Below are 144,179 nucleotides of genomic sequence, written 5' to 3'. Positions count from 1 at the left end.
CAGCTCTCCGCCGTTCTGCTATCTTTGCGCATGAAAGTCTCCAAGAGGGGATCCCGGAAGCGGCGAGTTGAACTGGGGGCCATCGGCCAGGAGGGGGCCCATAATCAGGGCTTCAGGCTTCCTCTAAGGAGGCCCCGGTGACTGCCGCTCTCTGGCTCGGCGGGGAGCCTCGGGTAGCCGGCTGCCAGGAACCAGGAGGTTAGAGCGCAGTTTGTTGGCGGGCTGGTTTTGCTTGGTGGCCCTAGCGCCCGCGCTAGCGGCTCCAGTCGTCGGGGCACAAGCTTCTAGCTGGTCCCACTTTTGGACTCTTGGGGATCTACCGTTGCTTCTCATAGAGGCTTGACCCCTGGGTGATCTCCATAGATTAATGACAGCAGGTTTCCTGGCGTGTCTGCATCAGTTCCAAACAACCTGTTGCGCTGGCATTGCTTTGGAGAGGCACTGGCACTTTACTTAAGGGAGGCAGGCTGTGGGGCGGCCCCAGGCTTCCAGTACAGGCTTTTGGGTTCTCTCCTAATGAGAGGCACCCCTCTTCCTTCTCCCGTGATACCGGAATGCTTCACTCCTACCTATGTCCCAGCAACCCACGGTGTCCTGGGCACTCCTGTACCTTGCTTCCTCTAAGATTTCCCCATGTAATTCTCTATACTTTGGGTAGCAGGATTAGACAAAGATCCGGATTAGAGAGACACCAGCTAATCCATAGCCCTCACACTCCCAGCTCGCTTCCCTCAACCCTCCGCAGCCAGATAGAAATCTTTGGTGTGTAGAAAGAAAGCTAGTGTTTTATTTGCGCTCCTGTCTTAAAGTACTGATCCGTGGGGGAATTCGCTCTCCTAAAGATTTTTAAAAATTGTTTCTATTTTTCAGTTTCTCTCCAGCGACTGCATAGGCGCCCCTTTGGCTTCTTTCATGATTGAGTACCAGGTTGTCTCCCCAAGAGTTAGTCACCTGCAGCTGGAATCTGAGAAAGACATGGAAACGTACTGGGGTGAGAACTCTACCTAGGAGATTCCCTAGAAGTTTTATTATGAGATCCAGCTGAACAAGCTTTGACATTAAAACAAAACAAAACTAAACTTGCACTTGCTCTGGATTAATTCAGAAGAAATTCATATCCAGGAGGATCTGAAATAAGAATAGAAAATTTTAAAATGAGCCATTTCCAAACGAAGGACGCTTGGCTGCAACCCCACAAAGAGCGCGAGCGCATACAATTAAATATTAGGGCTCAACAATTAGCATTTGTGGCAATAGCAAATGTGTGACTCCTCACAGCAATTATTTGGAAGTTTTTCCATACTTTTGAAAACATACTTGACGCCTCATTTCTTTGATGACTGCTCAATAGACACCCTGAAGCAGGAGCGGAGCTGCCCCCTCCCCAGCGCTCCTCTAGCTTGCACGGCTTTCATCCAGGGCTTGAATTGTGTTGTCAAAGTTTAGTAGACAGAGGAGGGGGCATGAGAACCGGAGGGTGTCTTGAAAAGTCTTGGAAATCGGTATATTTTGCAGGTGTAGAATGTGCCTAATAGCCATGGCTAGTGCTTGCACCCCAATGGTGAGGGTATGACAAGGACAGCTGGCTAGTTTTCAGTGTGAAAACACCCCCTCGGTGGACCAAACACAACGACACTGACCTTTCTGCGGGGGGAACCAGGGATGTGCCTTTGACTGAATTAGCCACAAAGACGTCTTGCTATGACTTTTGTTCACCACGAAAGCAAAGAAATATTGCGCTTAATATGAAAAGTACTGTTCCCAGCTTTTCTGTGCCCCTTAAAAAGTATTACAGCTCTGATTTACTAGCCACTTCCCCAGAGCTGGCTGGCCACAAGACGGGCTGGGGTGTGAGGGTGGGGATGGGGCAGTGGGGACCCTGCAGGAGGAGGCGGAGCTGGTGAGTTAAATTGCTGGTTGCTGTTTCCAAGTTCTCTCTGTGCGGCAGCAGATTTATCAATCTTTTCATCTGACAATACTTTGAAATATATCATTGTCATCCCAAGTTGTTTGATAGATTATCTGCATGCACACAGCCTTTTCCAAGGTCAAGTTGAAGATTCTTGTTTGCTGTTTAACTGGGTTGTTTAAAAACTCAGAACAATGCCTGCCTGTTAAATTTTCACTTGTTCTCATGGGACATTGGAAAGCAAGCTTTCCTGTTGGCTGGGTGTCTGGATACTTCATCTTTTTGAGTTAAATTCAGCAAACAGGGTTTTGGCAATGAGATCGACAGTAGGGAAAAATGAGATTTAACCTTACCACTTGCAGATACAGAGATTAAGCTGTCTCTCATCTCTCACCACAGTGTGCACCAATTTTTATGTGTGTTAGGGGCTAGTTACAGTCACACACATCATGTTCAGCTTTATAATTTCATTCCAGTGGGAAGCTACAAGTGTACTCTCCTAAAGCAGAAAGGCACAGAAATTGTGGTCACTCCTGTGGGGTTTGTTGTTGTTTGTTGGACAGAGCATAACCTGTTGCTTTAAAGCTGCTGGAAAAATTAAAGTCAACTCAAAACCATCATGTTTCTGGACATACTTATTTCTGTTTTTCATCTCACAATTCGCTTCGCAGTTTGCTCTATATTTGCAATGATTGATTTTTTTTATTCAACTAACTTTTATTTACCTTGCAATAATGATCTGGACCAATGTGATAAATTACAGATATGCAAATTTCTTTGAATGGTGTTGTAAGTGTGTCTAGCTGGAGCTGAATGACTCCTTGCAAGTCAGTCTGTGCGCGCTCAGGACCCCAGGGAGCTGATCAAAGCACCCATTCTCTTTCATCCCCAGTATTCTCCTCCAAACTATTTCGATACAATATGTTTCCATGATGCACTTAATGTGCCAGGGACATAGAACTCATTACAACCTAGCTAGTTCTGCCGACCTCTTTGTTCCTCCGCAGAAAGTCAAAGAAAAAAGGAAAAGGCCTGCCAGTTGCCAGCTTTCTGAAATGCTAAAGCATGCGTCATTTTTCACCAGGTCTGGTCTTGATATCCTCAAAAGACAAACTATGAAACCGGCCTCAGCCCTTTCTGGCATTAATTACACTGCTGTCCAGCCGATCTGTTTTTCCTATTATATGCATTTCTCAGCAGGGATTTTTTTTTTTTTGCAAGACTAATGCAGCTGCGGGTTAAACTATGAATGCATTTTTTATCACTATGGAAAAAATGAGTGAAAGGCTGCAAAGCGTACAGCACAAACTTTTCAAAGCTTTCTGGTGGGTAGCAGATTTAGGGCTGGCCTTGGGAGGGGCTGCAAGGTCTCTAAATCCAAAGTTAGGCAGAGTCTCTGAAGTTTCCAGTTCACTCTGTGTCTGTGGTGACACTTATTGTGCCAATTGAAATTCCGCTTTGGTACCCAGAGAACTCTTAAAGGTTAAGAATGACCAGTAAAATTCTGAAATGGAAGGTCTTCCTACATCCAACCAGAAGTCACTTCCACGGAATTTTGGTCCAGGATAATGACACAGAGAGTCTAAATTTTATGTGATATCCTTCGTTTCTTGTAGGGTTGATTGGTTGGTGGGAATGGCTGGCAGCCAGTTCTGGGAAAGATTCCAGACCTGACTCCGATTAACCCTCTCTGGTGAAACTCTGCTGGAAACCAACTCACCAGCAATTGCCATTAATCTACTTACTAATTAAGCCAATTCATTTCTAAAGGAGAAAAATTCCTTTCTTTAGCCAAACTGATGGGAGGAAATTTGAAAGAAGCGCCAAACTGTGTAACTGTAATTCAGCCAAGGACTGCTAAAACAAGGTGTTGATATATAGCAGCAGATTTAAAACAAGTTTCTAGGGCAACACTCCTTTGGAGGCGGTGGCATATAGTGCATAGTAGATGAAGCTCAAATAATGCTCCACGGCGCCATGCCATCCCATGTACTAGCGTTCAAAATAACAGGTCTCTCTCCAATTAAATCTTGTTCCTTTTACGCACAAATAAATCGCCTCTCCAGCTTTCTTTCTGACTAGTTTATGTTAGCTTTACGTGACAGCTACTCCAAATATATCGCTTGCAACTTAGTAAGTAACCTTACTAATTTGTTGCCCAGAATCTAGAATCAGGTACAAGGCAGACAGCCTTTAAGTTCAGGGAATAGAAAAGACAAAGTTGAACATTACGCATGGAAGAGAAGCACCCTGTCTCTGCAGTAAGTGGTACCTGGCTTGCAGAAAGAGCAATTATACATTCATTAATCTTGGTCTTCCTTCTTACCAAGAAGCAAAACTCCAAAGAGTTTCCTCACTTACCAAAGAATCATTTACTGCCTTAGGACGCCTCTGAAGAGTCCTGTGAGGAAATGAGGACAAAGTGCACATCCCAACAGGAAATGCAAAACCTTCTTGCCTCTGGTTCATGCTCACCTGCTTTAGACCGTGGGTCCAGGAGGTAGCAAGTTGATTTGGCTTTGCATAAGAGACTCGATGCATTGGGGCTGGGGGTGGGGAACGGGCGAGTCAAACAAGCTTAGGACCTCGATTTTTATTTTTATTGAAATTCATTCTTTCTCACTCTTAGGCACTGGGGCAGGCCTCTGAACTCCAGAAAGGATGCCCCACAGTTTTACCCTGACCGGCTTCCGCAGGGCTTGAGAAAGTGCGTAAAGGCGCAGAAGCACCGGGCTCGCTTCCTGTACGTGAAGAGCAGAGGTTGAAATTATCAGTACAGAGCCACCTTGGAGACAGTATCACTTGCCAGGGGTGGGTAAGTCTTATGCCAGCCAGGATGAGGAACATCTTCATCTGAGGCTGGGTCTGCGGAGCCCAGACTGCTGTGCCATTATTTATGTGGCTCTGTACGTCTTCCAGGAATGTGCTTGTGCCTGAATGACTTCTCCAAACTCTTTCCCTGAGCCGTAAACGACCCCACTAGAAATGAGGAAAGATGAACAGATAAGAACCTTTCTTTTACCGGTCGCTTTCCACCCTCTCCGAACCCAACTCTCCCTGCACTTCACATTTTTAAATGGCCCTTGCCCAGTTGGGGGCTTTTTAAGTCACCAGGAAGGTTAAGTGGTGGGTAAGTAGGTAGGCCAGGGGGGTCAGATCATCTTCAGGTTTCAAAACAAGCTGTGCCAGCCAAATTTGCCTCTGTGACAGCTTTCCTGATGGTCTTAGGTGGCAGTGAGCAAGGCCACTTCTGCTTAGAATTATGAGTCATTATGAGAGAATAGAAAAAGGCGGGGTGGGGGAGGGGAGGCAGTTTTCTGAATCTGGAGATTCAGCACTGAGATTTATCTATAGTAACTTGACATTCCCCTCTGTAAGATGGAAAGTGAGGAATGGGGAGAAAAGAAAACCGAAGAAGCAGAAGCGCCCCAGAGGCTGTTGAACTGGAAGATGCCACTCCTTCTCCTAGGCTAGATTCTGCCTTGTAGGGAGGGATGTTTACCTGGTGTGTAAATTGTGAGCCCAGCGCTGGGGGTCTGAAAAAGGAAAGCCACAGAGATGTGATGTTTTAGCTTTGAAGATAAACCAAGGTCTGGAACTGAGCTCACTGAAAGCCAGGAGCGAGTGTAGAGAAGGCAAGACTTTCAGCCTCTGGTCACCAGTAGGTGTCAATGTGGACACTTACTGACTAGGCAGTAGGAGAGGGGGACAGAGAGCCAGGTTGTCACTCCCAAGGCTCAACAAGAACAAAGATAAAAATGTGACAAGCTCTATTTTCAACAGTGGCAAGGTTCAAAGTGGAGTGCTTCAGAGTCTGTGTGGGTCAAGGCTATTCTGAAGGAGGCTTTTTTCCCTAGTCAACTACCAAGGAGGGGAGCCCTAAGGGCCTTTCCTGAGGTAACTTTCCTGTCTCAAAGATTTCTTCAAAGGAATTGCGTGCTCTAAGGTGTAAAGATGGAGTTCTCCAGACCTGGGGAGGGAGGACAATATAAAAGCACCAGGTCTGCACCAGGAACCCCCAGGGGCTGCAATGGAGTTTAGGAACTTGAGCAGCCTACCTAACTTTTTGTTAGCATTTTCTTTCACACACACTACCTTTTGTCAAACTATAGAAGAGGGTGAGTCAACATGTCCACTGTCCACATGAATGGATACCACCTCACAAAGACTTAAAATGTTGACAGAGAAATGGATACTGGGTAGAGCCAAGCAGCCAGAGACTTCAGTCTTCCTCTTAGAAACCAGTAGTCAAGGCATTTCGCCACAAGTGAATCTCTCCTACTTTCTGTAGAAGCTAATTGGGGATTTTCTAATGCATCTCGTTAGCAAAGATTATGTCCCAGGATTAGGAACTGGGCATAATAAGAAGAGCCAGTCACCCTACGGACTCCAGCAGAGCCGTGTTCCTCCCAGAAATTCAACTAGCAAGACAAAAATGTAAGTTAAGAAAACCCATAATATTCTGAAATTCTGATTTTCTTTAATCAACACAGGTCTCTCAAATAATAACAAAGGGATGTAAGTATCCTTAAAAGACTAATGACATTTCACAGGTAATGCAATTTAGAAAGAAACACTTCCATGTTTTCTTTTCCAACAATGTGCATTTCTGTAAACTGCTATAAATCGCAATTCAAAAGCAGTGATCTCACCATCCCCAATCATTTTTTATACTGATCAAATGAATGCGGATACTCCCATTTGGGAGGGGCAACATGACATTTCCCTTGGCAGTTCTAAACAGGTCACAGACCTTTCGCAGACCCTGAGGCAGTGGGAGGGAGCTCTTTGCTAAACCGTGTAACCAAATCAAACCAATGGTTACCCCTTTTCAAAATCACTGGAATGGTTTGCACAATGCTATTCACATAGCAGCACAGAAACTGAAAGAATGGTCATCCAATGGAGATTTCTTTCCTTTTGTTTAAACTTGCAGAGCTCAAAAAGTAATACTTGAAGGCAGACAATTACATTTACCATCATAAAAAATACATATCCAGTCCACATGCATTTTTGTTGGCACTGCACAGCATAGCTGTAACTGCCCATATGTGTGTGTATATATATGCACACGTATGTATATGTATGTCTATTTATTGGAGATGCTGCTTTGTTTGAAACCATAGGCACAAAGACACAACATGGCTGCCCTGGAGATGACCTATTGCTTTCAAGTTGCTTGAACACATCAGAATTTCCATTGTTAAGGTTGATTAATTGAAACTGATAAGTTACCATGGATAAAGATTGTTTTTCTGTTTAATGTGGTGGGCCTGATTTGGTAAATGCCTCATTCATGTAGCTTTGGAGTGGAGCATATGGGCAAGAGTCACTCAGCATCACAAGCATATACAATCTATTATGCTTGTATGGACACAACTAAAAGGCTTTCCTGCTTTAATGACAAAGTTTCAATAAGAAATTCCATTTAAAGAGTCACTAGTAACATGAAACATGATTTTATAATTTATTCTTAGAGTTTCTGTGGATGATTTAAAAGATAATATTTAAATATACCACACAGACATACACACGCACAAATTATACTTAGCATTAGTTATTGGGGCTAAAACATCACTTATCTTAAATATGTGAATAGACACATAAGGAGATAAAAAGTTGTCATATCATAGTACCTTGCCTACATAATGTTGTTAGGGTTGCCAAGGATATGCCCCCAGTGAGAGTTCATGCTGCCCAGTTCCCAGTAGGAAGGGAATGGTGTGGTGGCTAAGAAGTCCGTTTCAGGATGCTTGTTTTTCTTATTGAAGAAACAGAAGGCATTTAAAAAGTCATCCAGAGAGCGGCATATCAAGCAGTGAGGGTATCCATATTTTTATAAGTCAATTCCTTCTTGTACTTGGAAATTATTTTTAAAAGAGTCAACTATATAAAAACATGAATATTTACTACTAACTATACGACTGCTATTATTTTTGAATTATTGTTCATAAACTCTTTTGGTTTTGCTTTTTTGTTTAGGTTGACATGCAGTTATCCAGAAAAGAGTAATAACCAAAATTATGAAAGCCATGTTAATGAACTAAAGAACTAATTATGCCGAAACATCAAAGAGACAGCTACCATATTTAGCCTTAATGTCTCTTCAAATAAATTCTCTGGTCATTCACGTCCAAGAAGCAGTTCAAGTTCACCCGGCATTCCTCATTTAAATTAGATGGGCAGTCGCAGTTCAGTTTGGGGAGTAATAAAACACATTTGTCACAGCTGAGCTCTGCTACTGTGCATCTTTATGAAGGGCTGGGTGTCCATTGCAGAGCTAATCCACATACCATCACTTGTAGAATTCCCTCCTGCATTTTGAAGTGATAATCTGTATCTAATTTTTAAAGAAAAATTTCCTTTCCTTTGACTTTTTGAAGACCCATTTCTTTGCAGGCCCTGAATAGAGATCATGGGTGACTGTGCTGAACAGCTCTGATGTGCGTGGAACAAAAACCCACCTCTTTGTAGAACATAACAAATTACGCAGTGTTCACAGATGCGCTTCACATTGCCCTTTTGTGAGAAAATGAAGCCCCACTCTGTCCCCCCCCTCCTCCAAGAGAGCCCAGGCTCTTAATGTGATCTGTCCCCAGGGCAGGAAACAAGACATCTCCTTAATAAGGAAACTTTCCTGGAATTCTTTTGGAAAGCTTTTCATTTGGACTTTTGGGCTATGTAGTTTTTGCAAGCACGAATTCCAAGTCACAAGCAGCTATTTCTATAAACAAGAGAACAGTCTGGGGGTTCTAGTATTACATTGTTGCCATTCCCATAGGGGGGCGGGCTCAGGATTATGCTGCCATTCCCACCTGGTGCCTACCTTTGATTTTTAGATATTTGGTGGAGATCCTGTCATTATATAATTGATATAATACTTGAACTACATATGAGCAAACAAATGTGATGGTTTTTCCCTAATTAAAATGTCAAAAAATATTCTTAAAAACTGTCCTTTTTTCTTCTGTATTCCAGTTCTGGGTGGTTCTCATGGAGAAGACGCCATTGATAGGTAATCCTAGATAACCAGGGATGCTGATAAGCAAACCTGAGTCACCAGAAAGCAGCATCTGTGGAAATGATGTCGAATGTAGAGACTGCTACCCTACCTCCTGGGACCTTTGTAAATCTGACATCTACTGAATGTGCTGGTCTCAGTTATTGTCTCAGAATTCCAAGCCCTGGAAAATTCTCTGTGTCCTTAGTCCCTAGCCCCTACTTAAATTATAGTAGATGTTCCTAAAGTCCGTGGGATGAATGAATGAATGAATGAATGAATGAACAAGGAGAGATGGAAGCTAGAAGATGATGTGGCCCCTTAGAGTCCACAGCATTTGTGATTTTCTCCCACACTGACCTTAGTCCTGGTCACATAGTCTTATTTGACTGATACAGCAAGAGAGCAAAAGGTGAAGCCAGTAGAAATTTGAACAAACCTTGCATATGGAGTTTGCTATCACCTGTTCTTGAGAACCACAAGTTCATCTTGAACTGATGGAGGAGGGTCATCTGTCTATGTGTTACTTTCATTAGTTAATAAAGAAACTGCCTTGGCTCTTTAATAAGACAGAAAATTAGGTAGGTGGAGTAGACAGAACAGAATTGTAGGAGAAAGAAAACAGAGTCAGACAGATGCCATAGCTCTCCTCTCTGAGATGGAAACAGGATAGAATCTTCCCAGTAAGCCACCACCTCGTGGTGCTACACAGATTAATAAAAATGGGTTAATCAAGATGTGAGAGCTAGCCAGTAAGAGGCTAGAGCTAATGGGCCAAGCAGTGTTTAAAAGAATACAGTTTCTGTGTAATTGTTTTGGGAAAAGCTTCTATGAGCCGGGCGGGAACGTGGCCCTCTGCTCCTACATTGAACAAGCCTGAATCAGCTTGCTTGATGATGAGAGAATCTGATTGACCATTAGTCTATGCCTGTGTGAGGCCCTCATGGTCTGCCAAATCCTAATGAATCCAGCAGCCATGCAGATGACCAGTCATTTTGGTAAAGACATCTACAGTAGCCCAAATAGCAGAAAACTGCATGTTATTTGCTAGCACCAGTTGGGAAGCTCATGCAGGAGAGAGGTGGGACTCTGAATAGCTCTACTTGCTTAACTGGAACTTGACTTTCAGCCTGAAAGCCCTGGAGATCTACTAAAGGACCAAAGAAGAAATAACAAAGTATGAGGGTGGGGGAGGCAAAGAGAGAAATCCTTGGTGACCCTGACAGCCGATGCTCAAAGCAAGGGCAGTTCAGAGTGGCCAATGGAGGCAATCGAGAGTCTATAAGCAAGTAAGTGCTGGAGAGAGGGGAGATAGGGGCTTAGCCTTTTCCCAGGTTGATTTGCATAGAATGGAAAGGGGAGCAGGAAGAGTGGCTTGATGGGAGGGAGGGAGAGAAGGGTGCTGGGAATGTTTTCAGGAAGAACCCATGATGCTCTCTTTAGTGAGAAGACAGGGATATTGAGAGAGCATAACCTTGCTGTATCAAATAGAATCTCAAGGTAATGAACTTGAGACTCAATTTTGTGTACGTGTATGCCCTTGTGTGGGGGTACACAGGCAAACAAATATATGCATGTGTTGTTCTTAGTAAAGCCACCTACTTCCTTTGAGATGGGTCTGTTATCATGGAGCTCACCAAGCAGGCTAGGCTGCTTGGCCAGTGAGTCCAGAGAGCCTCCTGTCTCCATTTTCCTGCCTCTGGGATGACAAGGGAAAGCCACAATGCCTAATATCTTCTCATGGGTTCTGGGATTAAATTCAGGTGCCCGTGCTTGCCAGGCAAGCACTACTAACTGAGTCAACTCCCTGGCCACTGCAGTTCAGTCCTGTCAAACATTTGTTAGTTTACTAAGTGCCAGGGATGCAGCAAACACATTCACATAGGAACCTTATTCTGTTTGAAGTCTTATTGCCAAAGAAAGTCTTGAAGTGGGGGTGCAGAAGAGTTCTTACTAAGCAAGAAGCACAGAAGGGTTCTAAGTAAGCAAGAAGCCATGGCTTCATCATGGCAAGTAGCAAATGATGGAACTCCTTAATATCCCTTGTGAGGAAAATGGAAATATTAGATCCCTCAACTTGCTTGGCAGAATATAATCTAACTATCTGATTGTCTTACGTTGTTATAGTGTTATTCTGGGTTTGTTTAATGTGTTTGTTCCTTTTCTGTTGTGATATATTTGTTTAGCATTCCAGAGGGATAGAGTTCATCTTGGTGGGGAAGGCATGGCATTTTCATTCATTCATACCCAAGAAGGAGAGAAAGAGAAAGAGACAGACAGAGAAAGAGAGAGAGAGAGAGAGAGAGAGAGAGAGAGAGAGAGAGAGAGAGAGAGAGAGAGAGAGAGAGGAGACAGAGGGTCCCAAGTGAGGAGAGGTTGTAAGCCTTAAAACCCACACACAAGTTATTTAATTCTTTTTTAAAAATGTTTATTTATTCATTATGTATACAATATTCTGTCTGTGTGTATGCCTGTAGGCCAGAAGAGGGCACCAGACCTCATTACAGATGGTTGTGAGCCACCATGTGGTTGCTCGGAATTGAACTCAGGACCTTTGTAAGAGCAGGCAATGCTCTTAACCTCTGAGCCATCTCTCCAGCCCAAGTTATTTAATTCTTTCAGCAAGGCTCTACACAAAGCTTCTGTAGTCTCTCCAATAAATACCACCATTGCAGGACCAAGCCAGTGGGGGAATGCTTTTCATTCAAATCACCATATTCCACCCCAGGTTCCCATAGGCTCATGCTCATTGTCATATCATACTGCAAAAATACATCTAGTCCATCTTCAAAAGTTCCCATAATTTTTAAAAGTCTCAATACTGCTCAAAAATTTAAAATCTAAGACTGGAAGTAATTTCTTAACTATGACTCCAAGTTAAATAGACGATTTACATACTCCCAGCATCTAGTGACTCATTAGCTACATTACCATTCCAAAAGAGAGGAATGGGAACATAGTGAGGAAGGGTATGTTGTGTGGTCATTTTCATTGAATTTTAGGAAGTCTTTCATTTCCCCCTTTATTTCTTCCTTCACCCATTGATGATTCAAATGAACATTGTTTAATTTCCATGTGTTTGTAGGTTTCCTGGAATTAGTGTTGCTGTTGACTTCTAGCTTTAAACCATGGTGATCTAATAAGATACATGGGGTTATTCCATTTTTTTGTATTTGTTGAGGTTTGTTTTGTTACCGAGTACGTGGTCAATTTTTGAGAAGGTTCCATGAGGTGCTGAGAAGAAGGTATATTCTTTTCTGTTTGGATGGAATATTCTATAGATGTCTGTTGAGTCCATTTGAGTCATAACATCTGTTAGTTCTCTTATTTCTCTGTTCATTTTTTGTCTGATTGACCTGTTCAGTGGTGAGAGGGGAGTGTTGAAGTCTCCCATTATTAGTGTCTGGGGTTTAATATATGATTTAAGCTTTAGAAGTGTTTCTTTGACATATGAGGGTGCCCTTGTATTTGGGGCATAGATGCTCAGTATTGAAATTTTCTATTGATGGATTTTTCCTGTGACTAATATGAAATGTCCTTCTTTGTCTCTTTTGACTGATTTTAGCTTGAAGTCTATTATTTTAGATATTAGGATAGCTACACCCACTTGTTTCTTAGGTCCATTTGATTGGTATATTTTTCCCAACCTTTTACTCTGAGATGATGCCTGTCTTTGAGGTTGAGATGTGTTTCTTGTATGAAGAAGAGGATGTATTCTGTTTTTGTATTCAGTCTATTAGCCTGTGCCTTTTTATAGGTGAGTTGAGTACATTTACATTAAGGGATATTAATGATCAGTGGTTGCTATCTTCTGTTAATTTAGTTTTCATCATTGGTGATGTTAATTTATGCATTTTTTCTTCTTCGGGATTTTCTGTAATGAGATCATCAATTGTCTGTGTTTTTGTTGGTGTAGCCATCTTCCTTGGGTTGGAGTTTTCCTTCTAGTGTTTTGTGTAGGGCTAGGTTTGTGGCTAGGTATTGGTGAAATCTAGATTTGCCATGGAATATTTGTCCTTCTATGGTGATCGACAGTTTTGCTGGGTATAGTAGTCTGGGCTGGCATCATGGTCTCTTAATGTCTGCATAATGCTTGGCCATGACCTTCTGGCTTTCATTGTCTCCACTGAGAAGTCATGTGTAATTCTGATAGGTCTACCTTTATATGTTACTTGGCCTTTTTCCTTTGCAGCTCTTAATATTCTTTCTTTATTCTGTATGTTTAGTGTTTTGATTATTATGTAGCCAGAGAACCTTTTTTTTGGATCCAGACTCTTTGTTTTTCCCTAAGCTTCTTGTATCTTCATAGGCATATTTTTCTTTAGGTAGGGAAAGTTTTCTTCTATGATTTTGTTAAATAATTTTTTTGTGCCTTTGAGTTGAACTTCTTCTCCTTCTTCTATACCTATTATTCTAAAATTTGGCCTTTTTATGGTGTCCCATATTTTATGGATATTTTGGGTTGAGCTTTTGTTAATTTAATTGTTTTTTAACTGATGAGTCGACTTCCTCTATTATATCTTCAGCGCTTGAGATTTTCTCTTCTATTTCTTTTATTTTGTTGTTCATGCTTGTATTTGTGGTTCCTGATCTTTTCTTCATGATTTCTGTTTCTATAATTCCTTTGGCTTGTGTTTTCTTTATTGTTTATATCTCCGTTTTCATGTCCTGAATAGTTACTTTTATATGTTTGGTTTCTTTTTCTTGGTTTTCATTAAGTGATTTGCTGATGTCTTCCAAATTTTTGTTTGTTTTTTCCCTCCATTTCTTTCAGGGAATTTCTCATTTCATCTCTCAGAATTTCAAACATTCTCTTGAGGTTATTTTTTAGATCATTTTCTTCTGGTTCATCCATATTTGATTCTTCAGGCCTTACTTTTGTAGGGTCTTTAAACTTTACTGGTATTGTGATATTCTTTTTTTTTTTCTTTCTCATGGTTTATTTTTTTTTTATATTTAAAAATTTCCATCTCCTTCCCTCCTCCTCCCCCTCCCTCTGCTCCTCCTCCCCCTTCCCGCCCCTCCTTCTCCCCCTTCCCTCCCCTCCCCTCCACACATACCTCCCTTCCCTCCCTCTCAAGGCCAAGGAGCCATCAGGGTTCCCCACTCTATGCTAAGTCCAAGGTCCTCCCAACTCCCCCCAGGTCCAGGAAGGTGATCGACCAAGCTGAGAAGGCTCCCACAGAGCCCGTCCATGCAGAAGAATCAGAGCCCAGCGCCAATGTCCTTTGCTTCTCAGTCAGCCCCCGCTGTTGGCCACATTCAGAGAGACGGGTTTGGTCGCATGATCCATCAGTCCCATTCCAACTGGAGTTGGTGATCTCCCATTAGTTCTGTCCCGCCGTCTCCATGAGTGAACGCACCCCTCACGTTCCTGACTTTCTCCCTCATGTTCTCGCTCCTTCTGCTCCTCATCAGGACCTTGGGAGCTCAGTCCAGTGCTCCAATGTGGGGCTCAGTCACCTTCCCCATCTGTCGCCAGCTGGAGGTTCCCTCACGGTCCTGACTTTCTTTCTCATGTTCTCCCTCCTTCTGCTCCTCATCAGGACCTTGGGAGCTCAGTCCGGTGCTCCAATGTGGGGCTCTGTCATTTTCTTCATCTATCGTCAGGTGGAGGTTCTATGGTGATATGCAAGAAATTCATCAGTATGGTTATAGGAACTGGCCTTTTCAGGCTCCCTCTCCTCAGCTGCCCAAGGAACTAACTGGGGGCGTCTCCCTGGAAACCTGGGAACCCCTCTAGGGTCAAGTCTCTTGACAACCCTCAGGTAGCTCCTTAAATTAAGATATATGCTTCCCTGCTCCCATATCCACCCTTCCTATATCCCGAGCACCCCATTCCTCCGAGCTCCCCCCATTCTCCCCTTCACATTTTTCTCTCCCCATCTTCCCTTGGCCCAGTCTCGCCCAACCCTCAAGTTCCCAATTTTGCCTGGCGATCGTGTCTACTTCCAATATCCAGGAGGATTATTATATCTTTTTTGGGGAGTTCACCTTCTTATTATCTTCTCAAGGATCCCAAATTATAGGCTCAATGTCCTTTAATTATGGCTAGAAATCGATTATGAGTGAGTACATCCCATGTTCATCTTTTTGGGTCTGGGTTACCTCACTCAGAATAGTGTTTTCTATTTCCATCCATTTGCCTGCAAAATTCAAGATGTCATTGTTTCTTACCACTGAGTAGTATTCTAGCATGTATATATTCCACAGTTTCTTCATCCATTCTTCCACTGAAGGGCATCTAGGTTGTTTCCAGGATCTGGCTATTACAAATAATGCTGCTATGAACATAGATGAGCATATGCTTTTGTTGTATGATTTGGCATCTCTTGGGTAGATTCCCAATAGTGGAATTGCTGGGTCCTGGGGTAGGTTGATCCCGAATTTCCTGAGAAACCGCCACACTGCTTTCCAAAGTGGTTGCACAAGTATGCATTCCCACCAGCAATGGATGAGTGTACCCCTGACCCCGCAACCTCTCCAGCAAAGGTTATTATTGGTGTTTTGGATTTTAGCCAATCTGACAGGTGTAAGATGATATCTCAAAGTTGTTTTGATTTGCATTTCCCTGATAGCTAGGGAGGTTGAGCATGACCTTAAGTGTCTTTTGGCCATTCGAACTTCTTCTGTTGAGAATTCTCTGTTCAGTTCAGCGCCCCATTTTTTAATTGGGTTAATTGGCATTTTACCGTCTAGTCTCTTGAGTTCCTTATATATTTTAGAGATCAACCTTTGTCAGTTGCAGGGTTGGTGAAGATCTTTTTCCAGTCAGTAGGCTGCCTTTGTGTCTTTGTGACAATGTCCTTTGCTTTACAGAAGCTGCTCAACTTCAGGAGGTCCCATTTATTCAATGTTGCCCTTAATGTCTGTGCAGCTGGGGTTATGCGCAGGAAACGGTTCCCTGTGCCCATTTGTTGTAGAGTACTTCCCACTCTCTCCTCTATCAAGCTCAATGTGTTCAGATTAATATTGAGGTCTTTAATCCATTTGGACTTGAGTTTTGTGCATGGTGATAGACACAGATCTACTTTCATTCTTCTGCAGGTTGACATCCAGTTATGCCAGCACCATTTGTTGAAGATGCTTTCTTTCTTCCATTGTGTGCTTTTAGCTCCTTTATCAAAAATCAGGTGTTCGTAGGTTTGTGGTTTAAGATCCGGGTCTTCTATACGATTCCATTGGTCAACTTCTCTGTTTTTATACCAATACCAAGCTGTTTTCAATACTGTAGCTCTGTAATAGAGTTTGAAGTCAGGGATGTTAATGCCTCCAGAAGTTCCTTTATTGTATAAGATTTTTTTGGCTATCCTGAGTTTCTTGTTTTTCCATATAAAGTTGATTATTGTCCTCTCAATATCTGTGAAGAATTTTAATGGGACCTTGATTGGGATTGCATTGAATCTATAGATTGCTTTTGGTAGAATTGCCATTTTTACTATGTTGATCCTCCCAATCCACGAGCAGGGGAGATCCTTCCATTTTCTGGTATCCTCTTCAATTTCTTTCTTCAAAGACTTAAAGTTCTTGTCAAATAAATCCTTCACTTCCTTGGTTAGAGATACTCCCAGATATCTTATGCTATTTGTGGCTATTGTGAAAGGTGATACTTCTCTGATTTCCCTCTCTGCTTCCTTGTCCTTTGTGTATAGGAGGGCGACTGATTTTTTGGAGTTGATCTTGTAACCTGCCACATTACTGAAGGAGTTTATCAGCTGTAGGAGTTCTTTGGTGGAGTTTTTGGGGTCGCTTATGTATAGTATCATATCATCTGCAAATAATGAAAGTTTAACTTCTTCCTTTCCAAATTGAATCCCCTTGATTCCCTTATGTTGTCTTATTGCTATTGCTAGAACTTCAAGCAGGATATATTGAAGAGATAAGGAGAGAGTGGACAGCCTTGTCGTGTTCCTGAATTTAGTGGGATAGCCTTGAGTTTCTCTCCGTTTAATTTGATGTTAGCTGTCGGCTTGCTGTAAATAGCTTTTATTATATTTAGGAATGACCCTTGTATCCCCAATCTCTCCAAAACTTTTATCATAAAAGGGTGCTGAATTTTGTCAAATGCTTTTTCAGCATCTAATGAGATGACCATATGTTTTTTTTCCTTCAGTTTATTTATATGATGGATTACATTGATAGATTTTCGTATGTTGAACCAGCCCTGCATCTCTGGGATGAAGCCTACTTGATCGTAATGGATAATTTTTCTAATGTGTACTTGGATTCGGTTTGCCAGTATTTTATTGAGAATTTTTGCGTCAATGTTCATGAGTGAGATTGGCCTGTAATTCTCTTTCTTGGTTGAGTCTTTGTGTGGTTTAGGTATCAGGGTAACTGTAGCTTCATAGAACGAATTTGGCAGTGACTCTTGTGTTTCTATATTATGAAATACCTTAAGGAGTATAGGTATTAGGTCTTCTTGGAAGTTCTGGTAGAATTCCGCACTGAAACCATCTGGTCCTGGGCTCTTTTTGGTAGGGAGGTTTCTAATAACAGTTTCTAATTCTTCGCGACTGACATGACGATTTAGAGCATTTACCTGGTCCTGGTTTAACTTTGGTATATGGTATTTATCTAAACAACTGTCCATTTCTTTTACATTTTCCAATTTTGTGGCATACAGGCTTTTGTAGTAAGATCTAATGATTCTCTGAATTTCCTCTGTGTCTGTTATGTCCCCCTTTTCATTTCTGATCTTAATAATTTGCATGTTCTCCCTCTGCCGTTTGATTAGTTTGGCTAAGGGTTTGTCAATCTTGTTGATTTTCTCCAAGAACCAGCTTCTTGTTTCATTGATTCTTTGGATTGTTTTCTGTGTTTCTATTTTGTTGATTTCTGCCCTCAGTTTGATTATTTCCAGTCTTCTACTTCTCCTAGGTGAGTCTGCTTCTTTTTTTTCCAGAGCTTTCAGGTGTGCTGTTAAGTCACCAATGAGTGCTTTCTCCGTTTTCTTTAAGTGGGCACTTAGTGCTATGAACTTTCCTCTTAGCACTGCTTTCATTGTGTCCCATAGGTTTGAGTATGTTGTGTCTTTGTTTTCATTAAATTCAAGAAAGACTTTAATTTCTTTCTTTATTTCTTCCTTGACTCAGGTGTGGGTCAGTAGTTGACTGTTCAGTTTCCATGAGTTTGTGGGCTTTCTGGGGGTAGCATTGTTGTTGAATTCTAATTTTAATCCATGGTGATCCGATAAGACACAGGTGGTTACTAATATTTTTTTGTAACTGTGGAAGTTTGCTTTGTTACCAAGTATATGGTCAATTTTCGAAAAGGTTCCATGAGCCGCAGAGAAGAAGGTATATTCTTTCCTATTTGGGTGGAATGTTCTATAGATGTCTGTTAAGTCCATTTGGTTCATTACCTCCATTAAGTCTTTCAATTCTCTGTTAGGTTTCTGTCTGATTGACCTGTCCATTGGTGAGAGAGGAGTGTTGAAGTCTCCAACTATTAGTGTGTGTGGTTTGATGGCTGCCTTGAATTCTAGAAGTGTTTATTTTACATAAGTGGGAGCTTTTATATTAGGGGCATAGATATTCAGGATTGAGACTTCATTCTGATGGATTTTTCCTGTTATGAGTATAAAGTGTCCCTTTCCATCTCTTCTGATTGATTTTAGTTTGAAGTCAACTTTGTTGGAAATTAGTATGGCCACACCCGCTTGTTTCTTAGGGCCATTTGCTTGATAAACCTTTTCCCAACCCTTTACTCTGAGTAGGTGTCTGTCTTTGTGGTTGAGGTGTGTTTCTTGTAAACAGCAAATGTTGGATTCTGTTTTCGTATCCAGTCTCTTAGCCTGTGCCATTTTTATAGGTGAATTGAGTCCATTGATATTAAGTGATATTAATGACCAGTGGTTGTTAACTTCAGTCATTTTTAGTAGTAGAGTTTGTGTGTTTCCCTTCTTCTAGTTGTGCTGGTGAAGGGTCGCTAGATGCCTGAGTTATTGTGGGTGTTGTTGGACTCCTTGGTTTGTGATTTTCCTTCTATTACTTTCTGCAAGGCTGGATTTGTGGCTGCGTATTGTTTAAATCTGTTTTTGTCCTGGAATATCTTGTTTTCTCCATCAATGGTGAATGCAAGCTTTGCTGGGTATAGTAGTCTAGGCTTGCATCCATGTTCCCTTAGTGTCTGTAGCACATCTATCCAAGCTCTTCTGGCTTTCATGGTTTCCATTGAGAAATCAGGTGTAATTCTGATAGGTTTCCCTTTATATGTTATTTGACCTTTTTCCTTTGCAGCTCTTAATATCTGTTCTTTATTCTGTATGTTTTGTGTTTTGATTATTATATGGCGTGGGGATGCTTTCTTTTGATCCAGTCTAATTGGTGTTCTGTAGGCTTCTTGTACCTTCATAGGAACATCCTTCTTTAGGTTGGGGAAGTTTTCTTCTATAATTTTGTTGAATATGTTTTCTGGGCCTTTGAGTTGTAATTCTTCTCCTTCTTCTACCCCAATTATTCTTAGGTTTGGTCTTTTCATGGTGTCCCAGATTTCCTGAATGTTTTGTGTTAAGAATTTGTTAGATTTGTTTAGTCCTTTAATCTGTGAGTTTATTTCCTCTATAGTATCTTCAGAGTCCGAGATTCTTTCTTCCATCTCTTGTATTCGGTTGGAAATACTTGTCTCTGAAGTTTCTGTTCGTTTACTCAGAGTTTCCATTTCCAGTCGTCCCTCAGATTGTGTTTTCTTCAATACCTCCATTTCATTTATCAGGTCTTGTACTGTTTCCCTTACCTGTTTGATTGCTTTTTCTTGTTTTTCTTGTTTTTCTTGGGTATCTTTGAGAGATTTACTTATTTCGTCTACCTTTTTGTTTGTCAACTCCATTTCTTTATGGCAGTTTTTTTACCTCCTGTTTAAGGTCCTCTATTATTTTCATAAAGTACTGTTTAAGGTCGGATTCTTCTATATCTTCTGGGGTAGGGTGTTCAATTCTTGTTGTTTCGGGATGTCTGGATTGTGGTGATGTCATGTTGCCTTTCATGTTGTTGGAGGAGCTCCTGCATTGGCGCCTGCCCATCTCTTCCTTCAAAAGGAGCCCGGAGGCGTTTGGTGTCCTAGACCAATCTTTGCTGTGACTGAAACTGGTTGGATCTCCCCTGTGTCAGAGGAGGACCTATTCCTTGTGTCACAATCTGAAGAAGCCCGCACTCCCTTGCAGGAATCCCCAGACCTGCCTGGAGGCCAGAGTCTGATTCCTCTGGGTGGATGGCCTTAGAACAGGAGCAGGACACCAGTTCAGGTGGAACTGAACTGGTGGAATACCACACAGCGAACCTGGCAGCACAATCTGAAGGAGCCCGCACCCCTCCGCAGGAATCCTCAGACCTGCCTGGAGGCCAGAGTCTGACCCCTTTGGGTGGATGGCCTTAGAACTGGAGCAGGACACCTGAGAACACTAGGGAAAGCTTGGGAGACACAGGGATGGGAGAAACAGACACAAGCCTGCAGAGGGACGTGGGGGTAGGGGGTCTGTGCTCTCTTCCAGGGCAGGTTGCCCCAGGGTCCGCATTCACTCACCAGTTCAGATGGAATGTCAGTGCACAGGATCAGGGATTCCAGGCAGCCCAGGGTCGCAGCCCAGACCAACGGGCCAAGGTGGGGGCAGGGCGGGATGGAATACCATACAGCGAACCTGGCAGCACAATCTGAAGGAGCCCGCACTCCTCCGCAGGAATCCTCAGACCTGCCTGGAGGCCAGAGTCTGACCCCTTTGGGTGGATGGCCTTAGAACAGGAGCAGGACACCTGAGAACACTAGGGAAAGCTTGGGAGACACAGGGACGGGAGAAACAGACACAAGCCTGCAGAGGGAAGTGGGGGTAGGGGGTCTGTGCTCTCTTCCAGGGCAGGTTGCCCCAGGGTCCGCATTCACTCACCAGTTCAGATGGAATGTCAGTGCACAGGATCAGGGATTCCAGGCAGCCCAGGGTCGCAGCCCAGAAAAAAGGGCCAAGGTGGGGGCAGGGCGGGATGGAATACCACACAGTGAACCTGGCAGCACAATCCGAAGGAGCCCGCACCCCTCCACAGGAATCCTCAGACCTGCCTGGAGGCCAGAGTCTGACCCCTTTGGGTGGATGGCCTTAGAACTAGAGCAGGACACCTGAGAACAACTAAGAAAATATCACTGGTGCTACTGTGTTGAGAGGTCAGCGAGGTATGAAAGTGCATCTCCAGAAGTCGTCATCAGGACTGCAGTGTCCCAAAGAATGATGGATCCTCTGGCAGACTGTCAGGTCCCCTTGCAGGCCAAGCAGCTCTCAGACAAAGGCCTACCTTGCCCCGGGCAGTCAAATGAAGGAGGGGACCTCCCACGGGTCTGGGTGCACTCAATTCCAGGTCCCCAGAGCCCAAACAGGCTGAGCTGTGGGATTTTGTGGCCCCAAAGACAGGAGGATGAGGCAGGGGGAGGGGGGGAGGATTCTGGGTGCAAGCTGGGAAGGGACAGGAAGAGAGAGGCAGTATCCGGGGAGAATAACCCCTGCAGGAAGAGCAGGAAGTGTGCTGGTGACAGGGGGAGTTGTGGAGTGTCTGTGGTCCCTCTCCGGGCAGCTCACTCCTCACTCACCCCAAAGAATGATGGATCCTCTGGCAGACTGTCAGGTCCCCTTGCAGGCCAAGCAGCTCTCAGACAAAGGCCTACCTTGTCCTGGGCAGTCAAATGAAGGAGGGGACCTCCCACGGGCCTGGGTGCACTCAATTCCAGGTCCCCAGAGCCCAAACAGGCTGAGCTGTGGGATTTTGTGGCTCCAAAGATGGGAGGATGCGGCAGGGGGAAGGGGGGGAGGATTCTGGGTGCAAGCTGGGAAGGGACAGGAAGAGAGAGGCAGTATCTGGGGAGAATAACCCCTGCAGGAAGAGCAGGAAGTGTGCTGGTGGCAGGGGGAGTTGTGGAGTGTCTGTGGTCCCTCTCCGGGCAGCTGCCGCGGTTCGTGCACTCACTCCTCACTCACCCCAAAGAATGATGGCTTGTGATATTCTTTGTGGTGTAGTGTGTGATCTTATTTTTTTCTACTCATCTTTTCCTTTAATAGGTATGGTTGGGACTGTCTGAGATTCTGTTGAATAATCTTCAAAGTGCCAGTGAATCCAAAGCTCAGATGGTTGTTCCTCGTGGTACAGTCAATGTCATAGTTCTAGTTACCCCATTGGTTATTTCTGTTCCTGGAGGTAGCTCAGTGCTCCTGTGCTTTGGTCTGCTCCCTTGGAGTTTTCTGTCTCAGGCCTACTTTGGCCTAGGCTGCTGGCTTTGATCTGTTTCTGTAAATCTTGGTCTGGATCTCCTCTTGCAGAGGTCCCCGGCTTGGAGTTGGACCTGTTCTGGTGGAGATCACTGAATCTGTATTTGGCCGCTGGCTCAGGACTGATCGACCAGTGTTCTGGAAATGTGTTGACTTCCAGGGCTGGAGTTTTCTCCTGGCTTCTTCTCCTGGTGAAGCTTGTTTCCTCTGACCCTCTCTGTCCTGGGTAGCTTGTTCAGAGACACTTCTGTGGACTTTGTTGCCCAAGGTGGAGTTCCTTGCCTCAGGGCAACTTTGGCCTAGGTTACTGGCTTTGACCTGTATCTGTAAATCCTGGTCTGGATTCCCTCCTGCAGAAGTCCCTGAGTTAGAGTTGGACCTGGAAAGGTTTCTGGTTCTGGTCTACTGCCTCACAGGTCCCAGGCTTGGGTTCGCCCAAACCTGCAGAAGACCTGTTTACTTCCTCAGAAGTCCCAGGGATTCCAGGTTCCTGCCTATTCCATTTGATGTCCCAGACCAATGCCCAAACCCACAGAGGACCTGGCTCAGGCCTACTCTCTCTGAGGTCCTAGACTTGCACCTGGCCCCTCCAAGATCTCTGGTTCCTGCCTATTCCCTTGGAGGACCCCTGTTCACTTATGCCCAGGCTGACAGAGGTCCTGGCTCCAGCTTAGTTCCTGGGAGGTCCTAGACTCTTGCCCAGACCCACTGGGGTGTTGGCTTAGGTCTACTCCCTTAAAGGTCCCGTATTCACGTCTGAACCCTCAGCAGTCTCTGGCTCTGGCTCACTCACTCAGTGGTTACTCCCCTGTACCTGTTCCAGTGGAGCTCGTTGACTCTGGATTTGGTTGCTGGCTCAATCCTGATTTGCCCATGTCCCGGGACTGGGTTTGCTCCTGGCTTCTGCTCCTGGAGCTTGTTCTGTGTCCTACTTAGCTGGTTCAGTCCCACTCTGGTTCTGTTGGAGATTGCAGACTCTGGGTCAAGTCTTTGGCTCGATCCTGGTCTGCTGGTGTCCCAGGACTGGTTGGCTCCCAGGGCTGGATTTGCTCCTGGCTTCTGCTCTTGGTGGAGCTTGTTTCCTCTGGACCTCTCTGTCCTAGGAGTCACTTCATTGTTTTTAAATTTAGCCAGATTCTTTGCAAAAATATCACATGAATATCCTCTATCCCAGTTCTTGTTCTATTCTATTCTCTAATAGAATTCTTGTTCCCTTCTGAAACCTCATTTACTGGGATCCACTGTTCACATAGCTCTTAGCATTACAGTCTTTCAGGCTCCTGCCAGAATGGCCAGGCAAACTCTGATTACAACAATCAGTGGTTTTCTAGTCCAATGGTATAACGCTTTCCTCATTTATAAAATCTTCTTTGTTCCTCTTAAAACCAACATGGTCAGATTCTTTACAGTAACAACTTTTCTTTCCTGGTTCCAATTTCTGCCTTTGTCACCTTTCTGTTGCAATAAAACATTCTGGCAGGAGCAACTTCAGGAACAGTTTATTTTGTCTCATGAGTCCAGAGGAAGGGAGTCCATCATGGTGGGGAAGGCATGACAGCAGGAATGGAAAGTTGGGTGATCACAGTTTCACCCACACGTAGGAAGGAGGGGGAGAGGTGGAACACAGCTCCAGTAGGGCTTCTTCTTAGGCTCTATAACCTCCCAAAGCTGCCACAACATGGGATACAAAGAGCTCAATATGTGACCCTGTGAAGGACAGTCCTCATTCAGACCACATTTCCCAAGCTGCCTGGCTTCATAGAAACATATTCTTTCCTAGATTAGTAGGCTGTAAGTCTAAAACCTAAGCATCTGAAATCAGAAAGCCATGCTTCCTTTTCCTTTGAGACTGGGTGCATGCCTTCTTTGCCTCTCCACAATTGCTGGTGATAGCTATTAATCATTCATTCCTTACTTGCATTTGAATCATGCCAATCTTCCTCCCCTGATTTCCTTCTCTCTCTCCACCCCCTTTTTTCTTCTCTTTCTCTACTTTTTTCTTTCTCTCCTCTCCCCCAGCCCAATTTGTCATAACTCAGTGCATTCCCTGGGAGTGCTGGGTGTTTATATAGTATTTTTCTCTAATACTGATACAAGATATACTTATATATATTTTATATAACCAGAGTGTTTAAGATAAAAGCCTGAGTCTGGAGGCACTGACAAACGAGGTTCTAACAGCTGTCTCCTATACACCAATTAGAGAGACAAGTAATTGGGAAAAGCAGAGGAAGGAGATTTATTCAACATGACCACACTGGGAAGAACAGGTAAAGGGGTCCATTGATCCCAAGCTTATCTTCAGGGTATAGACACGAGCTTTATGTTTAAATAGAGGAAGGTGTGGGTCAAGGAGCAAGATGTACACATGATTAAGCAGTCTTGATGAATTTGCAATTTCCTTGAATATTGTCTCAGTTCTGGTACTTCAGTGTGGTCCAAAGAAGTTATTATTGCTTGAAGTAGGATAAAGCAGTGGTTCTTTGATGATTATTTCTGCTCCAAGATGCAGTCTCGTTCTCACAGAGAATTATTCTTGTCAGTGTCAGGGCCCTCTCTGCTCAGTGTAGTGCTATTGGACCTAGCGAAGGTCACTGAAGAGCAAAAGTTAAGGGAGGTGACTTAACTCTGTGAGTTAAGGTAAGACAGATAGACAGACACAAATAAAGGAAGATGTGCTAAGCTTTCAGTCTGCTTGTTACCTATGGGTCTAGATGAGTAGTCAGCAGCTTTTAGAGAAAGTGGAACAGTACCTATTTCATTGCTATACAGCTAATAACTTCATCGCAATTTGATCATACCTGCAAAGACACTATTAAAGCTAAGACATATAATTCACAGGAAACAAATTTGGAACTTCACTGGTTTTTGTTATTGTTGTTGTTTTGTATTAGTGGAGGGGTAGGATAGGACATAATTCAACCCATACACATGCTTCTCCTGAAATTGGAATCATGCTTCAGACAGAACAGGTACCAAGTCATTTAAAACTGCAATAGACTTGTTGTGAACATGACGCAAGGCTGTGTTTGTGTGTGTTTGTGTATGTCTCTTTGTGTCTTCCTGTGTGTCTATTTTGTGTATGTCTGTATGTTTGCATGTGTCTCCCTGTGTGTATTCTCTCTCTCTCTCTCTCTCTCTCTCTCTCTCTCTCTCTTTCTCTCTCTCTCTCTCTCTCTCTCTCTCTCTCTCTGTGTGTGTGTGTGTGTGTGTGTTTGCCTATGTATGTCTGTAAGGTACTGAGTACTGAACACATACAAGTGAATGATCTTACCTGTTTTCCCAGCACTGAATGCTATAGTAACTTCATTATTTAATATTCCACATGGGTATTATAGTAAAATTTAAAAATAAAATAAAAAAGACATACTATATAAAATAAGAAAAGCATATTTTTGTAGTAAAAAATGAAAAATAATAAAATAGTCTGCTGTAAATTGAATCCCGTGTTCTCAAGAGATATTGAAGTCCCAAACGCTAGTGTTTGTAAGTTTTCTTTTACAGTACTATATAATACTTACTACACAATACCCGAGGAAATCTGCCTGTGAAGAAGAAGGTAAGTTTACTTTGTAATGTGCCTTCAGAGTTCACCCACCATCCATTGACCTACTCTGATGATGGGGCAGTGTCAGGAAAGGGAATGTCTAGTGGAGCAAAGCAGTTCGCATTCTAGTCAGAAGTCAGTGGTCCACAATATCCCCTAAGAGCATGTCAACAATAAAGCAAAACCTCCCACTAAGTCTCACCTCGTCAAGGTTTGACCACTTCTCAATACACAATAGGCCTTTAACACTCCGGCTTTGGGGGAACTCCCCAAATCTAAGTTACAGCACCCTATTGCCTCCATGTGACCCTATTTGGGGTAGAATCATTGTAGATAAGCAAGTTAAAATGAGTTTACTCTAGAGAGAGAGAGAAATAGAGACTCTCTATTATAGCCAAAACAACATCTGAAAGAATAGATACAACAAAAAAAAACAATTAAAAATCAAATGTCTTGGAAATATGGAAGCTAATAGCGAGGGACTGAAACATGGCTTAAACCAGCACAGCTGGAGAGACAGTTAGAAAACTGGAAGACAGTATTGAAGCATACACCTATATCCACAATAGAGAAACTTAAAAATCATGTGGATTCGGAGACTGTAGAACAGACTGAGAGATGTTTCAGGATAAAATAATTTAGGGTATGTTGCATGTTGAAAAAGCAATATTTGAAAAACTAACAGCTGAGAATTTTCATGATGCAAACACACATACTAACATCTCGCCTCAGCCATATTCTCTGTATCGACAGCAACCAATAAAGAACCAAAGGGACTGCAGAGGCGATGAACACCAGGAATAATGGGTAAACCATAAAAAGGTGGAGAAAACCCACAAGCTACTGACAAATTACCCTGTACCATGGCTCGAAGGTACTAATAAAATGGCCAATATGGAAGGAGAATAGGTACCTGTGACAGTTAATATTGCCGGCGCGGAAGGGTCTAGAGTACCTCTAAGTGCACCTGAGGTGGATGTGGAGACGAGGTTAACTGAGGTGTGAAGCCTCGCCTTACGCATGGTGACACTGTTGTATGGACTGTGGCCCTGGACTGAATAAACTGAAGTAGGCTGAATACTGCTAGCAATCCTCTCTCCTTCGGCCCCCTTAAGCCCCTGCCTCTACGATTTCCCTGCTAAGATGAACTGTATGCTCAAACTGTGAGCCAAATAAATATTTTGCCCTTTAACTTTGCGTTGTTTTGGGTATTTTGTCATAGCAACAAGACTGAACTAATACATTGCCAACCTAGGATTTTGCGTCTTGTTAAACTTCCACCAATAATGAGTGAAAAAAACTGAACATAGATTCTGCCATCACTAGACTCTAACTAAACCAAGTATTGAAGAATAACACTTTAAACATGCACATATATCATGATATACACATAATCCAATGTATATATTTAAAGGAAATAAATGATACCTCAAGCTTTTAAAAGCAGAGGGAGAGAAAGAATATATAAACTGTTACCAATACAAAGGAAATATTGTAAAGAACACTAGGAAGTAATATAAATATCACGAAATATAAAAGTAAGATGATGATAGAGATAAGTACATGTCTATCAAAAATCACAATTTTAAGCATAATATTCCCCTATTAGAAAGCGGTTATGAGGGCTTGGAAGACAGCTCAGTTAGTAAAGTGCTTGCTTTATGCACTCAAGGACCAGAGTTGGGTGCAAACAACTCATATAAGACCCCAGGCATGGTGGTTCTTTCTTGTAATGCTGGGCAAGTAGGGCAGGGAGATCTCTGAGCTCCCTGTCCAGCCAGCCTCGCCTACTTGCTGACTCCAGGCCATTTAAAGACACCGAGGAACAATACCTGAGATTGTCTTCTGGAATCCACATACATATACACAGTCACAAATGTACATATTCACCTACACATGAGCACATGGACATACATACATATATACATACATATACACCATAAGTAATTATTAGAGATAAGAAAAGAAAAATTCAAATGTAAGTTGCTTAACTTAGATAATATAATACAATAAATTGTAAAAATACTGAAAAGACACAGTACAAGCTTATTTTTGTATGTTGCTAAATTTCATGTGTGTGCATGTGTACATGTGTGTGGGGCGGTAGGTGTGCATGAGGGCCAATGCACAGAGGTCATTGGTGATGGTATTTGTCCTCTCCCATCATTCTCCATTTTGAGACAGGGTCTCTTACTGAACCTGAAGCTAGACTTGAAGCCAGCCAGCTTCAGCAGTGCTCCTGTCTCTGTTTCCTTCAGGCTCACAAGTGCATGTGACCATGCACAGCTGTTTACATCTGGGTTATAAGGATTTGAAGCCTTGTTCAAATGAACAAAATACCAAGCACTCTTATCTGATTACACATTTCCCTGCCCCTGAAATGCAAATATTAATAAGAGCACTACTGTTTTCTTAGCTATATGAGACAACATAATGTAAAACATCAAAGAATTGCAAGGGTATAGAGGAAAAGTTTACACAATAATTCTCCAATAGAAATAATAAATTTTGCTAATTAGATAGATTCTTAAGTAAGTCAAAATGTGCAGAATTACTTAGAAAAACAGACAAGTCCTCAGGTAAAATGAGATATTTCTATATTCCCCTTTTACAAAAGCAAGATATTAGTTATAAAGTAGAGTAAAAAGCAGAGAACATCTGTATTACTAAATTAGCAAGATGACCTAGTAGGATGCTACAGAATTCTACCTCCAACGAACAGAATGTATAGATTACTTTTGCATTCACATGGAATACTTACAAAGTTCTTCAGGAAAGAGTTATGTACACATTTCTAAGGATCAAAGTCTTACCATATTTCTGAGTTAAAGACAGGAAAACTAGATATCACTCATTAAAGATAAAGCAATTCTGAGAAAGTGCTTAGAAAAAGCCACGTATTAAAGAAGAAACCAAGATAGCAAAAAATACTTAGATCCAAGGATTAAGTGTTGTATGCCAAAATGTATGGGATATAGTTAAAACGTTTTAGAGTCACAAATACGTTTATTAAAATGCAGTGAAAATGCAATGATCAAGCTAGAGAAATAATATAGAAAGTGCATAAATAATCTAAGCAATAGTGGTCAACAAATAAATCGAAAATGAGTACTTCAGAGTCAGACTAGAAATTTGCCTTAATAGATTTGAGAGGAAAAGGATAAAGTAAAAATATAAGTCAGCATATAGAATAGAGAAGGGACATGGAGTTTGTAAAACCACTGGAGAATACAATGTAGTTTATCATTGTATTTGGAACCTAGACAAGCTATTCATCTAGAAAAAAAATTGCCATGCTCACCTTTACAAGGGACTGGTAAAAACTACTGACAAATTTGATATAGCATCAGTCAACAGATAATAATTGTTTTTCCTCTCAAAAGTCTGAAGAAGAAGCATGTGCTGGGTAACGAGGCACCTGCTTTTCAGTCCCAGCACTTGGCTGACTGAGGAGGGCTTGAGGCTGTCCACTCTCTCCTTAGCTCTTCAATATAGTGCTTGAAGTTCTAGCAATAGCAATAAGACAATATAAGGGGATCAAAGGGATTTGAATTGGAAAGGAAGAAGTTAAACTCGTTATTTGCAGATGATATGATAGTGTACATAAGTGACCCCAAAAGCTCCACCAAAGAACTCCTACAGCTGATAAACTCCTTCAGTAACGTGGCAGGATACAAGATCAACTCCAAAAAATCAGTTGCCCTCCTATACACAAAGGATAAGGAAACAGAGAGGGAAATCAGAGAAGTATCACCTTTCACGATAGTCACAAATAGCATAAAATATCTTGGGGTAACGCTAACCAAGGAAGTGAAGGATTTATTTGACAAGAACTTTAAGTCTTTGAAGAAAGAAATTGAAGAGGATACCAGAAAATGGAAGGATCTCCCTTGCTCGTGGATTGGGAGGATCAACATAGTAAAAATGGCAATTCTACCAAAAGCAATCTATAGATTCAATGCAATCCCCATCAAGGTCCCAACAAAATTCTTCACAGATCTTGAGAGGACATTAATCAACTTTATATGGAAAAACAAGAAACCCAGGATAGCCAAAACAATCTTATACAATAAAGGAACTTCTGGAGGCATTAACATCCCTGACTTCAAACTCTATTACAGAGCTACAGTATTGAAAACAGCTTGGTATTGGCATAAAAACAGAGAAGTCGACCAATGGAATTGAATAGAAGTCCCGGATCTTAACCCACAAACCTATGAACACCTGATCTTTGATAAAGGAGCCAAAAGTACACAATGGAAGAAGGAGGGCATCTTCAACAAATGGTGCTGGCATAACTGGATGTCAACCTGTAGAAGAATGAAAGTAGATCCATATCTATCACCATGCACAAAACTCAAGTCCAAATGGATTAAAGACCTCAATATTAATCTGAACACACTGAGCCTGGTAGAGGAGAAAGTGGGAAGTACCCTACAACATATGGGCACAGGAGACCGTTTCCTATGTATAACCCCAGCAGCACAGACATTAAGGGCAACATTGAATAAATGGGACCTCCTGAAGCTGAGCAGCTTCTGTAAAGCAAAGGACACTGTCACTAAGACAAAAAGGCAGCCTACTGACTGGGAAAAGATCTTCACCAACCCTGCAACAGACAAAGGTCTGATCTCCAAAATGTATAAGGAACTCAAGAGACTAGACTGTAAAATGCTAATTAACCCATTTAAAAAATGGGGCTCTGAACTGAATAGAGAATTCTCAACAGAAGAAGTTCAAATGGCCAAAAGACACTTAAGGTCATGCTCAACCTCCTTAGCTATCAGGGAAATGCAAATCAAAACAACTTTGAGATACCATCTTACACCTGTCAGATTGGCTAAAATCAAAAACACCAATGATAGCCTTTGCTGGAGAGGTTGTGGAGTAAGGGGTACACTCATCCATTGCTGGTGGGAATGCACACTTGTGCAACCACTTTGGAAAGCAGTGTGGCGGTTTCTCAGGAAATTCGGGATTAACCTACCCCAGGACCCAGCAATTCCACTCTTGGGAATTTACCCAAGAGATGCCCAATCATACTACAAAAGCATTAGTTCAACTATGTTCATAGCAGCATTATTTGTAATAGCCAGAACCTGGAAACAACCTACATGTCCTTCAGTGGAAGAATGGATGAAGAAACTGTGGAATATATACATATTAGAATACTACTCAGCGATAAAAAACAATGACATCTTGAATTTTGCATGCAAATGGATGGAAATAGAAAACACTATTCTAAGTGAGGTAACCCAGACCCAAAAAGATGAACATGGGATGTACTCACTCATAATTGGTTTCTAGCCATAATTAAAGGACATCAAGCCTATAATTCATGATCCTTGAGAAGATAAGAAGGTGAACCCAAAGAAAAACATATAGTTATCCTCCTGGATATCGGAAGTAGACAAGATGGCCAGGAAAAATTGGGAACTTGGGGGCGGGGTGGGATGGGGGCAAGGGGAGATGGGGAGAGAAAAGCGTGAAGGGGAGGATGGGGAGAGCTTGGGGGAATGGGATGCTTGGGATATAGGAAGGGTGGATATGGGAGCAGGGAAGCATATATCTTAATTAAGGGAGCCATCTTAGGGTTGTCAAGAGACTTGACTCTAGGGTGGTTCCCCGGGTATCCAGGGAGATGCCCCCAGCTAGTTCCTTGGGCAGCTGAGGAGAGGGAGCCAGAAAAGGCCAGATCCTATAGCCATACTCATGAATATCTTGCATATCAGCATAGAACCTTCACCTGGCGATGGATGGAGATAGAGACAGAGCCCCACATTGGAGCACCGGACTGAGCTCCCAAGGTCCTGACGAGGAGCAGAAGGAGGGAGAACATGAGAAAGAAAGGCAGGACTGTGAGGGGTGCGTTCACCCACTGAGACGGTGGGACAGAACTAACAGGAGATCACCAAGTTCAGTTGGAATGGGACTGATGGAACACGCGACCAAACCGGACTCTCTGAATGTGGCTGACGGTGGAGGATGACTGAGAAACCAAGGACAATGGCGATGGGCTTGGACTCTATGGCATGGACGGGCTCTGTGTGAGCCTTGTCAGTTTGGTTGCTCACCTTCCTGGACCTGGGGGGAGTTGGGAAGACCTTGGACTTAACATAGTGAAGGGAATCCTGATGGCTCTTTGGCCTGGAGAGGGAGGGAGTGGGGGGTATGGGTGGAAGGGAGGGGAGGGAAAGGGGAGGAGGAGGAGAGGAGATGGAAATTTTTAATAAAAAATGAGGAAAAAAAGAAAAAAAGATACTGGCTTCAAAAATGAATACAAATTAATGAATTTTAAAAAGTAATAACAAACCAATTCTTTCTAGGAGCGTGGTATAACCTTTATATCTAAACTAGGTTAAGGGTAGTTTCAGGGAAAATTAAAGACTATAAACTCAGAAGAAAAATCTTATAAGTGCATACTGTAAAAGTTAAGACACATACATATACAAAAGTCAAAAACTACAAATATTACGCCATACAAAAAACTTTAGCATGTTCCAACATTAGCATGTCAGAGGAAAGAAAGAATAACGGTAAGCTCAATAGACAGAGAACATAGTTCCCAGATAAAAATTAGTTGTCAGCTTATTGTAAAAAGTCTCTGTGTTTTTACATAAAGAAGATATTTTATGGACTTCAGAAAGACTAGCTATTATAGTGTGCCATAAATATTGCATTGAAAGATGACATCAAAAACTATTCTATTAGAGAAAAGAAATCTAACAAGACAGGTGTGGTCCCTGGACTCTATGATAATATGGGAAATCTTAGCCAGGACAGTAAGAAGGAAGTAGCTATACATGGACAAGAGAAGTCTTTCAGATTATAAATGATCATAGGCTACACAAGAATGATACCTTTTCAGAGATGATATTAGAAAGATTATACTTCAACTAGTTTCATGAACATCAAACCAAATGGCCCAGGTATGGTGGTATACACCTTTAACCCCAGCACTTGGGAAGATCCAATCTCAACATCCCAACTCACAGACAGATCTCTGTGAGTTTGAAGCTAGCCTGGTCTACATGGCAAGTTTTAGGGTGCCAGGACTGCACAGTGAGAGACCCACTCAAAGAAAAAAATCAAAACACAAAATGCAAAGTAACAATAAATGTTTAGCTTACATCATAAGAAACTGTTCAAATAACCATAAAAAGTGAGTTGTTTACATATCTAAAATTATTTAGGAACAAATTTAACAAAAGGTGTGCAAGATCTTTCTAAAAAGATCTTATTAAAGGTGATAGAGAGGCTTCCAAATCAATCAAAATTATGTTCACAGCCATGAGGACGCAATATCATAAAAACATGAATGTTTTCCATACCAAGAGTGTTTTTTTTAACGGAACTTGAAATGGCTGAACCTAAAATTTACATGACCACACAAGGAACTAAGAATGTCTTAGGGATAATTTTCCAGACATGGTGGAAAGAATTATTATACCTAGTGTCGAGATTTATTTTAGAATAAAAGCTATTTAAACTCTGGTATCAGTGGATAAAAAATTAAGATCTGTTGCATAGAGTAGATAAGTCCAGAAGAAGCCCGTGTGTACTTGGGGATGTGGTGTGCGTCAGAGGTGGCGTTACACATTGGAAAGAAGCTGAGTAGAGAGGATAAATGGCAATCAGCTATTCTATAGGAACAAAAGTTTAGTCTTCAAAGTCACAACACTGATTTCCATGGCAATTAGTTCTAGTGTTTGAAAAGCCTGAAGTATGAAAACAAAATTGATAATACTTTTAGGGGATATGTTGGATATCTAGGAGATTCTGGAGAATTGACAATTTTTTATGTAAAAGAATTAAGAAAAGTTCTAAATTACAAGTTTGAAAAGTATGTGTGTGTGGAAATTAAGAATAAACAACTTTAGTATAACAAAATGCATCAAAATTTTAAAAATGCATGGACTGTGAAGCATCTGGACTACTAATCTGCCAATGCTCGGAATCCAAAGATTTCAACAAACCAAAGGAGAGAAGAAGCGCCCAATAATGAGGAAACAAACAAACAAAAGTCAACTGCAATCCACAGAAAAGGAGCCCAAAGGTCAGTCAGTATGCACATAAAATTATTCTTCTTGCCAGCTATCAGGATGTTTGACTTCCAAAATGAGACGCAACTTCACAAGCTAACAGAAGGTCCACAATGAACAGGTATGGTACCCCAAGCATCTGTGGAAATTTGTGTCAGTACAAACTTGGCAATTCTGGCACGTGTGTAAATTAGTGTGTCGACTTATCAGTGTCCAGTAAGTTGGATACTTGACAGGATCCAGTAAGTTTCTGGAGCTCAGGGCTTTGGTTTCTAATTATAAACAGCAGTGGCTGTTAATATAATATAATATAATATAATATAATATAATATAATATAATATAATATATCACTCTGTGGAAAATACTGATTGATACCAGCTACGGTTTGGGCTCCAGTAGGCCGCATATTTCTAAATTCTCACCAATAGGAGAGTGAATGTACGTACAGGTTGGCTATAACCATCACCCAAAATTCTTGGGACCAGTATTTTTTGGTATTCATTTAATTTTTTAATATGCCATGTACATTGTGGGTACACAATGAAACATATTAGAGATAGAACTCAAGTCTAAACACAAAATTGGTTTGTGTTTCCAGCTGGTGGAGTGTGCTTGCTTAGTATGTTCAAGGCCCTGAATTTGACCTTCATACTACAAGGGGGCAAGAAAATCCATCTATGTTTCATGCCTTTCTGGCACAGACAGCCTGAATGACCATTACTTCATGCAACATGTGAGTTTTGTATATCTCACCAAATTTCATGGTGCAGAACATTCTATTTGTGGCATTCCATTTTTCACTTCTGAAGCATTTCAAAATCATATTTTAAGTTAAGAGCGATTAACTTGTATGTTCATAGATAAACTGTACAGGTAAAATAAACTCAAGACATAGAGCAAAACACAGTAATTGAATTTGAAAACGTCAAGTCATAGGGGAAAGTCAAGGACGTGAACTGCCAGTCAAATAATTTAAGAAATAAGATATGTTTAAGAGAAGCAGACAAAGCACTCCTTTCTATGACTCCTTTCTATTTTTTTTTAAAAGATTATTTTTTAAAAAAAGATTTTTAAAAAGCTTATTTATGTGCATTGGTGTTTTGCCTACATGTATGTATATGTACCTTGTGTGTGCTATGCCCATGGGGCCAAAAGAGAGTGTTGGAGCCTCTAGAACTGAAGTTTGCAGTCATGTGGGTGCTGGGAGCAGAACCCAGGCGGTTTGCAGAAGTCACAAGTCTTAAGCCAGGAGCCAGCGCTCCTTCCCTTTTTGTTTACAGCGGTGTTTCTTCTACCATGAGGGCCTCCATTCCTGACTGACAATGGGACCCGGGACCTTGCACATGCTAGGCAAGCACTTCCCTGTTGAACTGTATTCCCAGACCTCTTCTTGTAGGTAAACAAATAAACTCAACCAATGTGCACTAGAAAGCCCTCTTAGTACTGGGTGTGCACATGATAAGAACTGTGCTCCCAGTATCAGCTTTTAGTCTCACCAACTAGTGAACAAAAGACCTCAAAGAAACTGTTCTCAGGTCCAAATTCTTAAAGGGTGAGAAAGATCCTAAATTTTTTAATCAAATATATCATGGTCATTTTACTACTCTCCAGAAGCTTTTAAGTAACCTATTTATTGGGTATTATTTCCTAGAAATCCCAGAAAATCAACTATACAATGTAATCTGGGCTTCAGTTTGGGTTTCCCGACACAGATACTGACGTTTGAGCCTTCTCTTCCTGACACCGTGCTTACACAGCCAGTAACTTTGAGGTTTTATCTATGGGATTCGTGTCTTTGGGGCTCATTAAGAACGTTTCCAGAGATTACAATGTCAATAACACCTAATTACTGGGCTGTGAGAAAGGTCTGCTTGAGTACATAAGACTGGGGGCAGCGTGGGCCACACAATGGGAGGCTCACATCTCAGATTTTATCACAGGGAAGCAGCAAACAAATTAATAATCTTACTTGTGCTCTCTTGGGATGATTACTACCATGTAAAAAAACTGCTTTGAGATTTTGCAGATAGTGTTGTGCCTTGTTTTTTTAATTCCCTTCTATTAGATATTTTTAATCTCTTAAAACTGGCCATTGCATGAATGAAGCCCTGTGGCTCTCTTTAGATCTCTCAAGACTCATAACAAAAGAAGTCAGTTGCAGCCTGCTTAGGCTATATCAGTTCCCCCCGATATAACATTGTTTTTATTATATGTTATTATTTTAATTACCTTCCTTAAAGCCTTGTATGCACTAACCTTGGTTTTACTTCAGTTAACTTGGGTAAAACTTCATTTTTACTCATGCCTGATGAAAACTAGTTATTAAAGAAACAGAGGTGAAATTATTTTAATTTATGTACCTACTGCTTAGAGCCTCATTTGTTTCACACGGTGAACTAAAATATACATCTGCCAGACTTTAGTTTGGGGTTGCATTAGAAATGGCTGTTGAAGAGAAGCAAATGGGAGAACTAGCTCCATATGTCTTCTAGGAGGTTATTATATTTAATCCTCTTAATGAGTGACAGGGTAGGGTCGCCTCTGCTCTCACACAGAGGAAAGCCAGAGGAAGCTGCCCAGGGATTAAGGAATGAATTGAGATTGGAGCCGGAGTCTGCCAGCCTTCAAGGCAGGCAGACTCCGCTGCTCTATCACAAAATGTCTTTCTTCTGTGTCTTCTTTTAACCCTAATTCTCACTAGTGCCCCAAGAGGTACGGTTTCCCTTACTAATATCCTTAGCAGCTGGCTTACATGAGAACAGCAAGGGTTGGCCATCTATCTGTTTTGGTGACAACCAAAATCACCATCTTTAGGAAAACTCATGGTCGCATAAAGTATTTATATTAAGTCTGATTTGCATGATAAAAAGTGAAATGTTGACTCTAGAGGACTTGGTAGAGATGATTCTGCAGCATTTTGTATTTCCCAGGATGAGGAAGGCATGGGTCATGCTTTAACATGTAGAGTTATTTGTGCTATTAATACTTTAACTGGATTTTCTTGTCTCTGGAAATTCAATCGAAAATTATATGGGGTGGGGTGTGTGTGTGTGTGTGTGTGTGTGTGTGTGGAGAGAGAGAGAAAGAGAGAAAAAGAGAGGGGGGGGAGACTGAGACCCAGCACTTTGAGAAGGTAAGGCAAAGGCTCTTTACTAAGCAGTATCTCTGCCTGGAAAGTCAACTGTGGCTGCAGTGTCCTCCCCCTGAATCATCTGGGAACGCACTGCTGAGGTCATAGTTTCCTAATTCAAGTTTCAGGTGAACAACAAACTCTAAATTTATGAACTTATATTTTTTGTGTGTATGTGATAAGTCATAGTATATTTAGAAACTTTAGATAGAAATAACTTACAGTGTGAGTTGGGATTTGCAGTTTAACAGATATAATTCATTATTTAAATACTGACAACTTTAAACGTTGCTGTTTCCTAAACTGTGGAGTTCAATCTGAGCATGACTGTAATATACTGTCAGTCCTGGGGAAATGTCCATCAATGGGATTGCTCAAAGATTCCTTTGTCCCTAGGAAGACAACCACTGACCCGACGTCAGCGGCCCGATATCAGCGGTGCATACAACCGCAGGAAGCTCTCCCACTGCACAGACGTGCAGGAAATGAGACTCTTTACACATTCTGCAGAGGCCAGGATTTGAGCTCTTATCACACGCATCCCCCCTCCCTGTCAGAAAGTTTCATTAACCAGTTTACTTTTAAACATTTCCAGATATGCCGAAAGACTCGCTCACTCAGTGGTCAGTCACAGTCAATGCTCATAATTCAAAATAACAATGCTATATTTTGTTAATTCTACTTGCTCATTGTGATCTATAAATTTATAAATTTTAAATAATGAATTCTCCCCCCAATCCTGGAGACTGAACCTGGGGTCTTATATTCACTAAGGAAGCACTCTGGTCGCTGAGATGCACCCTTGGCACACAGCTTCTCTCAGTGCGTATATCATATCTGCCCTCGCCTGAAACTCTTACGTGGATTTATTTTGGTTTCCAAGATCAGAGAAAATTTTTACAGATGTGAATAGACAAAAATAAATTTTAGGGTAAAACACTTCCAATTTGAAGCTCTTTAGGGATTGATCAAAGAGAAATGTGTAAGAAACAGTCTAATTTTTTCTTAGATAATTTTTTCCTGATAATTATTGCATTGGATAAACAGACATTTAACTAGAGATTCAGGGCTTGGGGTTTGGGATTTTTTTCTTTTTTCAGTCTAGTTAAAAGAAATGAGATTTTAACTGAGATAGTTTGAGTTTAAGAAAAACAAAATTCATTTTCAGCTAGCAGCAGTCAGAATGCAGAAATGCACGAGTCTTACAAACTGGTTGAAAAGTCCCAGTTTCATCCATGGTACCAAATACTGTAAGCTAAACAAGAAAAGCAAAAGGAGGGAGGATTTCTGCGAGGCTGGAGGCCAGCCTGGACTACAGATAGAGACTCAGAAGAGGATGAGACACGAAGGTAACCTGTCTTGTGTACTCATTCTCCATGTGAACCTCTTTCCCTCACAATAAGGAGTCTTACCTGGTCTCCTTTGGTTCTGTGATGAATGCCAGGGCCTCAGATGCACTAAGCTGGCATATAGGGGACACTTCTACTCCCATTCCCTAGACTCTTACCTTTTGGCAAGCGTGTAAAGGTCACCTGGTCACTGGGTATCTCCACAAACTTGCGATCCACCTGCATGTTAACCAAAATGTTTTAATACTGAGCTTCAATAATATCAACCAATTAAATATTCAATAGGGGAAAACAATTGTCCTACCATGGTTGGCTGAAAAGCATTTGTAGCAGAGGATGACTCTGTCAAGTTCGTTGAGGAGTGCACAAACACGGGCTTAACTTTCTGAAAGACACAAACAGCAGGTACAGTGGGTTAAGATGAAATGACAGCCACAGCAAAGGGATGCAGATACTCTTTGTATTAGGTAGGCTTCTCTAGAGAAGCAGAACAGATATAGTGAATCTAAGTATATAAAATTTATTTAGATTTATTAGAGTGACTTACAGACTATAGTCTGACTATTCAAACAACGGATTACTCCCTACTAAAAGTTCAATAACTCAGTGGTTGTTCAGTCCACGGGGTTGGATGTCTCAGATGGTTTTTGGTATATGCTAGAGTCTCAAAGAAGTAGGCTGTTATGCTAGTGATGAAACGGACTTGCTAGCAAGATCGACAGCAGGCACAGAGCAAGCTTCCTTTTCTTCCATGTCCTTTACATAGGCTGCCACCAGAAGGTGTGGTATAAATTTAATGTAATCTTTCCGCCTCAGAAGATCCAGATTTAGGGTAGGTTTACCCACTTCGATGATTCAGTCAGAAATCTCTCACAGGTGTACCCAGCCACTTGACTTCCAGTTAATTCCAGATGTAGTCGAGTTGACCTCCAAGGATTGCCACAACACCTTCGTCTCCTCAACTGTGACATGGAAACCCTGCTTCTAACTCATTTTCTAAAACACAGACGGAGAGATCCTTTCCTTTAAACTAGCGGTGGTGCCCACCTAGAGTCTCAGACACTCGCGGGGCTAATGTAGGAGGCTGTTTAGAAGCAGACATTTGAGACTAGCCTGGGTAATCAAGAATTGCTCCAACTCCAGTCAGCAGCACCAGCATCAGCATCAAAGTAGTAGCAAAGATTTGCTGCTTTACTGAGGCTGTTTTGAGAGACAATTCTGGAAAATTATTCTCCTCCATGTCTCTTCCAACTCTACTTTCATTTGATTATCCCTTCAACTCGGGATTTTCTACAAGCTGGCCCTCCACGGGCATAGTCCTGTGTCTGCAGCTCCAAGCTGCAGTGGAGAAAAACACACTTAAAAACTCTAAATTATTTTTGTATTTAACATGTATAGACATCTTTTCCTTGCCATTATTTCCTAAGCGATACAGTATATCAACCATTTGCATAATATATTGCATTAGGTAGTACAAGTAATCTAGAGAGAATTAAAGTCTATGGAGAATTGCAAAACATCACACACAAATACTAAGGCTTTCTAAAAACTGATACAGCTATTGGGAATCCAAGAACCTTGGTTCCTCTGTGTGGTCCTAGAATGAATGCCCCTCAGATATGGAAGGGCATCACACAGGAATGGGTCAGGGATTACAAGGTTACTTCCAATCCCAAATAACTGTTGAAAGCTTCAGCAGTGTGCCCAGATTGCTAAGAATGGGCTGGCAAAAAAGCAAGAGACAAAGCAAACAAAGGAGAGACTATTTCTAGAAGTCCTGCGCAGAAGCATGCATCACTGTTACCCATTTACTACTAAATCACGACGAGAGACATGCAGGCGATGCAGTTCAGGGTGCATTATGCATGCTTACCAGAAACAGTCTGGGGCCCTGTGCATTGCTTGGAAAGTGTGTTTTCCCCTCTTACTTATTTCCTTATTCTCTCTTGGTGCATTGAGTATCTTTATTTATATGTTCATATACATGCATGCATTTACATGCATTCTCCTATCCCTATAGCCTAATCCCACAAAGGGGTGTGGGGTTAAATGTTTGATGGGGAAAAACCAATCGACCTACAATTAGGTGAGTGAAAAACACTTGTGAGAAGAAGCTAACTCTGCTGGGTGTACAGTGGAGCACACCACAGTGGAGGGGGGGGGGGTGGCACAGAAAACGCATGTACAAGAGCACGTGGCCTCAGGAGACAGGCAGAGACACGGGAAACGAACAAACTGTGAAGACTAGTGTGGATACGATATGGAAAAATTTCAACTACTAAAACCCAAATTTAAACTTTGGGAAAACTTAAACCTAAATAAAACTTCATTTCTTACACTTCTTAAAGTTGCCATACCAGGGGAGATATAAGCAGGGAGCTGGTGATACTGCTCAGTGGGTAAGAACACTAGGTGCTCTTTCAGAGAACAGGGTTCGGTTCCCAGCACTCAGGTTGCAGTTTGCAGCCACCTATAACTCTAGTTCAGGGAACTCAGCAGCCTTCTTGGGCACTCGGCACATTTGTGCTACATCTACACACATGCAGACAAAACACTTATACACATAAAATTTAAAAAATAAAAATAAAATGCAATCAAGAATGCTGTCGGATGTAAGATTAAGAAAAGACGGGCACCAGGTCGCCCATCCTATGGCTCCACTTTGCTTTGAGGACATTTGCCAAACTTAACAAAGACATATAAGAGTGGTCAAAGGCTCTTTTAATCCAGAGGTAGAGGACACAACTCAGAATCCACTTAAAATGTGTGAATAACAAGACCCCGTTGCCTCACGATGACTCCGGAGGGATTTAAAGTAGATGTACTTTCCGGGCTGAGGGGAGAAGACAGAGTCATATGTATAATGCATATAAGGCAAACCTGTAACAGGAATGAAGCTTTTCCAGACAGCTATATCTGCTAGCTTGCCATAGGACACAGTTTTAAAAGTTAAAAGGGATCCTTATTGGTTTATTTGCAGCAGATATGCTCAACTAATGGCTAAGGAGACTTAAGAAATAAAATGCAACAAATAAAAGTATCAGCAGTATATTTTTAAGGAATGGATACATTGATTCTAACTATCCTGGGAAAGTGCTAGAAAGGTCTGATTGAGTGACACAGCCTTTTTGTGGAACTTTCTGTTTTGTTTGCCCAGCTGGTTACACATCTAAGATGAGGAGAATGTCAAGTGAATTTACAAACTACAGGAGAAGGGGGAAAGGAAGGAAGGAGGATACTGTGCATGGTCTTCTCTTGTGTAGACCAGTTTGGGATGCTCAGGAGACAATTCTTTCCTTCTCTTCTCTTCTCTTCTTTTCTTTCTCTTTTCCTCTCTCTCTCTCTCTCTCTCTCTCTCTCTCTCTCTCTCTCTCTCTCTCTCTCTCTCTCTCTCTCTCTCTCTCTCTCTCTCTCTCTCTCTCTCTCTCTCTCTCTCTCTCTCTCTCTCTTTGGTTTTTTGAGATAGTATTTCTCTGTGTAGCCCTGGCTGTACTGGAACTCATTTTGTAGACTAGGATGTTCTCCAGCTTACAGAGATCCACCTGCTTCTGCCTACTGAGTGCTGGGATTAAAGGTGTGCACCAACCCTACCTGGCTCAGGAGACAATTCTTAAAACTCTCAAGTTTCTAAATAGATCTAGTTAAAAATACTGTCTTGACAGGATACTTCAGAACACTTCAGAACTTACACCTAGAAAATGGTCTAAAAGTGAAAATTGTTAAAAAGAATTGGAAAGAAAATTATTTTAGACCATAAGCCTCTTAAAGCAACATTCTACAGCCTGTTTCTTATGCTCTGTTCTAAAAACAAAACAAAACAAAAAAGCCTGACTGATCCAAAGAAAGCAGCCAGGCAGCAGAAGCTTAAGGAGTTGCTCCTATGCCAGCCGACTTGTCAGCTGGAATTTACCAGATCTGTTTCTAGACTGGCCAGCCTTCCCTTTCACAAGCAGTACTCTCTTGTCAAAACAGGTAAGTAACAGTCTATTTCAGAGCTGAACTTGATTTATAGGCCTGCTATGCTTTGGTCTGAATATGAAATATTGTGCCACCAAATTTACATATTGAAAACTTGATCCCCACATGGCACTAATACGTGATGGAGCCTTCAAAAGGCGGTGCCTTGTGGGAGTCCTTAGGTCACTTTGGGGTGTGCTCTCAGAAGGTTGTTCTTGTACAACGCTTGAATTTTCACCAGATGGTGGCTCCATGGAGCAAGCCCGGATTCTCTTATTCTCTCTGCATCCTGGCTCATGATGTGACCACCTTGTCCCACAGACTCTTCAGCTATTGCTGTTTGTCTTGCAATGGTGCAATATGGACTTTGAAGCGCCCCCTGTGAGCTAAGTGAACCACTTTGCTTCAAAGGTCTAAGGTATTTTGTCATAGAGATGTGAATTTGGTAACAACAGTTTCTAATCTGAGGATGAATGAGTTGGTGCTTACTCCTTCCCTTTGGAAGTGACTGGAGACTTGAACTTGAGCTTGGATACTCCCAAGCATCGTATCTGTGGTCAAAGATGAACAAATGGGCAGCACTACTATGCAGAATGAGTATCCCACCCTCTGAAATCTGCAGACTTCTATCAGAGCTCAACCGTCATGCTGCATGGTGAAAGCCTTATTTACACATCTGCACTTCCCACTGAGCTCTTTGGGGCCCTGCACTTTGTTCTCTGCCCTCAGTAGCTGGCAGAGGGCCTGCTGTGTGTTATCACTGCAGCCTAGAATATGATAAGAGTTCAATAAACATGTCTGTTCATAGACAGGCACATGCATTCAAAGCACTTACAACGTAGTTGAAGGAGGTGTCAGCAATCATTGCAAACTGCCGGAAAAGTGTGTGTCTGGTGAACATCTCATCCTTTAGGGCGTGAAAACTGCAACAAAAGAAGCAATAGAATAAGTTGTATAAACATCATAGGACAAGAGCAACACTTACCATGTAGGTAGGGATCACATTGCAAAAAGTTTAAATATTGCCAAGTAAAAATATAAAAATATTAATTTCAGCTTATTTCTTCTTCCTTATGAATAACTATTTCTTAGCTCTAAATAATGCATAGAAGTAACAGCAATGACGATCCCTGCAGACTGTAGGTTCTGAAATGAACAAGGGTATTTTTGAGAGATAGCTGTTTCTAGATCTAAGGCAACAAATATGAAAGGGGACTCTAAGATACGTTATTCTACTAAAAATCAAGGGACTCATCAAAGATTAGGTAAAAACAGTGCATTTTTCATCGTTGGAAGGCTCTCATTGACTTAAGATTGGAGAAATTAAGCATCAGAAGTAATAAGAACCGCAACTTATTTTTTAGGAAATATTTAGCTTCTTTCCGTTGTTGATGGTGTTAAAATGAGGAGATTCGTTGCTAGCGATAGCTGAGTTGGGAGTATGGCTGGACATGTTTTTTTCTAGTGATTGTAAGTAAGCAAAAACATTATAGCAAAATGGGGGCCATATCTCAGTGATAGAACTGTTGCCTAGCATGGGCAAGGCCCTGGGTTTTACCCCCAGCACAAGAATCAAAACAAAACAACAACAACAAAAAACAGCTAATGGCTTTTTAGATATCTTTTCATATCCTCCCTTTTTGAACATGAATATTTGTAAGTATTATTGACAGCTATGTCAATACAATGCCCACCCTACTTTGCATTTGGGAACACGTGGGCTTGTCTACAGCTTTGGGAGACCATAACGAATGAATTTATAGCCAGAACCTCACTGATACTGAATTTAGATCAGGAGAATTAAGACTTTGAGATACGAGTCTTAGAAAGGGTTTAGACTTGAGCTGACCCTGCCATGGGTGGGGTGAAGAGAGAAAGACTTAAAACGCCCTGGGATGGCATTTTTGCATGCAGGAGAGACATACAAAGTTGGGTGCCAAAAGAATGGCCATCGTGGACTGAAGATTCCTCAACATCAAAAATACCCATTCCTCCCCATTTCCTCTCTGTAAAGTGTGCAGTGTGCGGCCCCGTGTGTAGGTGTGCTGTGCTCCCCCCTCTCACACCTGGTAGCTGTGTCCTGCTCACTCCATTCGCCCATATATTTCAACTATGGTATCATTTCTTGCTTTTTACCTCCCCTGTGTTTGTGTGTGGGGGTGTGCACATGCCACAGAGTGCTTGTGAAAGTCAGAAGACAACAACGGGAGTCATTTCTCTTCTTCCACCACATGGGTTCTGCCAGGACTGCTGTGAGTTCAAGACCTGCCTGCGCTTTAGAGTGAGACCTTGTATCAGACAGCCAAACTTAAAACAGACACTCTTCATGAAGCATAGGCATTACCAGCAGGTATGGGGAACCAAAGAAGGGAGACATTTTCCCCTAAGCAGGGGACTTGTGCTCCCCATCTGGAATCATTTCTGGTATCACATGAGATCTTGGTTGCTAGCCAGTCCTAACTATTTCAGCATCGGGTGTAGGCTTTTTAATACATGATGGGTATCATGTGCTTATGACATTTGGAGCTAATGTAGTGTATTATTGCCCTATAGAGCAAATGCAATGTATTAATGTCAAGCATGAGCTGTAAGCTCGTTCGTTCATCACTGCCCTTCACTATTAAGTTTCTTGCAAAGAAACTTCCAGTAGGTGATAACTAAGAAAATGGGGGGTGAAATTAAGTGGGGAAACAAGTGGACGGGAAATGCATTTTAAATGTTCACATGACATAGGACAAAGGAGAAAAGCAGCGTTTTCTCAGTGTAGTGTTCATACTCAATATAAGCATTAGCTACTGTTACTCAGGATTGCAGCTTCTTCTTCCCTCCCTCCTTACTTTTTCCTTCTGTCCTTCCTTCCAGCCTTTCATGTTCATGTTTTCTTGGACTGTATCTTACTTATGTAGTCCAGGCTGTCTCTGAACTTACAATGTAGCCAAGGTTAGCCTCCTACTCTTAGTAATCCTCCTGCTCCATCCTTCCACATGCTGGGATCACAGATTTCTGCTGCAGTATCCAGCCCAGAATTTCACACTCCCACTTTCACCATTAAAGGAAAAGTAAACAGAATTCAGGGAGAAAAAATTAAATGGCTATGAGAGTAAAGTGTGGGCAAGAGATTAAGGAACTGGGTAACGGGCCGGGCATGTGAGGCGGTTTGTGAAGGAGATGCAGACCCTCTTTCACGACTACACGAAACTGCTGCGGAGGAAGATGCCCAGCAAGGTCGGAAACAGTGAGCCAGAGAACGGGAGTCGGAATTCCTCTTTCTCTTAAGTGACTCTGAATACTTTTCTATTTTAGACCATGTTGCAGTTCTTACTAAAAGTATGTGAGGTCATTTAATGTTAATTAATATATAGAGGAAAACACGAGAGTTTTCGTTCTACTGTGTTTCTCTAAATGGAATTTGTCTGCACACCTACACCTACATTGGGTACACTCTACCTGTTCCTGAGGATGAGAAATTTCCTCTCCCAGTTTTTGTTGATCTGATCAGCGTCCCTTCGAATCCTGGAACACATTTGCATGTGGTTAAATAGTGTCTCAGCTGCAGACAGACAACATGGGAATCATTAAGCCCAGTACCTTTCTATTTTCTTCTTTTCATTCTCCAGTGTAGTTTTTAGTGTTTGTATTTCGTCCTGCATAGCTCTTTTTTCTTCATCCTTTTAACAGAAAGCACAGGAACCCAGCACAAGGTTAAGGACACGGCCGGCACCACTCCTTCCTCCTACGTGAGGAAAGGCCATTTCTGCTAGGTAGTAAGTGACACCTGATGACAACCGACAGAAAGAAATGCAGAGAGAGTCCCTTGAGCAAATAATGAGACTGCCTTGCAAACTCCTGGAGGTCAGAAGGCTTTGGAACCACACACTCCTATTTCCTGAACATGACTGACTTTACTTCCTAGGAATAGCCGAGATCCATAAGCAATAATGAGGTTAATAATGGAGTTCCTAGTGGTCATTTCCATACCTTAAGCATCTGTAACTTTAGAAGTACATCTTCAGGCACCATGTGAGGCAGTAGAAATGTAACCTGTGAAGAGAATAAACCACAGCAAAAACATAATGTCACATTAATGCATGAAGATAGTTTTCTTTTTCGTCTGCTTCTCTATCTTTGTTTGAAAAAGAAGATAGAGACTTGAATTTGCCAACTGTAGCCCAGAGGTCTTCACTGCTTCATCTAATCCCTAAAATTCAGTATGCACGCAATACACGTGCAGTTGGGCCATGACAGCTATAGTGGTAGGTCAAACTTTACCATTATACTTTTAAAAACTTTAAAAAGATGTTTTATGTACATGAGTGTTTTGCTTGTATGTATACCACCTGTGTGCCTGCTGTTCACAGAAGTCAGAATAAGGTATCAGATTCCCTGGAGCTGGAGGTACAGATGATTGTGAGCCACCATGTGGATCGTGGGAATTGAATCCAGGTAGTCTAGAAGAGCAGAGAATGCTCTTAACTACTTAAACCATGTCTTCATCCCACTCACCATTACACCCTTTAAAACAGTGAAGCAAGAGCAGGAAGGTATTTTCCAACTAAGTCATAAGCTTAAAAAAAAGTACTTGAAAACTGTAAGTTTTCATTGCTAAACTTTTCTGTAGAAGGGCCAGCAGGTTTATTGGAAGTGAGACAATATGTTGGGTATAGGATCTTGGGAGATAGTTGGTTAAGTGCTTGCCTTACAAGTCCCAGAAATGGAGTTCCATTCCCAGAATCCATTTTAAAAATACAGGGCTTGGTAGCATCAGTTTGGAACCCTGTGGTGGGGAGAAGGAGACAGGTGAATCTTTGGGGCTGACTGTCCAGGATAGTGAGAGACCTTGTCTGAAAGAGGAGGAGAGGAAGGAATAGGATAAAAAGGGAAAGAGTGTTTGCCACATGGTTCCAGAGGAGAGACAGGTCAACGAATCCTTATGGGCATGTGCTCATACCCACCTGAATTCACCAATATACAAATATAAACTGTGTATAGAACTCTTGGCTGGGCTGGAAATGTAGTTCACTGGCAGAATACTTAGCTAGTTCACATGTGGTTCTAGTTCCATCCCTAGAAACACACACACACACACACACACACACACACACACATCTTGGTTAATGAACTCATATTTCTATGCAGTAGACAGCAAAGTTCCTACTCAATACTACCGCTGCATTTTTCAAGTAGGGGTCCATTACCCTTCTTGGTAGAACTGGCTGCATCAGAGAATGGGTTAGAGAGAGTGGAGCAGCTCGGCATCCTAAAGAGAAAGAAGTCTCCCAGGTAACCAAAAGTCAAAGCTGAGGTGAAGATGGGGCAAACCCAGGAAGTGGGAGATATCGATGTTTGGTGGGCAGCTAAGGACCAGTACTTAGACTGGTAAGTTTGGAATAGCATCTTGATGACACAAGTCAGTCACCAACCAGTGTGAGCCTCCTCAAATTTACATGTGCCAAGTTAATATGTGTAGGATGTGTATGGGAGTGTGCAGAGAAATGACAGTGTCAGATTAATTAAGCCCTGGATTTTGATGGCTAATTTATTTTTAATTATTTTTGTTACATTTTTATCTAGCATGTTTTTGTGTGTGGGAGGCCTCTGGGCCTATGTGGTGATCAGAGGACAATCCGTGGAGGTTGTCTCTTTTTATCTGCCACGTGATCCCAGGAATGGAACCCAGGAGGTGAGACTTGGCAGGAAGCCCTTTACCCACTTCGTAAGTTAAACTCATCATTTTGACTGGATTTAGAAGTGCATATGAGATTATTATTTGTTTGTTACATACGTATGTGCATACATGTGTGCATGTATGTATGTGTGTGAGTTTGTGTGTAGAGTTTAGAGGTTGATGCTGGTGTCTTTCTCTATCACTATCCACCTTGTATTTTTGAGAGACCACTGAACCTGGAACTTATTGATTGGTTAAACTGGCTGCCCAGCAAGTCCCAGAACCCTCTTGTCTCAGTTTCCCAGTGCTGTGATTACAGGTACACACTGCCATGTCTAACTTTTCACATCGATGCCAAGGATCTAAACTCAGGTTCTTGTGTGTACATGCAAAACAATACCCACTGAACAATCTACCCAGTCCTGCTTACAGATTGAAACGGTTATGGGTGAATCTGAGAAGGCGTTTCCAGAGAGTCATAATTAAGCTGTCAGACCCATCTTGAATGTGTGTGGCACCATTCTATAGACTGGAGGCAAAGAAAGCTATGGGATAAAAGGTGAAAATGGGGAAACCAGATAACATAGGCAATTCTTTCTGTTTCCATTCAGCCATGATCTGAGTGGCTTGGCTCCATCTACCCTCCCTGACAAGATGGACAGAAATGTCTGAAGCCATGGGCAAACAACTTTTTTCCCCTTAAGTTGTTTTCTTGGTAATAGTGATGAAAAGTATAACAACTACATTGATTAAACAAAAAATGCAAACTGGCCCAGCAAGCAGAATGTGATGAGATTCAGAAGTTGACTTAATTCAGGGCTGAGGGTTTGGCCCAATTAGTAGAGTGCTGATCTAGTATGCTTGAAACTCCAAATCCAAACTGCAGTCCATGTATATCTGGCATGGTGATGAGTCAGAAAAGCATAGGGAATAGCTTTTTAACCTAGGACTCTACCTGGTTGGTAATATTTGCATACCCCTCTTCTAACAATGTACTTTGTCATTCTGAGACTTTCATCTGCATGTATTATGGAAGCCTCTCTCACTCTGAACAATGAACCTAGCAACCTGTTAATAGCTGAGGACCCCAATCTCTATGGAGGTATATGCCCATCCCTTCTTAACAACGGAATGAGTTTATCCTTTCTTTAACAAGCATCGAAATTCCACAGGTCTTGGTCATCAGTATTTTCATTGTGTCCAGTCCAAGAAAGTGGGAAGCCCTTCTTTCTTGAGTTAGTGTTGTGTGTATGCAAAATAAGGCAAACTATACCCTAAAGTAGCCTTTTAGGAAGAACCTTCTGCTTATTATCTTATGCCTATACATAATTGAGCATGCATATGATTAAAATTAGATGCCTTATAGGGAGGGACATGCAGAGTAGAGAAAAGATTGGTATAACAATATGTCAGTAAAATAGAGAACCATCCAAACTTTTTGACAATGAAGCTTGTTTTAAACTCCATAAAAGGAAGTCTCAAAATGTAGCTGCGGCTGTTGAGGCCTTTGCTCATGTGGCCTGCTGTCAATCTTGACCATATATTCATTTCTAGTATCTACTACTGCTTTGATTTGAATAAAGTTGCCTTGCTACTTTTTAAGATCTATGTGGGCTTTTATCTCAGTTCTTTGAATAAAAAGCCAAAAACACAAAACATCTGATCCAAACCCTGACCACCAGGAACAATGGCGCCCAGCACTCAGATATGGAGGTGAAGGATTAGAGGTTCAAGGTTCTTTTTGGTAGTAGGTTTGAGGTCAGCCTAAGATACACAGAGACTCTGTCTCCTAAACCAAACAAACATATAAAACAACAATTAATCAAAATTATAGGTTCACCATGCCTGAAGGCAGCCTTTTATCCCTGAGTTGGAACACATTTAGATTCTGTGTAACCATTGGAAAAGCTGGGGAAGAATTAAGAAAATAAAACAGTCACTAAGGTGACACAAGGCAGACACACACTTAGGGATCACTCCATCTATTTGTCCTCCACAGGGACAGACTGCTTGAATGATCTCTCTACCAAGGCATGGGGTACAGGGTGAATTCAGTGCCCTTTGGTCAGCTGTAGGCCATGGAGGTCGCTGAACAAAAGCGTCAAGCATGCCAAGGTTTTCCCCAACATGCTAAAGAAAACGTGTCCAAGTTTTAAAAGCTCAGACATTTAGGAAAACAAAATCAAAACAAGAAGACACTGATGTCTAACTTCATATCATCCAAACTAACATCAGCAATTAAAGACTTATTTTAACATTTCTTGTTTGAGTATGCAGTGAAATTCAGTATTGTTTTTAAGGTTCTATTTTTCTCATAGGAAGCCAACCATGGAAGATAAGACTCCTGCAGCATATCTTCTGTAATGCAAATAATTATTTTCTCAAAAGATAGTTGAGTTGTGATTATGAAGATAGCATTTCTTTTCATCAAAAACAAAGCAAAGCAAAGCACCTCATATTAACTGTAGTATTTGTTCCTTTTCCCAAGTCAAATTTTCCACCTTGTTACAGTACATTATATTGAATCCTGGCTCTGTCCACATGAAACTGTCATTTTGTTTTGCCAGCTGCTGACATTCCACTTTCTCTGGAATACACGTGCTGGTCTTTATGTGGTCACTCCATTGACAGTGCAAACACTGGACTGTCAACAATGGATGGAAATGAAAATGAATGGCCAAATTAATGGGACAACCTGTAGCTTCCTGAGTGGGAAAACATAAGTTAAATGACTGTACTTGTGCTATCAAACTGTGGTTATGAATCATTTTTCGAAGTATGTTTATTTCTATATATAGTATGTTTATTTCTATATATAGTATGTTTTCTAAGTATGTTTATTTCTATAATTTATAACTAAAATTTTCTAACTGTTAATGAGAGATGGCTCAGAGTTCAGAGCACTGGCTACTCTTTCAGAGAACCCAAGTTCCATTTGAAGTATCTATATGATGGCTCACAACCATCTGTAACTCCAGTTCCAGGGAATCCAATGCCCTCTTTTGGTCTCTGTGGGTACCAGGCACACAAGTGGGTCACATACATACATACATACATACATACATACATACATGCAATCAAAACACCTATACACATAAAATAAAATTTTAAAAAATCATGAAAATAATTTTTGTTTAATGCTGTGGGATAATCCTTCTGTACACTGTGTGAATATATCTCACTACGATTGGTTTAAGAAAGAAGCTGACTGTCCAATAGCTGGACAGGATAAAGTTAGGTAGGAAAGCCAAACTGAGAATGATGGGGTGAAGAAAGGTGGAGTCAGGAGTTGCCAGCCAGCCGCCAAGGAAGCAGGATATGTAGAAAATGAGGTAACAAGCCATGAGTCACATGGCAAAGCATAAATAAGAAATAAGGGTTAATTTAAATGTAAGAGTTAGGTAGAGAGGGACTTTGTCCTGCCTTAACTTGATATGACAGGCTTAGCTGATCCCCATGAGATCTCTGGGGCGTAGATGGAGGTAGGTGGGGGCAATAAAATGAGAGGAAGGAAGAGGAACTGTGTTTGGTATGTAAAATGAATAAAAACATTTAAAATAAAAAGAAAGTGTCTGAGTGATGGGTTATTGTTATTTATTGTTATTTTATTATGTTGTTATTTATAATTCAAACTCTTTCCCTCATATGAAAGGTTTGTCCTTATTCCTCTGTTGCTCGCCAACTTCCTTTGGTAACCTGCACAATCTACTTTTCTGTATTTTTATTTCACTGTACACAATCTCCCCTACTTTCATTCATTCCATGTATTCTATTCTGTACCCCTTTGTCAATCTGGAAAATGTTATGTATTTAATTATGTGTTCAAATAAATTATGTATAAAATGCCACTCTTCCCAAAAAGAGTGAGGTAGAAACAAGCCTGAGCTATCAGCTGAGCACTTATAATTAATATTAAGTTTCTGAGTGGTTATTTGGGACAAGGCAGTCAGGACAGGAAAACCCCAACTACAGTTTTATAACAAAGCTCATGACTTTTAAATTTCTTAACACTTCTATGAAATAACTTCTTAAATTTAAAGTTCCTTAAAACCTGCCCAGTAACCCCAGACAGCATCTTCTCCCCTGAGCTCCATTCTAGGACCCATACCCTGGCAGCCCTACAGAAAGCTAGGCTGGCCCTAGGAGCCTCAGGTAAGGCACTGCCCACAACCCAAAACCCCTTTAAGCGCACCCAACAACTCCAGACTGCACACCCCACCCACCCACTTCCTGGCTCCATATCCTGGTCTACAACTTCAGAAGAAAACTTCATCTTTTCCAGAGGCCAGGCCAGATCTAGAGAACCCTGGTTCAAAAAACCCTAGAGGCAACACTGCACTGGGCCTGAAGATATAGTAGTCATTGCTACACTTAGCCATTGAAGTTAGAAGACCAGAGAGGAAAGAGAAACCAGGGGACAAAATTCCCATACAACAAAGACAAAAGCAGGAATCAATACCCAGACCTACAATCACCTCAAATCTAAAAACCTAAATGCCAATGTAAGATCATAATCAATAACAGAAAGGGAAATGTGGCATCACCAGAGCCCAGCTGTCCTACAACAAGACCTGAACCCAACACAGCTAAAGCAGAAGAAAATGGGCTTAAAATGACTTTATGAAGATGATAGATGTTCTTAAAGAAGATATGAAATAACCTATTAAAAATTGAGGAAAAGACAAACAAAAAATTGAATAGCAATAAATCCCTAAAAGAAAGCCAAGAAAAGTAGATGAAGAAAACTGTTTAAGACCTTAAAATGGGAATAGAAACAATAAAGAAAATACAAAGGGAGGGAATCATGGAAATGGAAATTCTGAGTAAGCAAACAAGAACTACAAATGCAAGCATCACTAACAGAATACAAGAGGTGGAAGAAAGAATCTCAGATATTGAAGACAGGATAAAGGAAATAGATTTATCAGTCAAATGAAATGTTAAATCTAAAAATTTTCTAACACAAAACATCTAGAAAATCTGGGACTCTGTGAAAAGACCAAACAGAAGAATAATAGGAATAGAAAAGGATGAAACCAATGAACAGGTTATCCAGACAGAAACTAAACAGAGAAATAATGGGACTAACAGATGTTATGACTCAAATGGTCCTAACAAATACCTACAGAAAGTTTCACCCAAACACAAAAGACTATACCTTCTTAGTACCACATGGAACCTTCTCTAAAATTGACAATATATTCAGTCACAAATCACGTCTCAACAGGTACAAAAAATAGATATAACTCCCTGAATGTTAACAGATCACCATGGATTTCAACACTAACAGAAACAGTAGAAAGTTAAGTAATTCTAGAATTCAGTGAAAACGAATGCATAACACAATGTATGGAACACAATGAAAGCAGGGCTAAGAGGGAAGTTCATAGCACGATGTATCTTTATGAAGAATCTGGAGAGATCTCATACTAGCAACTTAACAGTACACCTGAAAGCTCTAGAACAAAAAGAAACAGACACATCTAAGAGGAGCAGATGACAGGAAATAATCAAACTGAGGGCAGAAATCAGTGAAATAGTTACAAAGAGAACAATACAAAGAGTCAATGAAATGAAGAGTTGGTTCTTCGAGAAAATCAGCAAAATAGATAAACTCTTAACCAAAATAACTAAAATGAAGAATATCTAAATCAACAAAATTAGAAGCAAAAAGGGGGACATAAGAACAGACACTGAGGAAATCCAGAGAATCGTTAGGTCGTACTTCAAAAATCTATACTCCACAGAACTGGAAAAATCTAAAAGAAATGGACAGATTTTTTGATAGCTACCACTTACTAAAGATAAACAAAGATCAGATAAGCGACTTAAATAGACTTAAATAGACTGATAACCCCTAAGGAAATAGAAGCTATCATTAAAAGACTCACAACCCCCCCCCCCAAAAAAAAGCCCAGTATCAGATGGCTTTAACATAGAATTCTACCAGGCTTTCAAAAAAGAGCTAATACCAATATTCTACAAAATAGAAGCAGAAGAATCCATTACCAAATTCTTTCTAGGAAGCCACAGTTACTCTGATACTCAAACCACACAGACTCAACAAAGAAAGAGAATTACAGACCAATTTCCCTCATCAACATTGATGCAAAAATACTCAATAAAACATTGGCAAATAGAATTCAAGAACAAATCAAAAAGGTTACATACCGTGAACAAGTAGACTTTATCCCAGAGATTCAGGAATGGTTCAACAAACAAAAATCTGTCAATCTAATCCATCATATAAATAAGCTATAAAAAATGATCATCTCATTAGATTCTGAAAAAGTCTTTGACAAAATACAGTACCTCTTTAATGATAAAAAACTTGGAGATATCAGATATACAAGAGACATACCAAAACATAACAAAAGCAATATACAGCAGCCCTTTGTCCAAATTAAATGGAGAGAAACTCAAAGAAATACCACTAAAATGAGGAATGAAAAAAGATTTCTACTCTCTCCATACCTATTCAATATAGTACCTAAAGTTCTACCCAGGGCAATAAGATAACCTAAGGAAATCAAATTCAAATACAAACTGGAAAAGAAGAAGTAAAAGTATTATTATTTGATATTATATGATATGATAGTATACTAATAAACCCCCAAAACTGTTGTGGAATATTTAACTATGTAAGATGTGTTGCATTTGTTTAACTGTGTAAAGATGCATTGCTCTTTTACCTTGCTTGTCTAAGGCACCTGATTGGTTTAATAAAATGCTGAGTGGCCAATAGTGAGGGAGGAGGTATATGAGGAATGGGCAGAAAGAGTAAGTAGGAGGAGAAATTTAGGCTCAGAAAGGGAAGCAAAAGAGAGAAAGAGATGCCATGGAGATACCAGGGGCCATTCAGATAAGACATGGAGAAAGCAGGAAAATAGGATCTACAGAATGAAAGAAAGGTAAAAAGCCCCAAGGCCAAATGTAGGTGAATAGAAGAAGATTAAACTAAGATAAAAGAGCCAGTGGGACAAGCCTAAGCTAAGGCCCAGCATCCATAATTAATGTCTCTGTGTCTTTGAGAGCTGGTGGTGGCCCAAAGAAAATTCCAATTATAAAAAGCTCTATCAGGGAACCCAACCCCTCCAGCTAATGAATACCTTTATTCAAGTGGTTGGATATAGGATTAACTTAAAAAAACAGTAGCCTCCTACATACAAATGATAAACAGGCTGAGAAAGAAGTCAGAAAACCAATAGCCTTTACCTTAGCCTCAAATAATAAAAAATATATTGGTGTAACTCTAACCAAGGAAGTAAAAGACCTGTATGACAAGAACTTCAAATCTCAAGAAAGAAACTGAAGTAGATACCAGAATATGGAAAGATCTCCCATGCTTGTGGACAAGTAGGATTAACATAGTGAAAAAAAAAAAACGGCCATCTTACCAAAAGCAATCTACAGATTCAATATTATCCCTATTAAAACCCCCAAAGAATTCTTCACAAACCTTAAGAGAACAATGTTCAACTTCACATGGAAAAACAAACAACACAGGTTAGCTAAAAACAATCCTGTACAATAAAAGAACCTCTGGAGGCATCACCACCCCTGATTTCAAGCATTTATATAGTAATGAAAGCCACATAATGTTGGCATAAAAGCAGACAGGTGCATCAATGGAATCCAGTTGATGACACCAATGTTAATCCACACACTTATGGACACCTGAATTTTGAAAAAGAAGCTAGAATTATACAATAGAAAAAAAGAAAGCATCTTCAACAAATGGTGCTGGCCTAATTGGATGTTGGCATGTAGAAGAATACAAATAGATCCATATCTATTGCCATGCACAAAACTCAAGTCTAAGTAAATCCAGACACACTAAGCCCCACAGAAGAGAAAGTGGACAATAATATCGAAAGCATTGGCACAGGGGACAACTTCCTTAATAGAATACCAATAGCACAGGCACTAAGAGTGCCAATAAATGGTACTCATGAAACTGAACAGTTTCTGCAAGGTAAAGGACACTGTCAAGAGAACAAAACAGCAACCTACAGAATGGGAAAAGATGTTCATCAATCCCACATTCAACAGAGGGCTGATTTACAAAATATATAAAGAACTCAATAAAGTAGATATCAACAAACCAAACAATCCAATTAAAAAATTGGGTACATATCTAATCAGAAGTCTTAACAGAAAAATCTCAAATAGCCAAGTGCTATGAAACAATGATCTTGTACCCTATAAGATTTGTCAGTTTTATTGCTTTAATAAAACGATGATTGGCCAGTAGCCAGGCAGGAAGTATAGGAGGAGCAACAAGAACAAGAGAATTCTGGGAAGAGGAAAGACTCAGTCTGCAGTCAACACAGAGGAAGCCAGTAATAGAGGAAGCAAGATAAGAATGCCTCACTGATAAAAGGTACCAAGCCACCTGGCTAACACAGACAGGAATTATGGGTTAATTTAAGATGTAAGAGTTAATACAATGCCTGAGTAAATAGTCGAATCAGTTTATAATTATTGTTGACCTCTGTGGGTTTTTTTTTTTTGGTTGAATGGGTGCAGGGTGGGGCAGAACAGAAATCTCTGCCAACAGCCGAGAAACACTTAAGGAAATATTCAACATCTTTAGTCATCAGGGAAGTACAAATCAAAATGACTCTGAGATTTTATCTTACACCTGTTGAAATGACTAAATTAAAAACAAGTGACAGCTCATGTTGTGGAGGATGTGGAGCAAGGGGAACACTTCTTCATTGCTGGTGCGACTGCAAACTTATACAGCTTCTTTGGGAGTCAGTGTGGCAGTTTCTCAGAAAACTGGGAATAAATCTACCACAAGACCCAACTATAGCACCCTTGGTCATATACCTAAAGGATGCTCAATCATACCACAAGGACACTTGCTCAACTATGTTCATAGCAGCTCTATTTGCAATAGCCAGAACCTGGAACCAATCTAGATGTCCCTCACCTGAGCAATAGATAAAGAAAATGGGGTACAATATTTACACAGTGGAGTATTACTCAGCTGTTAAAATCAAGTACATCAGGGAATTTGAAGGTAAATGAATGGAACTAGAAAAAAAAATCATCCTGAGTAAGATAACCCAGACTGAGACAGACAACATGGTATGTATTCACTCCATAAGTGGATATTAGTTACAAGATAAAGGATATGTTATAATCCACAAACTCAAAGAGACTAAGTAACAAGGAGGGTTCATGTTGGTGATGCCAGATTTCCCTGGAAGGGGGAAATACATTTTGTGAGTAGACTGAGGGCAGGTGGGGATGTGTTGGGAGGCAGAGGGGGAGAGTACTGAAAGAGACTACTGGAAAGAGGGGTGTTTCAGGTCAGGTAAAACACTGGTGCAAGGAATCTCCCAGGAATATATAAGGAAGGCCCCAGCTTAGACTCCTGGCAGTAGCAGATATGTAGCTTGAATTGACTGTCTCCTGTGACCAGATTGGTGCCTAAGCTAATTGTCATCAGAGAGACTTCATCCAGCAACTGATGGAAACAGATACAGACCTATAGTCAAACATAAGATAGAGTTAGGGGAATCCTGCAGAAAAGGAAGAGAGAGGATTGTAGGAGACAGAGGGGTCAAAGACACCACAAGAAAACTCACAGAATCAACTAACCTGGGCTTCTCAGGGCTAACAGAGACTGAATCAATAACCAGCAAGCCTGCATGGGACTGACTACAGTTGTGTAGCTTGGTTCTCTTGTGGGACTTCTAACAGTGGGAATACGGGCTGTCTTTGATCCCTTTATTGGCTTTTGAAACCCTACTTCTCATACTGGGTCTCCCTACCCAACCTTAATACATGGGGAGGTGCTTAGTCTTACTGCAACTTGATATGCCAGGTTTTGTTGATACCCTATGGGAGACCTGCCACTTCCTACACAGAAATGGAGGAGGAATAGGGTTGGGGGTTGAGAATGGATGGGGGTGACTAGGAGGAGAGAAGGGAGGGGAAACTGTGGCCAGGATGTAAAATAAATAAATTTATTTTATTAAAATAATTTGGAGTCAATAAGGTTTGTAACAGAAGAAACATGATTACACTTATTAACTACCATAAAATTTACCATATTCTTTATAATATCCACATATATCAATTTTCTCTTTTCTTGTCAAAAGTTCTTTTTTTGCTGGGCAATAGTAGAGCATACTTTTAATCCCAGCACTCAGGAGGCAGAGGAAGGTGGATCTCTGTGAGGCCAGCTTGACCTACAGAGCTAGTTAAAAGGCACTTTTACTTTTTTTTTTTTGTGCCAGTATGAAACTTTGACTCCTCTCTATGTACTTAGTGAAAGGCCTTATCACTTTCCTTCCAACACTCAGATCTATCATAATTATCTTCTAATACACTATGATGATTAATTTCAATTATCAACTTGGTGAGACATAGAATTACTGAGAAAGCAAGCTTCCGCACAGTCCTATGAGGGATGATTTAACCTCTGGGCAAGTCTGTGAAGGATCATTGTGGTGAGATTAATTGAAATAGGAAAGGAAGGTCTACCTTGGAAGTGGGTGGCATTGTTATCTACATCTGGGTCTTGGACTATATACAGCCTTCTACTATGAAGAAGAAGGCTAGCTGAGCATCAGTGTGTACTATTCTCTACTTCCTGGCAGGGCATGCAAAGCGACCGGCTGCCTCCAGTTCCTGATGTTCAGATTCCACTGGCAGGATGGACAGTCCCGGCAATGTAGGTCAGAACAAACCCTCCTTTACCCCAAGGTGTCTTTGTCATGGCATACTATCCCAGCAGAGGAAAGGAGGCCAAAGCAATCCCGAAGAAACGAGTTGTTTTCTGTCTAATCCTTTACTAAATGATTGACTGACTTTATATGAACGTTATTTCTATCTTCCTAACAAACAACTATCTTCATGCACCAGTATTGTTCCAGGTGTAGCCATGGGTCAGGCAAAGGAAGAGGATTAGAAGCACATGTGTAAGTTCAGTATTCATGGGCAGAGCCTTCCAGGGTTCTGGAGCAGTTCAGAGGGTCAAATGAACTTGTACTTGTGTGTTGAGTAACAATTTTGTTATTGGTGCACTGCATCTACAACAAATATCAAATCACAAATCCAAGAAACTGCATAAAGATAAATATAAATATCGAAATAGACAGGGTTGAACAACAAACATCCAAAGGAAAGCAATATCTGTCGAAAAACAAAATAAAGGGGGAATTCTGGGGTCTTGGGGTGCTGTGATAGAACCCAGGGCCTTGCACATTCTACCACTCCACTGCAGTCCAAGGAAGTCTGTCAGTCACCAGAAGCTGTAGGCCAAAGGCAATGGTTTCATATCTTCAGAACACTAAAAGAAAATAAAACTGTCGACCTGGCTCTCTAGACTCAGAAAATAAGGTAAAATAAAAATTTCTTCTAAACACAAACACAAACTGAGAATTTATTACCAACTGTCCAAAAGTAAGAATCTGATTATAGATCTACACAAAGAACTGAAACCCCCCAAAATGGTGTAAATGTTGACATCAAATGGAAATCTCACTAAGAACAATTATATAAAATTCTACATGAAATTGTTTATATTAAACTATAAGGGCCAGAGAGATATCTTAGCAGGTAGCGGTGCTTGCCACAAAGCATCATGGATCGAGATTGATCTCCAGAATCCATAGCATGGAAGGAGAGAACTGAGTCTTGACAGCTGTCCTTTGATGGTCACATACATGCTGTCCTTTGATGGTCACATACATGCTATGGCACGTGTGATCCCCATACACATAAAAATAAGTGTTTAAAAATGGCAACATCTTTGTCTTTTTGTAGTCTATGATATTCAAATCTCTAAAATAAATTAGGCCTTTGATGGAAAACTGGAAACAAACACCCAGAGGTGTTTGGAGTAAGACATGTGGACAGAGTTTCTCTGTAGCTGCTGAAATACTCTTGGCTGTGTTCTCTCTAAGCTGAAGGCTAAGCTGTTTATTGAGAGAGTTCCTGACATTTCTGCTGCAGTGACTTTTCCTTAGAGTCTGCGTTCCTCAGAAATCTTTTTGTTGCTTTCGTAACTCTTCTCCTAGCCTTTTCAATGATTATGTAGGACCTAAATGAATTAAAATCTAATTTTACATTAAATGTATTGAAATCTAGTTTTAATAATTATCTTTAAACATGCATATGATCTGTTCAATGTAACCAGATATAGAAATTTTGTATATTTAATTAGGACTTACATAGTCTCATTTAGAGAAATAGATCACCAGAATTACATTCTAAGTTGTTCAGGTTCTTGCTTCATGATTCTGAAAATGTTTAGTGCATATGTTCAGACATTGGACTTAGTGGAGCTTACAACATTCATGGTAGTTGCTGCTGTGATGGAGTCATATGACTGAGGTATGCACATACATGCATATGATATGTATTATATATAATATAATTGAGCATATATAACCATATATATTGTTACTATATTATAATTATAATATAACTATATTCATTAATATATAGTGATATGTAATATGTATGCATGTGTGTTATATATTCATGTATAATTATATATTGTTATATATTATATATTTGTGTTTGTGTGTAAAATTGTATACACACATATTTGTATAATATATGCACATACACATGCATAGAAACATGTGGCTCCAGTTCATTCAATGACTGAAAAGATATACGCACTTATATATGGTATATGGTATGGTATTAGTAGAGTTGCAAGCACTTGAAAAATTTTTTAAAGATATTTATCTTTTACCCCCCTTTTCCCATTTGTGTGTGTGTGTGTGTGTGTGTGTGTGTGTCTGTGTGTATGTATGTGTACAGGTTCTTCTGGAATTGCAGTTACACATATCCGTGATGTGGGTTCTGGGAACTCAGCTCAGCTCTAACTCAGACCCTCTGCAAGAGGAGCAAGCATTCTTAATATTCTCTCCAACCCTCATTTTAAAAATATTTTTTTTAAAAAACTTAGATAAAATGCTCATTTTTGCTATAGCACACATCTGCAATCTTAGCACCCAGGAGACTGAGGCAGGAGGATTGTGAGGTCAATGCTAGACTCGACTACATGGTGAGACCCTGCCTCAACAACAGCAAGCCAGCCTCTGGTCCCTGTTTAAGCTGCTTAGGCTAACAAAACTAATGAAGACCAGATTTGTCTAGCATTAAACCAATTTAGTGAATATTACTGGCTACCTGAAATTGTTTGGGAATGAAAGTTGAAAATAAAATGTAATAATGGAGGAATAAACAGCTTCCCTTTCATAATTTGTTTTCTTTCTCCTTTAAAACTGTTTTGTTTAGAGATGATGTTGTCTAGTACAAAGTGGCCTCACAGCTGGTGACCCACTTGCCTCAGCCTCTAAGGTGTTGGAATTACACTGGGCATTTGCCTGACAAGACCAGTTTTGTTGATGAATAAACAGATTACATCAAGGAGAGGAAAACAAAAGAGAAAAGTTTAATTCCTAAGGAGAGAGAGAGAATAAAAATATGTATCTTGACTCTCTAGACCAAATCTTGGGATTTGAGGAGAAAATGGAAGCCTGGAGCAGTAGAGCTGAGGAAACGCGAGTCTGTTAGAGCAGGATTGAAGTGGGGAGCCAACACAGCCCGCAACCAGTGCACACCTCTGCTGGGGTCCTTGTAAGTATGGATGCCACCTTGGCACGGCGGACAATACCGAACAGCAGCCTTGGTCTCAGCAATAACGGCGGTGCGGATGAGCGACACCGTGGCATGTGGGACAGAGCGTGAGCCTCGCCAGTGCCCAGGCTCTTGCAGAGGCTCTGGTGTTTGCTCGCTGGTGAGAAAGCAAGGGTTGAAGCAAGGGTTGAAGTGGTTTTGTGGGGAAAAAAACCACTTTGCATAGTGAGGGTAAAATGTTTGCTCTGGAAACCAAGCCACTAAGGATGCCACTCCACCTGAGGTTAGGAGGTAGCACCTGCCCCACTGCTGAGAACGCACAGGGAGGGTAGGAATTACCCGCATCTCCAACTTGTCTATTTCTCACTCTTAGAAAGATGGCAAATCTCCAGTTTTTAATTTAGAGGGAAATATTGTGGGCATCACACAACAGTCTACTTTTTTTTTCCAGCTAAGCAAGTGAGCTCTAAGATCCTGGCAGGCAAGATGAATCTGTAGGTAAGGGCGCTAAACAACTGAGTCTGACAGACAACTCATGGCCCAGGGCTAACAGGGTATAAGAAGAGCACTAATTCTCCTATGTGGGCCTTGGCTGTGCATGGTCCACCCCAGAGAAGTAAATGTAAAACCTTTTAAAAACAGTGTAAAGTCCTTCACATAACTTTGAAATATTTTTCATTTATTCAGGAAATACTAAATGCTATTTTCATTAGCAATTTTTAGTTCCAAGTATATTGAAAATACATGTTTAATTCATCATTGAAGTACCCAAAATAAAATTATATGAAAGATAAAAAGCTACTTTTAGGTTAAATTTTATTTAGTTTCTTAACTGATTACTGGATTTGTTTATGAGGGAGTCTCGCTATGTAGCCCAGGCTGGCTTCAACTCACAGGTCTCCTGGCCCAGTCTCCAGGATGCTAGGAGTGTAAGCATGCATCGTCATACTTAGCTCGGTTTAATTTTAAATGGGCTGTTGCTCAGAGTTTCAGTTTGGGTCTCCTAGAGCAGACTCTAGAGGGGAATTTGTTTTAGTGGTATATGAGAATTTTGTTTCTAAAGCTAAGCAAATCATTGTACTGTGTGATTGTGATCCTTTCCACATGGCAAAGTCTTTAATCTTAAAGAAACAAAGAAGCAAAATTAAAGGCAGAGAGATGGCTCACTGGGTAAATGTACCTTCTGCACAAGTCTGACAACCTGAGTTCAATCCCTAGAACCAGAGGTGGAGGTGCACATCTGTACCCTCAGCACTGCTAAAACAACAAGAGGGAGATTGAGAGAGGAGAACTTCCTGGAAGCTCCTGAGCCAGCTAGTCTTGGGTTTGCAGCTCAGGAAGGCCTTACCTCACAAGGCAGAAGGTCAGAACCAATTTCCTTAAGTTGTTCTCTGATGTCCACATAAGCATTGCAACATACACACGTATACCCCACACACGTAAATACACAGAGAACCCATACACACACAGCACACACATGCACCCACGCACATGCATAAACACAAAGCAATACACATGCACATATGCATAAACACACCAATTACACACTCATGTATCACACCATAATATATTCAGCATCACTGAAATTATTTTGCATCAACATAATTATCAAAAATATAGCTAATAGCCTTTGACAGCCTCCAAAGACCACACAGGTCACATTCAGGATCTTCCTCTCTGTCTGACTCAGTTTCCCTGGCATTCCCAGCTCAGCAACCAGCAAAGTGCTGGCTTCTCTCTGCGCTCTGATTTGCCAGGCTCAGCAGAGGGGGCGATGAATGGGAAGAGTGAGACAATGAGCAGGTTATCGCTTTCCTCCCTTGCGCACTTTGTTTTCAACGTTATGTGTAATTTTGCCAAACAAAAGAATTGGATGGTGGAGATAATAATAATTTGGTATCGTACAGTCATATTTTAAAAATTACTAGCTTGCAGGATGATTATAGTCACGACTGCAGATTATTGCAAAAATACTTTGCTAGTCATTGTTAAATATCTTATAGCTTTTGTTCCTTTGTTTTTTGGAGGTTTTTTCTCTTTTTTTTGCCTACAAGAATTGTTTTGTATTGTGACAAGAACAAGATTGGCCTTGTCCCTTGTCCTATTTCCCACACAGAAGAGCCCTGAGTAGTCCAAAGCACATGTCATATGGCCTGTCAACACAGACCAGGTTCCTCCAAAGGAGGCTCAGAAGTCTTCCAGAGAAGCGTTTACTGGGTGTGACCTTAATTAAGTAATTACTTGGGGTGGGGTGAGGTGGAAGGGAAACCTGGGAATCCAGTTTAACCTTGGTACATAAAACCTGAGTATTTGAACTGTTTTACAGCTATCAAAAGATAAACTTTACATAAGTACCCTGTACAAATACAAATTTTATGTTGTGAAATCGTTTATAAACTGATATCTGAAGGCAATGCGTGTGTCATGGTTTTTCAGACTGGCTACACACTGCCTTTATCACTGTGTGCCTCCCCAGGCAGCATATGCACAGTTCCCACCAAATGACACAGATTTCAAAAATAAGGATGATTAATTAGGAAGTGAGATGAGTGATGTAAAGTTCCTGCAGCGAGCTTTCCATGTGGTCATTTGCACGTCGTAGATATTATAAAGCCCTTTAAAGGTCGTTCAAAGAGTTCTAGCAATCCTTTGAGTTAGACATTTAAAGGTAATCTTAAGCACTGTGGCACTGATGGAGTTAATACGCACTGAAAGAAGAATCACACGGGAAGGTGACCATGGGATTGTGACTGCCAACAGAGGTGGCAGCAGCAACTGTGAACCAGAAAATGTATTTAAAAATTGAATCAATTACTGTGACAGTGAGCGGACCAGCTTAGGTCCCCATGCCCCTCCTTGTCCGATTTGTACTTAATGTTAAACATTAACTTGGGAGCCTCACCGTTTGACAGAATGTTCCATGAGCTCTGGAAACCTCTAGATAACAATCACTCTGATCAGAAGAGAGTGTGATACCAGGAGAAAAGCCAACTGAAATTATACTTCTCAGAGACCCTAAGTTGGCTTTCTGCTCTCTCTTTTTGTGTCTTTTCGGTGGGAAGAGCAATGTGTGCGGGTGGGGAGGGGGAGGCTCCTGTGACCCTCTCAATGTTGAAAGCTCAGCATTTATCTATATTGAGGGCACAGGAGTTTCTGAGTCACAAATTCAGGATTCAGTTCCAGCCTTGGGGTCACGAAGGGGGGCAGGGAGGTTGCTAGTGCAGCTGCCCCCTGCTGCTGGGACCTCAGGATGGGGGCTCAGCTGCAGGGCCTGGCTGTTGACACTGCTCTGCTCTCCTCTAGCCAGTATCTAGGACCTAAGATCCCAGACACTCCTGAAAGGTACCCACTTCACTGTCCGCTGACACCTTCTGGACCTGGTACCAACTTACTAAGGAAGCCTAAGGCTTGAACTAGGGCCCCTTGAATTCAGCTAAATGGCCATAAATCCTTTAAATAACAACCTGCTTAAGTTCATTCTATGAAAAAGTCTCCAGAATTTATCTAAAGATGGTTCAAAATCTACTTTTCAAGGGGAAGAGGCATTCAAAAGTAAAGTTTACAAGTCAGTGATCTTGTGAAACTTCTATCATGACCACCTAGGGTGGACAGGTGGTCTCCCTGCTCCTGCTACAGGTGACACTAACCACTCAGACCAGGTTTTCGTTCTAGTTTTTCTTTGTGTGTGTGTGTGTGTGTGTGTGTGTGTGTGTGTGAGAGAGAGAGAGAGAGAGAGAGAGAGAGAGAGAGAGAGAGAGAGAGAGTAGAGGGAGGGGAACAGACAGATGGAGAGACATGGGAGTACCTTTCCAAGCAGTCAGAGTCCAGAGGAGGGCCTCAGATGTCTACTCTCCTCTGCCTTATTCCCTTAAAATGGTGTCCCTTACTGAGCAAGACACCTGTTTGGCTAGGCTGGCTGGCTGGCTTGCCTCACCTGAGAATGGTGAGGGATATGGGCATAAGTAGTTATGCCTGAGTTTTACCACGAGTGCTGGGCACTCTACCATGAGTCCTCAGCACTTGCACAACAAGCGATCTTAGCCAGTGAGCCATCTTCCCAGCCCTTCGATCAGCTTTTGTTTGGTGGGAACTAAAGAATGTACTTCTCAATTTCTGGAATATGAAACAGTTGCTTCTAGAACCAAGTCACTTGCCAGTCACCTGCAAAGTCTCTCCTTAGAGATTCATATAGCCCTCTGCCTGACTCTACTTCCTAATTTTTACAGTGAAAACATTTATCTCTCCTCCCATACTTTCCCTTCCTTCCTTTTTCTTTTCCTTTTTGTCTCTTGGTTTTCTTTTTGGGCTGGCAGGGTAGCCCTTGCTGGCCTTTGACTCACTACTGTAGCCCAGGCTGGCCCTAACTTCATAGTGATCCTCCTGCCTCCACCTTCTGATTGTTGGGATCACACAGGCAAACACCACTATACCATCTGAGGATGAGTTTTCTCACTTCTCGATGCTTTCTTCCAGGTGGACTGACTCTCTGCTAGAGCAGCTCCAAGTCTCCTTATTTCTCACTCCATCACTGGAGAAGGGAGTGATCTACTTCTCTGATTAAATGGCTTAAGAGCCCTATATCCTTTCCTGTTCCTTTTTCTGAAGCAAGGTACACACAACTATATAATCTACTCTGTTCTTCCATGTCCTATGGATAAGCAGATTCTATCACCTGGAGAGGAGGAAGGACATGGGACTTGGCAGAACAAGATTCAGAAACACAGGAGATCTAAACATCCAAGTGGACACACTATGCCAAGGCCTATCCATTGGTCCAATGAGTCACCAGTTGGATCTAAGAGCTCTCTGATAGTCAGACCAGAAAAGAATCTGGTCTAGTTACAAAGTTCATGGTGCTTACTGACTGTGTGCATCAACAACCATCTATATCCCCACAGCTAAGCACAAAGAAAAATTTCCCAGGATCATCACAAAGGGCAGTCTTTGGGAATACCCCAAAATAAGCCATGCCCCTTCACTACTTGTTGCTGTTGTTAAATACTCTCATAAAAAAATAACTTAGGGGAGAAAGGGCTTCTCTCTGTCTCTTAGTTATAGGGTCTGGCCTAGCATGGTGAAGTCATCTGGTCATGCTGTACCCACAGTCACGAGGCAGAGGGAGAGTTATCCTGTACTCAGCTAGCTTTCTCCTTTGTGTGCACTAGAACCCAAGCCTAGGGAATGGGGCCACCATAACTGTCACAAGCCAACAGTCAGCTGAACTTCAGAGAATTGACTGTTCACATGGCTAAAGAGAGCAACAGCATACAACTCACGTGTAGCTGTTCCTAACTGTGTTATTTGCAGACTCTTGTGTGATCAAAAGGATAAGATCCTTCCATGTCCTTCAGGCAGACATCATTAATATCCTACCACACCATAAGGAGTTAGAGATATGCACCTTAACAAGCACTTGGAATGCAGCTTCTTAGATTTTATTGATTCAATAGAGTCGCTAAGGCTTACTAACTAACCTACACAATGCAGCCAGCTATGGGTAATGGAAGAATCATTTTAAGAAAGCTAAGGGGCCTATCAAGGTAACCCTGGCTAGCTGCCATAGCCCTTACTCCTATGTGAGAGTTCTGTGTGTTAGACAGTGGGCCCAGATGATGCCAGACAGGAAGTGGGAGGTGGGAGGCATGAGGCTGCGGCCGGAAAAGGCTAATAAGACAGGAACCCTGCACACATGAAGTACGTGAAGTGAGCAGATGGGTGGTAATGTACATGGTTCTTACATGCTTTTTCTTCTCAGACTTTGCGAGGAAATCGGTAATGACAGTAGGAGTGGTAACCATTGTGACAGGAACCCCAGGAGCGGGCGCTGCAGCAGGAGCAGGAGCTTCAGTACGAATAGTAGGCATAACAGCAGCACCAAAATATCTCTTTCCTATCTTCTTCTTCAGCTTAGGTGATACACTGAAGGAAGCAGAAGGTGGCCTGATAAAATGTTGGCTTTCAACTACTGGTAACACGTTCTTGGACTGATGACCCGAAGTCCGTGAGTAGAAAGCGGATTCTCTTCCCCTGGTTGTTCTCTGCTTGAAAAGAGGCAAGAGTTATTTTTATTTCATCCCTTAGATTTGTACCTTCTATCTGTCCTCCCCGAGAAAGAACCTCAGAGCGGGCAGTTTCACTCTCAGTGGGTGTGAATCTGCCTTTGTTCCTAGCTTCACAGCCCACTCTTGCCTGCCTTAATTAGCAGCTGGGACTGAATGTCCCTTTCACCCATTGTTCTAGGAGAAAACATAAAAACAGACAGACATTCCTCCGTTCCCTCGGCAGCACCTGTGAAGATACAGGCCTCGTGAAGCTGGCAGGGTGGTAGTCTAAGGTTTGTTTCAAGGTGGGAAAAGGGAAAGGAAGAAGAAAGGAGGAGTGAGGGAGAGGTGTGTGCGCTGGGGTTTGTGGCAGCCTCTCTGAGGGATGCCTTGCTGCTTCTGTTTCTTCCTCTTCTCCCTACTTTCCTTATTTCTGTCTCCACACGCTCATCTTGGTTCACTTTCGAATGAGTCTTTTTAAAAGACTAATTTTAATTCCTTGTGTGTGAGCGCATGAATGCTGATGTCCTCAGAGTTCAGAAGAATATGCTGGATCCCCTGGATATGGAGTTCCAGTTGAGGCTGTATGCTAGGAACCGGGTTCTTCTGCAAGAGCACTGTCTGCTCTTGATATCAAGCACTTAAAAAAAAAACACCTCATTTATGAGGAAGCAACGGAGAGCATGAGTTACTGAACGTAGAGAGAGAGCACAGTAGCTGAGATAGGTAGATGATAGTGGAGTCTGTACAACCTTGGCACTTATGCTGGCGTACTTTCTTCTTATTTCCATGTCTTCTTTCTGCTTATTGATCTGTAAAAACCAAGGGCCATACTGGTGATCTGTCATCATTTGCAAAGATTAAACAGGAGAAATCATTACAAAACATCTCAAACAGATTATATGCTGAATGCTAATAAGAAAACAAACTTGTACATAAAAGTCCCTTATAATAAGAACAGAAGAATATGTAAGTATGACTATTTCAATTAGCATCTATTTATGGCTTTTATGTATTATAGGCTATACAAATTCATAGGTTGTTGGTTTATGAAGTGATATTTTGATACATTATTATATTATATAATCCCCATAATTTAAAAAAATACAAGATAACTTAGCTAAATCTCAACAATATAAAGAACAAATTTATTTTAAAAGTTAATACTGATTTCCAGGCATAAAGTAAATGTATCAAAATATTCTATTAATGTATGCTTTAATTCATGTTTGATAGGAATTTATTAGTAATGCCAATTATTCTAATTATGACTTATGTGAAATTGAAAGGTGCTGGGAAATACATGTAACTATTCATCTTATTATACCTGAAACCTTCTCACTCTGAGTGTTGATCAGAATTTACCAGAAATGTGTCTTATAACATCTTGCTGTCGGAGAGAGTAGTCACTGATGCCTGTGAAGGTCCAGATCAAGTCGTGTCAGTGGTGTGACCTTAGATCTAATGCTATACTTGAGCTCTATTGCAACCGTTTAAAAATTGTTTTCTCCATAATCTTCAACACAGCCATTGTCAAATTCAATCCAGATTTCACAGGAATTCAATAAATCCTTAGCATTCAAATATAGCATTCATTCTGCTATACACAATGTGATCACAGTGGACTGCATTTGGAAAAATTCAACAGCCATTCCTGATGAAGACAAAAACTCTCAGGAAACTAGCGATAAAAGAAAGCTCCTAAATTTGACAAATGCTTGCCATAAGAAAACAGACCAGGCTAGCCTTGAACTCACAGAGATCCACCTGCCTCTACCTCCCAAGTGCTGGGATTAAAGAATGCACCACCACAGCCCAGACAATTGTGCTCCTTTTATATTAAGAATTAAAACTCTAAAAATATCCCATCTACAACAGTTTCAAAACTACAAAATAATTAGAAATAAATTTAACACAATATGTAAGATCTCGATACTGAAAATGACATATTGTTGGTGGGAATTAAAGACCTAAATGAATAGCTCTATGTCCCCCTTTATGGATTTTCTGATTTAATGTAGGATATATTAAAACACCAATTTTTCAACCTAAAAATGTTTTAAAAAACCTGCAGAAACACAGAGCGTCTACAATGGCTATTTACCAACGGAAGGTTCAAGAACACAGTAGTTGTTCAGTCCACCAGACTGGGCGTCTGAACTGGTCTTCAGAATATACCAGAATCTTGAAGAAGCCGGCTTTAATGGACTTGCCAAGGGAGAGTTAGAGCAAGCAGGTAAAGACAGTAACTTTCCATCTGCCATGTCCTCTGTGCAGGCTGCCAGCAGAAGTTGGGGTCCAGATAAAGGTGGATCTTTCCTCCTCAAAAGATCTTGATTAAAAATGGATTGTCCCACTTCCAATGATTGAATTAAGAAAAAAATCTCTCAGGTATACCCACATACTTGGGTTTTAGTTAATTACAGATAGAGTTAAGTTGACAACCAAAAATAGCCATCACAATTGTTTTGCAAAAGTTGAGCTTTGTTACACACTACAAATAAACCTTTTGTAACCACAGCTCATACTTCTTTCTATATGCAACAAATTTCCATTTGCTTGTATTTGTTACTGTCTCTATTTAGATTGTTATCATGGGAAAACTAGTGCCATGAACTCATCAGAAAGTGATATTTCCTTTTCCAGAATACATTGTGAGAAGCTACAAATGCTTGATAGAAATTTCTGGTGGAAAAATCTAACCTTGGAGTTTTCACAGGGATTGCTTCAGGTTGTATGGGTGGTAGATTGTTCTGTTGTTGATGTTTGCTATCTTTTGTTTTGTTTTTTTCGAAACAGTGTTTCACTGTATAACCCTAGCCTGGGTAGTTGATCTGGAACTTTCTGTGTAGATCAGCATGAACTTAGTTTCAGAGAAAACTACCTGCTTTGGGCACCCAATTGCTTTTGTTCTTAACATTGAGAAATTTAGTAACATAACATTGTTATTGCTTTTCCTGGTTTTCTTTCAAGAAAATTAGAATTTCCTATAATGTATTTTGATCATATTCAGCCTCCTCCCCTTTTCTACCCTCCCAACTTTGCCCCAGCCTTTATTCTCCACCTATTAAGTCCAATTTGTGCTGCCCATATTTTCTTAGAAGTGTGGTCTTCCACTGGAGCTTACCAGAGGCCATATTCTTAAAAGTAACTGAATCTTCCTCTCCTAGTAGCTCAGCCCCTCACCTCTGAGTAGGACTCCGTGTCTGCCTGCCCTTCCCATGCTGAGATCTGGTCTGGCTTCAGTTTGCACTGGGCTTGTGTGTGCTGTCACAGTCTCCTTGAGTTCACAGGTACACTGGCCCTGTTGTTACCTAGGCTGGAAGACACTGTTTCCTTTTATTCATCCCCTGCCTGTCTCTTCCACTGCCTGCCCCTCTTTCACAGTGACTCCTAAGCTTTGGGAGGGTAGTGGTGTGGGACAATGGTCTGTATTCTGTCAATTATATTTCAAATAAACACTGATTGGCTAGAAGCAAGGCAGGAAGTATAGGTGGGATAACTAGAAAGGAAATAGAGGTCAGTCAATGAGAACAGGAGAATTCTGGGAAGAAGGAATTCCTAGTCTGCAGTTGTGACCCAGCCACAGAAGAAGCAAGATGTGACTGCCTCACCAAATAAGGTAGCAAGCCATGTGGCTAACATAGACAAGAATAATGGGCTAATATAAGTTATAAGAGTTAATAAGAAGCCCGAGCTAATGAACCAATCATTTTATAACTAATGTAGACCTCTGTGTGATTTCTTTGGGACTTAATGACTGTGGGAACGGGGCAAGACAGAAACTCTGACAACACAGGACAGGATACAGAAGTCCTGTTTTTTTCACATCTGCACTCCTTATCTTGGTATCTCAGTTTGCCCTCATTTTGGAGTTTTACCCATCTCTTCGTACATGTGTTAGTCTTGGTAGATTTATCAATTATACCAATTTCTTTAAAAAAAAAACTCATTTCTCCCCAGCAAAAGGCCCTGCTCCCATGCTAAGTGGATCCAGAGAGGTGAGTGAGTGGCCGCGCAGCCTGATGATCCTGGGGAACTGAGTCCAGGCACTCTCCAATTCCCTAAGCTTTTCTGCAGTCCAGCGGGTGTCTTCCCAGCTGCTGGCCTTCTTTACCCCATTCCACCTTGACCCCAAGCACTCCTTTTCATCTGCAGGGTCCTTGGATCCCCTAGCACAACCTGCTTCAGAGAGAGGATCTGAGAGCCTACTCCAGTGCTAAGGGGACCTAAGAGAGGGCAGACAAAGAAATCTCCCAAGTACACAGTCAGCCACAGCAAAGATTGGACCAAGATGCCAAGACTCTGCTGGCCTCATTTGAAGGAAAAGATGGGTGGGTGCCAGTGCAAGAATTCCTCCAACATCCTGAAAAGCAACATGATAATATCAGGATCCAGCAAACACACAACAGGAAGACTTGAACATCCTAACCCAGAAGTAATAGATGAATTTGACTTTAAATGTAACATTATGAAAATGATGGAGACCCTTAACCAGGAAGTGAAAAACTCCTTAAAGAAATGGAAGAGAAGACAAACAAAAAGTTAGAAGAAATTAATACATCCCTCAAAGATACCCAAGAAAATCAAGAAAAAGCAATCAAACAGGTAAACAAAACAGTTCAAGACTTGAAGACTGAAATGGAGGTAATAAAGAAAACACAAACTGAGGAATGGCTGGATATGGAAAAATCTGGGTAAATGAACAGGAACTACAGAGACAAGTATAACCAACAGAATACAAGAGATAGAAGAAAGAATCTCAGGGGCTGAAGATACAATAGAGGAAATAAACTCATTGATCAAAGAAAACAGAAAACCCAAAAATTCTTAACACAAAACATCCAGGAAATCTGGGACACCATGAAAAGACCAAACCTAAGAATAATAGGGGTAGAAGAAGGAGAAGAATTCCAGCTCACAGGCCCAGAAAATATATTCAACAAAATTATAGAAGAAAACTTTCCCAACCTAAAGAAGGATATTCCTATGAAGGTACAAGAAGCATACAGAACACCAAATAGACTGGATCAAAAAAATTCTCTGTAATAATCAAAACACAAAACATACAGAATAAAGAAAGAATATTAAGAGCTGCAAAGGAAAAAGATCAAGTAACATATAAATGTAAACCTATCAGAATTATACCTGACTTCTCAATGGAAACCATGAAAGCCAGAAGGTCTTGGATAGATGTGCTGCAGACACTAACAAACCATGGATACAAGCCCAGACTACTATACCCAGCAAAGCTTTCTTTCACTGTTGATGGAGAAAACAAGATATTCCAGGACAAAAACAGATTTAAACAATACATAGCCACAAACTCAGCCTTACAGAAAGTACTACAAGGAAAACCTCAAACCAAGGAAGCCAACAAAACCCACAATAGCACAGACATCTGACAACCCTCCACCAACACAACTCAAAGAAGGGAAACACAGAAACACTACCACCAAAAAAATAACCGGAGTTAACAACCACTGGTCATTAATATCGCTTAAAATCAATGGACTCAATTCACCTATAAAAAGGCACAGGTTAAGAGACTGGATATGAAAACAGTATCCAACATTCTGCTGTTTACAAGAAACACACCTTAACCTAAGGACAAACACTACCTCAGAGTAAAGGGTTGGGACAAGATTTTCCAAGAAAATGGACCTAAGAAACAAGTGGGTGTGGCTATCCTAATATCTAACAAAATTGATTTCAAACTAAAATCAATCAGAAGATATGGAGAAGAACACTTTATACTCATAACAGGAACAATTCAGCAAGATGAAGTCCCAATCCTGAATATCTATGCCTTTAATATAAAAGCACCCACATATGTAAAAGAAACCTTACTAGAACTCAAATCACACATCAAACCCCAGACACTAATAATAAAAGATTTTAACACTCCTCTCTCACCAATGGACAGGACAACCAGACAGAAATTTAACAGAGAAATAAGAGAACTAACAGATGTAATAAATCAAACGGACTTAACAGACATCTGTAGAACATTCCACCCAAACAGAAAAGAATATACCTTCTTCTCAGCATCTTATGGAACCTTCTCAAAAATTGATCACATAAGTGGTAGCAAAGCAAACACCCACAGATATAAAAAAAAATTGTAGTAACCACCTGTTTACTATCAGATCACCATGGAATAAAGTTAGAATTCAACAACAATTCTACCCCCAGAAAGCCTACAAACTCATGGTAACTGAACAGTCAACTACTAAACCACCCCTGGGAAAAGGAAGAAATAAGAAAGAATTAAACTCTAAATAACCTAATTAAAAATGGGGTACTGAACTGAACAGAGAATTCTCAACAGAATTTCAAATGGCCAAAAGATACTTAAGGACATGTTCAACTTCCTTAGCTGTCAGGGAAATGCAAATCAAAACAACTTTGAGACATCATCTTACACCTGTCAGAATGGCTAAAATCAAAAACACCAATGATAGCCTATGCTGGAGAGGATGTGGAGTAAGGGGAACACTCATTCATTGCTGGTGGGAATGCAAACATGTGCAACCACTTTGGAAATCAGTGTGGCGGTTTCTCAGGAAATTCGGGATCAACCTATCCCAGGATCCAGCAATACCACTCTTGGGAATATATGCAAGAGATGCCCAATCATACTACAAAAGCATTTATTCAACTATGTTTGTAGCAGCATTATTTGTAATAGCCAGAACCTGGAAACAACCTAGATACTCCTCAATGGAAGAATAGATAAAGAAAGTGTGGCACATCTACACATTAGAGTACTACTTAGTGGTAAAAAACAATGACATCTTGAATTTCTCATGCAAATGGATGGAAATAGAAAACACTATCCTGAGTGAGATAACCCAGACACAAAAATATGAATATGGTATGTACTCACTCATTTGTGGATTCTAGCCATAAACAAAGGACATTGAGCCTATAATTTGTGATCCTAGAGAACCTAAGTAATAAGGAGAACCCAAAGAAAAACATATATAGATCATCCAGGAAATTCGAAGCAGACAAGATTGCCAGGCAAAAGTTGGGAGCAAGGGGGTGGGGGTGGGATGGGGAAAGCAGAAAGAGGGAGAAGGGAGATGGGGAGGGGTCGGGAGAGCTTGGGGGAGTGGAAATGGAATGGTTGCGATGGAGGAAGGATGGATATGGGAACAGGGAAGAAGTTATCTTAATTAAGGGAGCCATTTTGGGGTTGGCAAGAGACTTGGCTCTAGAGGGGTTCCCAGGTATACGCGAGCATGACTCCAGCTAGGTCCTTGGGCAGCAGAGGAGAGGGTGCCTGAACTGACCTTGTCCCGTAGTCAGACTGATGACTATCTTGAATATCACCACAGAACCTTCATCCGGGGACAGATGGAGATAGAGACAGAGACCCACATGGGAGCACTGGACTGAGCTCCCAAGGTCCAGTTGAAGAGCAGGAGGAGGGAGAATATGAGCAAGGAAGTCAGGACCACGAGGGGTTGGTCCACCCACTGAGACAGTGTGCCTGAGCTAATGGGAGCACACCAAATCCAGCTGGACTGGGACTGAATGAGCATGGGATCAAACTGGACCCTCTGAATGTGGCTGACAATGGGGGCTGACTGAGAAGCCAATGATAATGGCACTGGGATTTTATTCTACTGCATGTACCGGCTTTTTGGGATCCTATTCTATTTGAATGCACACCTTCCAAGGCCTTCCCACAGGGCAGGGTACCCTGCTCTTTCTTAGGACTGAAGGAGGGAGGGTGAGTGGGAGAGGAGAGTAAGAGGAGGGGAGGAAGTGGAAATTTTGAATGGTATTATTTATGAAGTAATAAAAAAGTGAAAAAAACTAAAAAACCTCATCTCTTTTTGATTGACTTCTGCTAATTTTCTATTTTCAGTTTTAATAATCTCTGCTATGATCTTTGTTATTTGCTTTTTTGTGTTGATTTGACCAGAGAAGGTAAAAGGTTACTCTATTGGCTTATTCACACTTGGCCCTCTGAAGTGGATTTGTTTTGGACATTTCCTCTGCATAGTTGGAGGATAGAACATTAGATGGTATTACGATGTCTTACCACCTGTGAACATCGATTTCAACCTCACACAGAACGGTCTGCAGCCTGCTGTTCACATCGTTCTCTCTCACACTCTCCTTTCCTAGGCTTCTCATCTTTCTGTCATTGTTTCTGCATGATAACTTCTTTTAGATAAGCAATGTTGTTGAGTATGTGTTCTATTTTAATATAATTTAAAGACCTAACACTTTTCTTTGGTTAGGATTCTTTTCCTCTGGCCTCTTGCTGTCTGGAATTAAATTATAATGTGACCTGCAGTAGCTTTCTTTAGATATATTCTACTGGTTTCTTAAATCAGTTTATGACCCTCATCAAAATTAGAATGCCATTAGCTACCATGTGGCAGGATACAAAATTAACATAATAGAAATCAATAGCCGCCTAATATGTCAATGGCAAACGTACTGAGAAAAATCAAAGAAACAATCCCATTCACAACAACACTGTCTTCCCAAAAACATTGGGATAAAATTAACCAAGGAAGCGAGAGACTTTAAAATGAAATTGGGGAAGGCAGTAGAAAATGGGGAGCTTCCTACAGTCGCAGACTGGCAGAGTTAACATTGAGAAAATGACCATCTTGCCAAAGCAATCTACAGAGTTAATGTAACACACATCAAAATTTTAGGTCTGTTCTTCACAGAAACAGGGAAAAAACAAAAACAAAAACAAAAACCCCAACATTAAAATTCTTATGGAAGTTTGGTATGATGGTGGTGCACACCTTTAATCCCAGTGCTCAGGACGCCGAGGCAGGAGGATCTCTGTGCTTGAGGCCAGCCTGGTCTATAGAGTGAGTTCCAGGACAGCCAGGACTGTTACATAGAGAAACTCTGTCTCAAAAATCCAAAAAAAAAAAAATCATATAGAAACACAAATGATTCTAGATGGTAAAAAAAAAATCCTGAAAATAGAATCCTGCTGGAGATAACACCACATCTGATTCCAAGTTCCAGTACAAGGCTAAGATGATAAAAACCAGCATGGTGCTGGCATAACATGGACATATAAACCAGTGGAGCAGATCAGAGGATCTAAGCTCATTAAACTACGGCTTCACAGTTGACAAAGATACGAAGGAACGCACTGAAGAAAACAGCATCTTCAGTATACAGTGCTGAGCAAACTGGATACCCACATGAACAACAGTGACACTTGATTACCTGATTCACAAGACATTGGGAACAACAACAAAACCCAATTTAATAAAAATAAAGTTATACCATGTAATAGGCAATAACAGGAATGGTTGAAAAGAAGTCATTCAGGTATGAGATATAGCATGAGGTATTTGATTTTACCAGTAATCAATGAAACAGGTTAAAGCAATAAACTTAAATATTATGCATACCAGACTGACTGGTCAAAAATAAAATTAAAAAAAATATTTGCAAAATTGGGAGGCTGCGAGCCGGGCGGGCGGTGGTGGCGCACGCCTTTAATCCCAGCACTCGGGAGGCAGAGGCAGGCGGATCTCTGTGAGTTCGAGACCAGCCTGGTCTACAAGAGCTAGTTCCAGGATAGGCTTCAAAGCTACAGAGAAACCCTGTCTCGAAAAACCAAAAAAAAAAAAAAAAAAATTGGGAGACTGTGAAACCCTATGATGATGTCAGTACTCTACATCCGCAGAGTTAATTTTGAAAATTATTTAGCAAATAAGGAATTAACATTAAATTACAATGGGTAGACTCATACGAAGGGCATGGCACCAGGACACATGCGCAGAAAGGTTCAGGATAAGGAGGGCCATCAAATGGAAACCATCACAATGTCTCTTCACTGCAGGAAAAAGGGCGTCCACTGTTGTGAAAATCTTTCTGGAATACGCACACAGTGACAGCAGCCAGAGTGGTGGAGAAGAGACCTCACAGTGGACTGAAGCCAGGGCAGCTCCCGAAAGGCCTGGGTGGCCGGTCCAGTTGCGTTCTCATTTTAGGATCTAAAGCCACAAGGTGAGGTGAGCGAGCAGCAAGCAAGGTTTTTACAGGAAAGTTTGTGTGGCAGACAGCAGGTTGTTAAGGGCAACAATCCATTGTTTCAGGTATTTCTCTAGGTCATGCTGTTCTAGGTCGCAAATGAAGTCATCTTTGGCAAATAGGCAGTACAATCAGTACTTTAAGTCTCTAAATAAATCAATAAGTCAGTATCTAGGAATTAGTCCTTTCTACTTTATTTTACTTCAGAATAATTTGCAGGGTGGTGTAAAAACACAGATGAGCCTCACTCACAATACAAGGCAATAGTTGCAAAATGCAAAATAAATAAATAAGTGCACAGGGCTTTTTAATGATAGGATAAAGGCTATTAATGTAATAGCTGAACATGATCAGATCAAAGGGGAAAACTGTATGATTATCTGAATAAAAGTGTGCAAAGTATCCGAGAATAGCATCTGGTCGCTTCATTGAACATGCACCCATTATTAGGGGAAAAGAAGCCTTTTCAGGCAGGAGTTAACCCTGTAACAAATATGATACTTGATGATGAAACACAAAAAACTCTCTAAAATCAGAACCAGTCAAAACTGATCTGCCGTGACACATTATTCTTAGTTACTTGAAGATTTTGGCCAGAGCAATAGAGCAAAGAAATCCAAGTGTAGGATTAGCATTCAAAAATTAAGCTAATGTTCCAATAGGAGCTGTCTGGCCACGGATGTTTCTCAGAAGAGACGTCGTTACAGACAGATGCCTGGCAGAGCTGCAAGGGACTCACTTTGGGTCTGCTGAATATCTTACCTATGAGTCATCAGATGGAAAGAGTAAAAGCAGATGCTAGGCCACAAACGAATCTTCTCATAGTTGTGTGTGACGGCCCTGCACTTCCTTAAAGAGAGGGATAGCTTCTACACACTTCCACGTGATAATAGTTATGACTAGAATGTAAAATCTCCTCCACAGGCTTGTGGATTTGAACCTTGGTCCCCAGCTGTTGGCTCTGTTTTGAGAGGCTGTAGAAACTTAACAGTGGTTCTCGACTTCCTAATGTTGTGACACTTTATTGAAGGATTCCTCAAGTTGTGGTGACCCCCACCCCACTACAGCTATGGAATTATTTCATTGTTACTTTATAACTGTAGTTTTGGCTACAGTTATGGATCCTAATGTAAATAGCCAATATGAGACCTCTGTGGGGGTTATGACCCCCAGGTTGAGAACCACTACCTAACAGGTGGTGGCACTACTGAAGGAAACAGAAGAGACAAGAGACTGGTGTTGCGTGTTCTCTTCTATTGCTCTCCATCCCAATTCCTTGAGACATGGTCTCTTACTGAACCTAGAACTTTCCGATTCTCAGCCGGATTGGCAGCCAACAAGCCCTGAGCACACTCATGGCTCCGCCTCCCGCACCCAGCACTGGAGTTACTGGCACACATGGAAACACCTGGCACACAGGAGCTAGTGATAGCACAGCAGGTGTTTTTGCATGCTGAGCCACCTCGCTAGCCCCGCATCTGGAACTTTCCGCCTGAGCCTAACATTAGTAGCACAGTCCATTGAGATATATTAATGTAGCTGGGTGTGGCTGGAGAACTGCGATCCTTTGGCTTGGGAGACTGAAACAGGGAGATCAGCAGGTTCTTCCCTCAAAAGCATAATAACAAACAATGAAAAGAGTAGAGAGGGGGTTACTAAGGTAACATTCTGACAGCAGTGTGCCAAGGAAAGGTTATCAGAGGATAAATGAATTGGAAAGGAAGAAGACCAAAAGAATAAAAGAGCAAAGACATCTCCTTTACAACTGGCTAGGTGTATTTCCAACTTACTATTAAGTAGTATAGCAGCTATCAAAATGTGGTCCAAGAATTTTCAGAATCCGTAAAGCTGTTTTTGGTTCTGTAAATCATAAATTATTTTTAATAACCATAAGGCATTAATTCCCTTAGATCTTTCCTAGCTCTCATGTGTGTCCAGTGGAGGGTCTCATTGGAGTGAACAACCACTAACAGAGGGAGTTCTTCCTCTCGCCAGCTTTGCCGTCTGCCCTTTGGACTGCATAAGTAGATGGTACAGGCTGAACAGGGCTTTCGGCTGTCCAGCACTGCAGGGGACACACTGGACTGACCAATGGGACTGACCATGAGAGAAGATCTCTGACAGCCTGTGCCCAGTCACACCACCACTGCTCATTCAGTATTAGTCTTCCCAGAATTTTGGGATCAGTGGGGTTTCCTTAGACCACTGGAAACATCAGTTTATCATCTGGTTGGCCAGACACCGCCACACATAATAGGACCAGACTGACTTGAGCATGCACTTAAAGAAATTAGGACATCTGGAGCCCAATTCCAGAAACACATGGGCCCCAGGAGTCTGTTGGTACTGTCCCCGGAATGGCAGTAGAGTCCAAACTGTACTGTCTGTCTTGTCTCTAGGCAGCACCAAGAAAGCAGAGAGAGATGAAGCATATGGGTATCAGGTCAAGCAAGGGGCTCAACCAAGCTTCTCTTCTGATGAGGAACTCACTCCTTTGCACACTTCAAGACAAATGGGAAATGTTCGCTTAAGGACCATAGGAAGATGCAGAACTATTTCCTGTGCTTCTCCAAGTCCCTCCTAGGGATACAATTTCTCCAGATGCTATTGCAGGGATATGAAACTCCTCCTCCCCCCACCCCCGCAAAAGACTTGTGTGTTAAAGGTTAAATCTGTGGAAAATTGATCCAATCATGGAGAAGCTATTGGATCAGGAGAACTCTGATCTAATCAATGCATTTGTATACTACAACGGGATTAATAAGTAGCCAGCATTATTAGGAAGTAGCTGAAACTTCAAGGTGATACTTGCTGGAGAAATTATGAAGCGTGTTCTTAGGGACCGTGTCTTGTCCTGGGTCCCTCTGGTTGGCCTCGTCCTGGTACCTCAAGCGCCACCATTTCTGGCCACAGATGTTCTACTTATCACAGGTTTAGGAACAATGATCCTAGTGGGCCACAGTCTGGAACCTTGGGAACTGTGGGCCCAAATGACTCTTTCCTGCTTTGATTTCTCAAATAGTCATCTCATGACAATTCTAACATACCACATGTGATTGCCTACCTATGCTTATTGGGTTTTTTTTTTAAATACATATTGACATCTTACATGAGACTTTCAACAGGCCAGAAAACATTGTAGGAAACAGTAACAGAAAACCAAAGAACAGGAGACTTTCAGTGAGAAAATAGCTGTTTATAAAATAATAGCCAGTTAGGTTTTCTTCTACTCCCTCCAACGTACTCCTCCCCTCTGGTTTATGGACAAACAGCATAGCCTGAAACAACAGCGCCAACAATCCCCGAGTCACCTCCTTCTAAGGCAGCACCAATGCCCTGGGGAGGTGGAGGGAAGCAAGTCCACCATAACAGCCTTCATCTGGAGGACAGGCTTAAGCTTGCGCCCCTACTAAAAACCGGAACCCTCCCAAACTAGTTCTAAGCATACTAGAAACTCTAACGTTGTTCTGTTTTGTTTGTTTGTTTGTTTTGGGGTTTTTTGTTTGGTTTTTGTTTTTGTTTTTGTTTTTTTGAGGCAGACGCTTGCTGCTTGGCAACAAGATTGGGCTCAACAAACTCCTAAACAACAAAATAAAAAGGGATTGGTTCCTCTGTGGGTGAGACAATAGCACCCGCTGAACACTTACAGTCTTTAAAAAAGCAAAGGGCATGGGGGGTACTCCCAGGAAGGGCGCGAATTCTCTGCTGGAGTGCTGCGTTCTTCTCTGTTGCTGCTGACAAGCTAACAAAGTCACATTTACCTCCCCCCAGTAAAAACATCCCCCTTTAATAAACACTATGTGTACGTGTAACTCTTTTGGAGGCAGAGGCTGGACTTCGCTGGAAGAGCCCAGGAAGGTAGGCTGTGAGAATACCAGAAATTCACCAAAATGCACTCAACAGAGGGCGGCTTTTTATATGCAGGTATTTGAAAGTAAAGGACCAAATAAGGAAATTGCTAACGCGTGGTGTTTGTGAATAGTGGGTCTTAATTTTCCCCCCTCGCCTTCATTTCCCAGTTGGTTTCATAGAAGGCTTCATTGCAATCCAGGACCATTGTTTTCCATTAATTTCTATGACAAGGAACCCAAAACACAGGGTGCCCGGGAGTAACAAAACAGAGTTGGGGAGACAGTCACAACTTGGCACAAGTGTGACAAGCTGTGAAAAAGGCAATGTTTCAGGATCCGAAGTGGTGTGGCTTTCCTGGAGCAACCTTGTCTCCTGCAGACAGAATCATATTATTTCCAGGCACATTGGAGACCCAAGTCAAGCTGTGTTTATTTTTTATTATAATAAACACAGTTCACTGTAACAAAGACATAGTGGTGGTGATCAGCTGACAGCCAGACCAGCACCAGGAGCTGGTGGTGAGGGCCCTGGGGGTGGGGAGGGAACTGATAAAAGGCCAGCCGTCTGGAAAGTTCTCTTTAAAGAACTTGAAAAGGCAGTGTTGTCTTGTGAGACTACCACAGAATGCCAAACTATCTAGCTGGGCTCCTTTCTTGTCAGTCACTGCAATTTGTAACTGAAAATGGCAAATCCTTCAAAATCTTGGCCTCTCAGCTTCCGTTTTGCTTTCAGATTCCCAGAATAAAATGAAAGTAGTTTGCACACTGTATTAAGTGGGCAGACTGTTTCTTACCCAGAGTTTACTTCCGGTTTATCATAGCATCATTCCGATGTCCCCACACACGCCTACTTAAAAGTCTCTACAATTATATGTACACTTAGGAGTCTGATGAAGTAGAAACAAACAGTTCACAGCAAAGTTACAGAAGCAGCAGCTAAAACATTCAGGTTAAATTAAAGTCTCGAATTCAGATTCCTTAGAGGGAATATAAATCATCTTACCATATCTTGAATGGCTAATTTTTCACAATCCAACTCATATCTCAATCTGTCTCTACTGTCCATTAACTGTAAGAGAGAAAAATATGGCATTTTGATTAAAGATAAGAATACAACACCTAAAATGCTTTCCTCAGGAGAGCGTGGTAAAAACACATTTTAATAAAGAGAAAAAACAGATCACAATATGACCAAAGAGAAAATTAATTTCCTATAGATTATTATGCTTTGATAATATTATTAAATAAAAAATTAATAGCCAAAACCAATGCCAGTGCACTACTTAGAACTTCCCTTGCCACCCTCAAATACGACCTCACCAAGCAGCACAGGAAGTCAGTCTAGTTCCTGTAACAACTTTGCTTAACTTTCCGTATGTTACATTCTCTTGCTTCAGATTTTTGTGCTATATTTATTTGCATATCAAATTATATTCATATTGACTGAAAATACCCCTTAAAACCACACATTTTATCTCTGTCCCTATGCAGTTTTTTTCTTGTTTCTGTTTTTGTTTTTGGGGTTTTTTTTTTGTTTGTAGTTTAATCTCTGTTTTATTGGTAATTTTTGTTTTGGGGTTTTTTTTGTTTGTAGTTTAATCTCTGTTTTATTGGTAAAATTCAAACCTTAATTTAGACCTTTGCTCAGCTCAATCAATTAATTGTATTTACTAATTTGATAAACATCTCTAGAGTCACAGTTCAAGACTCTATTATCTACTGCTTATTTCAGCCACCCATTGACTCGTCACCCTGGCTCAGATACCCCTGCCCTTCCTATTCATCTTTTTTTTTTTTTTAGTTTTTCGAGACAGGGTTTCTCTGTAGCTTTGGAGCCTATCCTGGAACTAGCTCTTGTAGGCCAGGCTGGCCTTGAACTCACAGAGATCCGCCTGCCTCTGCCTCCTGAGTGCTGGGATTAAAGGCGTGCGCCACCACCGCCCAGTTTTATTCACCTAGATGAAACACAAGTCTGAGCCTAGCGCAGTGCCCAGGTTTCTCCAAGGACTCAGAAGGCATCCAACCCCTTGGCATGAGTGACCCCTTCCACTGTGTCTGATCTTAGCCATCCTCCCTCTCATGTACCTCTCCGCCCCAGCTAGTGAAACCACACACTTTGCCCTTTAAGAGATGGCTTCTGATGACGCCTAGGATTCCTTTCTGGACTCTCACTTTCTTTCTGCCTAGCCCTGTCTGGCAGAAAGTTCAGTGTTTAGTGTCTTGTCTTCAGCCAGCTTTGAGCTAACCCCAGCTGGGCATACCTCCTACAGCTTCCCCAGCCTGCTGAGCATCACAGTCCTACTGTCCCTCTGCCTCCTGGTCTGCCACCTACTAGAGTGCCAGTTTCAAAAAGGGACTGTGAAGTGGCAGCAGATGGAAACAGACTTAGAGTCTCTTTTGTTAGATCCCTGGAATTAAAGCATAAATGCTACTGAATCCTATACTGTAGGGCCGTGATCCCGGACCGAAGGTGAGCGTTAGCTTGCCCAAATTCACACCCACTTTCAACTTTCTTATTACACTTACTGATTAAAGAAGGAAACCTGTGTCTTAGCTGATACTCGAGTTTGTTTTTTCCATTCGTTCTTGTTCTGCCTGCCTCTTCCCCATGTTCCCTCTAGTTTCCCTCTTTGTGCTCTACAACAGATTCTTACTTTGTCATCTCAACAGGTCCCTCATACAGCCATGTCACATGTCAGAAAGTCCTGGAATACACTTCCCACCACTCAGCAACACTCACACTTGGACGCCAGCTTCTATGCCCTCTTGTCTTCTGGGCAGCCCTTCCAAGAGGACCAGGAGAAGAAAGAGCATGGAAATGTCTGGGAAGATTTTCTAGAACCATCCAGATGGAGCCAGATTCTTTTCTCCATGTGTTACCCTGCTCTGTGATCTTGGTTTGTTACTTCACAGCAGGCAGTGTGTGTGTGTGTGTGTGTTCTTGTTCATTATTTTTTAAATGTTTATATTTATATGTATGGTTGTGTTGCTTGCACGTATATCTGTGTACCAAATGCGTGCCCTGTCCATAGAGGATCAGATCCCATGAAACTGAGTTATAATTGGTTGGTTGGGTTCTGAGAACAGAACCCAGGTCTCTGGAAGAGCAGCCATGCCCTTAACCCCTGATCATTCTCTCCAGCCCCAAGATCCATACTTTCAATTTAACTTAAAATTGATAGTTGTCTGGGTTACTGGAAAATACATACATTTCTTGGAATATCTTGGGGATGTAGGTCTGCCTTTCAATCTGTAAATTTTATAAACTCCAAATGCTTCTTCATTCTATGTATCCCTAGAGGAGTGTATTTCAGAATTTCGAGCATGGTCCTCAGCACAGGTGAGCTAGTGTTCTGTCTGCACTGGGGATCACAGTACAGGGGAGATGCACAGGGGAGGAGCATTGCTCAGGAGACTTTATAAACAGGGCAGCTTCGGGGGGGGGGGGAGTTGGGGCAAGAGCTACTTCTGTGGGGGTGCTGTGCATCAGGTGTACCGGGGATTCTTGGCTTTCATGATACTGATATTGGCCGAGCAGACTAAGCCAATTCATTCTCACACACACAAAAAAAGATGTGGCAATGTAGTCTCACTCTTAGTGACTGATGCTCACAAGCAAAGTTCAATACTCCAATGAGTTTTCAGTCAGAATTTTTATTTATTACTAGCCACTTTATTACAGATAATAAGGAAATGTGTTGTTAGAATGGCATAATGGGGAGTGTTTAAGTCAACTTTCTCTACATTTGAGGATCCCCTGGACATGATGTCATTTCACCAATGGTGCTAATATTTCAACTTAAAAAGAGTCATTTATCAATGTAAAAGATGTTCGTACCTTTTGAATAGTTCGCTGATCCTGGTCTGCAGTCTCTTTCAGACATATAATTTCATCCTCTGTAAACAAAAGGAGAGAGAGGCCGACCATGAAATTACACACGTATGCCCCTGTATTCAAAGCGCCTGCTTTGGGGCAGGCCGCGGAGGCACCGGCAGGCGTGGTGTTCACGAGTCCTAGCAGGACTGTGACCTTCACAAATGCCCTTGACATTCACAGCCTTCTTCCTGCTGTTAGGTTGGCCGGTCTGATCGGGAGTAAGAAGTAAGTGTGGCTGAGGGCTGGATGCTTTTCATCAGTGTAGCAGTGGGCATTCTTTGCTGTTAGTTCCAGACAATACAAAGTGTTTTAGCAGGTGACTCCTTATAATTTGCCAAGAAAGACCACAACCTGAGGAAGCATCATCATACCACATCAGAACAGAAACGGCGTCCCACAGTGGCACATCACCCTGTACCACAGGGACACTGTAATACGACCAATGCTCACACCCTTGTTCTTAGCCTCTCCCCTGCTTTCACACTGTAGATTACCAGAACATCATACAAAAAAACCGCAAATATAATGACTACAGTCAAATTTTAAAGACACTTTACAGCAGTGTGCTTCTGGTGACAAAAATGTAAGTTATATTGATTCTTATTGTCTAAACAAAAGGGAATCTAAAGTGCCGAAGGAAAATTTGCATTTATAATTTGGATCAAAAATTGAGTGAGTCCTAGAATTTTGTTCTGAGAGGCTGAGCTTGCTTCTCCACAAGTATACCCCAACAGATTCCCTTACGTATGCTACAGTGAAGGAAAATGAGCACATGTCTGTTTACAGCACTTCTAAGCAAAGCAGAACAAACTGATTAGCACTTTTTTTTCTGCTAAGGCTAATGTGTGTATTTCTGTTTGTTTTGTTTTTTTTGAAACAAACACTCTGAGTTCATTCACATGTCATGGTTCAGTTGCACACACACAGATGCGTCCAAGCAAGGGAAGCTATCTTAAGCAAAACAAAGACAGGCATCATACTGCTGTCTTCTAGGTGTAAGTAAGTAAACACACGCCTGAGGAAAAGCCAAACATAACAGTTTGTGCTGTGTTGCGTTTGTTCTTCATGGACGCGCACCGGAAGGGTTACCTAATATTGAGTTTTCTTTCAGGTTCCTCTGCGCTTCCTCCTCCAGCACTGCAATCACCTGCAGCAGCCTCTCGTTCTCCATCTTGCATTCCATAAGTTCTTTTTCTGGGGCCGCCCTTGGAGAGCCGGACTCCTTGCCTACATCCTGCAAAGACAGGGAATTCCATATTTCTACGCAGGGAACCAAGGGTTTAAATATGCAGCTCCAGGACAATGTGGATACAGAGCCTCTATCATATAATTTTCTGAATTCTATTACACACTTATAATATGAATAGCAAAAAGGAAGGGGACTAAATAGAACGGGCTGGAAGAAAGGCCTCAGTACATTCTGTACAAAGACCCCAGCACATGGGGACATTTTATTGACAGGAATTATGCATATCATACTGTTTGTGTGCCCTCATCATTCAGGTCAATTCATTATGGAGGCTGTGTCCAGGGAGGCAGCTGGGGCCCCTCCACCACACTTCCCTCTCAGTATCTGAAGTGTTATGCCCTGTAACTAGGCAGGCTGGGGAGACCATGGATGGGCAGCGCCAGGGGGTGGCAAAGTGCAAGACTAAGGAGGGGGGCTTGCTGCTTTGTGGCACTTCCCAGTGTCAGCGCTGCCAGTGTTACGAGGAGCCCATCACATGTCAAAGGGGTGACGTGTGCAGGCTGGGAGCCGCATGGAGCCCATCAGGCGCACAGATATCCACACAGTTGGTTTTCTTCTGGGTGGAGGAGCCACCCAGAGGCAATTCATATTCTGAACATTAACGTGGCTTTGCATGCCTGTCACAGGGGCTGTGCAGACAGTTAACGCTATTGAAGACTAGGGTTTAAATCTCTATGCAAAGTGATTACCTTGTAAGAAGGTTTCAGGATAACTTACAACAAAAGACTTTAAAGTTATAGTTTTAGCAAGGCAAACTCATTTACATTTTTATTATGTGTGTCTTTTGTTTAAATCTGGCCATGTCCATTATGACAGGCTTTTTCCTATGCAATGGAAGTTGATTTGGGGAGGCTACCCTTTTTTTCCTTCTTCCTCTTGTCTTGTTTCAAAGCTATTGAAAACATCTGAATATACTCGCCTATGGCTGTCTACGTTTTATGGACACACTTTAAAAAATTAAGATGTCATGGATCACGGAGGCTGGTGCAGAAGTTTATACTCCATCACGGATCATGCAATTTAAAAATAACAGTTGCATTATTATGCTAAATAGGAAAACAATTCTACATGTCTTGCTTTGAAATTCCCATGGACTTGAAAATACTTTTGAGCTTCAAAGTAATCTTAGCTGAATTATGAGTCGTTCCTTTTACAGTAATTCCATGATCATAGATAAATAAGAATAAAATAGTCACTCAAAAACAAAGTGATTTTTCCAATACACCGATTTTCTTCTAGGACTGTACTCTGACTTAGCTTTAGAGAAACCAGAACGTAAATTATTAAAATGTTTCTCCCTGCGATCATAATTTTTAAAAGAAAAACAAGCATTGAAATATTTTCTAGTACATTAACAAACCCTTTTAAATTAGTGACTTACTAATAGAATTATAATTTATACATTGGACTTAATAGCATTTGAATATGCTGTTGAGTTTTATACTAAGCTTGGGTATACAAATTACAAATCTTTGAGCTTTTGAATCTTTATTTAGGTTATCCCAGCATAATAATCACTAATTTTATTTATTGTCATTGGAACAGGCTAGCATTATATATCCCAGCCTGGCTATCCCAGTGAGATTTATTTAGTTACTTACATACTGATTTATGTGTATGAGTATTTTGCCTGCATGAATGTCTGTGCTGTGTGTCTACTTGGTGCTACTGGAGGTCAGAAGAGGATGCTGGATCCCTGAAACTGGAGTTACAGATGGTTGTGAGCTGCCATATGGGTGCTGGGCATTGAACGCGGGTCCTCGGTAAGAGTAACCAGTGCTCTTAACCACTGAGGCATCCCTTAAGCCCTTGCTCTTGAATTCTTCACCCTTCCAACTAGACAACCATAGTGCTCAGATCCTAACATGCAGAACTAAAGGAGTACTAACTGGCCTAATGAACAGTTAAGAAACAGCATGGTTTTCTCCAAAAAATAAAGCGAGGCTCAGTAATTCTATGTCTCACATTGTTAAAGCTAAGACAATTACAGAATGTGTTTATGGTCTAAAGGATATATATGCTGTATATATTGAACAACATCAGCTTGAATCTGTTTAAGCGGTGTATTTGACATGACACCTGGCAATTCAAGGCCATCCATAGAGGGTTAAATGGATGCCTGTTATTGTCCATAACCTAAGAACTATTTGAGCAAATCAGATGAAGATTAAAGTAAGAGCAGCTCCCAACTAAAATGTTTTCTGAGCTTCTGTGTGGGAAAGTGAAATCCAAGGAAAATCCACTAAAGTGAGGCACACTCTTCCTCCGTCCATCTGCAGCCCTGGTTCTCCAGAGGTGAGTCTTTAGCTCTGTCCCCACCATCTGTCAGCTGCAGGAACTGCAAGTAATTAACTATTCAGACACCCAGGGAAACGAGGACACTTCATTAGCAAAGGGAACAAAGCCTTAGTCCTGGCTGCTGCCTTCCTCTCTCACACTCAAGTGGCAAGTTTTGTGGTGATGTTCCTTCTGCCATCTGCCCTACATTGCTAGCTCTGGCTTGCTTAAACCATGAATTTCCTTAAAAATAAACTGCATTCATAAAGCAAGGTTGAGGAAGATGCAGATCATTAAAGGAAAGTTAGCTGGTTTCTTATAGGTTCAGAGTAAGCCAAGATCGTGTCATCCACAATCATCTTGGAATTTTACATTCATGAAGGTGCTTTCCCTTCTCTTGTTTTTCTTTCATTTTATGAAAATGAGGCCTTTAATTGGTGGGATAAATGCAATTTCTCTTGTGAATATGCATAAGGTTCACAGTATGTCTGATTGCAGGTCTCAGAACTCCAAGCTGATTCCCAAAGCAGGACCATGCAGAACCTTCCTTCTCTTGATGTGCTCTTGCCTGAGTGTCTAGGCATCATGTGTGAACATGCTGGAGAGGTGGCATCTCAGGTTCCAGCCCAGACCTCCTTTGCTGGTCTATATCTGAGCAATCTCTGCAGGTAATGCAGATGAGCCAGGGTCTGAGAAGCTCCTGTCTCGGAGCTCTCTGTGTGCCTTCTCAGCAGTTCTGTGACGTTTGCATCTCAATTCTGCAGACTCCACGGATGGCACTCGGACATCTCAATCTGTGGATGGCAGGAGTGGAGGGGAGCAGGACTGTGATGTGTGCTCTTGCTTCGTGACAGCCACACAGAAGAGCAGGTGCTTCCCAAATGAGTGACAGCCAGGAAAGTGGCACCCTAGGACAGCGCAGCCCTGCAGAGTGGCCATCCTTGAATGACAGCTCCGATCCAGTGTGGTTAGCAACAAGCAGATCTGTTCGTCAGTGGAGGGTGGGTGATGATGGCTGCACAGCTGGGCCACATTGGGGTAAGAAGGAGAAATGAAAAGCCCATCTAGTACAAGGACTCCAGCTGATATTCAAGTCAGTATGTGCTGTGCACAGGCGGGCGTGAGTGCACACACATATACATGCGTGGCACACACAGGCACACAGACATACTGCAACGGGGTAGCTTTCTTTACAGTTCTCAGGGAGATCGCTCAACAGACAGCATAGCAAACCAGAGCACACAACTCTGCAGATAAGCCACACTGATTTCCCACAGAATGAAAACGGGAATGAAGTTGTTCCCAGGAAAACTGAGATCAAGGCTGTCATTGGAAAGCCAGGTTTCTGTAATTTGAAAATCCTTTCTGCTTTCCACTGGCTGCACATGTAACCTGGGCTCCTTGTTTACTGAACCTGTCCTTCTCTAGACAATCTCATCCAATTCCTCTCACAGCCGAGCAGGAGAGACAGCGTGACTGTTTATTAACATAAATAAGCGACTGGTGTGATTTGATTATTAGATGAATCAATCAAGTCTTAAAGAGACTAGGCAAAGCTAGTTTATTTCACATGTTTTCAAAAATACTCCTCGAGATTTCCCCTGAATATTCATTCATTAGTAATGTTTGTACGTGCAAATGGCGAGGACGGGGAAGGAGTGCCACAGCATCTGTGTAGAGGGAGGATGACAACTTTGTGGAGTCGTCGTGCCTCTCACCTTTAAGTCGTGCCTCTCACCTTTAAGTCGTGCCTCTCATCTTTAAGTCATGCCTCTCATCTTTAGGTCGTGCCTCTCATCTTTAAGCTCTAGGGATGGAACTGAGGACTGAGGCCATCAGATTTGTGCTGCAGGCATTTCATCGCTGAACCATTTGCTGACCCTCCGCTAGGCATCCTAAGGGTTTCTCTACTTTCTATGCTCCAAATTCAGTTACAGGTTAGCGTTGAGCAATGTCTCAGAGGATTTCTGAGCCACTAGAGGGGGCAGCTATCTATGATGAAACTTTAAATAGAAACCCAGTCAAAAGCTACAGTTGAGAACTACACAGCAAGAGTCTTAGGGAAGTCTGTTCCTAGGGAATTTAGTAATATGTTTTTCACAGGCTGCCTGCTATCCAACTTCTCTGAAATCCACACTACAACTCTGAAATCTGAAACCCTTCCAGCTATAGGTATTTTAGGACAAGGGAGACTCAGTCTGGATTGGTGGCCAGTGTGTGTGTGTGTGTGTGTGTGTGTGCGTGCGCGCGCACCTGTGCCTTCTAGCTTCACCTATTTATCCTCAGTCCTGCAACCCCCATTCAGTCATCTTCTTGATCTTAGAGAGTCATGAGAAAATTCTGTCCTGCTTTGGACTGCTCGCTGCTGGGCTCCAAACGGTAGTGCTGAGCTGATAGGAGATGAGAATGAACCTGCCTTTTTCTTACATTCCTCCCAGACGAAACTTCAAGCTCTCCTTTCTGCTCTTCACATCTGTGTTTGCTCTAACCCCGAGTCTAATCAGGAAGATGGTGACTGGCTCCTTTGCCAGGGAGACCATCCGTAGGGAAGTCTGAGCTTTTCCTTCTCGACATCTTGATTTAAAAGTCATTAGCCCACGACCTGTGGCGGGAGGAAAGGCACAGCCCTACAGCACTATGGGGAACATCCTGAAGACTCCTCTTCCAGGGCTCCCACTACGGAAATAAAGATCCTTGACTAGGCCATGGAAAAGATTTCCAGAATGATCTAGTTTGCAGCAGTGTTGGAGTTCATTCAGAGAAAAAAAATTAACTTACATTTAAGCATGAGGATTTTAACAGAAAGAAGCATTCAGGGGAAAAGTAAGAAACACCCAAGTAAGAGGCATAGTTCAGTCACATGAAGTCATCGCAAAGAGGACTTTATGAGTTCCTTATCTCCAAATGGTTGCTAAGGAACGTGAATGAGACAACAGGGTGGTTCTTGAGATAAGTTAAACAGAATTACAATTGAAAACTTAAAACTCCAGAAGGTAAGGATATGAGTTGGGTTTGTGAGACTCCCAGAGCGAAGAGAAAGATCACAAAGCTCAGATACTCACGGGCCTGACTGGTATCTTAACAGGCTCACTGGAAAATACAATCTCCTTTCTTAAAATAATAAAAGATGTGTGTGTGTGTGTGTGTGTGTGTGTGTGTGTGTGTGTGTAGAAGTCAGAGGCATTGGATCCCCTGGGCTGGAGTTAAAGTGGTTGTGAATGGCCCAGCATAGGTGCTAGACACAGAACATGGGTTCTCTGGAAGAGCAACCAGAACTCTTAACCCCTGAGCTATCACTTCAAGCCCCAAAAGTGTCTATCAAAGACACTTATTGTTAGTAACGTTTATAATGGATATTGCTAAATTGTGTTAGAATTCTTGATTCTCAGCTAGCAAGAGCCTTCCGCTCAATTCCAGAGTAAGAGGCTCTTTGTCTTTCCCACACCCCCATAATTTCTCCTGTCTTTCCATCCTGCCTCAATTCTGTTCAATCCCAGTTGACTTGTCGGAAGCCTCTGACTTGGGGACGGGCTTTGTCCCTTTTCAGTCACCTTGACTACAGAAAGGATGGAAGGCTTAGTTATTCTCCAGAACATGATTTTTCTTGGCACTGGCAAGTAGGCAATTTCATTTCCATTATAAATTAAAATTTGAAGACAATTATGGTGTTCCTCTTTATAATTACTATGGATTTTCTAGAATGTGCCATAGAGTAGTAAAGTGCTGAACTGGCTTAGATTATATTGTGAGTGCCAAGATACACCGACTCAACCCTTTTCATCTTTCTGTTTGCGTGGATGTGTGTGTGCCCACGTGTTTACATCCTTATGAATGGCTGTGTGTTTGTGTGCCTACAAACCTGTGTTGTAGACGCCGAAACCAGGAGATGTTATCAGCGGTCTTCCTCTTTTACTCCTTACCTTATTTGCAGGCGTGGGGGGGGGGGCAGAAACTCTCACTGAGCCTGGGGCCACTGGTTTATCTAGACAGGGTGACCAGTAAGCCCTAAGGGTTCTCTTGTCTCAGCCCCTGCCCACAATGCCACCATGCCTGGCTTTTCTGTGGGTGCTGGAGCCTGAACCAGGGCCTCATGCTTGCAGTTCGGTCATCGCCTCAATCCAGTTCTGATTCATTTTTAACCCAGAATTATTGCTATCTACAATCCTATTTACACCAATTACTATTAACTATAATTTATTATAAAAATGAATTAAACTTACAACCTTTTGACTTCCACTCTCTTCATATTGTTCTAGTTCACTTCTTAAACCCTTAAGAATTTCTTCTTTCTCTTTCAGCTTTCTTGCTAGGACGTTCATTTTGAGGTTTGCTGCATCTTGCAGGGCAGCCTTTTCTTCTTCTATCTCAAAGAATTTCTGGAAGGCAGAGAGGGGCCTTAAAAATTTGATCAGAAATTGCTTCATTTTAATTTGATATCTTGTAAACCTATTTTATTTTTATAACATGCTTACATTTCTTTGAAAATAATTCTAAATTATAGTACACAATAAAACAATACAGTATCACGTTATCTGATAAAGCACAAAGCATGGTACATTGTTCTGATTTTATCTGCCATCCAAGTAAGAGTGAAGAAGAGGAAGATGACTGAATATGTGGTTTCCCACAGAATATACATTTCCCACAGGCATCCCTCCCACAGCCACAAGACTTTGGTAGCCATTTGTCAAGACAAGTGCCTACTCGGCTAGAGGGGTGCACAAATCTGATTGACCCTGAAGAGAGCTGTTTCTGGAGGGTGTGTCTATACCAAGTGGTAGGCTCAATCATGACAGTTCTCACAACAGTCATAAGCAGACTCATTGCACTGTGAACTCAGTCACAAACTTCTGGGCTTGGTCCCACCACTAACACAAGCCGCTAAGTAATCTAGGAGGAAGCAAGCCCACCCGCATTTCTGATAGGTAACAGGTCCACTGGCCTGTGATGCTTACAGACCCTCAACCTGAAATCCATCTAATGCCTGTCTCAGCTGTGACTTGAGAGAAGTCTCACCTTCCCAGGACCGGAGCAGCAATCATGCTACTCCAGGCCCTTGAGTCATGGCTGTTAGCCACACGGCAAATCCCGAAACACCCTGGAACATCCCTGGTCGTCATTTCACAGTGGCAGCCCACTAAGGGACCGTTGGGGAAGTATGTGCCTCTATGCCTTCAGGGGAAGGTCTACTGATTCATATCACATTGCATGAGTAGCCCTGCAAGCCAATCCATCTCACCCAATACAGAAGCAGTCCTGTCCATCCAGAGACCCATCAGGAGACATGCTCACACAGGCTTCCTAAAGTAAGCCTGCAAGCATTAAATTAGTTCAGTTTCCGATTCCAGGGGCGCCCCATAACCCAGCTTCAGCCCCACAAAATCCATGATCCAGGGGTACCTCTGAACCCCCAGTGTCTATCACACGGATTCATCATTGTCCCTGGTACTTGTCTGGAGTGTTCGAACAAAACTATTCAAAGTAACTATAGCTAAAATAAGTAATTAATGAATGAATAATTTTAAAAGATGTAAAGTGTGACATCAATAGCATAAAATATTGGATGAATGAAAATATTAAAGTGTTCAGGGTTGTATGCCGTTGAAATTAAGTGAGTATTAGCTTAAAATTATCCCTTCCTCCTTCTCTCCCTCCTTCCCTGCCTCTGTCCCTCAGCTTTTTGACACAGAGTTTGGCACCTGTTGTCCTAGAACTCATCTCCCTACCCCAGCCCATGGATGCTGGCATGGCAACCATGCCTAGAAACAGGATCTTTTAACTATGAGGTAACTTATACACGCTTCTTGTCAACCACAGGTGAAATTTTTTTAAAAAAATCTTCTGGTAGGTACGCAAAGACAACAAGAAAACAAAGCAAAGCATAGGACTTCAAAGAAGGCAACAAATCGGAAGCAGTAAGAAAGGGGAAGGGGAGCAAAAGAATCATAAACTTGGACAACTGACCTAATGGCCACAGCAAGCCCTTCCCTTCAGTGACTTTAGCTTGTGAGCAAGTGGAAGTCTCTAACCAAAGGTAGAGCCCTGGAAGAAAGAAAGAGAAACAACGGACAACAACGCACTTCCTATCAAGACCCACTTTAGCCTAAAGGACACACACCGCCTGAAATCTTAAGGTAACACAAGATTTTCCCTGTGATTCCTAACCTAAAGAGAACGAGGACAACTAGACTAATATCCGACAAAACAAATTTGGATCCAATTGTTTTCACAAGAAACAGAGGCCACTGCATAATAATGAACCAATTTATGTAAAGGATGTAACAATCATAAACATTTAAGCACTCAGCTTTGGAAAACTGAAATATATAAAATAGATATTAACAACTTAAGAAAGAAGTAGCAATATGATAACTATAAGGGGATTTGCTAACCCATTAAATGTTTTGTCCTCTTGGGGTTGAACCTAGAACTTTACACATGCTAACTAGCACTTCACCACTGAGCTACTCCCCCAGGCTAATATTCCACTTTTAATAATAGATCAAACATAAAAGTTCAGTAAGAAAATGGTAGATTTGAATACATGAGAAATAGAAAAGAAGAAAAATACATGAAAATTCCAGGGTGGTGGCTAATAACCTGAGGTGTTTAGAGGAAGGCAAAAGGATCTCAAATAGCTTGGTATTGTCCGAGGATGAAGTTTTGGATAAATTATAGAATGACAGAAATGGGGAGAGATGGTGATCTTTTGTCACACGCCAAGGAGCTTAGACCATCCTACATATATGAAACACTACTTAACCAATGGGACTAGTGACCTTTTGGAATAACAACAACAACAACAAAGCCAAAGCAAACACATCAGCAAGCCAGAAGCTCATCCTCACTGAGCCTCCTTGGAAGACATTCTCTTCCCTCGATGAGGCAAGGAAACCTCTGAAGGTAGAACCACTGGATTCGAAGTGTAGTGAAATCTTCAAAAACTAAATTGTGGTGCTGATTACCACCATTAAGTCATACATCTTATGCTATGTAGCTGCATTTAATAAAACTGCTAAGTGACTTCACTGTACCAACATTTTCAATATACACTAGGAATAAGTCATAAAAATGTGACAGAAAAGATTACACCTTCTGAAGAAATAAACTATTACACAGGAAAAACTTGGCTATATAAAACATCTATAACTTATATAAATAACATTATAAAATTTTTTTCAAATATAGAAAACAGAAATGAATCACATTATTAGTTGGGGAAATTGAATGCTATAAATGGTAAAAACCTCCTTCACAATTTATGAATAACTTCTGACCTTGAACAAGCTTTAAAAAACATGCAAACAGAGTTTTGTTGAAGATGAAATAATCCTCCAAATTATTTTAGTTTATTTGAAAGAATAAAACATGCTAAGAAAATCATAAAGAAGAGGTAGAATAAACACAAAACTTGCTATTCACTTGCCTAGTCACAAGGCCCTGGATTCCATCCCCAGCAACACACACACACACACACACACACACACACACACACACAATATTAATTCAAAAAGTGCTAAAATCCTACAATTCAGAGTAAATAGATCATTTTATTGGCTTATTTGAGATAGTATCTCATTAAGTAGTCCTGTCTGGCTTAGAACTAGTAATGTAAACCTGGCTGGCTTCAAACTCACAGAGACTTCTTAATCCCAAGTCTGGGATCAAAGGCTCATGCCAGCACACTAGACTAGACTAGCTTTTCTTTCTTTTCTTTTCTCTTCTACTCTCTTCTCCCGTCTCTGTCTCCTCTCTCTCTCTCTCTCTCTCTCTCTCTCTCTCTCTCTCTCACTCTCTCTCTCTCCCTCTTCCTCCCTCCCTCTCTCCCCCTTCCTTCCTTTTTTTCTTTTTTTCTTTCTTTTTTTGATAATTTTCATATAGGGCCACAAAATATCCAAACAGACTTGAAGTGAATCTAAAGCTATCAATAAAGAAAAGATAAAATATCAATGGGAAAGGAAGCTATTCAGTAAATGATATTCTGAAGTGACACTTATCAACTCGAAGGCTGGTGGTGGCCTTCTCTCTCTGTTTTATAGGTTTTATAAAAACCTGAGTCCTGGTATTAAAATCCCATTTGAAATACTGACAGTAGCTTCATTTTTTTATAAGAAGTATAGATTAAACAATACCTTTCTGAAAATGAAACATATAGAAATGATATTACTTTTCAAGGTTTTCTTTTTGCAAGTAAAACAGTATAATATCTCACACAAATACTTAAAAGTTAAGTAAGTTTAAAAGCCGCACGCCAGAGCTGGGAGAAGTAACTATATCCTTAACTGGTCTCTAGGGGGCAGCAGAGAGCCAGTTATGGTTGTCCTTGGCTAAAAAACACTGACCTGCGGCTGGGGTCTTTCCCAGGCTCAACTGTTCCCTTATGATTAATCCTGAGCAAAGCGGGTGGCCAGGATTAGCAAGGTTTGTGAGGTCATAAGTCAAATCAAAGCTAACAAGTCTGAGTGAAGATTCAAATAATGGCTTTAATTTAACCTAACAGAGACAAATGTTTTAATCTAACAAGGCAACTAACCGCACTAGTGCGGGCTTGGTTAAAAATGCTGCACTAGCATATGCTTATGAAAACTTGGCAACAGGCAGAATTTAGCCATCTCTGCTTCCGCTCCCAGAAACAGAAATTTTGCATGTGAAGAGTGACACCCATTACTTTGCCATATTTTTGAACATATGATGTCTATGAAAAACAGTACTCCAGGAATTATTGAAGAAATGACTGATGATTGTAACCTGTTCTGATAAACCATAGATTTCTGAATTAGTCCTGCACTGTAAACAAAGGTTCTGGAGAATTCTTTGTGTGACTGTGGGGGGTGCGGTAAGTGTACACAGGTCCCAGGAAGTTGTCCTGTGGTTTACTATACTTTGTTCTGCTTTCTTGCTTTGACACAGTCTCTCACTGAACCTGGTGGCCCACAAGTCTCAACAATCCCCCTGCCTCCACTCCTACCTGCTGGGGTTACTCTGGACTTTTCCCAAGTGCTGGCATCCCCACTCAGATTCCTAGACATGTACTCTTAGCCACCACACTACCTGTCGAGCCCTAGAGATGAACACTGCTAAGTTAGCTTCTATCTCACTACAGGCCAGAGAGAAAATACAACCGTGTCTTTGTCAGAGCAGCCTATTAAAGATGGGACAGACAGCACAAGGCAGGGCCAGACTTTCGCTGTAGTTAACAACCACCTTGAACTCTGCACCTGCTCCCACACACGGCTAGAGTTAGAGCCTGTCTGGAAAGCAGCTGTAAGAATAGACCAAAGAAGGGCAGCGGCAGGGAGCCTTCTAAGGAATTTTCTCCCATGTTCACACATCTGGATAGTCTAAAACGCTTCTGCTGAGAAAGACATTATAGTCTACACAGACCCGTAGAGTCTTACAGGAGCAAATGCAAATGTTCTCTGAAGAAAGCTCCCTCTATCCTGGGGCTCAAAGAACTCAAAAGAGCATGAATTCATAGTTAAGAATTATAAAACTCAAAAGCAAATGTCATCTCATGAGGGAGGGCTAGTACTTGTGAGAGACAATTACCAGAATCTCAGAAACAGGAGGTGTGTAAAATATGAAGCAAAACTATAAATGCATGTAAACGTACTAATTAATGTGTGTTATAAATGCATGTAGACGTACTAATTAATGTGTGTTATAAATGCATGTAGACGTACTAATTAATGTGTGTTAAAGGCAATGTGGACACTGCAGAGACAGCTCCGTAAGAGTTGTGCAAGCGTGAGGGCCTGAGTTCAGATCCCAGCACCCATGTAAAAGCCCGGCATGTTGCGTGCATCTGTTACCCAGTGCTGAGGCACAGACAGGCGGATTTCCAGGACATGCTAGTCAGCCCACAGAGCTGCAAAAGGGCAATTCCAGGATCAGTGAGAGAACCTGTCTCAACCGGTTAAGCAGAGGATGACAAAAGTAGAACTCTTAACATCCTTCTCTGACCTCTGCATGGGCACACACACTCATGTTTACATACATACACACGTACATACATACATATAAACTATGTATATAAAAATTAGGAAGAGTTAAAAATGTCTTTCAAGTATGTCTGTTCGTTTTTGGTGGAAATTTTTATACATCACCCAAAATAGTGAAAACCATAGTTTGCTGTCCACTTATCTACTCATGCCTTCGGGTATTCCTGAGGGAGTCCTACACAGCCTTAGAACTCACATAAAGGTGGAAGGACAGAACCATTTCCACGAAGTTATCCTATGACTGTCACACATAAACAAACAAACAAACAAACAAACAAATAAATACAAAAAGGAAATAGAGTGATATTTTCTCCTGTGGATTCTGTACTGATTTTTTTTCCAACTTAACACAAGCTAGAATCATCTGGGAAGAGGCCATCTCAACTGGAAAAACTGCTTCGCTTAGACTGACCTATAGGCAAGTCTGTGGGGCATTTTTTTCTCATTGATGGCCGATATGGGAGAGCCAAGATCTCTGAGTGTTACTGGATTGAATAAGAAAGCAACTGAGCACTCCATGGTGAGAAAACTAGGAAGCTCTGCTTCAGCTCCTGCCTCCAGACTTGTGCCTGGATCTCCTGTCCGGACTTCCTTGATGATGGACTGTAAGCTGTAAGACTCAATAAACCCTTTCCTCCCAGGTGGCTTTCTGTTCTGGTGTTTAGCACAGCCATAGGAAGCAAACTGCGGCAAGTTTCTTCAATCTGCACATATCCTTTCCTATGGGAAACTCACCTGCTGTCCCATTGGTCAGGCCTGACTTCCAGTGCCCAGGCCATTGGTAAAAGGAAAGCTAGGGTGGAACTAATGTTTTCAGTCTACAAAGTTGGAAACGCTTCTGTGAGTTTAAGAGGAGAGGATGTGCAGTTGGTGAGGTTGGGTGAGAACCAAGCAACACTAACATCCACAACAGGCTCAGGAAAGCATCCACTCACAGTTACTAACTGATGCTCAATGATGAGAATGGCCACACTGAGAAAGGCACCGCCCTTATCTTAGAGCACAGAACATGCGGTTAGTTAAATGCAGACGTGCCAAATGCCATGCAATGATCACTGCGCCAATCGACCATAAGTATAAATACTTATTGAAATATATGGGAATGAAAGATGAGATTGTAGCTGTAAATACAAATAGAGTTGTAAGGTGCTTACTAAGTCTAAAAATCGTCTTTGAGAGTATGCGTTTTCCCACTGTGTGAGAAAGTGAAGCACCATACTGAACACACAGCAGTATCCTGTCCTTAGGGAGGCTTCTGCGTCACTGGGAGTTAAGGCTTGCTCTTTGGAACTCTAGTCTTAGGGTTATCTGACTCTCTTCTAGCTGGTTGCATATTCACCACAGAACCTTGGATGATCTGGGTGATTTGCCCAGGCGCTCGGGAAATGAGAGCCATTTTCCAGTGTCTTGAATGTTTTGCCTGCCATCATATAGTGTGGCCTTGGTGTGCTTAACGTGAGTGTCTATAGTCTAAGCCCAAATTCTCTGAGATGACCTGAAATTTGAGGAAACATATCCTCAAGCTCAAAGCAAAGAGTGGAAGCTCAAAGCGAGCTCCACTCTCTGCAGAAGCAGGAAGCAAAGCTTGCCTTGTCCTTGGCAGCACTCACTACCCACCTTGTACATCCCTCTGATAACAGCGATGGCATCGCTTAACTGCTGCTGGAAGCTTTTTCTCATGGTTTCTTCAGCCTGCAAACCAAAGACAAATGTAAGTACCACGGCACCTCCTGGGGAAGAAAGCTTAGCAACCATTCACCAATCAGTCTCTTGAGAGTTTCGATTTATCATCATTTCTTCTATACTGAAGCTATTGTAGCATATTTAATTTTCATTTGTGATTACCCAAGAGCAATACAAAGGGTCTGTGGATAAAATACAGATCAACTTGACAATGTTTCATTGTACACATCAACTGAAGTCTTACAGACTCTTCCTAGAACTGCTTAGAATAAGATCTATTTACATTCACATTGTTGTGAAGTCTGTAGGCTTTTTGTTTGAAATTTTAACTTTGTGTGTGTATGGGTGTTTTCCTGCATGTATAGCTGTGTACCCCTTGTGTGCCTGGTGCCCAGGGAAACTAGAAGAGGGAGTCAGAACCCACTGGACTGGAGTTAGAGATTGTTGTGAACTGCCGTGTGGATATTGGGACTCAAACCACAGTCCTCTAAAAGAAGAGCCAGCACTCTCAACCACGGGCACATCTCTCTAGTGCCCAGTTCTACTTTTTGATGAAATAACTTCATAAAAGGTTAGCTTTGCTGCTCTATAGGCTATAATAATTTTATTTTTCTAATAAATTGATAATATCTGCTTAGGTTAAAAATAAATGTTTTTTTTTTTAAATACTCTGATTCTCATATCCATTCTGAGTCTGGCATGATGTATAAACAACAAACAGGTGTTAGAGTCAGAAAGGACGGAATTTAAATATTGTACCCACCCTCATGTTTTGAGCTAATATAAGGTATTAAACTTGGAAAACTTAGTTTCTGAAAGTTGTATCTCAAGACTTTCCATTTGGGGATTGGGAGAGACTTGAAGATCATGTAAATGTATTCAAAATGCTTAGCAAAGCATTTACTATGCTATGGTTACTAAAATGAGTCTTTTTCTTTTATAGCACAGAAATAATACCATTCTTTAATATTTTGTTTTACAGCGAGTCTCAGTGTATAGATCAGGCTATCCTAAAAGGCCCAGAGGCCCTACAAAATGTCAGCAGATGGAAAGAAACCATAAAGATTAAGGCAGACATTAATGACACAGTATCAAACAATAACAAAACCAATACAAAGAATCAATGAAACAGAGTTGGTATTTTGAAAAGAAAACTGGGGTTAAAAAACCCTTAGTCAAACTAACCAAAGAGGGTGGGCAAGATGACTCGCTGGGTAAGAGACCTTCTACCAAACCTGATGACATGAGTTTGATTCCCTAAACCTATACAGTGGAAGGAAAGGACCTCCGACCTTCACATGGGTATCATGGTGATTGCATGCCTACCCCACTACATACACACAAACTAGTCAAAAGAAAGAGAGAAAGACCCAGTTTAATACTACAGACACACAAACTAGCCACTAGAAAGAGAGAAAGACCCTATTTAATAAAATTGTAAATTAAAATGGAGCCTTTGCAACAGATGACAATAAGATTCAGAAAATAATTAGTTATTATCTTTGAAACTTATATTTCAATACATTTGAAAGTGTAACAGCAATGTATGGATTTCTATGTGAAGATGACCAAAATTAAACCAAAATGAGATAAACAACTTAAAGAGATCTATGCTGTGGGAACTCCTTCAGCCAATAGCCTTTATGATATTGGCCCACTTTGGGCATGGTCTCATGTATTATAAATGTAGACAAAAAGCTTGTGCAGCTGGCTCTTCTGGCTGCTGAATAATAGGTAGATTAGTGCATTTACTTGTGAGCTATAATTTACATTGGTATAGATTCTTGTATATTGATGCAATTTCAAATTATATTTGTTAAATTGAGTATGCCCCTATTTCTGTTTATAATATTTGTGTACCTATGCAAATGTCATATATGTGCAAAATATGTCATATTGTATGCATGCATGTTTCTACCTTTGCTTTTTTATTGCATCAACATACAAAATAATATACATTTCTACCTCTGATCAAGATACTTATATATTGTTTACATTTTGAGGCCACGATCCTCATTTGCTGTACTTTCGTTTAAAGATTGTTCAATTTTTAAATATGAAGCCTTAGTTTTTAAGATATATAGGTATTAAAAATTACAGGTCAATAGTCATCCTTGTTTGTCATACTTATAGTTAGACCAGTCGGGTTCATTAGATGCATAGAGATTGTGTTCTGCATAGATAGGTAATCTTCAAACACTTCAAATAACTGTGTAATATGGTATTTAAATAGCTTAGGATTCTGTTCATGTGAGATACGGTTGCTCCTGGCAGCACTGATCTATTCCTGAGAGAATGCTGAGCACTGAAGACACTCTACTTGGAGCTTGTTTTCTTCTTGGCAAAACTGGCCTTTGGGCAAAGAACTGCTCCTGCTTTGACTACTGACAAAATACATGGTGTCCAAACTGGACAAGCAGGATGCAAACAAAAAGACTGCCAAATATTGCCAAGACAGGGTAAGACAGTTTTTCAAAATTTTCTTCCTCTGAAAATTGTCTGTCAGATACTGTAGGCCTTAGCCAAAGTTGGTTACCCCAACATTGCAAATGAGACTTTGGTGATTGCTCAGGTAGCCAGTTGTCTCTGTCATTTCTTGTACTTTTTTGGAATTGTTTAATTGCACTTCTTGTTTACTCAAGTAATATTGTTTCACTTCTCAGGTCTTTGATGGTGTTGAAGACTAGATAGTCATAGTTACTTTCTTCTCATGACTTAGTCAAGCCATTTTAAATATAAGACATAGACTCCTTAGGATAGGATAACTATTGAAACATTTAACATATGTTTCTTGTTTGTTGTTGTTCATGCTGGTTGTAATTCTAATTTTTATGATGTTTGATGTGGAATTCCCCATCATGTTATGATGTTATGATGTATGCTGTGAATATCATTGGTTAATAAAGGAACTGCTTTGGGCCTATAGGAGAGCTGTAGGGGAACAGAGCTAGGTGGGGGGAACTAAACATTGCTGGGAGAAAGGAGGCAGAGGAGAAAGCCATGTAGTCCCACTAGAGCCAGATGGAACTCTACCCAGTAAGCCACTGCCACATGGCGACACACAGATTAATGGAGATGAGTTAAGTTAATATGTCAAAGTTAACCAATAAGAAGCTAGACCTAATGGGCCAAGAAGTGATTTAATTAATACAGTATCTGTGTTTTTTTTTTTTTTTTTTTTGACTGAACACAGCCAGGAACCAACAAGCGGCCTCCTCCAACAAATTGGCACCAATGTGGTTGACTAAAATCCACTTAAAACCTGAGAGGTCTTAAAAAGGAATTCTAGGCACAAAATTACAGAGTTTAACACAGTTTCTTGCTATTTGCTGGTGGCATGCCAAAGCTCCTTTAAGAGAGGTTTTCCTGATTCAGTGGTAGTAGGAAAAAAGCTGCTCCATTTTGAAATACAGGCTTTCTGGGCCATGCTGCCAGGGTGACCTCTGGCTCTTTCAGGAGACTGAGCATTTAAATGAGGTTTGTGAGGAACGTGCTATGGCTTGCTTGGTGGCAACATGGACCAGCTGTGTGCCTAGAGATGGGGCACTGTGCATGGCTCTTGGAGGCAGTAAGCAGCTCCACCATGCTGGGCTGGGCAGAACAAGCAGGCAGTGCCATATTTCCCCTAGTAATGGTGCAGCTTAAGTTTTTAAGAAGTGCTTAGCATTTTAAGAAGCACTTCTAGACATTAAAGGATTACAGATACACAATAGGACAGATTAAGACATAAAAGACCTCTAAATAGGTCACAGTATTGGATAAATGTATGTAGGCTTGAGAGAGAGAAGAAAAAAATATAGTTATAAAAGGAAGTACATGGTTTAAAAAATTAAACACAGTCTTTAAAGAGACAGAGTAGATATTAAAAAGTAATAGAGTAAAAATAAGCCATGCAAAGATAAATTTACACAGAGAGTCTGGATTATGCATATTATTGTGTTTTCTTTGAATTCTTTGACTGTGAAGGAGCAAGTACAGAAAGACATTTCACTGTATGGGCTGCTAAGCTAAACCAGCATGTATATTATAAAGGCATCTTGTTTTTAAAATTTGGATCTAAGGATATGTTGCTTTGGAAAAGAGGTTCTTCTTTTGTTTCCACAGAAGATGAGTACCTGTGGATTTCTACCAAATTAATGTGGTTTGATGGACCAAGAGCCCCTGACATGTCACATTGAACACCCCTCAAAAATTACTTTGATCAATAAGAATCAGGAAGCAGTTTGGAGAAGAACTATGCCCCTATTCCCAAATTTATATTTAAAGGGGGATAAGCTATAGAGATTTGCATTGGTATGGATCTTGGTTTATTGATACAAATTTAAGGTCAATTTTGTTATACTATATATGTGTGTGTATATATATATATATATATATATATATATATTTCTGCTCTTGATTAAGGTATTGCATTTGTGTAGCTCATTTAAAAATTTAATGTATATTTAAGAAATATAGGTTAATAGATAGTCATCTATAATAGTCAAGCTTGTAGTCATGTTACTTAGATTTTCTAGATGTGCAGAGATGTATTTCATATGGATAGGCATTCTTTAAACCTCTCAAAGACTACAGAATATGGCATTTAAAATGTTTAAGAACTTAGGACTTTTCATGACATGAGACATATCTGCTCCTGGCAGCACCAATTATTTCAAGAAGAAGATGAGCATCAAAGAGGCTCCTTTTGGAGTTGGTTAGCCATTTAGGCAAGAAACTGCTATTGCCTCGACTGCTTGACTAGATATGCAGGACTCACAGAAAAAAAGACTGTTGAAGTTGCCTAAAGAAGGTGAGATCATCCTTCAGGCTCCTGCTTCATCAAAGAGACTGCCAGACATTCTGCAGGATACAGAAGAAAGTTACTGACAAACTCCCAATATAGGTGGAACTGTCTTTGAAATTTCCTGCTTCATGGAAAGGTCTGCCAGATACTATAGGCCTGTGGGTTGAACACTGGATGCCTCAATAATACAAAAGAACTTTGGGTGACTCTCCAGGTAGCCAGATATCTCTGTCAATTCTAGAGTTTTAGAAGTTGCTTGCAATGCACTTTCTGTTTACTTAGGTAATATTTTATCCTTCTGGAGTCTGATGGAGTTGAAGAATTTATAGTTATAGTTTTCCTTAGTTATGATAAGATATAAAGTAGATATAAATATTGTAACTGTAATTCTTACTTGATACCTGTTTCATTATATATAATTTTACTATGTTAAAGTTAAAACATTCCTTTTTATTTAAACAGAATAGGAGCGGTGATGTGGGATTCCACTCTGTATGCTGTAAATATCATTGGTTAATAAAGGAACTGTTTTGGGCCTATAGCAGGGCTATACGGGAATAGAGCTAGGTGGAGAAAACTAAACTGAATGCTGGGAGAAAGGAGGGCAGAGTCAGGAAGAAGCCATGGAGTTGCCACTGGAGACAGATGCACTGAAACTTTTCTTGTAGGCCATGACCTCGTGGTGATACACAGATTAATGGAAATTGGTTAAATTAAGATGTAAGAGTTAGAAAATAAGAAGCTAGAGCTAATGGGCCAAGCAGTGTTTTAAATAATATAGTTTCTGTGTGATTATTTCAGAGCTATTGAACAACCAGGAACCAACAAGTGGTCTTCCTTCAACATATGTGTTTGCCTCTTCTTTTCCCTGGACAATACTTGAAATTTGTTCTGATTATATATAGTTTTATATTAGGCTTATAACTCTCCTATTTTGACAAAAGGGGAGGTGCTGTGTGAACTCCTTCAGCCAATAGTCTTTAAGATACCAGCCCACTTTGGGCATGGTCTCATATACTATAAGTACAGGTGAAAAGCATGTACATCTCTCTTGGCTCCTGGATTTGATTCCAGCACACATAGAAGACTGTGGGTTGCTACCCTTACTATGAGTTTATGCCCAAATAAATAAACCTTTGTTATACTCTATTCCTGGCTATTGTGAAACTCTTTTTGTACACCAACAAATCTACTTAATATAATGTAAATACTTTAAGTGTTAAAAAACTCAAAGCATTTTCAGTAAGGTCAAGAACAAGACCAGGGTTCCTACTTTCTCCATTCTATTTAATCAGCACTGGAAGTCTATCTAAAGCAATAAGACCAGAGAAGCAAATAAAAGGCATATAAGAACTGGAGAGATGACTTAGCGGTTAAAAGCTCTTGTTGCTCAATTATGAGGACCAGAGTTCAGATCATAGCACCCACATTAGTTGGTTCACAAACCCTTGTAATTCCAGCTTTAAGGAACATGATACCATCTTCTGACTTCTGTAGGTACCCACCTTCATGTGTGTACAAACATTCACACAGACATATACACATAATAATAATAATAATAATAATAATAATAATAATAATAAATTTTAAAAGGGATAAAATTAGAAAATAAAGTCAAAATATCCTTATTTGCAGATGATATAATTCTATATCTAAGAAATAGTAAAGATTTCAGCAGAAAAAAAATATAAATGAATAGCTTTCTATATTCCAATGACAAAAATACTGAGAAGAAATAAGAGAATTCCAGTCACAGTAGTCTCAAAACAAACAACAATGGAAAAGAAAAGAAAGGAAAGGAAGGAAGGAAGAGAAGCCCAAACTTAGAATAAGGCTAGCCTAGATACTGAAAGACTTCTACAATGAAAACTTAAAGCACGGGAGAGGGAAACTGAGGAAGACAGTAGAAGACAGAACTACTCTTGTGCTCATGGGTTGGAAGAATCAATACAACAACAATGGCTGTCCGAATGAAAACAAAGTCATAAGTTCCAGCACTGTTCTTTTCAGTTGTAGAAAAACAAACCTATCTTAACATTCATATGGAAGCACAAAAGACCATGGGTAGTCAAAGCAATCCTCAGCAAAAAGAATACAACTGGAGGTATCACCACGACTGGTTTCAATTCATTTTACAGAGGCACAGTAACGCAAACAGCATGATTTGTGTATCAACAGAATAGGATAGAAAACTGAGATCTGACAACTAAAGCTGCCTGACTTTTTTGAAGGCACTCACTAAAAATACACATTGTGGCGAAGGACAACATCTTCAACAAAAGATTCTGGGAACACTGGGTATTGACATGTGGAAGAATGAAACTAGACAAACCCCTTTATTGTCTCTCATCCTGCACAAAAATCAACTCCAAATGAATCAAGCAAAAGACCTATCAGTCTGAAATTGCTAGAGGAAACAGTGTGTACCTCAAGATACAGCCACAGGTGAGGTTTTTCTGAGCAGAAAGAACTTCATTCTCTGAAGAAATATGATCAATAATTAACAAATGGGATCACATAAAACTACAAGTTTCTAAAGAGCAAAGAAAACTGTAAATTAATTGAGTGAAGAGGCAGCCTTCAGAGTGGAAGAAAATCTTTGCTGGCTGTACATCCAGCAGACTTTAGGATCTATAATTTACAAAACAAAACAAAAACCTCCAGGAAACTAGATATCAAGGTAGCAACCCAATTTTAAAAACTGGTCTATGGAATAGAACAGAAAGCTCTCAAAATAGCAAAAGCCACAAATAGCTAATAGACATTGAAGAAATCTTCAACATTCTTAGCCATTAAGGGCAATGCAAATTAAAACTATTTTTGAGATCCCACCTCACTCTAGTCAGAATGGCTGTCACCAAGTAAGCAAAAGATAACAAAAGCTGCTGAGGGTAAGGGGCAAGAAGAAGACTTACATACTGATGGTGGGACTGTAAATTAGTACAGCCTCTTTGTAAGGCAGTGTGAAGGTTTCTCACAAAGCACATGACCGAGCTGTACCACTCCTGGGCACATCCTTGTTCATCTGTATTCATTGCTGCTCTACAAACAACAGCTAGGAAACGGAATGACTGTAAATATCTGTCAACTGATGAATGAGACTGAAAATATGCTACAGCTACACAATGGAATTTTAGTCAGCTGCAAAAATGAAATTTACAGGAAAGTGGATGAAACTGGAAAATATACTAAGTGAAGTCACTCAGGCCCTGGAAGATAAATAACATAAATCTCATATGTGGATCTTGGCTTGGCTTTGAATGTTTTTATTTGTGCCTTCAAGTTGTAGTGTTTGTAGTGGCTAGGAAGCTAGAGAGGGCACATGGTAGGAAGAGGGGAAGAGGACTTCAGTTGGGGAGAGAATGCAGAGCACTCGTGACAGAAATGTAGTGCAAGTTCAGCAACATGGCAGCCCAAAAGTGAGCTGGATGAGGTTGACACCAATGGACAAAGCTGGATGGGAGAAAAGACTATGAGGCCGCAACCCTACCCAAGGCCATAGGCAACCCAGGAAAGCTGGGAGTGGGAGAGGTGATCCTCCTCAGGCAAAAGTATACCAATTGGCTGTCCAATGTCAAATCGCCAGCCCTGAAATATATACATACAAGTAACATTATATGGATCAAGCATGTTATATTACACACACACACACACACACACACACACACATATATATAGTCATGAATTTGAAGTAGAGTAGAAAGGAGTATATGTGAGGGTTTGAAGGATGGAAAAGATGGGGGAAATGTGATTATATTATAATCTCAAAAAAACATATTTGGGTAGGGCATTCTGGAGGTTAAAGGCTTGAGCAGAGGCATGGGGAGTCATGAAGGAATGTTGGGAAGTGGCTTAACCAAACAAAAGGATGTGTGAAGAAGTGAAGAAACCCCCCCATGTGTATGTGTGTGTGCACATGCACGCTTAAAGAAGGAATTTGGATGAAGGTACCCTGTATCAGTGGACAATTAAGTGACAACCCCAATGCCTGCTGTGGGACACTGTCCTCTGATCTACTGGCCAGTCAGGCTCCAGAGGCCTCCAGGACAACACAGGCTACAACCACTGCTGTGACTTGCCCTTTTAACTAGATGTTAGGACTCACTCCTGGAAACACAAAACATTTTGGTTCCGTGTGTAGAGAGTTGAAGCTGGAACAGACTTGGGAACTTCCTCCCTGCTTGTTAGCTTTTATATGCAGACCACTGTGGGTGCAAAATCATCAGTGGACATGCCAAGCAGTTGACCCTGCAGGTATAATACTGACATGCCAGGCAAGATGTGACCAAGCTGTCATCAAAGAAGGACGGCTCTGGGGTCATCAGTTGTTTCTGACTGAATCTGAAGCCTGTTCCACAGGAAAGAATCTACTCCAGGTACCATAATCCTGATCAAAAGCCACAACTTGTGCCTGAAGAGATAGCTCAGTCATTAACGGTACTGGCTGCTTTTCCAGAGGACCAAGGTTTGATTCCCAAAACCTACAAAGATGCTCACAAAATCTCTATAATTCCAATTTCAGTGGATTCAATACCCTCTTCTGTATAGGCACCAGATGCCACAAGCAGGGAGCAGACATACCCACAGGAAAACACCCATACACACAAAATATCACTATTATTATCAGATAATTTCTGAGGTCTTAGCCCTAGAAGTGGCTAAACTACTCTCCTATTACAACTACTTTTTTGATAAACAGACATGTTGGCAAATTGCCTTCTAACAAAGCCCTGGTGGCCTAACGAATAAGGATTTCTAGATATTTATTTTTATATCCAAGATTAGTGATGCTTTCAACCTTGGTCAGAACTTTCTTCTTTCACTGGAAAGGGTCAAGGCAGAGACCCACAAGTGGTCAACGTGAGAAGACTAAGTAAATGCTCAGCCCTAAATAAGACATCTACAACCCCCCACCCCACCCCTCGCCAAAGCTCAGGGGAAATGCAGAAGATGGAGCTGAAAGAGCATAGGCACCAGAGAATGTGGAGAGATGCTGCGGTCTTCTGCATACAACATGGCCACCATAGTCATGGATAGTAGCTATGGTTATCTAAACAAGACTGTGTTATTTCAAGTCAGTCAGTAATTGCCATGTGGATGCGGAGGGGTTCATGAGGTTTTACCCCTAGCCAAGGAGCTGTTAATAACTGATGGGTGCTAGAGCAAGGAAACCATTGTTTTTGGCTCTATGGCCATAATAGACTGCATATATTCATACAGGCTGCACTAGGCGAACTGAGTGGATTTTATTTTATTTTTATTATTTTTTAAAAGACATGAAAGTAGGGTGGGCATGTGTTAGGGAAAAGTCTGGGGGAGCTGGAGAGAGAGGTTGGGATAGACATCACTAAAACACATTGTGAATATGCATGAAATTAATGAAGAATAAACAAAAGTACTATATTTAAAAAAACATTCAAAAAGAAGTATCTGGCAGAGAATCTAAAGTTCTGTTGCCAGATTGGTAACTGTGAGCAAATTAACCTGTTTCTCCATTGTAACAATCATACCAACTGTACAAAGAAAGTGTGAGGATTACTGCGGTCACACACGAAGAGTTCACGCGAGTTCCTGACAGTATTAGCTCCTGGAGACACATCTCAGACACTGCAGCTGCCCTGATAAGTGGCTGCATCCAAAGCCTGCACACATCACACGGGATCCACCCCCAGGGCAGAGAAAATGAGGGCACACTTACCTGCTGATAATATTTTTTCATATCTAAAATCCTGTCATGAAGCATACTGACAATTTTCCAAGACTCCTCTTTAAGTCGGTCCTCAAACTTCAGTTGAACCAAATCTTTGAGGAACCCAAAATCCACCTGAAGTGATGTAATCATCTACAAAATAAAAAATCTTTCGTCAGTGGAGAGAGTTAGGCCCTGGGTGCCAATATTCCAGCACATTCCTTGATTTGGAGCGTTAGACCAGGTGCCTGGCTTACCTTTGAAGATCATCTCTCAGGTATGGTTTATTGGAGAAGTACAACAACTCTCTCTCGTGGCATCTAGGTTTTCAAAATGCTGTTTAACTTAAAAATTAATATACGCTAGTGGAGTGTATGGTTTGAGTATGGCCTGTTCCTTCCAAAACTTAAGCTGAAATTTAATCTCCATCACGAAACATCGAGAGAATGAAACCTTAGCGTGACTACAGTGTCTCCAGGTGGGAATGCAGGGATGTGATTAGAATTAGATAAACTCTGGGGCAGAAGAGAGGGCTATGTGGGAAGGAGGAACCAGAAGAGGAGGCAAGAGCGGGCCAGCCAGTGCTTGTGAACTCAGAGAAGATTCCCAAAGCTTCCTCCACCAATGCCATCTAAATCCTCGCAACTGAAACTTAGTGTGGGCACACCAAGCTACAGAGGAAGAGACTTATAAAGATAATGCCCCAAAATATGTCATTCTAAAAGAAGACGACAAATTGGCAAGCATGTGGCAAGGCGACGCCTTCAGAAGCTCTTAACAGTGCAAACTGCTGCAGTCTTTCAGCAGGGCAACTTGGCAGTGGCCTTTAAAGTGACTCATGTGTGTACCCTCTGACTCACAAGCTCCCTTTTAAGAATTTACGCCACAGATTTACTGGTGCTTGAATTCATGCAGGATTATTCATCACAGGTAAAGATTAGACACTACCAAAATGTCAGTCAATACAGGGATAGCAATGTGATATGCATCTTGTGACATAGTTGTGAAATAAACGAGATGCTGGATATTGAACCCAGGACCTTGCACAAACTGGACAAGTACTCTGTCTCACTAAGCTTTCTCCCAAGTTGTTGTTTTGGTTTTTCTTTCTTCCTTTTTTTCTTTTGAATTTAATTTTTGAAACAGTGTTTCATGAAGTTGCCCGGGCTGGTCCCAAACAAGTGATCCTCCTGTCTCAGCTTCCTGGTTAGCTGGGATTCCAGGCATGTGCCACTGTATTCAACTATGTGGAATATCTTTATCTGTCGATACGGAATGATTTGCAAATAGATGAAAAATAAAAATAAGGCACCTGAGGCAATTTATAGCAGTATTTTAATTTATGTTGTAGTTTTAATAATTCAATATCTTATATTTATGAAATACTCTATTCTCACTCAATTTCAAAAAATCCAAGGGAATGATAAGATTTAACAAAGCTATACCATTTGAAAGTCATTCAGTATCTTATCGTATTCATTTATTTATAGGTAAAATACTTTCTACTTCTCTTAATGTATCATAAGCAGAGAATATTCACAGACGTCAAAAGCAGAGAAATTTCACTGAACAGACTCACATATGTAAGATATAAACATGACAAGTATAGATCATAACTTAGATCAGTTGTAACGTATAGCTGGGGCTTGAACATTTATTGTTCTTGCAGGGGACTGGCTTCAGTTCTCAGCACCCACTTGGTAGCTCACAACCATAACTGCAGTTCCAGGGGATCTGATCCCTTCTTCTGACCTTTGACAGCACCGGGCACACATGCAGTACACAGGCACACATGCAGTGCACAGGCACACATGCAGTGCACAGGCACACATGCAGTGCACAGGCACACATGCAGGCAAAACACACGTGTACACAAAACTAAGAATAAATCTTTAAAGCTTAAAAAGAATGCAAATGTCATTCTGCTAAGTTCCTCAAAGACCTTAGTATTTTGAGACCATCTCAATCACTTCGGTTTTGTCAGTAAAAGATGTATAAAACTGTAAGTGGAGACTGCTTGTTCTTTTCCCAGCAGCCCAGACCTGAATAATCACACAGAAACTATATTAATTACGACACTGTTTGTCTAATGTCTTAAGCATATTTCTAGCTAGCTCTTACATCTTAAATTAACCCATTTCTCCTAAGCTGTGTATCGCCATGAGGCCGTGGCTTACTGGTAAAGTTCTGACATCTGTCTTTTTTGACAGCTACACAGCATCTCTCTGACTCTACCTACTTTCTCTCTATATCTCTGCTCAGATTTCCTGCCTGACTTTACTCTGATAAGCCATTGGCCAAAACAGCTTCTTTATCAACCAATGGTAATAAAACATATTCACAGCACACAGAGGGGAATCCCACATCATAAAACCACATGTGTAGGGATGTTATTTAATGACAAGTGCTTTTTATAACATTCATGAAACATTGGGTTTGATTTCTAGTATACAACCCCCTCCTAAAACAAAAAAATTACCCCACAAAGACAAATAATACACAAAGTTATCTTAGAACTTACACCCAGATTTACCTGCATTAACTTTTCTGTTGAGTCAGTCAAATCTTTCAATGGCAAAATTTCACTGCAGTCCGTCTGAGTAGCATGGTCTGAAGTGAAAAAACCAATCTTCAAATCATCCGAAATAGTAAGTCTGGAAAGAGAATAGAGATACCAAATTTCCTTAGAAAAAGGTAAGCATACATATTTGGCAGTAAATTTGATTATATTTACAATACTGCAAGAGATTATTCAATAAAGAAACTTCTGGAATATCTGGTCATGGATGAGTTGGCCTTGGCCTGGTTATCAGACCCCCCTACACTGTGGCACCCTCTTCTCTGTGTGCTTTCTCCACTTTTCTGAGATATGATCTACTTAAATCTATTATCTTAATATCTTATCCTGTGCTATTGCTAGGGATGATTGTAATTTATGCATTGTCATATCTAACGAAAGTATGTCAAGATGGAGATTATCCTGGTCTGATCTGAGAACACCTGAGGTTCCAGAGCAATCTGTGGGAGAAATCACAAGAGGAAACTTAGTTTTCCATAATAATATTAGGAGGTTTTCCCTTTCCCTATAACTCTCTCACAAAGGTTGGCTGGAGTGTGCCATGGCTCCAGGCTGTGTGATGTTAGAATGCAGAAGCTAAGATGAATCAGCTGCCTGCCTCTAAGACAGGCAGAAAAGGATTGGCAAAAACAGTGACAGTTTCACCTTAAAACTTTAGTTCTGAAAAATAGGGTTACATTGTCCTTAAGGTTTGTTATTTATATTAACATGTGATTTTATCACTATACTAAAGGAGTTATTATAAATATACATTTAATTTCTACTTTTTAATTTTGACTATGATAACTATTTATAGATAGAATGAACATAAACCAAAGCTTTTTGAGGTTGTCAACACTTTGAAGAAACTCCAACAGGCTATAAAGCCAGAAGACTTGAGCCCTGCTTTAGATGATCACCATTGTGTCCCTGATTGGCAAACTCTACTCCCAAAGCACCTGCAGAGGCCAGGAGCCAGCCTTTGTACATTTCCTCCACGGCTCTATAATGACAAACGTCTCAAAAAGTTAGTAAGAAAACTCTCTTTCTGCATGTACACATCAATTTGATCAAATTTATCACAACCTTTTGTTTCTAAAATGTCAGCTGATGGGGAGGGAGGAAGAGGGAGTGGAGGGGGAAAGAAGAAAGGATGGATACAAGCAAGCAGGCGAGTCAAGAAAATCCCATAGAAACAGAGGCTCTAATGCAAAGAGTAGACATTCCTCTTACTCCTCTGCTGAGAAGTGGGAGCAGAGGAGGCTAGGGGCACAGTGGCCTTCACTTTCTTCTTGCGCAGGGGCAGAGCTGTAGATGTCTCCACTGAAGAGCTAGCTAGTTCTGAAACCTGCCACACCTCTGCTTTTCCTGTATTGTCACATAATAGGTACCTCCTGTAGGCAGTCTCTGCCTGCCACAGTGGAAGCTTCCTGACTGATGCTGTAACCCCGTGACTTCAGGAAAATTAGCTAACTTTTCCTTGCCTTGATTTCTTCTTATATTTTTCTTTAAATGTTATGTGTACAGGTGTTTTGCCTTCATGTATGTCTGTGTACCATGTTCATGCTTAGTTCTAAAAGAGGTCAGAAGAGGTGTCTGATCCCCTGGAACTGAGTTACAGTTGTGTGCCTTTATGTGGGTGCTGGTGATCAAACCCAGTCCTCTGGAAGAGCCGCCAGTTCTCTTAGCCACTGAGCCAGCATCTTTCCAGCATGCCCCCAGTTTCTTCTTATGGATAACAAGAGTGCAGGGTCCATAGGATCATTGATAGACTGAGTGTATTAATCTTAGAATCACTTTGGTGTGGTGCTTGGTGCACAGTGAGCCCTAAGGAATAGTGTTGGCATTGGTGCTAAGGGGAGTTATTATACCTCCACCATCACCACATTTTCTTTCTGGTGTTCTCTTCCTTTCTTTCTTTCTTTGAGAAATGGTCTTTCTATTATGTAGCTCTGGTTGTCCTGGAACTTAATATGTAGATTGGGGTGGCCTCTGTTTCAAAGAGATCCACCTGTCTATGCCCTCAAGCGCTGGGATTAAAAGCATGCACCACCATGCGTGGCTGACTGTCAGGTTTTCAAACATCACAATTTGTTCATCATATTAGAAGAAAACTATGAAAGCACAGCAGTATTCAACTATCAAAAGCTCATTTGAAATTTAAAATTTAATACTCATAATAATGATTTTCAATTAATCCCACTAAGTTCTCAATTGTGCTTCAACACACATCAATATTATGATGACAAACCTTATCTTCAGCAGTAGCTAGTCAGAAATGAAGCAACTGATTTTAATTAAAATTTCTGATTTTTTTTTTTGCCAGAAGAAATTGTGTTTTAGATTTAGTTTAGTTCAGCTTAGGAGCTTGTGTGTTTTTCTCACTGACATGGTGTTCTAGAAATCTCCACAGGCCATCTCATTCCTGCAAATTCTCTTTGGAGATGCCAAGAAGTCATTCTGTAGGTCCCTTCTAAGTTATGTTTTCAGAGAGTAACCTTGAAGAACAAGGTAGCATCATCCCCTTAGCAGGAAGCAATCTTGTTACTTATATAAAATGGTGGCCAGGCTTGAGAGATGCTTGATAGATAAAAATGCTTATGGTCTTGCTGAGGACCCTGGGTTCCCAATACCCATATGGCTACCAAAAAATCATTAGTAACTTCAGCTCCAGGAGCGTTGGCTCTGTCTGCTGACCTCCCTAGGCACCAGGCACACACACAATACACTTACATACATGAAGGCCAAACACTTCTACACACACATGTAGTGAGGCGCTGTGGGCAGGCGTGCTTTTCATCCCACCCGGATCCTACACGGCTAGCTTTACACCCGAAATAATTACACGGAAACTGTATTCTTTTATACACTGCCTGGCCCATTAGTTTCAGCCTCTTACTCACATCTTGACTAACCCATATCTAATAATCTATGTAACACCTCGAGTGGTGTCTTACCGGGAAAGATTCAGCATGTCTGACCTGGTGGCTGGCTTCATGGCATCTGTCTCACTGAGGAGAGGCACGGCAGTCTGCCACAGAGAGCAGAGGCATGGCGATTTATCTCACTTAGGAGAGGCATGGCATCTGACTGAGGCATTTTGTTTGTTTATTAGCCAATGAGAATCCTCCATCACACACATACACAAAAATTAATAAATTAATCTTTACAAAAATAGTGGCTCATAATCCTCGGGAACCTCTCCTTGAGTTTAATTTCCCACATGTGGATACCTATCTGGGTCTTCCATGTCACCCCTGGGAACTTGGGATGTCACTTGTAGGAACTGGGGATGAGATGGGACACTCAATATAAATGGAAATGGGGCTCGGGATGCTGTCTTGATGGAGTCACTTGTTTCTGGCCCTGGTGACTTATGTTGTCATCCAAGGAGCAGGAGCAGTGACAGGAAAACCTATTAGTGACTGAGCAGGGTGTTGTTTTAAACAGCTCCCGACAAGCACTTGAGCCAGAAAGACCAGTGAGTGTGGTGGATTCCACCTGTAATCCCAACACCAGGGACTGAACTACAACAATTGCTCATTCAAGACCAGCCAGTATAGAATATTCTCCTTAAGACCAATTTATGGGAATCAATGAAATAATCATCAACATTCAATATTTAAGGCTCTGCCCCTGTGAAATCTATAACCAACTCTGAAAATAATTAATGAAAAACACTAATAAAGTATCATGACTATGTAAGATTAACGATATTACACTGCGCTGTTTAAATGAACAAGCTAGACAATAAAAATTAAACATATTTTAAAGGCTTTACAAAAATGTAGGAGAAAAGCAACTTTCAGCAATGACAAAATTTCAGGAAACTATTCTTTGTACTTCAAAGATGACAACTATTGATGATGAACTGTTTTTTCTGAGAAAAATATATTTTAGAAATTTACAAGTTCTCACATGATATATGAGACAATTTTAAGACAAAATGAAAAGTCATGACATTTTAAATGTGTGCCTTTAAATTTAGATAACCATGGTGAGTTTTCCTAACATCACCATAAACCTCTAAACCTTTCAATTTAATAATTTAAAATTTTTATTTATCCACCTATTTATTTATACACACATATATACATGCCACCACCCACATGTCAAGGTCAGAGGGTCACTTGGAGGAGTGGGTTTTCTTCTTCTACCATGTGAGTCCTGGGGTTGAACTCAGGTCTTCAGGCCTGGTGGTAAGTGCCTTAACCAGCTAAGCCATTTCTCCAGTCCTAAGTGATTATTCTTGAATCTATCATTTTCATTGTCTCCTGAGGTATCTTGCTAAAATCTATATTGTGTTCCTATCTTTCCACAAAGGACTTTGATATCTTTCCTCATCAAACATAATTAAATTCAGTCTTCTTTTTCTAACCTCCAAAATCTGTGTCTAAACTAATAATCTAAGCATCATGCGTTCATACACAGTATCATGTGCTGAACTAATGATCTGAGTATCATGCGTTCGTTCATACACAGTGTCGTGTGCTGGACTAATGATCTGAGCATCATGTGTTCATACATAGTGTGGTGTGCTGAAGTCTGCCCACTGTTCTACGCCCTAAAATAGTTGGTACTTTCCCTCTTTCCCACCTTAGTTTTCCTTCCCGGACCTCTTAACTTGTCATCATGGAGGAGTCAACAAGGTAGACAATGACCAGGGGAGGACTGAAAAACAAACAAACAAGCAAAAAAAAAAAAAAACTTGGAGCAACCAGAGCAGGCCAGTGGGCCCAGTAGCTAAGGAGGTAGGTCTGGTGAGGAGGCACAAGAAGAGACAGGAGAGAGCCAGGGACGACAACAGAATTGGGAATACTGGATGAAGAAGTAAGTGTATTAAAGATGATGGAGTGAAGTTTCTCAGTCTCTGAAAAGATATTAGTAAGTGTAGAAAATGAAGAGGCTGGGATGTATGATGTGGGATTCCCCTCCGTATGCTGTGAATACCATTGGTTAATAAAGAAACTGCTTTGGGCCTGTACAGGGAACAGAGTTAGGCAGGTAAAACTAAGCTGAATGCCAGAAGGAAGAAGGTGGAGTCAGGAGAGAGAAGCCATGTAGCCCCATCAGAGACAGACACCGGAACTTTAGCCAGTATGGTGATACACAGATTAATAGTAATGGGTTAAATTAATATGTAAGAGTTAGCCAATAAGAAGCTAGAGCTAATAGGCCAAACAGTGATTTAAATAATATAGTTTCTGTGTGATTATTTCAGGGCTGAGTAGCCAGGAACCAACAAGTGGTCTTCCTACAACAAATGTACCCCAAGACAGTGGAACAAAACTAGAAAAATTGGTATAAGGTAACGGTTTTACAAATAAATGCATGTATAAATATATATGTATATAAATTATATGCTTGGGCCTACAAATAGTTACAGGTGGATGTATGTGCATATGTGTGTGTAAACATATGTCATCTAGTTACATATACACTTGTTTCTATTTATACCTGACCAGGGGACCTACCAGTAGCGATGAGCATCCCATGAGTCCAGGTACTACTTGGTAAATATCATCCACCCCTAAAAGGAATCATGTCGCTCAGGAAGGAGAGTAATTTGAGAGAGGTATAAAAGTATAAAATTATGCACAAACAAGTGTAAAATGAACCCATAATATTTTCGTATGAGAAAATGAACAATACTCAATAAACGATCATAAGAGTTATATGAGGGTTATGAGAGAACAAAGAAGAATCTGGATTGAAAAGAGTCCCATTGGCTGTATTGAGGACAATATGAGTATCGAAATAAAAGTAAATACTAAATTATAATGCACTGAATAAATATAGTCCATTGGAGGTATCAAATTACAAGAAACTGAATAGTTAAGGAGATTTGTGTTGATGTGCTGAATAGAAATTGAACAAAATATAGAAAACCCTTAAAAGTATACAAGCATGATGCAAACAGAACCAGTACTCAACAACCTCCACAAGGGTGAGCAATTGAGATGAAAGTTATTCATGATGGCTGAGGCCAGTTCATTTAAGTAAAGGAAATATTAAACCAACAAGACAAAATGCAATGCAGCAAGAAGAAAGGTCCATTTGAGCTAGAGAGCCTTGGAAAGCACTAACTGGACAAGACCAGTATGATTTTTGTTTGTTTGCTTGTTTGTTTGTTTGTTTGTTTGTTTTTCCAGACAGGATGTCTCCTGGAACTCACTCTGTAGACCAGGCTGACCTCGAACTCACAGAGATCTACCTGCCTCTGCCTCCCTAGTGCTGGGATTAAATGCCTGTGCCACCAGACTCAGCTTAAGGTCATTGTTATTAATGGTAGTTAATTGAACAGCTTTATCAACATTGAATCCCTGAAGAGAGAACAGCTCTTCTTTGTGGCATTTCTGCTGTAAAAACACGACCTGAATCTGGTTGTGTCTCATCATAGGAGGCTGGGCTATAGCTGACTACTATACAAAATGTCAACTCTATACTTTGTGCAACTGTCGCATACATAAAAATCTGGGAAAGGCTGAAGAGCTCCTCTAGACTACATGCATTCTGTGTCCTTGTGGAACATTATGAGCTGCTGATCGAATAGGAAAATCTCAAGCCTAATTAACAGATGGACCTGTCACCGCATGGTAGGCTCATACAGTTCCGCAAAGCCATCCAGAAGTGATCATGAATGAGAGCTAAGAAGGAATATTCTCCTGCTGTTAACACTTGAGCAATTGTTTGTCTGCCACTTCTTTCTGGATGAAGCACCTGGAGTAGACATCTAGATTAACTTATGAGCATGGGTGGCCAGGAAGGCAAAAGATTGGTGGCAAGAGCATCTGGGGAGGAGTTACACGGATGAACTTTTAAGAATAGGGACAGACTATTAGCATCCCTATAAGAAACAGTGACGACATTGGGAGTCAGGAAACCTGGCTGTTGTGCGATCCTTAGGCCACTGAACTGAAGGCATAAAATCGGGATCACCCTCCTGCACGAAATGGCTGAAATCTGATTATCAAGGGATGATTGGGTGATTGCTGTACATGGAGTCAAGGAGGACTCTGCGCAATCCCTGAGTTCTCAAAATGCTTCTTAGTATTCCATGGCCATGGGAAAGATCAATTGAAAAACACAGCAGCCAAGACAGCAAAAGATCCTGCTCGGTAAGGAGCTTTGGCCTGACTGAACTTTGTGGTGTTCCTTAGCGAGTGGGCAAGCTTTCCCTGCAGACCAGCACTGCTTACAACCTCTGCCAAGTCTCTTTGCCCTTAGTAGCCTGAAGCTTTCAGTGTCTCCCATGCTGTCCCCAAATAAGTATTTATCCTGGTCTTCAGCATTTGGGGGAATTCTAAAGTGTCCAAACCCTGGGTGTTACATCAATGTAAGAGATAGAACCCATCGTCTGGATGTACCCTTATTTTCTATAGTCTGCACTCTGTACATTTAAGGGACCTCCTGTTATTATTCTTCCAGTCTAGAGCTGTAATCTTTCACCCTCCCCCAATGCTAAGTGGTTTCTTTTCTCTACGTAACTTCATTTTCCCTTAGGCTTGACATTTATGTTCTTTTATTCCTTCCTATTTTAGGCAAAACCCCCCACTTTATTTGAGTAGTAGTTTTATAGAATGTGGATAATTTTCTGTGTGGATAGCTTTTATTATCAATATATTATTTCAGGTTTAGGAACAGCATAGCAAGTTTGGTTATTCCTTCTGTAACTATAACAGAACAATGATAAAATATATAATTTTACAGATAAACCCTCTGGAGTGTTTAAAAACAATACACCTATTTATAGAGTAACTTGCCCCAGAGGCTTTGTTGAGATGTATGCTTTAATCTACACTTTTTCTTCTTCCAGTAATTTTCCAACATCTTGTTTCAAGGCTGCAGAAACTGAGGTTTAACAAAGGCAAATAACTCATCTAAAACTGTAAACCAGGGGTGGGGGGCGGATCTGGGAGTGTAAAGTCCCCGCCCCGGTCTTAACTTCTTGTATGATTGATCTAGAAAGATCTGGCTCATCCAGAATCTAAATAAAAAATGAAGGTTCATTCTTCAGCTTCTCTTTAAATCTGAAGTAGCTCTAATTTTAGATGCTAACAGCACAGCCTAGAGTGGAAGCCCACATCCCAAGACCTTAGCTACGTGGTTCCTACATAGTCCTTATTTATAGTCTGTGCAATTCTCCCAAATAATGGGTTGCTCATTATGCATAAAACATAGTCTTGGGAGATAAAAATTATGTTTAATAAATTAGACACAAAATTAATATGCTAACTTATATGAAACAGACCCATGAATATTTATTAATAGACTGCAGCAACACATCCCACTGAGCCCTAGAATAGTCCTTCCTCACAAATGCTGGTTAACGAATTAGTTAATGACATTAGAGGTGCTAAATTTTCACTGTGGTGAATGGCTCAATGTTATTTAAGGAAAATATTCTTTTATTGTTTTCTGTTTCAAAGATATATTTGATATATATTATATCAAATCAAAAATATATATCCGTATATTATATATATATACATATATATATATAATGTAAAAGTTTATATATGTATTTCCTGGATGATATCACCAAATCTTATAGTTTACTTAACACAGCACTATTTTACAAATTATTTCCAAATTGATTTACCAAACTGGATCTCTCGTCCAACCTTCAGGTCTCACTACTGAACTGCTTAAACAGATGTTTCAACAGTCACTGCTGATATTCTGTATCCCACGGTGAGCTTATCACATCACCCCATCCTGTTGCTCACATTCCCTTTACCAACAAAGTTCATTGCAACCCCATTTTCTCAGCCACTCAAGTCAGAAAGCTTGGAGCTAGGCATGACAGTCCATCAGTCAACTTGACCAATCCCTTTTTAAATGAGTAGTCAGAATCTGATCACACCTCCAGCTCCTCCAAGGACTGCTTCCTGTTCCCCAGTGACCACATGACCACCATTTCCATGAGCATTGTCTGCTTATCTGCTTGTGTGTGAGCATGGGAAGCCGGAAGTCAAGGATGAGCATCTTCCTCTATTGTGTGCCTTATTTTTTGGAATGGGACCACGGCTTCTAGCCGTATCAGCTAGACTAGTGGCTCGCAGTGAGCACCTGGGACCCCATCCCCGAGATGGGCTTACAGATTTGCTTCTCTAGATCCAGCTTTGTACGTGGCTGGAGATACACTCAGGCCCTCACAGCGAGTCCCCAAGACCATCCTCCTTGATGGATATTATACAAGTCCCCTAACGGGTTTCCCCACTTGTGCCCTTGTCCCTGTTATGGTCTATTATCAAAACAGCAGAGCAAGCCAATAGATAGGTAAGTCAGAGAATGTCGGGACTCTACGTCAATATCCTCTTGGCCTCCCACCTCCTTGGAAATAAAAGCTGAAGTCTTTGTGGTGATCTAAGACCCTGGAATCTGGCTATCTCTCTTCTGCCTCACCCCATTCTATGCTACAGCCATGCAGGCCTCCTGTATTCCTATACCCAGACTACCTCCCCCTTCTCTCAGCCAGGGTTTTGGCTCCAGATCTACCTGCCTGGCTCCTCCCTGCAGTTTCTTCTTAATGCCAGCACAGTGAAGTATTTCTGAGAGCCATAGCTAAAATTATAATTCCCCCTTTTCTTCTGCTCGGTGACTTGGGGGTGTGTAACATGCACATACAATTTCCTTTGCTACCCTTTGCTTCTGTCTCTTCTGCCAATGCTACCTGACTCATGTGGTCCCTGACTTAACTAGTTTGCCGTTGATTCCTAACTAGAATGTCTACTTCGCCATGGTTGAGTTGTCTTTGTATGAATGGCTGTCTTCGCAGGCCCTAACCCAGCTATGCTCAGATCCTTGGGTATCGGGGGTGTTCAGCTTCTCCCACTCATTTCAGAACTCCAACCTGGTTCACTGAAGAAAAAAATGCTATGGGCGTTAGTGGTTCCTGCACTCAGTCAATGTGTGTTAGTACAGTACTCAGCTAAGGTCAGTCAGTCCTTGAGTCTGGCTGGAATGTTGTTGGGGACTTATTCCACTGTGGAATGTCAAGAAATCCATAAGAGAAAGGGACTCTTAGGAACAGATTACACATAGTGTCCCACTGCTGTCTACCAAGAACTGCCTGTGATATGTGCTTTTGACACATATCAGGGTCTTTATGTACCTTAATCAGGGTCTGTGTGTACTCTGACTCGGTTTGATCAACTTACCTATTGTTTAATACAGTTGCACTAGGGAGACTGGGCTCAGCAGGACGGCATCACTGAGTCAAGCCCACTATTGGACTGTTCCAGCTATAGGCAACCGCCTCACCCCCACCCACGCCCCAGCAACCTGGAGCTTCCACGGTGTTGGGCTTGCCTAGAACCAATTACCTGGCTCCCCGAGGCCTCCACCTCTGAAACTGCATCTTATAGCAGTTAACCCAGGCTTTGTGCCTACTACTTTGAAAAGGTGTTTTAAGAAAAATGTCCCCCACCCCCAACACACACACAAGAAATGCCAACTGTACATTATCTAAATAACAATAGTAGGGTTGAGGTCAAAGAATCCCAAGAAGGAGGAATGAAAGCCAAGGGCCCTGAAATAACACAAAGGTGTATGGCTGGCTGTCTCTGTGCTTTTGGGAGGTGCTCTAGTTCTAAGAAAATCCATGTCAACGCCCTACTTTTTGATGGCTTCTAGATATGGGGTCAAGAGAGATGAACGGATCATGATGTGGGAGCCTCTGAACTAGAATTGTATCGTTATAAAAAGTCAGGGTGGTGGTGGTAGAGAGTGGGGAAGTTGGGAGACAGCACCCCTGCTGGTCCCAAAGAAAGTGTTTATGGGAAAGAACTACAAGACACCAAATCAGTGCCCAGTACTTGGACTTTCAGCCCAAGAAATCTGTGTTTAAAAGCTGGAGTCTCTGGTATTTTTCTTAAAGCAGCTCTGTGCCATTTCTGTATGGCTCTCTAGACCGTACTTGGGTGAACACATTTAACACGCCCTGTGCTCTCTGACGAGCAGGCACAGTTGGCCACTGTCCTGTTCCCAGCCGAGATAATAGACGCATAAAAAAATAAACCGCCTAAGTCAGGTCGGGGTGAGAAGCTAGGCAGAATTGAAACCCAGTCCTGAGCCTGAGCTTTTAACCTACGGTTTACTTAAAAAAATCAAAAGACATGAGGCTGTGGGCCTGCTCTAGGGTACGTGGGCTCAGCGGGCATGTCACCTGGGGTTGTATTGAAATTGTTCAATAGCCCCCTGGAGGGTCTCGAGAATCTTCCGGCATCCTTGGGTCTTTGACCTGTCCTCCCAATTCTCAGTCTCAGCCTCCGCCATGCCTGCAGGCTGTGCGCCTGCTCTCTGAGTTCTGAAAGGCTCAGTCCCAAAGCCAGCGTCCGTTGCCATGGCGACTCCCAGGGAAACCTGAGAACGGTGGATGGGGATGGGGGCGGAGCGGAGAGCGGGTGGGGGTGGGGGTGGGGTGGCTAAGGTGCAGGGAGGTGCAGGGAGGGCTGCGGAGGTGCCCCTCTGTTCCTCCATGCCACCTGCCCTACCAAACTTACACCCTGGGACAAAGCACCTCTTCCCCGGACGCCCACAACCCAGCCGGCTCCTAAATGTCTCCAAGGAAAGTTGCACCCCGTAAATAACTCTGCTGTGGTCCACACGCCTCCAGACCCTTTCTGCTTCCTTCACTCTCGAGGCTCTGAGCTCAACCTCCTTCCTGGCTGGACAACGCCCCTCCCACGTGCCTGTCGCTCTCTTTTGCTTGGCCTGTTACCAAATGTCACCCTCTGGGAAGATGGAAACTAGTGACCCCATCTATTAGCTATGCTCATGACATAAAGAGGCTTGGCTGTCAGCAATCCCACAAGAGAGCAGGTGGCTTGAAAAAATACTGCCGCCTTCACCTGACCGCATACACTCTGAGTGCTGCTGTGCAAAGATTTCCTTTGCAGAGGTTAAACAGGCCCACATCCTTATTTAATATAAAGGCAGTTTCCGCTTTACCATGCACGGTGGAATTCAACTCACTAGCTACCATTATTAAGAGAAGCTGTTTTTAGTGATGAAACTATCAATCATTCTCAACTGTGTATCACCCAGTGACAACAGCTGACAAGGGACACCTAAGCTCAGGGTGCCATCTCTTTGTTTATAGCTAAGTGTTCTTATTCACTGTATTGTCTACAGAAGATACTGGGTTTTTTTTTTTTTTCCTTCTCTCTCTTCTAATTAGCTTGGTGGTAGGAGTATAAAACAGAAAGAAATTCACTCTAACATCACCATTGTCTTTAAATGTTTAAAACATGTGGTGTGTGTGTGTGTGTGTGTGTGTGTGTGTTGTGTGTGTGCACGCGCCGGCGCCTGCTTACAGTGCCCTGGGAGACCAGAAGAGGGCGATGCATCTCCTGGAACTGGCTGTTCAGACCGCTGTGATTTGCCTTTTGGCTACTGGGGACCAAAGCCCTGACTCTGCAAGTGCTCTTGACAGCTGAGCCGTTTCCCCAGCCCCCCATCACTGTTTTATACTCACACCCAAAAGTAGTGTGTGGTGGCCCAGACTCGTGACCCCAACATTCTGGATACAGGCGGAAGGCAAGAAGATAGAGAGTTCAGGGCCATATCAGACTCCATCTTAGTCCCTATGGCAGAAAACGGGAGGGGACAGAAAGAGGGAGGGAAGAAGGATATAAGTGGTGAACAGAAATTGTAACAATAACAAAATAACCTTTAAAGGTTTGTTTTCCTTGGGGACAGGGCTACTTTTGCTCTACTGATATTGTAATTTTTTTTTTAAATTTTCTAACTTCTAGGGCTGGGCATGTAGCTCCATGGTAGAGTGCTTAGCACACACAAGTTCTTGTGTTCAAGTCCTGACACTACATAAACTGGGCGTGTGGTACATGCCCATAATTCCAGCACTCTAGAGCCAAGAGGTCAGAAGTTCAAGGTCATCTTTTCTATATAGGGGGTTCAAGCTCAATCTTACTAGAGATCCTATGTTTAAAAAAATATATACAACTTGAAAACAATTCAACATTAACTTAGGAAACTTTTATTATATAAAAGTATTTTAATATAGATATCTACAACACATTGTCTTTTTCTTCACCATACACATTTTTTTTAGAAAAATAAAGATTAAATTAGAACAGAGCCAAGATAGTATAATGAACTGTGATAAGCTCTTGGCTATGTGGCTTAGGTAATTAATTATAAATGATACTTTGAAACTGACGCAAGTTCTCACAGTTGAGCTCATGAGTCACTGGTCAGGGCTGTGTGGCATTTGTTGGTCAGGCTGCATAGTTACGCCGTCCCCCAGAAACACGAACCAAAACAAAACGTCTTTATTGGAACTTTGCAGCCACCTAGCAAGGAGATTCCGTTTTCAGCACTCAGGGCACTAAAACGAGTGTGAAACTATGAACAGCGTAACATTTCCTGTTGGCCACCTGCGTTTAATCTCCGACTGTCCCGGCTTATACAGCTGCTCACCTCAGATCACAATCTCACCTCCAGAAAGGAGGCCTGGCACAATCAGGTTTGTCATAGTGAAGTTAGTATTCTTTCATCAGATGTGGGACTCATTGGTGGTTTTAGTAGAGAAAGTTCATGGAGTCCAGGCTAAATATTAAAAATATAGGCTCTAAACTCAGTTTCGAATACTGGGCTCATATATTTAAGATTCCCAAGCTTCTGGTGTTTTATAAACAAAAGCTGGCTAACAAACCTTTCTCAACAGGCAGTTTGGCATAATCTGTAAAGTGGGAAGAACTCACAGCCCACACAGCACACTACAAAACAGACCCCAATCATGCTCTTAAAACAATCTTTCCTCTTCCCAAACCACCCCCGAAGCAGACACCTGAAACATCCAAGGTTTTCAGCTTCCTAAAAGCTGAACATTTCAAAAGCTAGAATGATTCTTTACTTCCTCAGCCAATAGGACAGAGGGCACAGCTTAAACACACACACGTATAAATATACTGTGGCTTCCTATGAAAATGTCACCTGCCAATTATCAAGAGGGATCGCACCTTAGATTAAATAGCAGGAAGATTTGATTAAGAGTCAAGTGGCTGCTTTGAACATGGTAATTTATATATCCCAGTTGGACATTATCAGTTCTGTAACTCTAGTAAAACCCAAGAGGTTTCAGTTTAGGTTTGTAATTTAAATTCTTTTGAGAGAGTCATGCTATGGGAAGTGCTTATTTTTCCTTTATCACCAACCATAGTATGTGATTATGTGGTACTGGTGCTGTTATGTAAACTTGTTTTATGTAATGCTCCGTCCCTAACTGAAGCTCTGAAGTAAAGGCTTGGGAAAGGAAACAGTGAAGCCCCAGCCAGAGAGGACAATTTTATGCCCTAAATCCTTTAGAGGTAAAACCAAGGAGACTAGATCATGTCTTAAACTGGGTTGCAGCAAGTTACCATCTCCACTGTAAATATCCATTAATGATTGTTTGGCACCTGGTTGAAATGAAAGTCACAATGATAGGCAAGGCAGAGAGTCTGGGCAGGTATGACCTACGTTACAATTGGGATGCCGGCTGTCAGAGGTCCTTGAGCACTGGGTGGACTGTTTCCTGTGTTTAGAGCTAACTTTAAATCAGGGCCCCTGAGAAAGGAACAAGGGCCAAGTGAGAGAAAAATGGTGGGACTCACTGCCAAGGGTAACGTAGAGTGGATCCTCCATTCTGCCTATGCCCTAGGAACACTGTCATGTGCTGCCATTGAGTACAGAGGAGGTGACTGGGACAAATTGAAATCTGGCTGGAGACAATATAGGGACAATCATTATATTTAATGCCACGGAAGACTTAATCCTTTGTAAGATGCTAAGAAAAAGCTACCAGCTATAATACTACCTTAATGTGGAGTAGCAAAATAAGATATGAAAGACTCTTACTGGGAACTCTTTGTCATCAGACCCAGAGAGCGTCTCTTATCCTGGGAAGGAGGGCAGCCCAGGCTTTTCTATTACTTGAATAAATCATCCCATGGGGCCACCATGTTACCTGCTCTTTTCCACTGTCACAAGGAAGCAGGCCAATGACCGGTTCATGTTCTCTGATGCATACATTTGACAAAGACTTAATCTGGGCAGAAATGTGATTTTGGCCAGAGTAAGGGCTGAAGACTCCTGACCTGTGGTTTTACTTTCCATGGTTTAAGTCAATCATTCCCTCCAAAGACAGTACCAACCCTACATATAATACAGAGCAGGGTTATTTTGAGCTCCTCCACTCATAGAACTTGTGTTATAATACACTGTTAAAACTGCTCTGTTTAAGCAGGGTGTGGTGTGTACTCTCTTCATCCTAGCACTGGGAGGCAGAGGCAGGAAGGTCTCCGAGTTTAAGGCCAGCCTGTCTAAAGAGCAAGTTCCAGGACAACTAGGGCTACACAGAGGAAACCCCATCTTGAAAAAAAAAAAGAAAAGGAAAGGAAAAAAACCCACATGTTGTTTTATTAAGTTATTACTGTGTAACTAGAGGCTTCTTTTCTGTCCACCATTTCTATTATTCTATATTTTACCACAAGGCTCATGGCTTGTTACCTAACATCTTGCTTCTCTAGCAATTGCTGGTGTCTCCCTCGACTCCACCTTCTTTCTCCCTGTATGCAGTTTGGTTTTCCCACCTAGCTATATTCTGCCCTGCCATAGGCCAAAGCAGCTTCTTTATTAACCAATGGATATAAACATATTCACAGCATGGAGAGGGGCAACCCATATCATCACTGTCTCTGGTTCATAAACTGCCAGATATATACAGAGAGAGAGAGAGAGAGAGAGAGAGAGAGAGAGAGAGAGAGAGAGGAGAGAGGAGAGAGAGGAGAGAGAGGAGAGAGATTAACTGCAGACAGTTTAGATTCCCTATATCAGGCCAAGACTCAGAATCAAGAGGTCCTCCAGGTATATCAAGTTAGATTTTATCTGGCAGGCAGCTGGGCTCTCCCATTAACACTGTGCACCTGTAATCAATATAGTCTCTCTTTGTATGTATAGACAGATATAGGTGTATATCTCAAACAAGGGCTCACTGTATAGCCTTGTTTGTTTGTCTGTCTAGATGAGGCTGACCTCATACAGAGATTCCTGCCTCTGCCTCCTGAATACTAGGATTAAAGGTGTGTGCCACTGTAACCAGAATGGCCTAGCTTTAAACTCTTAACACAAAAATGAATTTCTGCGCCAAAACTTGTATTTAGCAATCTTGAGTACTTAGAGGGGGAGGTACATGTAGCCGCAGTAGTTTGAAAGGCAGGCTTGTTGCTGCTGTGATGTTGGCTTTGTTGCTTGGAAACCCTTCTCTGCACATCCAGAGTACTGTGGATGAGTCACACAGTTGGTTCCTGTCACCACCAGGTCTGCAGGAATCAACAGTGTGGGAATGATGATCCAGCAACTGCTGCTCAAAGCAGGAAGCCCCCACTCTGAAAAGGACTGGTTTTCAGTTTGTTTGTTTGTTTGTGTAGCCCCTTCCTCCAGATTGAACCGGTCCCTCCTTGGGGAGGGGGGACCCTCAAGATCCAAGAAGCTGACTCAAGGCTGATGATCTCAGTGAGTTCCTCCCAGTTTCCTTCAAATAACCTGGTTTCATTGTGATTTGTTTTCATGGTTCTCTGAGACTTGTACTCATTGTTACCTGAGATCAAAGTTGCAATGCAAATTAGTAATTGGTATGAAGATTGATTCCCCAATGTTCTTTCCCCAAACTACCAATCAGTCTTCAGACTGTAACAGGGGAGCTCGTGCCAAGATCTTGTAGCAACCTTGTAGAAACAGGCTTCTTTGGGACTCTGCTTCCCCATTACCCGTGGAAGCAGCTCTCTTTACCTTTATCCAACTTCAGAAGACAAAGCATTCATTCCAAGAAATCCCAGTTTCCTATTACCCAAATCAGTGAGTTTTGTGAGAAGCCATAAGAAATAATTAAAACTTTCTTAGTGGAACAGATTTTGCTGAGTAGTACAGAGTGCTCCTTCTTGTTCGTTCTCATCGTCTCGGGGCCCTCGTCACTGCCTTCTTCTACAGGGTAGGTGTTCAATAAATGCTGCTAAATGAATGGGAACTGAGAAAGTCTCTCAGGAAGACTTCAGGCTGGAGATGTAGATCCGAGCAGAGTGCTGACCTAAAAAGATCTTCAGTTTGTTGCCAGCGCCTCATAAAGCAGCCATGGTTCATGTTTACAACCCCAGAACTCAGGAGGCAGAGGCAAGAATATCAGAAGTTTAGAGTCATTCTTGGCTGTATAGTAAGCTCAAGGCTAGGCTTCCATACATGAGCCTGTCTCAAATAAATAAGACTGAGCAAACCACCCAGAACACTATCCAAAGTCCAAATTCCCAGTAGTCAAGAAAACCAGGCAGGGGAACCCGATGAGTTATTTTCAAGTTAATTAATTGCGAAGACAAAACTAAGTCATGCGAAATGACAGATTCTCTCTAAACAATCTCCAATCACATGACAGATTCTCTCTAAACAATCTCCAATCACATGACAGATTCTCTCTAAACAATCTCCAATCACATGACAGATTCTCTCTAAACAATCTCCAATCACAGGCTGCTATCTCAAGAAGATGATGATGGCAAGAGGACAGAAGATTACATCTTGAGAAAGGAGACTCCCTCCAACTGAGAGCGACTCGCAAATGAGAGCTCTTTGCTCCGAGAGAGTCTTATTGGGGAAACTAACCACTCTTAAAATTTTATCCTACTATTTTTTTTATTCTTTATTTTATTTGTATTTTTCTTCTCCCATTTTAACCTATAGGTCCTTTATATATATGTTATGGTTTTCAATTTAGTTGTTACAAGGCTCCAGAGTATGCCAATGAGGGGTCTCTTGTTTCTTGTGCCTTTTCTTGGGCTCTTTTTTGTTTGTTTTTTCCAGGTCTGGTGTGTTAGTTTTTGTTTTATTTTATTATAATTTATTATTATCCCACAGAAGCCTGATTGTTTTCTAAGGAGAGACAGAAAGGATGTGGATCTGATGGAAGGGGAGGTGGGGAGAGACTAGGAGAAGTAAAGGAAGGAGAAGCTATAAACAATCGGATGTATTATGTGACAGAGAAAGAAACCTATTTTCAATCAAAGAGAAAAATGAATGAAAGAAAAAGAAAGAAAGAGAGAGGGAGGGGGAGGGAAAAGGGAGGGAAGAAGAAGAAGAAGAAGAAGAAGAAGAAGAAGAAGAAGAAGAAGAGAGAGGAGAGAGAGAGAGACTTCCTTATAGATGTGAAACATCAAAAGAATCTTCCATTAAAGAGCTCGTAAAGAAGTCAAGACAAAAAGTGCATATGGCCTGCATAGGTAGAAAGGAGCAGGACTGGAGATATGCAGGGTTCTTTGTTACAGCTGTACTGGAAATGGGTCTGCCCAGTGGCAAATGGGCAGAGACAAGAAAGGAGAGAATGATGTTTCCACTACCAACACACACACACACACATACACACGCACACACACATGCACACACACACGCGCACACACACACACGACCACACACACACACACACACACGCACACGCACACGCACACACACACTTCATGTTGAGAACTGTTTTTTTAATCACAGAGAATCACTAGGTTGCAGACTCAAACTGCTAGATCAAGAAAAGGGGGGTATCTTGTTTTTCTCTGTGTAAATGGAGAAGCAGCGCATTTACACCATACAAGATTTCTGAAATTGCTTAATTGATGTGGCTTCCCATTTTGCTTAAGATCATTAAAGAGGAATTCCCATGGGTCCCTCAAACTTTCCGTGACCCTGTTTATTGGTAACTTGTAAATGAAAGATCACATTCCTAATGCTCTTTCTCCCAAGTTACTTCTCCGGCTTCAGACGACAGCAGTAGAGCTTGTGCCAAGATCTTATAATGCTCACAAAGTACTCGGGTCACAAAGGAACACATTTCTTTGGGACTTTTGTTTCCCTGTTACCTGGGGAGAAAACGGGAACTATGCCTGAACTGTAACCAAGCCAAGAGAGGCTTCCCTCATTCCGCTCTTTTCACCTTGAAGAATTCGCTGGTACTGGCCCTTTTGCCTGTAACAACCCAGCCCATGATTTCTTAGTGTGTCTTAGTGAATTTTAATCTCTGCATCAACATTGCCTCCTTTGCAACTATATCTGAAAACTTTTTAGTACCAATTTTTCAAACTCCAAAGCTTGGCACAGTCTGTGGTTTTAGATTTTGTTTTCCTTGTTAACCCCAACAGCTTAGCTGAAGGGAGATTAGTGTGTTCAAGGTCAAGGGCGTGGCCTCTGATGTCCTCAGGCATCCTCTCCCAAAGACTGCCCTTCTGACCCCGCCCCAGCAGTCCTTAGATAATCATGACCTGATTTGGGGAGGGGGTGGTAAAATACAGATACACTCTACTCCAGTGCCCTGCCTTCCTGATAAAGGGCTATTAGTCCTTAATTGCTGATTAAGACAACAAAAGGTCTCCCTTACAAAAAGAGGATGGGACTCAATACGAATAAATATGAAAATCCTGTACCACCTTGTAAAAACAAGACACAAAATTACTTGAATCCTATGAGTAAAACCATAAAACCCTATGGAAGCATTTGCAGTTACAATGGGCAAAGCATTTTTAAAAAGAACAGGACATAAAAGAGAAGAAAATGGATACAACAGAGGTGAGGTTATTAATGAGTTTATTCTTTCCTCCACATTTTCTCAGTGTTACTTACATTAGTAGACAAGATTCCCAAAAAATCTTTCATCTTCTGGTTCTGCTTTTCCCTTCATATCTAAATAAATTAAAGTTTAATATCAACCATAGTAGTTTCCTTAGATTAAAAACGATCTCAACAGGGCAAGGGGGGTTAGCTCAGGGCTAGAGCACCTGGCTTAACATGTCCAAAGTCCTAGAATCCATCCTTCCCACTAAAACCCAGACCCAAAAAGATGAACATGGGATGTACTCACTCATAATCGGTTTTTAGCTATAAATAAAGGACATTGAGCCTATAATTCGTGATCCTTGAGAAGACAATAAGAAGGTGAAACCAAAGAAAAACATATAGTTATCCTCCTGGATATTGGAAGTAGACAAGTTTGCCAGGCAAAAATTGGGAACTTGGGGGTGGGGTGGGTTGGGGGCAAGGGGAGATGGGGAGAGAAAAGCATGAAGGGGAGGATAGGGAGAGCTTGGGGGAATGGGATGCTTGGGATATAGGAAGGGTGGATATGGGAGCAGGGAAGCATATATCCTAATTAAGGGAGCCATCTTAGGATTATTAAGAGACTTGACTCTAGAGGGGTTCCCAGGTATCCAGGGAGATGCCCCTAGCTCGTTCCGTGGGCAGCTGAGGAGAGGGAGTCAGAAAAGGCCAGATCCTATAGCCATACTGATGATTATCATGCATATCACCATAGAACCTTCATCTGGCAATGGATGGAGATAGAGACAGAGCCCCACATTGGAGCACCGGACTGAGATCCCAAGGTCCTGATGAGGAGCAGAAGGAGGGAGAACATGAGAAAGAAAGTCAGGACTGTGAGGGGTGCTCCCATCCACTGAGATGGTGGGGCTGATCTATTCGGAGCTTACCAAGTCCAGCTGGACTGGGACTGAAAAAGCATGAGATAAAACCGGTCTCCCTGAACATGGCGGACAATGAGGGATGCTGAGAAGCCAAGGACAATGGCACTGGATTTGGATCCTACTACGCATACTGGCTTTGGAGGGGCCTGGCCTGTTTGGATGCTCACCTTCCTGGACCTGGATGAAGGTGGGAGGAACTTGGACTTCCCACAGGGCAGGGAACTCTTACTGCTCTCTGGACAGGAGAGGGGAGAGGAGGGTGGAGGGGAGTAAATGGGAGGTGGGGAGGAGGCGGAAATTTTTAATAAAAATAAATAAATAAATAAATAAAAAGTAAATGAAACAAAACAAAATGAAATTTCAGGCATGCTTGCAGGGATGGAGACTTTATTCATGTGTCCCTCTGCCCCTGCCACCAAACTTTCTTCATGAGCATGGAACAGCTTTTTTGATCCAAAAGTCACCTTGAACTGAAACTACCAACTCTGCTATCTTGAAGATGCTCTGGGAGACAAAGAAGCCACCCGAAGAACATAAAAACAAGGGAATTCTCAGCTAGCCGTCAAACAACATCATCCTTCCACTTACGGTCATATCCACCCGCGGGATTCCTCTGGCCCTGTTCTCTCCTGTGGGCTCAAGCTGCCCCCACCCACAGGCTCTCCTAGGGATTGTTAGGCACTTCCCTGGAGAGGACATCACCGGAGCTGAGTTTCAGAGACTGTGACAGAGGTTAGTAAAGGGGAGAAATGAATATAGAAGGTAGGATATACTAGTGCCCTCACCCCTGATAAAGCAAGAGCTGCAGCGTAGCGAAAACAGGAACAGGAAAGTGTCACACAGCTAAGGCTTACAAGTTTCTCTTGAGGAATTCATATAGACTGTGATGTGGCTAATGATTAAGGAGAACAGTAGAGTCCTAGGAGTCAGGCTAGCTCAAGCTCCTTTGGATACTGGGAAATGTGTTGACAGGCTTCAGTGTGTATCATAGCTGAAACAAAGCTTTAAACAATTAATTCATGTAACCAGACAATGAAGAATTAGATGGTTACTTAAGATAATTGGACTAAGCCGGGCGGTGGTGGCGCACGCCTTTAATCCCAGCACTTGGGAGGCAGAGGCAGTCAGATCTCTGTGAGTTCGAGGCCAGCCTGGTCTACAAGAGCTAGTTCCAGGCCAGGCTCTAAAAAGGCTGCAGAGAAACCCTGTCTCGAAAAACCAAAAAAAAAAAAAAACCAAAAAGCAAAAAAAAAGTGAAACTAGTAATCTGTTTTTCTGGCAATTATAAAATCTGCCTATATAAACGGTTATGGCAGAAAGGGTCCTGATCTATGAAAAGTCTAAAAGATAAACATTTAACTGTATGAGGTTCTTGGGGACAATTTGTCATTTACCTGTAATACATAAAATGTTTACTCATGTAAGGGAAATGGGAAATGTTTTTATTTAACATGTATTCATTGGAATCATTCACTTAAAAATAGCATGTAACCATATTGCAACTTTTTTATTTCTTGAAAGATTTTTTTCTGGGCCATATAAGCCATATATATGCATACACCACATTTATCATACATACCATGTATACCGTATATATGTATATGTGTATGTGTGTGTGTGTGTGTGTGTGTGTGTGTGTATGGGAAAAAATAAAAAGGAAATCATCAGGAAAGAGAAAAAAGGGAAATATCAGGGTAGTGAACAGAATACAAAAAGAGCAGAGTTTTAAAAAAAGCAATAGAAATAATAAAATAGAAGAGAAGATTTTATCCCCCAGAAAAGAAGTCTGTGTGTTTTCTTGCCAATTCAGCATCTGGCTCCCAGTCTCTCTGACCTGAAAAAGGCTGGACCCTCTGCAGTCCACGGTCCCTTCTTCCAGTAATTCCAATAATTCTGAATCGAACATCCTACATAACACTTCCGGATGAGCCTGTTTTCATCTCCATGAGTCTTGCTAGTGTCTAGACAAGTGCCCTTAAGCTTGTGTCTAATGTCCTCCTAGGATAAAGCCTTAGTAATTCCTTGCACAGAATATGACACATTTGAGATGTTAGCTGAGTGTGGCCTGCTACCAAGGTTGACCCTTGGCTAGCTCTGACAACTTGGGTTTAGAAGGGTCCCCATTATTTCTGAACTGGTAAGAGTTCGTCAGTGTATTTATACTGTGTAAACAGTGTGGTTCATGCAAAATACCTTTTCTTCCTGGAGTCTAGGGTTTGCACACTGTTTTTTTATTTTTTTATTTTTTTTTGTTTCTTTTTTTTCTAATATTTATTTATTTATTATGGATACAATATTCTGTCTGTGTGTATGCCTGCTGGCCAGAAGAGGGCAGCAGACCTCATTACAGATGGTTGTGAGCCACCATGTGGTTGCTGGGAATTGAACTCAGGACCTTTGGAAGAGCAGGCAATGCTCTTAACCCTCTGAGCCATCTCTCCAGCCCCTGCACACTGTTAAGGAAAAGATGACACTATAAAATCCTTTGGGAAAAGTCTGGACTTTAGTGCTCTTCTAAGTGACAGCTTACTTTCTGTTTGTTACTTTTGCTTCAGGGAGAATTAACCACATCCTAGAACTTCCAAGAAGCCCTAGAAGCTTGTCTTGTTTCTTCCAGAAACCTCTTCCTGTTTCTTTCCTTTGACTGATTTTATTCTAATTCCTTTTGCTCACAATCATGATCATTGCCTAAGTTTTGCGAGTCCATCCAGTAAATCACTCATTGATTCTATAGGTGGTCTCTGGTGTCCCTGCCGTACCTCTCCATGTTTTCTTTATTCCTCTCTGTGGACACCAGTTAATCCAGTTGACTCTAAACACTCCTTGGGCATGCCTGGTCCCATGATAGCCTTACCCAGCCTTCCCACCTGAACTCTCTCCAGCTGAAAGGCTCCCTTCTTCAAGGCCTGTGCCAAGCCTGCCCTCTTCTACCAGTTCCCAAATGATGGGGTAGCCTTGGAAAATATTTTTTTCTCTGAACATCATTTGGCATTTTGCCTGGCTTTCCCAGGCAGAGCCTCCTATTCGATCTAACCCTTCTGGGGATATTTAGAAGCCCTCAGATGCTATCTGACCTCTTCTGGGCCCATTGATTCAAGTGTCTCACTCTTTCCCATGCCAAGTGCTAGTGTGCAGCCCCTTCCTACCCCACGGCCTCTGACTGTATGGCCTCCAGGAAAGTAGCCACTCTGCAATCTCCAGGCTTCTGTCTTATCCTTTCTTCCTCGGTCACTCTTGACAATCTCTGGGTTATTATTTCAATACTGATAATGTGGTCACTGATTGGACTCTTCATGGTATATACAGCTAGCTGACTTCTGACTTATTCTTTGCCTCTACCCAGGCCTGATACAGTTGTGAGAGTCACAGCATAAAGCTTGTTGATTTCACCATGGACTGTGGACAGCAACGTCAGGGCTTGCCCCAGTCAGGGGCTGTCATGCCAGATCAAACGAAGTGGTCCAGTTCCTTAGTAGTTGTTGACAGTCTTAACTGGCTAAGAGTCACTACTCAAACGACAAAGACAGTTCCTGAATTAATCAGTTTATTACAATAGACGCAAAAGCAGAATAAGCAAAAATATAGATATACTATATTAAATTTAATAATATATTAAAATATAAACAAAAACAAGTAAAAGAATATGGTTGTCTCATATCAGCAATCCTGGGAGGCTGATGCAAGAAAATCATGAGTTCAAGGCCAGCATGAACTGCATAGCAAAATACTATCTCAAAATAAAACAAAAAATCTGCCTCCCCCACCACATATAATGCAAGGTGGCATTTAGGATATAGCTCAGCACTAGAGCATTTGCCAAGCTAATCATCTGCTAGTTCAATACCCAGGGCTGCGATGAGAAAGGCATCCAAGTGCAGAACACCTGTAATGTGCCAAACACTTTGTGTCTCTGTGGGAAAAGCTGTCCAAATGAGAGGTGTGTCTTAAATGGCAGTCTGAGGTCCCTGGGATTTATAGTCTTAAAGAGGTGTATTATCTTAACTTCCAGATGTCAACCTTGGGCAGACAGAAAGTTTCAGACACTGGCTCATGTTCTTAAGGCGACTCTCAGACCGCCCTTGGCTCTGTTACAGCGTGGGTTATACGGAAAAGCTCAAAATGAAATTAGAGTTATCAAAGCATAGTTACATTAATCACAATTGAAAGGAGACCGATATACTTAGATTCACAAAAGAGCTAACCCAGCAAAACATCTGTCCCAACAGGGCCCAACAGGAAGCAGATGATTCACTTTGAAGGGGCTGAGGAGGGCTGATGAAGGGAAAACTTGGTGAGGTGTGGTCCTGGTGATGGAAATCCAACAAGAGCATATCCCAGAACCCACAGGAACATCAGAGGCAAGCCAGAACCCAGCCATGGCCGGGCCTGCAGAATTCAGAAGGGTAGGGCAGTCACTGCTGAACTTGTCCTCAGCTTGGCTGCTCATTCTCACTCTCCAGCTGGTGCCTCGGGTTTACCAAGCCAGACTGAGCTGGAGGAGGAGAGAAGCTGACTGGAACTGCATTGAAATCAGCTTTTGCAGCCACATCTGGGTAGAGGAGAGTGGGGATTTGATCTGGAGACCAGAGATGAAGCAGATACACTGCTTTACTTATTGGCTCTGCTACGTCAAGCCTCCCTCTCTCCACACCTCTGCCGTCCTTCTCTCGTCTTTCCCTCTTGTCCTTTGAGCCCCATTTTACTTCATAAACCAACACGGAGGTCTTTAAACTCCCACCACCAAACCCACTAGCTCAGTGGGATAAGTTTGTCTATGTATAATAACCATCTAGAAAGGGTATTCAAAACATAATAGAAGTCTACTGCCCTTCTGTGTAGAAGTTTGCAATCACGGATAGTGAGGTCGCTCAGCTCCACCCAAACCAGCTTTCTTCTATGCCTTGACTCATTGAATATGGTCACCTTATTTCTCAAAATGTTTCAGTCATGGCCATTGCATCTGCACAATAGCCAGAGGCAAAGAGTTGAAGAAATAGGAATGTGCCAAGAAGCAGAGAAATTGTGTTTGGAGGCGCTTCCAGAAGACAGTGCCTCTATTGGTCTTTATTAGCAGAGCTCAGGCTAATGGTCCTTACCAATTAAACAGTGGTTGTCATTCATTTTTTTTTGAGACAGGGTTTCTCTGCAGCTTTTTTAGAGCCTGGCCTGGAACTAGCTCTTGTAGACCAGGCTGGCCTCGAACTCACAGAGATCCGCCTGCCTCTGCCTCCCGAGTGCTGGGATTAAAGGCGTGCGCCACCACCGCCCAGCTGGTTGTCATTCATTTTGATCGGCTATGTGAATACATTAATATTAATGGTCCCAGTATTACAGAAATGAAGCAAATCAGAAGGGGAAGCAGGTAGCTAACTTTCCTTGGTGTGCCCTATATATGAATGCATATGCACCCTACGACTTGCCTTGCTTGCTCTATCTTGCCTTTTGAAATGCTCAGCTCATTCTCTTGTAAAAACAAACAAAACTTGAATCCACTGATTTTTTTTCCAGTTGCCTTCTCATCCTACAGTTTTAGAACTCTTACTTTGGATACTCAGCAATGCCTTGACTTCTGGTATAGATTCATTTTTAAATGTTTTCCTAAAGTCCTTTTGTTAAAGGCTATGCTATCAGGAGGCAGGGCCTCCAGAGGTGGAGCAGGAGGCGGAACATGTAGCGGTGGAGCATGGTAGAGGGCTTAGGTTATGTATGTTAGAGAACAATGTCCTTCAAGAGGACATTCAGACCTCAGTTCTTTCTTTTGTTTTCCATTGTTTCCTGGTTAGCAGGTGAGCAGCCTTATTCTAGGGTGCCTGCCATCTTCTCTCTGCTATGATGCTCTATCTTACACAAGCCCAAAATCAGTGAAGCCAACAAACCACTAACCTCTGAAACAAGGAGGCCTGATAAACTGTTTCTTTCTGGTGAGTTCTCTGGTATTTTGACACCGAAACAGCAGCAGGAAGCAAAGAGCAAGGTAAATTTTTTTTTATTAGAACACCCCTGCCTACACACCTTTTCAGCTACCGATCCACCAATGAGTGCATCCCATGGTGAGAGCAGAGCATCATGAGCCTATCACCTCTCACCCTTGCTGCATTGAGGTATGGATTGGTTATTTTTCTTGTTGCCAGGGGCAAAATATCTGGCAACAGCAGCTCGAGGAAGGACGCATTTACCTTAGCTCATGGTTTGCAGGATGCAGTCTCTCGCGGCAGGGAAGGCATGAAGGTGAGAACATCAGGCAACTGTTCCTATTGTGTCCGCAGTCGGGACCAAGCAGAGAGATGAATGCTCATCCTTGTCTAACTTTTTACCTTACTCTTTTGATTCTGTCTGGAATCCCAGCCTGTGGGACTGTGCTGCCCTACGTCAGGGAGGCCTTCCCATCTCAGTCCCACCTGCCTGGAAATGCTCTAACACGTAAGTCCAGAAGAGTGTCTCCTGACGGATTCCAACCAAATCCAGTCAAGTTGACGGTGAAGATGAACCATCATGGGGACTAACTTTTCAACACTAAAGAGGCACATTTACGATCCAAACTTTTGGAGCTGGAGATGGCCCAGCAGTTAAGAGCACACGCTGCTCTTGCAGAGGACCCGGTTTCAGTTCCCAGCACCTGAACAGCAGCTCACAACTGTTTGTAACTCCAGTTCTACCCTATCTAATGCCTTCTTTAGGCCTCTGCAGGCATTGCACAGTCATGATGTACAGGTATACTTGACAACGAAACATCCGTAGACATACAAAAAAATAAATTAAAACAAGTTGCAAACTTGTTTTAGCAAGTATGACCTCAGAAGACTTTTCTAGAACAATGATTTCCTATAGCTGAGGATGAAATCTAACAGCAGATAAACAGGTTAATTGAAGAAACAGCTTCTAGTTCATTTAAGACTCAATTAAGGCCGGGTGGTGGTGGTGCATGCCTTTAATCCCAGCACTCGGGAGGCAGAGGCAGGCGGATCTCTGTGAGTTTGAGGCCAGCCTGGTCTACAAGAGCTAGTTCCAGGACAGGCTCCTAAAGCCACAGAGAAACCCTGTCTCAAAAAAACCAAAAAAAAAAAAAAAAAGACTCAATTAAAAGGACAAGAGCAGACTGTGAGGAAGGTGGAAGGTATTCTGGGAAGTCACTTAGCCCAACACAGCAATGGCCATACAACCCAGGGTAACTGGGCCAGTTGATCTCAAAGCATCCATCCTGCCCCAGCTGCTACACTGTCGCTAACTGACTGGCAGCAGTGGTCCTGGCACACATTCCTAAGCTTCTGATCTCTCTAAGGTGAAAATCACTCAGTAAATGTCATGGAATGCAGAGACAAGAAAAATGGCCCTTCTGTCTCATTCACAAACAAGTGAACTCTAAACGCTTCTACGTCTTCCCACGAGCTGTGAGCTTGCCAGCTACATGCTCTGCAGGGAAGGTGAGCTTTGGTGGTCTGGGTCAGACCAAGGGTGAGAGCTCACACACTTTTCTAGGCTTTCCCACAGATCCCTGGGAAGCTGCTATGTAAGCCTCAGAACCTCAGCACAATGCTGTCTAAAAGGAAACTCTTGAGAACACGATACACAGCCCTTGCTACTATATCTTTGTGAGAAAGGAACGGGGAAAGACCCACAGAATAGTTTTGGCAAAGCAAAAGACTTTTCTTTTAAGGAAAACAAAATCAAGTTGGTGTTGAGTGGCTCTCCTCTCCCCAAGCTTTCCAAACGTGGGTGAAATTCACCCGTGCTACGATGGATCCCTTCACCGCTATCGCTTCTGCCCACACTTGCCGGCTTTTGCTCGCTCTTTCTTTCTTTCTTCCCCTTAGAATTCATTCAGTGTCCATGCACAAACCTGCCAAGCCACATTCAGGACAGCTGGTCAACTGATACGTTTTGAGGTTTCTGAAAACAGAATAGCTGAGCAGCTTGAGTTAAGGAGAGGAAGTGGAGTTTGTCCATCCTCTGTGTTTCATTCAGAAACCTTAGTCAGAACGATTTTCTGACTGGGAAGGTCAATTTTCTATTCAGTTTTTGCCCTATTGATCTGCCCAAAGACCATTTGAATCGAGATTCAATCAAAAAATGGATGCAGAGATGGATGTTTAGTAAGTTAATGTTTAACTAGCAGTGTAGAGACAACTTCGATAATTGCTTCTTCTAGGAAGCCATCTACATCTCTGCTCCCCTCATGCAAAGGTAAACAAATCGCTACTCTGTTTAGGTTTGGATGAAGTTCTAGAGGCTCTTGGCATCATTCAAGGTTAGTTCTTGAACTCTGTGGTTCTATTTGAACAGAAAGAAAGGATCATAATGTCTTATTTTTGCAGGATGTATTTGGTTTATTTGGTGCCTGGATTATTTAAGTTTGTTTTTTTTTTTTTTTTGCAAAAGGGCATTGAACATTGCAGTTCATCAATAAGTAATTATATTGACTCACAAAGCTGAGGAGACTCCAGAGATGAGCTAGAATGTTCCAGAGAGTGGCTCAATGCAGCAGTTGCAACTCTAGCTCCTTGCATCCTCTTGGCTCATTTCAGGCCTTTGTTAACATGTCTGCTCCATGATGCCAGGTCAGTCACCGTCACTGTCCAAAAAGAGGGAGGGAGTTGCTTCTAAAGGAGCTCTCAAAAGAATACAGACAAGGAGAAATGCCCTAGCACACACAGCAAACACCATAGCTCTCTCTAAGTCTTGGGCTCTTCATTTTTTAATGCTTCCCACATCACATAAAACTTTGTTAAATAAAATTTTCAAATGTTCCTTTTTTAAAAGAAAAGGTTTGTTGTATATTTTAGTTATGTACACACACACACACACACACACACACACACGACTGCACCTGAGTGTAGGTGTCTGAGGAGATCAGAAGAGGGCATCAGATCCTCTGGATCTGAAGTCACAGGAAGTAGTGGCCCATCCTGTGTGGGCCTCTGCACACTGAGTGCAAACTGTTGTCCACAGAGCACACTCCAGCCCCTGTAAAAAGTTTCTTCTATCCATCTGTCATTTGGGATGGGGATGCAGCCATGACCCTGCAAAGGGTAAGAAAATGGTATTACTTTTTCTCCTCTACATTTTTGTGATACCACTTTTGGAATTGACTCCCTAATTTTTTTCTGAATAAACCCTGGACATACCTACACCAACGAAAAGAATCCAGATTGAAAACAAAACCCATATTTTATGGTCCCATGTACATGAGTTATCCAGAACAGGCAAAGGCATAAACGCATTTGACAAGGAGGAGGGAGAGAAGCTGTGGTGGTGAATAAGGACTTCCTGGGACAAGAGGAAGCAGGCTTCCTCAGGGAGGTTTCTTTAGAGACTGGCAAGAATGTGCTGAAATTTAACAGGGCCAAGGTTATACTTGGTGAACACGCTAAAATTACTAGAAAGTTATCTTAGCTTGCAGTCTGTGGCTGTGATAGCCACCATGACCTAAAGTAACTTGGGGAGAGATTTCATCTTATACCTCCAGGTCGTGCTGTATCCCTGAGGGAGGGCAGGGCAGGAACTCGGGCAAGAACCAAGAAGAAAGAAGAAATGCTGCTTACTGGTTTGCTTTCTGGCTTGCCCCACAGCTCGTGTTCAGATAGCTTTGTTATACAGTCCAGACCTTCCTGCCTAGGGATGGCACCACCCATTGTGGGCTGTGCCCTTCTACAGCAACTAGCAATCAAGATGTGCCCATAGGCCAACTGGGAAGTTTCTCAGCTGAGGTTCCCTCTTCACTCCAGTTCACATCAGGTTGACAACTGAAATTAATTAACCACTGAAGATGTATACTTTAAAAGGCTAAATAGTATGGTGTACAAATTATATATACACACATATACATGTATATATACAAATTATATATGCATATACACACATGTATACATGATATACATGTTTATATACATGATATATTTATATGCACACATATATGTGTATATATATACATATATGTGTATATATATATGTGTGTGACTTTTTTCTTTGGAGGGGCTGCTGTGTAGCGCTTTATGCTAGGCAAACATTTCACCATAGCTGTTTGCTCGACCCTGAATTATATTTGCGTTTCTAAGAACTGAGAGCAAGAGTACAGAAGATCCTCAGATGAACTGAGAATGGAAATGGGCAAAATGGCTTAGTGGTTAAAGACACTGATGTCAAACATGATGATCTGAGTTGGATTC

The 144,179-nt window shown here is 41.5% G+C and overlaps 1 protein-coding gene across 1 annotated transcript; it reads right to left on the bottom strand.

Moving 5' to 3' along the window:
• Positions 1–27,344: 27,344 nt before the first annotated feature.
• Positions 27,345–124,783, bottom strand: C6H10orf67 (chromosome 6 C10orf67 homolog). Its single transcript, XM_042055317.1, has 18 exons — positions 124,674–124,783; positions 113,480–113,600; positions 110,956–111,099; positions 100,406–100,480; positions 93,008–93,163; positions 90,197–90,206; positions 86,351–86,488; positions 85,223–85,281; positions 82,388–82,453; positions 68,254–68,313; positions 67,199–67,498; positions 46,160–46,222; positions 45,770–45,849; positions 45,629–45,694; positions 43,017–43,104; positions 38,529–38,609; positions 38,383–38,443; positions 27,345–27,547 (listed from the first exon to the last, which is right to left on the bottom strand). The coding sequence occupies exons 1-18, from the start codon at positions 124,781–124,783 to the stop codon at positions 27,345–27,347; spliced, it is 1,881 nt and encodes a 626-aa protein (XP_041911251.1).
• Positions 124,784–144,179: the final 19,396 nt, after the last annotated feature.

This window comes from Arvicola amphibius, chromosome 6 (assembly GCF_903992535.2).
Source record: "Arvicola amphibius chromosome 6, mArvAmp1.2, whole genome shotgun sequence".
Classification (NCBI taxonomy): Eukaryota; Metazoa; Chordata; class Mammalia; order Rodentia; family Cricetidae; genus Arvicola; species Arvicola amphibius.
Note: the sequence above shows the minus strand (reverse complement) of the source record. Positions and strands in the feature narration are given on the sequence as shown.

What these genes read in the sequence shown, in the direction of transcription:
- C6H10orf67 (XM_042055317.1), bottom strand. Translation starts at nt 124,783, where the DNA reads ATGGCGGAGGCTGAGACTGAGAATTGGGAGGACAGGTCAAAGACCCAA. An exon ending in ATCAGCGAACTATTCAAAAG is followed by an intron (nt 82,454 to 85,222) that starts GTACGAACATCT and finishes TCTCTCTTACAG; the next exon opens with TTAATGGACAGTAGAGACAG. An exon ending in ATGCTTTTCAGCCAACCATG is followed by an intron (nt 38,444 to 38,528) that starts GTAGGACAATTG and finishes GTTAACATGCAG; the next exon opens with GTGGATCGCAAGTTTGTGGA.